We start from the raw sequence: 121,896 nt of genomic DNA, 5'->3' as shown, positions 1-121,896 counted from the left end.
TCCAGCATCTGCAGAATTCCTGTTGTTTGCTAATAATTAGGCACACTTTTGATGAGGACAAACAATCTATGGTTTATGCCATTCTGAAAATTCTTAATTTGCAACTTTTGTTCTTTAATAATTTTCATTTTAAAGATGGGCTGACATTTAATAACAACACAATGTAATTTGAATATATAAATATCCATTAAAATCGAGACATGTCGAAATAAACTAAAACCAATCACTTCTAAAACATGCAACACACATCAAAGTTGCTGGTGAACGCAGCAGGCCAGGCAGCATCTCTAGGAAGAGGTACAGTCGACGTTTCAGGCCGAAACCCTTCGTCAGGACTAACTGAAGGAAGAGTTAGTAAGACATTAGTCCTGACGAAGGGTCTCGGCCTGAAACGTTGACTGCACCTCTTCCTAGAGATGCTGCCTGGCCTGCTGCGTTCACCAGCAACTTTGATGTGTGTTGCTTGAATTTCCAGCATCTGCAGAATTCCTGTTGTTTGCACTTCTAAAACATGTTGCTTAGTAGATATCTCGTTAACGTTTTAAGAAATACTTAATGTCAGAAATGTAAAACCAATAATAAATCTAAGAGCTGGAAATGATCAAAAAAGTGAAAAAGTGCAATGGAGCTGAAAGGATTTACACTTAGCACATTATTCTGTTTTTACTTCCATACACTGTTCTAAAAGCCCATTTTCAAATTGAAGTTCTAGACACATCCCTTTAATTGGTAACTGAAGGACCCAATGTTAAAAAGGAGAAGCTTAACGCAACCGCCTGGAATTAATTAAATAAATAAGTAAATAAATAAATCTGCGTTATTTGACGAAAAATTTTAGTAATAATTTAAATGGCTGAAGCACCTGGCAAATTGGTGAGTTTTAAATTTCATCCGGATCTCAGGCAGCTCCTGGACAGACGGAGTGGGACACATGCGCCCTGCGCTGAGGCGCCTGTGCACTGGGCGTAAGCAGAGTCGCGCTAGCCGCGATCATGGAGGTGGCGTATATTTGTGAATGGGATAAGTGGCCGAAGAGCAATTACTGTCCCTCTGTGCCACTCGTATGCGCCTGGTCCTGTAGGAACCTAGTTGCTTTCACAACCGACCTAAAGAACGAGGAAGAGCAAGGTAGGTGTTGGGCCTGATGCCCGGAGTGCCCAATGTTTGCATTGTGCTGATGTGATATAGGGGAAGTTTCACATTCAGACTGCTAGACTTCATATTGCATTCCTTGTACAGCCAACTTGAGCCAAGAGTATGGATTCCTATAGTGTTAACGCACACTTCAAAAATACTCGGGTCCTGCAGATACATCGTGTGACTTGCAACCTATTTGCACAGAACAAGATTTCAAATACATGTTTGATAATATTTGAGTAACAATACAGTTTTGTAACGGATAGTGTGTATCATTGAATAGGAAATTTGCAGATTCAAATTCAGTTCCTAAACATGACAAAATCTAGGTTAATCTGGTGTCACTGATGGAGATGCCTTGTTTCACATAAGATGATTTGCGTTCTCTGAGGTGGATGTGATGACATTTCTTTGCAGAAAAAAAATTGGGTCTTTGGTCAGATGTAAGAGTTGAGAGGGGAAGGAGAAATGCTTCGGGCCTCCAAAATGTGCTGTGTGATTTTAAGCTTTGACTTGTGCTTATTTTAAGTTGGTGTTTTTATTAATCAGGACTGCCAGCAGACATGTGCAAGGCACCTCTGCCTCAGGCACAGGTACCACCAACGGTTTATGGGCTCCCTAAGAAACACAAGGAGGCTTTCCCCCTGAGGCCTATTGTCAGTGGGATAGATACTACGTTGCTGAGCATTTAATGACCGTGCTACCCCCTTTTGTTGAAGACCATGAGCATCACATCATAAATTTGACTGACTTCGTAAAAATGATAATCAACATCCAGCTGAATCCGGAGAACATAATGGGCAGTTTCAACCTGTTGTCCCCATTCACAAGAGTTCCCATTAAGGACAGCTTCAAGGTTTGATAAGGATACTATTGCCCTTTTTGAACACACCCTTGCATCAACATACTTCCTTCATAAGGGGAGCTACTATGGACAAACAGACGGAATAGCCATGGGATCAGCCTTGTCACTGGCTATTGCTAATTTCTACCCGGAAGACTTTGAGAAGAGGGCCCTGAGTTCATCACCCTTGCGCCCCAAATGTTTTTTTCAGATACGTTGATGGCACCTTCGTAGTGTGGCCTCATGGACTCCAGGCATTCCAACAGTTCCATGACCATCTGAACAGTATACATTCAACTTGCAGTGGAGATGGAGAGGAATGGTTGCCTCCTGTTCCTGGATATTCTAATACAATGGAAACCGGACAGTAGCCTCAGACACAGCGTCTATTGGAAGTGCACTCACACGGACTTGTACCTCAACAGTAACAGCCACCATCATGCCTCCCAACGTAGACGGGTTCTTTCTACTTTGATTAACTGTGTGAAAACTTTCGGACCTGGAGACTCTCCCCGAGGATATAAGACAAATATGCATGACGTTCCTACAGGATGGCTACAGGTGAAGAAAATCAATCAGGCCCTTAAAAGGGCAGGTGGAAAAACTAGGGAACCTAGCAATGAAGAAGGAGCCATCACTACCGCCTGTATTCCCTATATTTCCACAATTTCTGGAAGGATCGCCAAAATCCTGAAGAAATACTGGATTAGTACCATCCACAAACTCATAAGGAAGCTCAAATCACAGTGTATGCAGGTCAAAGGTGACCTGGGACCCAGATTGACTGCTGTTTTCAGGATGCCCTGTGAATGTGGAGCGGTGTATATCAGCCAGATGGGAGACACAGTGGAAACCTGCATCAAGGAACACAGGAGGTGTATTCATTTGGGCTACTCGGAGAAATCCACAGTAGCAGAATGCTGCATTCTCAATGACAATTGGATTGACTTTGGCACAAAACTACTGTGCCGTGCCAATGGCTTTTGGGACTGTTTGGTAAAGGAAGCCTTTGAAGTAAAACTAGAGGAAAAGAATGTTCACAAAGATAAAGGACTCGCTCTAAGTAAGAACTGGAATTTGATTATAAACGAGGTGGGACAGCAGAAACCTGATTGGATGAGGACTAACCAATTATGATGGATGGATGTTGGGGGTATAAATACCACCAGACTAGAGATGTCCAGGCATCATCCCTGATGAAGATGCAGAGTTTGTCATCGAAGTGTTGGTTATAATCAATACCTGTACCCGGTTGGAAGCCCGAGAAGAGTTTATTCGACATACACGCTGGGAAAGCATTAGATCCTTTTTCAATATCCACAGACTTTCTAACAGATTTGTCAGGCAAGGCTTCCCTTTCAGAAAACAATGCTGACTAAGGCCTATTTTATCGTGTGCCTCCAAGAACTCTTGAATAAACCCAACATCTTTCCAACCACTGATGTCAGGCTAGCTAGCCTATAATTTCCTTGCTCCTACGTCCTCCCTTCCTAAAGAGTATCCCACAGGTGTGAGATATTTACAATATTAAGGAAGACTTAAGGAAGAGTGAGCCATCTGACCGCAACAGTAGGATGTAGGAGACTATTAAAGTTAGGGATGTGCTACAAGTAGAGGCCTGTGCAGTTGGGTGATAGTTTTCTGCAGACTTGACAGGAAATCTACACTGCTTGCTTGGGATGTTGACACATTCCTGTCAGCTGGAGAAGTTGAATCAAACTGCCAGGACTCATCTAGGATCTACTGACCTGGTAGATCCAGAAACAAGGTTCTGATCGTCAATTATATAGCAGATTGAAAGGAAATGGGGACGAGATGGGGACTAAATTAAAAATCGAACATAAACGGTAATCTCAGAATTGTTTCCTGATCTGCATGTAAACTGGATTTGGTTTGAACAGATCAGAGACTTTCATGCTTTTGCAGAAAGTTGTAACCTCGCCGCTCATGTACTAACATCATTGGCAGACTTGGATTTTGCACCCAGTCTTTTCAGCAATGTCATTAAGAATTCAAGTAGCAGAAGACCTAAGAATGTTGTAGTATGAAGGCAGTTTGAGTGGGCAAGAAGTTATTAGAATACGAAACTGAAGTCATGTATTTTGGGAAGAAGCATAGAAAATAAAATCAGTTTAAATGATGAGAATCTGATTTATTAGTAAGCTGAGAAATGTTAATGTTCTGACTAGGTTCATACAGTGCAGAAATAGGCCCTTCGACCTGTCTAGTCTGTGTCGACCAGCTTTTTCTGTCTTTCCCGTCAACCCACACTAGGACCATAGCCCTCCATACCTCCCTCATCCATGTACCTATCCAAACTTCTCACAAATGTTGCAATTGAGCCTGCATCCACACTTCCGCTGGCCGCGTGTTCCACACTTGCATGAAATTCCCTCTCAGGTTCATGAGATGCAGAAATTCATTTTGGTAATTAGGAAGGTAAATGTTCTGTTAGCCTTTATTGCAAAGGGTTGAAGGGCAAAGGTAAGAAAGTTTTTCTGAGATTGTGCTAAGCTTTGATGATACTTCATTTGGAGTGCTGTTAACTATTTTGGTCTCAATCCTTAAAGGGCAAGATGTCTACCTTGGAGTCAATAGATTCACTAGATCCATTCCCAAGGGGTTGTCCTATAGAGAGGGATTACTGTTGGCCTATGCTGACAAGAGTGTAAAAAGTGGATCTCATTGGATAAGTAAAGGTCCTGTAAAGTTTATTATTGAACAGCCAAGATTAAGGGATTTAGTTTCAGGAAAAGGATGGAGAGGAGGGCAAATTTTCTAAGGAAAACTCTTAAATATTTTGGGAATTTTCTACTTGTATAATGTACATATTCATTGAGTATATTCAAACCTGAAGCTGACTCTTCAATATTAAGGAAACAAAGTATATGTGAATCATGCAGGAAGGTGAACAAAGACAGGATCATCTCTATTTTTAATGAAAGAACATTTAAGAAGCTATTTGATTGACTGTTTCAATCTAAATTATGGGTGGTGTTTTGACTAGCATTTCCCTCAGCCAACATCACACTACAGATTATTTGCTTCTTCTGGATGCCACATTGTAAAGTAATGGGCAAATATTGCAACAGAAGGTGTATTGGAATCTGTTGAGGTGGTATTCACTGATCTAGTGTATTTTTTAGGTCATGAGTTTTGAACAATTTGCTTTCAAAATAGAAGTTTTTGAAATCTTCGGGATTTTTTTTTTAGAAATTTTTCTTTTGTTGGTTCTGCAATAGAATGCCAACTGGGGCTGTAGATAATTCAGTGGCTGCAAAAGAATTATCTTCCTGAAAATTAACTGTAATGCTGTCAGAGAAAAATCAACTAGTTAAGGATTATACATAAAATTAAACAATGAGCGTTATGTTATTGAGAACCAGGAGATATCAACTGACTATAATGAAATAATGCCGAATAATAAAAATGTTAGTGGGAAATATTGGGCACAGTATCTAAAATCTATAGTATTTAAATATTGGAGTTAAAGCAATAGGAACCAGAAATTCCTCGATGGGAGAGATGAGAATAAAATATTTTCTTAGTACAAATTAAATGTTGAGACTACATACTATTTGAAATACATTTTCATCTTTAATTTGTTTTTCCTAAATTCTAATTTCTATTTGTGGATTTGAATTTCTCAAAAGCTAGCAGTCTTGTGAGCTGAAGCTGAGTACTAATTGAACTGACATATATAATAAACAAAGGAATATTCATCGTGTTACCATTCTGCTAAATGATCACTGTGATTAGACTTCTTCTAATGAATTTTGTCATCTGAATACTTCAGCTTCATGGGCTTGCTGGCCTCGATGCTTGTTAAGTGGTATTTACAAAGTGAAGGTTTTTTTTTGATTTTAAATATTTGCAGGTTTATTTTTTCCCTTCCCAATAAAGTTTGCTCAGTCCTATCTGAAATGCATTCTCCTTATACCTGCAGACTGACATGCCAACTACTCCCACTTGTCATTTTTTTTTTGACAGAGTTTGATTACATTTTAAATAATTTAGAACATGAACTTTGTGGCTAAAAATGTTTTCCGAAAGCCTTTGTTTTTTCTTTCAGATCTCACTTATATGATACACATTTTGGACACTGAACATCCTTGGGATGTCTACTCTATAAACTCCGGGCACCATGAAGTGATCACGTCTCTGGAGTGGGACCAATCTGGTAAACTTTTGTTAATGTGTTAGTGTGTCAGATAGGAGTATAAAATGTTAAGTGAACTCAGGTGGCATAACTAATGTCACATGATAGTGACACACATGATTTAAAAATAATTAAATCTATTGCCCTGTCACGAGATTGAGTGGCCATTAGGCCGCTGAAGGTCTCAGGGCTAAGAAATGAATAATTAAAAGGTTTTCACAATATTTGCAGCTTGCCCTTCATTTCTCGATGTGTCTGAAGTTAACACTTCAACCCTCTAATGGAATATCTCTGCTATGTGTTATAAGTAGTGAAGATTTAAAACTCTTTGACGAGCATGTTTGATTTTCACTACTGTATTGTAGAGGGGAAATATCTTTTTCTGTATTTAAGCTCTCACTTTGGATGATACTTCTTAAAGCAGAAATGTACATATTTCCTGTGGATAACTGGTGTATATTTTTTATTTTCATTTTAGAATGTTACATAGAAAATATCTGCTAACTAAGCGAAGTTTTTCCATAATTATTGGGAACTAAAATGTATAATTTTGAAGCGACATGTTTTCTAAAATGAAATTTTTGCTCCATCTCTCTATGTAAGGTTCCCGGCTGTTATCAGCTGATGCTGATGGTCAGGTGAAATGTTGGAGTATGACTGATCACCTCGTGAATAGCTGGGACAGCACAGTCGGGAGCTCGGTGGATGGTGACCCTATTGTGGCCTTGTCGTGGCTGCACAATGGTGTCAAGTTAGCCTTGCACGTAGATAAGGTTTGTGTTATAATCAAAACCCTGAATAATATTCCAGTTACCTCCCAATAACAAAGTATATTGATAATTACATTTGACACACTGGCCCCTAACAGTTGGATACAACTCGTAATAGTCTGAAGATACATTTAATAAAGACAGGTCAGGTCTGTGTGTTGGATTGTTTTGATTTTAAATTGTATATAATAATTCAAAGTGATTTCATACTCATTTGCTTAAAATATTGTGCAATTATAGAAAAATGTATGGTAACAAAATGGCATGTTATAGTTTTGTTTATCTTGGTGCTAAGTGATTACACTTAATGGTTGAGACTGGGTTTTCAACTGTAAGTAATGATGCAATGGCAAACTTGCCTTTCTGTCGCTCTAGGAAGAAATTAATTTGGGTAGCCCAATGATGCCGTTAGTAGAGCTGCTACCGCACAGCTCCGGAGACTTGAGTTTAATTCTGATCTCTGGTGTTATCTGTGTGGAGCTTGCATGTCCTCCCTCTGACCACGTGAACTTCCCCTGGGTGTTCTGGTTTCTCTCACATCCCAAAGATGTGTGGGTTGGTGGATTTATTGGATTTGGATTAAGTGGAAACTAAAATGCAGATTTCAGAGTTGCGGTAAATATCAATAATATAGTCCAAATAATTAACTAGCCATCTTCACAGGCTGTTTTAATTTACAGCCACAAAACCATTTTAAATTATTGAATGGTGTGCCTTGGGTAGATCAAAGCTAATTTGATCTACCCAGGCTTTTTAGAGCATTTTTACTGCTCTTGTGTTTAATAAGCAAAATGTGTTGCTGTCCAATTACTTGACTTGGCACAGCGTACAATTCTAAATTTGTTTTGTGTTGCTTTGCATTTTTTTAATCACAGTTATCTTTACAAGTGGGTTCACAGCTTTCGAGATGACATGCTTTCCTGTTTTATTTCCCTGCCAATCAGTCTGGAGTGTCCAATTTCGGCGAGAAATTTTCGCGGGTGAAATTCTCCCCATCCTTGACGCTGTTTGGAGGAAAACCAATGGAAGGTTGGATCGCTGTAACAATCAGTGGTCTAGTGACTGTGTCATTATTGAAACCCAGTGGACAAGTTCTCACTGCTACAGAAAGTTTATCGCGGCTGAGGAGCAGAGTTGCACTCGCAGACATTGCATTCACTGGTGGTGGAAACATCGTGGTGACCACGTCAGACGGCAGCAGCTCGTCACCCGTTCAGTTTTATAAAGTCTGTGTGAGTGTTGTTAATGAGAAGTGCAAGATTGATACTGAGTTACTTCCCTCGCTCTTCATGCGCTGTACAACTGACGTTGCTCGGAAGGAGAAATACCCAGTCGTCACTCACCTGAAATTTTTAACAAGAGAAACCTCTGAGCAGGTAAGATGTCAGTGTTGCCGTACTCATTGAGTGGCTCTGTAGCCACTTCTAAATACCACCTATGTGTAGGCATGAGTAGTTTCCTTTTGAAGTCATTATTTTTGGTGGTTTGCCTGATTTTTGAGGCTGCAGCATTGTCTTGTATTCCTGTTTTTTTTCCCAATTAAAACATAGAGTTGCAAGAAAAAATTTGCAAACCCTTTACGGTTGCCTGGTTTTCTGTATTAACTACTCATAAAATGTGGTCAGATCTTTATGTCACAATAATAGACAAACATAATCTGCCTAAACTGATAACATACAAACAATTGTACTTCTTGTCAATACCACTTAAACAATCACAGTCTAGTTCCTCGTCCTGCCGAATAGTCTCGGTCTGAAGTGTCGACTGTATCCTTTTACGTAGATGCTGCGTGCTGAGTTTCACCAGGTGTGTGTGTGTGTGTGTGTTGCATATAGTTATGAGTGTTAGTTTTGTCATACAAAGTCGGTGGGCTTCCTGTTATCTATTCACCTTCCATGGTATAAACTTCCTGTCTGCAGTACATTGAATTTTAAGATTCTCATCCAATCTGAGACCAAGCTCCTCCAATCTTTTAGTCCTCTCTGCTTGTGTATCCTCTACATTTTTGGAGCTACAGTCCTCAGCAGTAAATGAATAATCAAATTAATAAATTATCTCCCAAAGTTGATCTGCCTCCACTTACTTTGCTTTTTCTACGAATTTTAATCTATATTTATTTAAGCTTTCAGTCTCCTGAGATAGCAGGATGCCACATTTTTATTATTAATTTTCCTTTATGAGAACTTTCAATGTTAGTAGTTACTACGTACATGCAAAAAGCCTGGAACAGCTCATTTCTACCTGCTGGCATGATTTGACAGTCGAAACAGTGCTGGAAGAACAATAGGAAAACATAAGATTTATGATAATATGTTAATCTGGATAATGAGTAGTGAACATCTGAGTTAAGGTTTGTGAAATTTGATTAGTCTAAAGTTTGAACATTATAGCTGAGTGCATGAGTAATTGCCATACTCTTACTTCCTGCAGGTGTTGCTATGTGCTTCCAGTCTGACGGGTAGCATTGTAGAATGTTGGTCGTTACGGAAAGAAGGGTTACCAGTAAGCAATAGTTTTCAGACAATATCCCCAGTGGGTGAGTACAGAGACTGCTGCTCCAAGCAGGGCATATAATTACAAATTGCGAACAATTCGAGTTGAGGTTTAAACAAGGGTTTCAGAGAAGTTGCAATAAACTAGAAAATTTGCATCTTTTTTCTGTGTCCTGGCGACTTACTTTTTGCCCTATATGATGTATTATAAATGAACTGAATGAAGTGAGCTCTTTATGAGGCAGATGGTGAGTTCAAAACTGTTTTATCATCTTTGATAGACTAACTACAGCTGTACATGCTTGCAATTTTATTGCTCTGTCAGTATTGACTAAATGCTTCATGTGACTTGATAGACATTAGGTTATTGCAATGCCATCAAATGTGCATGTTATTTTCCCTTCAATGAAATTCTTATAGTTTAAATACTAAAATAAATTATATCCTAAACTTTTAAAGTTATTAGACCCTGAAGTAAGATGAATTTCTGAATGTAATATTACACTTGATCATTGAGACTTCAGAGCGTACTTGTTTTATGAATTTCAAAGATTGGTTACCCATGGGGTGAAGAAGTTACTTCTTAGCTTTGCAGGGAATGGCCAACCTTTGAGTCTCTGGTTCCAGAACCTAGCCAAGAGAAGGCCCTAGCCTGTCAAAGCCTTACAAATGTTGTATGTCTGTTATTTTAATTCCTAGAGAGTATAGACAGTGTGTTTAATCTCTCTTGCCATCCTAGGAAACACTTTTGTGTAGCTTCATTGCACTGCTTTTGCAAATCCCTCCTTAGAGACAGATGCCAGGTGTCTCGACTCCTGCACCGTGAATCCTCATTACTGTACTGTTTGCTGCTGCCTTTTTTGCTGTAACCTGCAGTGATTTATGTAAAAAATCTTACAAATCTAATTTGTTTTTTACTAATTATGTAACATCTGATTCAAATGATTCTTAAACTCTGCCCTTTCATTATAACCAGTCATTTTTCACTGTCTTGTATATTTGCCAGTTTTAATTATTCAGGCCTAATTAGAGTAATGTGATAGAAATTTTGATTAATGAACTATTCCGCTCAGAATCTAGTTTTTTTCAAAAGCACAGACTCAATAGATTAACTTGTATCTTTGTGTTTATGATTCTATTGTATTTCAGTTTTATCTTACCTGAAGACTAAAGGCAATACAGTTTATGACAGTTACCGAATTAGTTATAAGCCTTCACTTCAATAATTTTCATTGCTTTCCAGTTTAGTATTCTGAAATTATTCTTCAGTTTTAAATGGATTATTGAAAGGTGCTGGTGTTCTGAGGGTCCTGGAATCCTTGTACATAAATCATTGCAAGGAATGTAGAGACATTTATAAAAAATAAAATTGTTTAATGAAATGGGTTAATACTTCATTATAGTAAAATATCTATTTTGTTCCTAAATTGCTTTTGAAGGTAACATACCTTTCATTAATTTTCTATTGACTCTACTGATTTCTTACTCGCCTAGGTGATAAGCAGCCAAGCATCCTGAAATGGAGGATTCTGTCTGCAACCAATGATCTGGATCGTGTAACAGCTGTGGCTTTACCGAAACTTCCCATCTCACTTACCAGCACTGACCTAAAGGTGGCAACAGACACCAAATTCTTTCCAGGCCTTGGTTAGTATTATAACTTGCATGGTCCAAAATTTTAAAAAATGTTAATATTATCCAGTGAAGGGTGTATTTCTAGATCCTTATGAATGGTCTCGTTTGGGGATTTACTTTATTGTTAAGTCGTATTTGATTTCAATGTCTGCACGAGAGGACCATATAAATTGAATTATCTTTGATTTAGAAGGGATGCTAGTTTGGGCACTTAGAGTAATTCTATTTTGGGAGTTTTTATCGATAAGTAAACGACAAGTTAGAGTTTGTGTTGGCTTTCATTACTACTCTCCTTATTGATAAGATTTTCAGATTGATCTGGAGAACATTTTCTAATGCAAAGCACTGTTGAGAAGAAAATCTTTAAATGGTTCCTTGCATCACAGTAGAAAGGATACACCATTGTCATGCTTCTGTTACCCCTACCATTGAAGAGTTCTTCTATAGAGTTACTTTATAGTTTACTTTCATAACATCTATCACATAATTGCTTAATGCCGTTGCTCACTGTTTACCCAATATATTGACTTAGGTAAACATCATGCATAATAAACAGTAACTATAGTTGTGATAATTGGGTCATAAGAATGTATTTGTGTTTGTTGTGGAGGGATTGGCTAAATTCCACTTTCCTTCCTCTCTCCAGGCCTTGCACTGGCATTCCATGATGGAACTATTCACATTGTTCACAGGCTTTCACTACAAACTATGGGAGTCTTCTACAACATTCCCTCCCAACGATCAACGGATGACCAATCTATTAAACGTCAGCGCACAACTGCGTCTTCTGTGCACTTCAAAGCACTGCAGCTATCCTGGACTTCATTGGCACTAGTTGGAATAGACAGCCAGGGAAAGGTGAAAAAACTATTGAATTATGTTCAATACCTAAAGAGATATTTCACTGTCTGAAGTTCAGTGATGCACATGAAGTGCTGAAACACCACAAATATATTTCTTCCCACTCATCAGTTGTGGACTGTTTCCATGTTTGTATTCAATTTTCCTTCTGCACTTGAACAGATTTTCTTGTATCAAGCAGTTTGTAAATAAGGTAACTGTGGGGTTGGGATAGATTAACTGCATAAATATGGTTTGCTTGGAAAATGCCACTAAATGAGTGTTGCTGGTCTCCCAACATTCTCCCATTTTTCCCTGACTTCCTTCTAAGGGGTCTGATATAGGAAATTTCTTCCAAAAGGAATTAGGCCTGTAATGTTTTTATATTAATGTAAATTACTGGGAGAGCAGCCAGAGTTTTGGACAGATTATTCAGGGTGGTGAGTCCATTCATGGCTGCTGCAGAATTTAACTTCAAGTAGTTTAATAAATCTGAAATAAGTTAATTTCAGCAACTGAAACAATGACAAGTACCATATTGTCATCTTAAAAAATCATCTGGTTTATTCTTTAGGGAAAGAAATTTGCCGTCCTCCTTGTACGTGGCATTGGGCCCACGAATATGGTTAATCATTAATTGCTGCTCAGTTCATGGGTGATATGGGGTTGTGTATATATGTGGAATTTCTAGCATCATCTATTTTCCTGAAATGAATTTTAAAAGATTTCCAACTGATTGTGTTCTTTTATTATCTTCTTTACAGTTTGAATATTTATTTTACTTAAAAATTATTGCAATTTCAACACAGCCAATCTATGCAAGTACTAATTAGTTTCTACGTAAAATAATACATTTATTTTTTTGAAGTGCAATTTTACATTCTTATTGAAATCTTGAAAGTTAATGTTACCTTATTCCCTTATAGCTGAGCATGCTAAGGATCTCTCCTTCAATGGGTCACACATTAGACATGAACACTTCACTGCGTCATCTCCTTTTCCTATTGGAATACTGTATGGTGACTGGTTATGACTGGTGGGATATCCTTTTACATGTACAGCCCAACATGGTACAAAACCTAGTCGAGAAACTGCATGAGGAATATACACGCCAGAATCAGGCTTTGCAACAGGTAAGAGTTCAGTAGAGTGGCAAGGTATGCAATCTGGGTCTGTAATGTCCGCTCATTTTTGGCAAGTTTGCTTTTCTTTTTTGGTAATTACTCCTGTAAATGTAAACTTGTGTAGTCATAGAGCACCACAGAACAGAAATAGGCCCTTTGGCCCATGTAGTCTAAGCCAAAATGTTATTTTGCCTAGTCCAATCAACCCACATCTGAAACATAGCTCTCCCTACCCCTCCCTTCCATGTACTTATTCCAACTTCTCTTAAATGTTACAACTGAACCTGCATCCACCGCTTCCTCAGGCAGCTCACTCCACACTTGCACCACCCTCCAAATGAAGTTCTCCCTCAGATTCCCCTTAAATATTTATCTTTTTCCCTTAACCTACAACCTCTAGTCTCACCCAACCCAAGGCTGCTTGCATTTACTTTATCTATACCACTCATAATTTTGTTTACCTCTATCAAATCTTCCTTCATTCACTGACTCAAGATGGTGTGGGCCCCCAAATCCTAAGAACTTCCTACAGGGGCACAATTGAGGGCATCCTGACTGGCTGCATCACTGCCTGGTATGGGAACTGTACCTCGCTAAATCGCAGGACTCTGCAGAGAGTGATGCGGACAGCCCAGCGCATCTGTAGTTGTGAATTTCCCATGATTCAGGACATTTACAGAGACAGGTGTGAGAAAAGGGTCTGAAGGATCGTTGGGGACCTAGTCACCCCAACCACAATCTATTCTAGCTGCTACCTTCCCGGAAACAGTACCGCAGCATAAAAGTCAGGACCAACAGACTCCGGGACAGCTTCTTCCACCAGGCCATCAGTCTAACTAACTTGCGCTTACTTGAGTGTATCTCTATGTTATGTTGACTGTTCTATTTATTATAAATAACAATGATTGCGCATTGCACATTTAGATGGAGATGTAACATAAGGATTTTTACTCCTCATATATGTGAAGGATGTAAGAAACAAAATCAATTCAATTCTCTCTAGAGAATAAAGTCCTAACCTATTCAACCTTTTCCTGTAGTTCAGGTCCTCAAGTTCTGACAATATCCTCATAAATTTTCGCAGTAATCTTTCAATCTTATTGACGCCCTTCCTGCAGGTAGGTAACTAGAACTGCACACAGTATTCCATATTTGGGCCTGTCAGCATCTTGTACAACTTCAGCATAACATCCCAACTCCTTTACTCCTGAGTTATGAAGGTAAGGCTCAAAATCCCCCCCAGAATAGAAATTTCAACCTGAAGTATGGTGAAATGGTGGATTGCAAGATTGTTCTGACAGATATGTAACTATCAGTAGTTCTTACAACAGTTGGCTTTGACATTTGCAGATATTGTGTATTGCTTCTAATCTAATAAGTAATATTAATTACTTTTTGAATTATTGATAAACTAGAGTAACAATTTGCAACATGATAGAGACCTTTTGAACTTGTACAAATGTCACTCCCTGAAAACTATTCACTGACTCCCATGTTCTTGTTTTATTATACCACATGTATACATTTCCTTTTTTAAAAAAATGCTCTACTCACTCATGTCAATATGATAGAAACCATTTTAATCTCTCTATCTTGTTGACATCTTTCCTGCAGCTAGGTAACCGGAACTGCACAGTACAGGTTTACCCGCCATTTGAAGGTAGAGCGTTCCTATGAAACGCTTCGAAAGCCGGAATGTCGTAAAGTGAAGAAGCAATTATCATTTATTTATATGGGAAAGTTTTGTGAGCGTTCGCAGACCCAAAAATAACCTACCAAATCATGCCAAGTAACACATAAAACCTAAAATAACAGTAACATATCGTAAAAGCAGGAATGATATGATAAATACACAGCCTATATAAAGTAGAAATACTTTTCTACAATCATTGCCGCACTGTTCTCCGTGCGAAAATCTCACGCAAGCGCTCTTGGCAGAAACACTCTCTCCAGTAACCTTTCAGCTATGAAGCTGCCAAACCATACCAAGTAACGCATAAAAATACACAGCCTATATAAAGTAGAAATAATGTATGTACAGTGTACTATCACTTACCGGAATTGGGAAGACAGCGCCAAGCACACTGATGATGGTGTGTTAGGCTGAGTCGTCGGAAATTGGGGTGTTGCAGTGGATCCCAACCCCCAGGCCGCCGACCAATACCGATCCGTGAAGCATGCAGGGATACAGCGGTAGCCGGGACGCACCCTGCACATCTTTAAGAAAAAAGCCGAAATAAGCAAGCTAATTAATTAGGTGCCGCCCGGCACGCAAATGTTGGCCCAGATCAGAGGCGACATAATTGGCAATCACCTCTGATCTGGGCCGACAATTACGTGCCGGGCAGCACCTAATTAATTAGCTTGCTTATTTCAGCTTTTTTCTTAAAGATGTGCTGGGTGCGTCCCGGCTACCGCTGCATACTCTGCGGCAATGTATCGGTCCACGGCCTGGGGGTTGGGGTGGTGGGACACTGGGGTGTCATCTCATCGTCATCTGTTTCCATCAGGACAGGCAGGTCATCTTCTTCTATGTCTGCCTGCCTCGATGTCGAAGGTCGAGGTTTGTCGTCTGCTGTGGCTGATGTGGAAGGCTTGAAAAACGACAGTATGCTTGACTGCTTAGCCTCATGCATTTTTGTATCATACAGTTCTTTGTAAGCACTCAAACCATCTTGTAAATATGCCTTAAACGGACGTACCCTTTCAAAATTAAAAGTCGTACTTTTCTGCAATCATTACAGCGAAAATCTGCGCAATTCCTGGACTACTTCACTTTTGGTCCGTTCGCTACTGCATTCGGTTTCAATTGTTATCCTTTCCTCTTCCAATTGCATCAGCTCTTCATTTATCAGTTCTTGGTCATGGCATGCCAAAACCTCTTCAACATTATCTTTGTCAACTTCCACAAGCCAAACTCACTTTGTCCTTACTTCGTTCATCACGATCGAAACGCTTAATTATGTCTAGTTTTATGCTAAGTGTAACACCCTTACGAGCTCTTTCAGGCTTTTCCGATACCTTAGAACTCATCTTACTAATGGCTGCTCACAGGCACGTGTTTAAGCAATGCCGGCTAGAATGCAGTTCTGGGGGAGGAGCTTGGCTGCTCGGGGCGCGCGCTGCCTTTTTTTTTGTAACAGTGAAAGCACCTGTTAGCGAAAACAGGTAACTAATGTAGGTCTTTCGTAACAGCGAGGTTTCGTAAAACGAACGTTCGAAAAGCGTGGGACACCTGTATTCCAGATTTGGGCCCATCTGCATCTTATACAACATCAGCATAACATTCCAACTCCTGTACTCCTGATTTATCAAGACATGACTCAAGTCCAACAAAATGGTCATTATTATGTCAATATGTTTTTGCTAGCAATATATGAGCTATTTGGAATTGAACCTGCCCAGTGGAAAATCTTGCTAAGTGAACAGAACAAGCAGCATCATTATTTCCCGCAGAGCATCAAATTCATGGGCAAGAATTGACTTCAGCAGCCTGAAGGAAAGAGAAGGGACCACAATTTCCAAACTATCCATTTATGATACACATATTACAATCTCTGCTGTAATCATGCAAGCTTTAGTCTGGGGTTATTTGCTCAGATGAGAGACTGGGAGCCATCTGTACTTTAGGTTGCAATATCCGTTCTTCTCTGCAGACTGTGTGCATGTGTGTTTATTGGCATCATTAGCAATGCAAGTTTAAAAATGAAATGAGCTTGCTGCCATGAACTACTAAGCTCTGTGAAGGTGTTCGCAGAGTTGGGTAGGAATTCAAGGATTCTGACATGAATGATGAAGGAAATGAAATGTGAAATGTATTTCCAAGTTGCAATGATGTGTGAATTGGAAGGAAAAATTGTTGAGTATCTGCATTTTCTCAGTGGTAGATGAGACAGATTTAGGGAGATGCTGTTGAAGGAGCTCTGGTATTTTATGGGTGTTGCCTATTCCAGCAGTGTTGTGGCAGGAATGCAGAAGTGAGTAGCTAAGGGAAAAGATTAATTTTTTGGAAAGGGACAAGGGGATCACTGGCAAGGCCTCTATATATTGCCCAGACCCATCTTCCTTTGGAAGGTGTTGGTAAGCCTTTGCCTTGAACTGCTGAGGTCTTTCTGATGATTATGCTCCCATGGTACTATTAGGTATGGAATTGCTACAGTGCTATCCTGCATTTAGGGTGGTAAACTCCAAATCCACAAACATCCCTTGACCTCCATTGACTTCAGTTTTTCCAGGGCTCTTTGATGGCATTCAGAACCTCCCTTGATATCAAGGGCAGTCAGTTCCGCCTTGCCTCTTCACTTCATTCTTGTTCAAAATATGAAATAAAGAAGTATGGAGTTGAACAGTTCTGGTGAAACTCAAACTGAGCATGGGTGAGCAAGTGATCAATATGCTAGCACTATTGACAATACTTAATACTTTATTGGTGATTCGAAGTATACTGATTGGACTGTAATTATTGATTGATTGGACTATAATTGTCAGATTCAATTTGATTTGCTTTTCATGGACTTGGGCCATATTTCTACATCGTCTTGTGTTAATGTGCAAGAGTAGGTTGGTCAGAGATGTTGAATGAATTGATTTAGCTGTGGACTGGAGGGATCTGAGGTGGCAGGTGAGATCATCCATTCTGCAAAGCTAGCAATCCTAGGCATTTAAAATTATTATGTTTGGGTGGAGTAAATAAGAAGGATCTAATTGCCTTAGTGAGAATTTTAGATACCCAGTGGGTCTATAATTTTAAGTTCATGTTTAATTGTCATTCAACAATGCATGAATATAGCAAAACAAAACAGCATTCCTCTGGGGGAAAAGGTGCAAAACAATTACCCCCGGCACATAGCACATGTGATTATAATAGCAGAAGAACACAAGAAATATGGCCTAATTACCTTAATGGCAATTGATAGCACTTTGGGTGTTGTCCTGGTCCAGGTTGTTCTTCTATTGAGCAAACACCAGAGGGCAGCACTGACAAAAGGCGCCATCTTTGCGCCCCCCCCCACCCATTATGGATCCATGGGATACTGCAACATGTGACTCTGTGGTATGAGGGCCTAGTCCACGCCACAGCCAGGGCAACGCAGCTCCCCTGAAGTCGGTCTTCCTGCCAAGGAACCAGTGACTGGTAGAAAGATGAGAGAAATTCAGGAAAAATATTTTGACTCGTAGGTCTGGAAAGAAAGCAGGATAAAAATCAACTGTGATGGCGCACCTTTTTGTGTTAGAAATTTTCTGATTCCACTATGATGATGCAGCTTTTTAATGAAGGAAATAGCATCATGGTTATCCTTTAAATGTAAATGCCAATGCTCAGAATTCTGAAATTTCCTTTCTGATTGTGAGGTTTACATAAACTTAATGTTTAAAAGAAAAGACAGTTCACTAGACTGCACTCCCTCAGCTCAGTTTTCACTCCAGAGATTTACATGCAATCTATTCTGGTGTTTCTGTGAACTATTGAGGGATTGCTACACTCTTGGAGGTACTGTGCTTGGATGAGTTGTGTTCAACTGCTCAAGACCTTCTTGGATAAAAATAAAAGTCCCTCAGCACCATTCAACCAAACAAGGGATTTCTACTGGCATCCTAGCCAAAGCATCCCTTAGCTAGCACCTCAAACGGATTTTATAGTCATTTATTTCATGGGTGTTAATGGGAGTTGGCAAGTTGACTTTGTGCAAATTAGCAATTCTTATATTACAACTGTCAAAACATTTTTAAAACTTATTTATGTAAGGTATCCTGAGGTTGTTGAAGGCCCCATATATAGTGTGTAAGTACAAACTGCTGCTTCCACGTTGTTTTTAAAGCTCTTCTTGAGAAGTGACTATTCTTTAGATTTACTGAATGCTTCTTTGAATGTCAAGTGGTAGTTCAACAATGCATTGTATCTGGCCCAGTCCTAAATCCTCAGTGTCACCCTATTTGCCTTGACTGAGGACATGGGAAAGCTGTAGTTTTGCACTGTCTGTTGTGTCCACCCTTGAGGTCTCAACTGTGTTTTGTGTGCACATGTTTAATTTGCTTTCTATGTTTCCCTTTGTTGAGGTTCTAGCCACAAGAATAGTGGCTATGAAAGCATCTTTGTGCAAGCTGTCAACAAATACACTGGCAAGAGCCTGTGATTTCCATGCAAAGCTGTTGTTGATTGCAATCGGTTCCACACTTAAATCACTTCTTCGACCACACTTGCTAAACACGCCAGATAAAAGCCCTGGAGAGCGACTGACCGAGATCTGCTGTAAGAACACTGACACTGGTACGTACCCAATTTGTGCGTGTGGACCAAATAATGTAAATACTTAATGGCTGATAAAAGCCTTCCAATTTTTCAAATGAAATGTTCTTCAGACAGATTGTGGGCATTCTTGAATGCAGAAATTATAGTTAAACTTCTTTCAACATTCAAGCAATCACCGTTCCCTCTAAGCTGCGTGGGTGCATGGCTACGCAGTAATTGAAAAGTTCCCACACACACAGCCGTTGTTGCTGTGCAGTTGAAATTTTCTTAGCATTTAAACATTTAAAGTGCTGCGCAGTTTTCAGGTCCTGTTATAATTTCCTGCTGGGAGAGCAATGGTTGGTTCATGTGGTGTGTTTTTTTTTAAGAAAAGTTGCAAGTAATGTATTTTTATAAAATTCTTACACCATGTTTTTCCCATTATGCATTTTTTAATTTTCAAATTTGAATGTCTAGGATTTATGCAGTCTCAATATTGCCTTTTATTGTTTTGGTGGCCAGAGTAAAACATTTTAGATCGGAGCATCAACAGATGCCACCTGGTTATTATTGTTGAACTTTGAACTTAAAAGTTTTCTAGTAATGTTTTCTGTGTGTCAAGTTGTTTTAAGAATGTAACTGATGCTTTCTTTCAGATATTGATAAAGTTATGATAAATTTAAAAACTGAAGAGTTTGTTCTGGATGCTTGGGTGTTGCAGTCTCTACAGCAGCTCATTCAATGGGTTGGAGACTTTGTACTGTATCTGTTGGCTAGTCTGCCCAATCAGGTGAGTAATAGCATGCTTATGAGTTTTCTTTTTAACTAAAGTGAGTACATGTAGGTGTAGCAAGATTGAGATGTTTTCTCCAAGCTCTACGGATGTCATTCCCTTTAAAGAATGAGCACGTCAAATGGCTTTTAAAGTTGGTGACGTATTTCACTCTATTACCATTGATATTGTTGAGCTATTTCAGTTTATGAGATGCTCAGTCTCTTAAATCTCTTTTACACAATTGAGTGGTTTTAAGATCTAAGCCCACATTCCATCAATTTGGTATTACCATTACAAAGGAAGCAGCCTGTATTAACTAGCTGGAAGTATAACTGAGGTTGTGTCAAACCATGTGATTTATTTGTAAGATGTTGAAGTACATTCTGTAATAGGTTCAGTATTAATTTTACCCACTATATCCATACAAATCTTATGCCCCCTTGCTTTTTGTAAAGATCTCATTCTTGTACTCTGTTTTAAAGCTTCGGCGAGTCCACTGGACAAGATACTTAATTACCCTCTTTTATTGTGGGGGGGGCCATTCTTTAGAGAAATGTTCATCTTCTTGACCGCGAATATAGTGCAGAGGAAAGTAAGCAGCATAATAAACAAAGCATCTTCTATAATTTATTGCATGGCATTTATTTTAGCTCCTATGTTGCTTGAATTCTATAAGATGTCAGTGAGAAATCCATACAAGGGCAGGAATAGATCATATCCCCTTTGAGCCTGCAGGGTAATTCATTATGTCATGGCTAATCTGATCTTGGCCTGAAATGCATTTTTCTGCTCAATCTTCGTAACTCCTGTCTTCCGAAAGGTCCAAACATGTATTCACCACCCTGAATATATTTCAAAAAAACAGGGTACAGAGTTACAATAAATAATCCTCTGAGAAATTATTCTGTCACCTCTGGATAACCCCTTATTCCGAAGCCTTTGTTGGGACTCAGAGCAAGAGGAAACTTGTTTGCTTTAAGTTGCTGAGAGAGCGAGGGAGGAATGGATTGAATGAAGGGATATCTCTGATAGGGTGAGGCCAGGATTGCTATGATCATTGGTGAAGGCATACGGTTGATAGTTTAATGAAGTAAGTTGAGAGAAAACAAAGGACTCTCAAAGAGCCGTGAAATCCAGAACTCCAGGAAATAGCGAACAGGTCAGGTTCTTTGAGAGAAGAGAGGAAAAAGGCGTGTCAATACCATAGGTGGATGACCTATAGTAGAATTGGACAGTTCTGATTCATAAGAAGAAAAATAATTACCTGAAATCATTGAATTCTACATATGTAGAGTTCTCAAGGCTGCTACGTGTCCTGATGGAAACTCACACTGGGCCACATTATAAAAATGTAATAGATCATTGACAGGTCAGAGTGGGGTAGTGACTAAAGTAACAATTAAAAAGAAATTCAGAATCACTGCTACAGACTCTCTGTAAAGTGGATACCAGGTCTGTGCTGAGTTTCTCTAATGTAGGAGAGGTCATATTTATAGACATAAAATGCATCACACTAGATTGGAAGAATTGCTTCACCTAAAAGGATTATTTTGGTCCCTGGATGTTGTGAATGGAAAAGTTAAAAGGACAAAGTGTTGAAAAGAGTAGTTGGTATAGGTGGAAGTTGAGATCAGAAAATCCCTATGGAATGGTTTGTTCAAATGTTGAAAAGTCTGTCAGTAGAATCTTGTTCAAGTTGGCAGCAATTACAAACTTTTTGTGTCTTCCTCACCATCCTCCTGCCTGTAATACTCTTATCACTTCACTTACATCATTAAGTACTTTGTAATAATCCACGACACTGCACTTACAAATGTGAAAAGGAATCCAAAGCATTGCAGTTGGAAGAGAGAATATTTGGGTCATCAAGGCAACATAAATATTTACGATATCAGAAACTGCTGACAGAATGTATTTTGAACAAATTGTCTTCCTGTTGTGCTCTCTCTTTTTAACACCACTCAGTGAATTTGTGTCTTGCTGATGGTCAATCCTTCTTTACAGAGTTCTCCTGTTCGACCAGGATTTAGTTTCCTTAGAGATGGTACCTCACTTGGCATGCTGAGAGAACTCATGGTAGTGATCCGAATTTGGGGTCTACTTAAACCTGGTTGTTTGCCAATATACACTGCTACATCAGACACGCAGGATAGTATGTCCCTGCTCTTTCGACTTCTCACCAAGCTCTGGCTCTGCTGTAAGTTCAACATAATGAAGTGAAGAATTCCGTTTTTATTAATGTGGGTATAAGAGTAAAAATGGGCATCATTTGACACTAAGCTCATGATTATGTGTGGTCTTCAGATTCTTACCTAGTTCCCACATCTCCTGGCTCTCTTTGTCTCCTAGGTTTTAATATTCAACGAGTGCACAACCAAAACCCTTGGATCAGAGAAATCTAAACAGTGACAATCCCTATTATGATAGTGATCTCAGTGAGATGTATAAAATTGTTATAGGGCAAGGTAGATGCGGAGTTGATTTCCCACCCCCGGTTTAGAGTATTAGTGTATAGAATCAGGGTAATACACTTTTTTTTTTAAAAAATCAGCTGTTAAGGACAGAGGTCAGAAGAAATTTCTTCACATGCATAGTAATAAATTAAAGCAGGCTCTGGAGGTTCAATTGTTGTGTATATTTAAGATAGATTTTTGGATATTAAAGGAATCAAGAGATATGACCATCACTGTAATAAGGGAAAATAGAATACAAGAGTAGACCAGAAAGAAACATAGATAATTTATCAAAAGGAAAAAATTACATCAAGATGAATAAGTCTTTAACAGACTGAGACAGGAGGTATTATAATGAGGAATAAGGAAGTAACAGAAATTAACCAAATACTTAAATTCTGTCTTCTTAGAAGGCACAGAAGAACTTCCAGAAATAGAGTAGGATTGAGTATAAGCTAAACGCTCAAGAAATTAGAATTCGTTTTTAAAAATAAACTAGATGAAATGAATGTGACTGAAAGGCTATCACCTTGATGAACAGCAGGTTTTAAGGTGGCTATGGTGATTGTGGCTGTCATCTTCCAAAATTCTGTTCTAGGATAGTATCCACAGATTGGAAAGAAATAGTGTTGAGCAAAGTCGATGTGTTTGTGAAAGGGGACTGATATTTGACAAAGATGTTAGAATTTTGACGCTGTAAATAACAGTAGGAATAAAGGGATGATTTTTTTTTTGGTTTGGAAGCTTCTGCTGATGGGATGCCTCAGGGATCAGTATGAGCACCCCAGCTGTTTGCAGACTTTAATCAGTTGACAAGCGAAGCACATCTATGATTGAAGATGGGCAGCGCGTCGGTGCTGCAGCAAGTACAGCCATCTCGCAATTCCAGCAGCCAAGTTTAATTCTGTCTGTGGTGCTGTCCATGTGGAGTTATTATATTCTCTAACCACATAGATTTCCCTGGTGATCCAGTTTCCTCCCTCGTCCCAAAGCTATGTTTGCTTAGGTCATTGGCTGCTGTAAATTGCCCCATGAGGAGGTGGGTGTGGGAGAATTGGGATGTTCATGTTCATATGTGCTAAAACTAGGTAATAAATTGGGGGGGGGGAATAGTGGAATGGCTTAAGAGTTGGCGTAGATTTGATGAGCCTAGTGATGTTCTATGTATGGAAGTTCAAAGCTAAGAGGCAGTGTGGTACGTGAAGGGGATTCAGGAGAGTATAGATAGTCTAGTAAGTGTGCAAGGCTTGCAAATGAATAAACATTGAAAAATATGATATCCACTTGCAAAAAATTTGAAAGGCAGAATATTTTTTGAATGATGTCAGTGTTTAGAAGGACCTGAGTGGTTCTGTTCATACATCACTGAACATTAACAAGTAGGTTCAAGCATTTATGAAGCAGATGATAAAAAGAATTCAGGTACAAGAATAGTGACATCTTGTTCCAGTTATGTTCAGCTGCAGTATGTATTCAGCATATTTTTTCCATATATTATTGTTAAGAAATGTTATTGCCGAATAAGTAAAACTGAACACATTTTCCCTTGTTACAAATACGAGAATGCTTGCGTAGTTCTCAATCTAACAGGATACTCTGAGTTTATCAGGCTGGTATTAATTTTCACAGCCCTCTGGAATTCATTGAAACTGTAACTCAGCTCGGAAATGCGATCTGATCACTTCAGAATGGGAGAGTACTGATGTCTGAAGTCTTGCAATAGTTTTACCTTCTGAATATTTCTTATAGCATATTTCTAGTATGCTAAATGACTAATTCTTGAAAGGTTCTTAAGTTAGGGTATTACAGAACAGCAAATTTGGAGCGGTTTGGAATAATTTGGAGCGGTGTCTTCTGGCTATCATTTTGAGTTCCCCCAAGACTGATGTGTTGTGAAAGTGATATGTGATCTGACTCCGAGCTGTATGAATGCAGCTAATGAATACAGAGCCACAGCATAAACTAAATTGATGTGAACATGAGAAACATTTACAGAGCAATAACTGATAGATGCCTGAGACACATAATGGGATAGAGTAGGAAATGTAATGCAATTGTGTGCTGGAATGATATGAAGTAGTAATTTGTGATTTTATTTATGGGCTGTGTTGCTGTCAACTAGGATTGTTCAATCCTCATTTGCTCTTTAAAAATTGGTGGTGAGTCACTGTCTGGGACCATCACTTTCTTAGCTGGGTGTATGTGATCAAACATGTTAATCAGTGACCCAAGTTTTTGACAACAATTTGTTAATGACCCGGCTTTACCAAGTGATTAAGTGGCCAGAAAAAAAAATGTTTTTTTCTCTGGCCACTTATGTTAAATTCCAAGACTGCATACTTGAATCCCAGAATTGCACATAACTTGGAGTTCCATTTCATTATTGTAGATTAGCGAAGAACCTTTTCAGTTGGAATTCACCATCGACTAATGCCCTTTTGCAAATGTTTTATGGAGCTACCGTGACTAATATCATATTGTAGCCTGCCACGCTATAATTCAAGTGATAGGATCTGCATTGATAGTCACAAGCAAAATAAAATGTATTTCTTTCTTTTCCAGAGTTCTTCATTTGGATTGTAAATTTCTAATGCAAAGTTCACAATATAAGTTGGTTGAATTTTTTGAGGAAATGGCAGAACATTGATGGAGGTAGAGCAGTAGATGTGGTAGATCTACATTGTAGATTGTAGTATGGCATTTGACAAGGTTCGTTGTGGTAGACTCATTCAGAATGTCAGGAGGCATGGGAGCAGGTTCTCCCAGTGGCCACACATTTTAATTCCACTTCCCATTCTGATGTGTCTATCCACGGCCTCCTCTAATGTCAAGATGAAGCCACACTCAGGTTGGAGGAACAACAACTTATATTCCGTCTGGGTAGCCTCCAACTTGATGGCATGAACATTGGCTTCTCTAACTTCTGTTAATGCCCCACCTCCCCTTTGTACCCCATCCCTTCCTTTCTTTCTTTATGTATTTATTTATTATTATTCCCCCTTTTTCTCTTTTTTCTCCCTCTGTCCCTCTCACTATAACTCCCTGCTCATCCTCTGGATTCCCCCCCCCTTTCTTTCTCCCTAGGCCTCCCGTCCCATGATCCTCTCTCTTCTCCAGCCTCATCTCTTTTGCTCCATCCCTCCCCCTCCTGTCTTCTCCTATCATTTTGCATCTCCCCCTCCCCCTCCTACTTTCAAATCTCTTACTATCTCTGCTTTCAGTTAGTCCTGACGAAGGGTCTCGGCCTGAAACGTCAACTATACCTCTTCCTATAGATGCTGCCTGGCCTACTGCGTTCACCAGCAATTTTTGTGTGTGTTGTTTATCATGATGTTGCCTGGATTAGAGACATGTCTAATGAGAATAGGTTGAACAAGCTTGGGCTTTTCTCTTTTGGAGGGAAAGATGATGAAAATGTCTTGATAGAAATGTACAAGATGAAAAGACGTATAGAGGGGGCAGCCAGAGACACTTTCCCGGAGCAGAAATGACTAATACAAGGGTGCATGACTTTAAGGTGTTTGAAGGAAAGTGTAGGTGGAAAATCAATAGTAGATTTTTTTTCCACACAGAATGGTAGGTGGAGGAATGTGCTTCCAGGTGTGATGATAGAGGCAGATACATTAAGGATATTTGAGAGACTCCTAGGCACATTACTGAAAGAAAATGGGGTGCTATGTGGGAGAGAAGGGTTAGATTGGTCTTGCAGTAGATTTAAGGGTAGACTCAACTTTGTGGGCTGAAGGGCCTATACTGTGCTGTACAGTTGGATATTTTGAATGCATAGAAACCCCTGTGGGCTTAGTAAGTTCATAAGTAGCTGCTACCTTTATAAATTTTAACATTTCTTATCCAACATTTTCCAGGTAGAGATGAGAACCATATGACTGAACCTGATGACAATCTGATTGACGAATGTTGTCTGCTTCCCAGCCAGCTCCTTGTTCCCAGCATTGACTGGCTGCCAGTGAATGATGGAATTATTGGCAAGTTACAGAGTAAACAGCCATTAAAGCTGCAATTTGGAAAACCAGTCAGCATACCGAGCCACTTTGCAACCTCTCAGCTTGATATCTTTGCAAGGTATTTGGAATGTCTTGGCTTGCTAAGAGAATCATACCCCCTTCTGAATCTGCCTTTTGGAAGCTTTGCTATTAAATAATCACTACGAATTATATCTTATTAAAATGTTAGTTCAATAATGACTGATTATAAATTGGCTTGTAAGTTATTTTCTTACTGTTATAGCAACTTCCGATTGGGAAAGCGGTGGCTACAGGTAGCATTGATATTAATACAGATCTTTGCAATGTAAGCATTGCACTTAATTCCATTTTAGTTCATTAAAGTCTGGAAAGAATCGTGTCTTTTGGAATGATTTCCATTACTCTGTTGGACAATGTGATATTCTATTTCTCAATTTTGTCTGTCTACAAAAGCTCATTCATAATGTTGTGGAGTTGATAGGAAGAGGTGGGTATGAGGGACTACTACAGGTAAGTTCCGCAGTCAATATCAGTAACTGAATGTTCCTGTACCTAGGATTCTGACAAACATATCATTGCGGAAGTCCAGTCATCTTTGATAAACCTTGTACTGCTTACTAATCTAATCAGAATTGTTTTCCTGTCAGCCTAGACAACACATTCAATTGGGTGTAATATTTTTCCATCCTATTTAATTGTGATGTGTATTAGTAAGTACTGATAGAGTAAGTTGTACTTTACTATCAATGCCACACTAAGCATTAATTCAATTACAGTACTGTCAATTTATATGATGTTCAGGTCACCGGGGTATCAAAAGATGGATAATTTGAGACGACTTAATTTAGGAGTATGCCCAACAGAAGAAACCAAATCCTGCACTAGGTAAGCAATAAATAAGGACAATAACTTCATTATTCGTGGAAGACTTTAACTTAATCAGAGGCAAATGGCCAATTATCAATGTGGTGTTAAATTTGTGCACTAGTGCCTGGTTAATGCACCTGATCCCAACAGGATCAGGTATATGTTCTGATAAAATATTAGGATTAGGGTGTGTCTGACTGGCTAAACAATAGTTTGGCCTTCTGCCAAACTAGTATGAAACTAGTACTCGCTCATAAATGTCCACTATAACTTGTCCGGTATATTTAAATTATTCTAAATGAAAGCATGATCAGTGTAACCTTCTGTGAGAACTACTGTGAGTGGATTGAGTTGCTTAAGTTTCTAAAATTTGAACTTTATTAAAAACTATCTTTTGTCATGTATGAATACATTTTATATGCTAATGTAGCTGCTACGTAAATGTCAGGTTACAATGCCAGTATAGTTCAATGAGTTCACTCTTGTTGGTATTCCTTTCTGTGCAACATTAGAACAAGAGTAGTGTGTGTTGTTATTCATTGATATCAAGTACAGACAGTAATCTATTTACATAAACTTGGGTATTTTAAAATCTTCAAATACATTATCTCATTATTTAAATTCCAAAGAAATGCTGCACGGTTATGTAATTTCTGCAGTAGTACACAAAATGCTGGAGGAACTCAGCAGATCAGGCAGCATCACTGGCGGCAAATCGATAGTCATTGTCCAAGTTTCTAGCATTTGCAGTCTTTATGTAACTTCAATTTACTAATCTGATAAATCTTTTTTTTGTGTTCACTGCAAGGCCAATATTGCCTTTTAAGGTCTGGATTATGTACTACAATATATTGAATGAGATGTTTTTGATACAACTTTCTGTTGCATCATTTCTAATTCACTGTATTTGCGTGTGGTATGAGGATTTTTTTTCTTGGTCATAACTTTTTATGCCAGTCCACATCTTACATGTATGTGTATGGAACTTTGGAATTTGCTTTTAGCAATCCAGTATCCAAAGTAGATGAACTTATTCTTGACAAAATTATAGCAATATTTGTCACAGTTCCTCCTCATTCTGTTAATAGCTTTGCATTGTTATCCTTCCATCTACACGGGTTACAATGCTACCTTTCATCATGTAATATTTTAAATACAGTGCTGGTTGTAACTGAAACCCTAATGTGAATGAAAGCTGTCAGAGCACCTCTTCATTATTCCCATTCTTTATGGATTTTGGTAACTCTTGTTAAATTATGCAGTAATTAAATCTTCTATCTTTTAAACAGATGTGGATGCAATACCATGCTGAAATCACCAAACAAGTCAACTGCAGTTAAGCAGTGGGAGCAGCGGTGGATAAAGAACTGTCTGTGTGGGGGGCTGTGGCGTAAATTCCCCATTAGTCCAACCTGAATAACATCAGTCATTTGTACTTTAATAAAAGAATATACCCTTGAAAATTTTCACTTGAAATTTATTGATGTTCAAAAGATATTTGTATATTGTTTGTACTTCTCATAATTAAATATTTCCTACATTTTTTAAATAGAGTTTTGAGTAAATTGAGAATCTTTTCATTGATGGCTTGAATTATTGTTTTAATTTTTGCTTTGGTTTTCTCCTGAGGTAATTGACTGCAAAGCTTTTGATGGGTGCCAGCTGCCTTTTCTGCCCTTGCCCAAGTTGTCCATTATTGATGTGCAGCCTTTACACTGACAGTCTCCTAGCCATCTTTCTCCAGATAGCATTTCATCAGAGCTTAACTTCTTGTTCAAAGCTGCAGTTAGACTTTAGCAAATTTAAACTTGGGAACTAAAAAAGTTCTGAATTGGTGCTATTTGTAGAATTGTCAAGAGCAAAGATTTAACATTACACATTTAACACAAGTATTTGACAATGGCTGTGTGAGTTTCATAACCTAATCATTTTTGAGCAGTACTAAATTTAATCTGCTTTTCCCCTTCATCTCCTTCAGAAGTACCTTGACCATGTTGAGCTGTGCTGTATTAATGATTGTTACAGCTGCTGCTGATTTATTTAAGCATGCTGGTTTTCCTTTTCACTAACAAACCTCCAGTGAAGTAACCCTGATGCTGATCTTTCACTCAAAGATTGGACTTCATTTTCTAGTCGCAGGCTGGAGGTGTATTCGGAAATTCTGGAAGGGCTTTCAGTGAATGCTAATGCTGTCTGTACATTAGCAGAAAAGAGTAAAGGTCTTGGTTATTGAAGCCGTGTGTGTGTGTGTATTCCTCATCTGCTCAATTTATACTACTGGAAAAGTAATTACCTGATGTACACTTTCAGCATAATTTGATTTAGTCAATTACTTTGAATAATTGTATAAATCATGAAAATCTGAAGTTATTTATTCCAGGCTGTACCGTTCTCTGCCAATTGCCATTAGCTCAGGTTAAGATTCTGTGGTATCTGCAAGACCCACTCATACATGCAGAAAACACAAAATTCCCTCGAGTAAGGGAGTCAAAAGTTATGGGGAGAAGGCAGGAAAGTGGGTTTGAGAGGGATAATAAATCAGCCATGATTGAATAATGGAGCAGACTTGATGGACCAAAAGACCAAATTCTTCTATGTAATACAGTCTAAATCTATTGCCTTTAAGTACTGCACACATTTTAAAAATACTTTAAAAGCCCATTTCCAGTGCAGTTATGCAGTTAAGTATCCCTCCACCACCAAAACAGCTACACCTAATTACAATGTTTTCAATTCACATACAGAACTCCACAGGTTGTTTGAATTGAATCAGACATGTTTAAATCCTGAGAGCCAAGATCTTCACAATTACAAGTCAAAAAACAACATAAAGAACTGTTAAACCTCTTGCAGCCTTCTCCCCAAGATCTCTTTCCTACCGAGGAGAAAAAGGGTATTTTACTCTGTTAATTTTGAATGTTATTCATCCCATGGGTCTTGTGAATATACTTTAAAAAGCCTACAAATAAAATAAGCAACTTTGTATAAAGTTGGAGGTAGAATGGGTTTAAGAATTCAGCACTTGCCTGGATACGTTTCAGCACTGGTGATTGAGAACTAGAATGTTTGAGCTGTTAATGATAAACATTAGCTGATCTCAAGATACAGACAAATGATGTACAACTCAGAACTAGCTGATAGTTAAGTCTCAGTTGGCGAGGTATTGAATAGTTCCGGTGCCTTTTGCTGATAGCCACTCTAAAGATCTGAAATGTGTTGCATTGCGGGGGCTAGTACATTCAAAAACAAGTTTTCAGTAATGAATGATTGGCTTACAACAAATATTGGCCACATGTATCTTGCCATTGCTTGATGATTATATCACTGGTACTTTTGGATTTCAGGGGTTTTTAATCCTCATGATGTTACACTAACTTCCTGTACAAAGCAGTTACTCCATACTCTTCAAAATCTTGCCGAGTTATACACATCTGGTGGAAAGTAGAAAGACCTGCCAAAATGGATGCTCCTTTCCATGAAAGATAGTTCCCGTTGGGAGGTGCAAGAACCTTCACCTAAGGTGGGGGGGGGGGGGGGAGGTGGAAGAGAAATAAAAATATTTGTTTATCTTTAAATTACAATAAAATTAACAAGGAATATTGCAAACTGAATTGTGAATTGAAGTAAAAATACTATGCTAGGCAGATAAAATACCAGTGTAAGTACAAGTCTTCAACCACTGAATATGTATGAATTTTTAAAATGAGAAGCAACTAGAACACCTTAAGCATGTTTGGAATCACCAGAGTGGACAAAGTGACCAATAGGTGACCCAACTTCACTTTGGTTTCCTAAATTTAGACTGCATTTATCCTGATTTTCTTTCTAGAACAAATTGCCAGGAAAAGTAGTTACTTATAGATTAATTGCTGTTTGTCGTTTATGGTTGTATCTTTAACAATATTTGTTGTTAGAGATAGGATGAGGAATAACTATAAACAGATGTTCAAAAGTAAAATGGAACAAGGTGATTCCTTTACGGCTATGGCAATGAAATAAGTTGGGCTACTGATACTACCATTTTATAACACAAGAGGAGGCCAGTCACACCTAAGTTTACTCTCAAATATCTGTTTAAAGCAAGCCCCCCCCTTCAATTATTTTAATAGGGAAGTAACATTCCTGAAGATAAGTCTATCTAAAGAATGTAGAATGTTCCTGGTAGTTAAGAAAAATGAATAGATTTTTCCCAAGCTAACAACTATTGTCTAAACTGAGATCTAAAGTTTGGATGGTCCAACTTAGTATCTCACATGGAATGCATGATGAACTCAGCAGGTCAGGTAGCATTTATGGAAAAGAGTAAACAGTCAACGTTTTGGGCTGAGACCCTTCAGGACTGAAGGAAGGGGGAAGATGCCAAAATAAAGAGATGAGGGAAGGATTCTGATATCTTTTCCCCCTTCCCTCTCAGGCCTGATGAAGGGTCTCGGCCCAAAATGTCTACTGTTTTCTGTAGATGCTGCTTAACCTGAATTCCTCCAGCTTTCTGTGCAAGTTGCTTTGGATTTCCAGCACCTGCAGACTTCCTCATGTTTGTGATTCCCAACTTAGTATTTTTAAATAATTAACAACTAAGTTGTTACATCTATAGAGGGTTAAGAAGTTAAAAGACAGATAAGGTTGAGAAGATGCAAGACTTAATTTCATGAAATGATATTTGTACCAATGTTTGCTCCACAGCAGTAAGGTGGTACTTTGGGTTGATTTGAAAACGGCAAAAGGTTTGTTCAATCTATGTGAACGATCTATTTAACATCCAACTTAACTATATGAATTTGCATAATATACAGTGCCTACAAAAAGTATTCACCCCACACCCCCCCAGAAGTTTTCATGATTTATTGTTTTACAACATTGAATTACAAATGGATTTAATTTGGCTTTTTTGACACTGATCAACTGAAAAAGATTCTTTTTCGTGTCAAAGTGAAAACAGATCTCTACAAAGTGATCTAAATTAATTACAAATATAAAATAAAATAATGGATTGCATAAGTATTCATCCCATTCAAGTCAGAATTTAGTAGATGCACCTTTGGCAGTAACTACAGCCTTGAGTCTGTGTGGATAGGTCTCTATCTGCTTTGCACATCTCGACACTGCAATTTTTCCCCATTCTTTACCAAACTGGCCTGCTCTAGGCAAATTTACAGCTGTGCCATATTCTTTCGATTTCTTGATGATTGACTTAACTGCACTCCCAGGGATATTCAGTGACTTGGAAATTTTCTTGTACCTATCTCCTGACTTGAACTTTTCAATAACCTTTTTGTGGAGTTGCTTGTAGTGTTCTTTTGTCTTCATGGTGTAGTTTTTGTCAGGATACTGACTTACCAGCAGTTGGACCTTCCAGATACAGGTGTATTTTTACTACAATCAGTTGAATCACCTTGACTGCACACTAGTTAAATCTCCATTAAACTGATTATGTGACTTCTAAAACCAATTGGCTGCACCAGTGATGATTTGGTGTGTCATACTAAAGGGGTGAATACTTATGCAATCAATTATTTTGTGTTCTATATTTGTAATTAATTTAGATTACTTTGTAGAGATCTATTTTCATTTTGAAATGAAAGGGGAAAAAAGCCAAATTAAATCAACTGTGATTCAATTTTCTAAAATGATAAAACATGAACATTTCCAAGGGGGGTGGGGGTGAATACTTTTATAGGCACTGTAAGTAACTCCAATAGAAAAAAAGCTTTGATGTTATTAAATAGTATGCAGTAACTAATTCTCAGCCCTTACAGGAAGAATAATATAAACCACATATGAGATGGCCCAGGAACCAAATACATCAAGATACCGAACATTGTATCTTTCCTTAATTTAAACATACCTTTTTTTCTGATTTTACAAGGTCTGTCATCTCTTGTTGAATTCGCTGTCCCATGTTTCTAAACATAGTGTTACCACCAGCTAGGACAATGTTTGTGTACATCTCATTGCAGATCTCTTCATTGCAATGCTCAATCACAGAATGTGCCAATGCGGGTAAGTTCTGAATGTCCTTGCCTGTAAGTCAAATGAACTTTAACAATAATATATTCTTTATGTACTAATGCAAACATTTAAAACAAACAGAAAAAGCTGGAAATACTCAGGTTAACCCACGTCTGTGGGAAGAGAAAAGAGTCAACTTTTCAGATTAAAGACCTCTTGCCATTTTAGGCACAACTAGAAATATTTTGTATTTGCAAACCTGTAGTGTTTTAGAAGATAGATTAATTGATGTCTTAATAGAAATGACTGGAAATGATCTGATCACTATTACAGAGATACGGTTGCACAGTGACTAGTGCTGATTTGATATTCCATGGGAGAGGCAGAAGACAGAAGGAGCTTAGGGTATTTCTGCAGAAAAAGGATCTTAACCTTGGGAGATACAGAATCAATTTGGGTTTTTTTTATCGAACCGCTACACGGGGTTAGTTCATTATCACAGAATAATAAGGGCTTGCCGTTTCTGGAAGAATTTTGGGTGGCTTATTTTTCCAATAGGTTGGACAAATCGAAATTACAAAGATAGGCATATGAATGAGTTATTTGGTATGTACAGTATGAGAGAGATGGAACATTTTGTGAGAAAACTATGTATCAGGTCAGGATTAAATGTCTCATAGCAAAGGTCAATCACTACAAAACAGACTTTTACATTCAGAATAGGAAATGTGCGTCTTAGCGTCTTAAAAACAATGTTGGAAACACTCAAGTTGGTCTTCATCAATGAAAAGAGAAACACAGTTAACATTTCAGGTAGAAGATCTTTGTAAGAACTGCAATATCTGCCTTTTTCCTATTTATTTAGACTTAAAACTTTAGACAACTCTACTTTTGTACCTGTCAAGTGGAGAGGAGAAATAGATCAAAAGGTAAATAAGTCATGGCAAGCCAGAATACTACAAAGATTTTGGACATTAGCAAAGCATGACTATAAGATGGGAAATAGACTGAGGGGGAAAATAACAGGAAATACAAGGATTTTTACAACATATGACATAATTCCAATATAATAAATCTATTGGCAATAGTGGGGAGACAACATAACCCGGTTAATTTCATGTTTTTTATTAAAATGCTGAAATCCATTAAGCAGGGAATTCCTTTTTTTTTGTATAAAACAGGAAACCATCGTGGGCACTAGCTTTCTCAACATCCAGGACACCTTCAAAAGATGATGCCTCAAAAAGGCAGCATCCATCAAGGACTCCCATCACCCAGCACAATGCTCCTCATTTCTACCATCAGGAAGGAGGTATCAGAGCCTGAAGGTACACACTCAACATTTCAGGAACAACCTCTTCCCCTCAGACTTCTGAATTGGCAATGAACCCATGAACATTACCTCAGCATCTTTCCCTCTCTTTTTGCACTACTTATTTCATTTTATATATATTTACTGTAATTTAGTTAATTTTATATATATTTACTGTAATTTACAGTTGTGTTGCAACAAATTTCATGACTTGTCTGTGATATTAAATTTGATTCTAAAATTTTTATAAATTAAAACTCATTGACAATGTAACAGTGATAATGGTTAAAGAAAAACAAGTAATTGCATTGTTTGAAATCCTGATGATTCAGCGTCTGGCACACAGAGCTGTTTGATAAGCTGCCTTGAAGCTCACCTGTGTTTCTCACCCTCCATTAGCACATGAGTTATTCTACCATATAACATCATTTTTAAACAGTCAATTAAAATTGACTGTCATTTTTAAAAAGTCAATTAAAATTGGCTTTTTCATGGTTTCCTGTCTGACCAATTTTATTGAATTCTTTGAGGAGGTACATCGATGAGGCACAGTAGTAGGTGTGATTTATGTGGCCTTTAGTAAAACATTTAAGGTCTCACATGGAAGATTAATTCAAAGGGTTAGGATCATTTGAACCAGGAAAGGTGGCATACTGGAGCCAAAGTTGGCAGCAATAAGGTGATGGTGGAGCTTTTGTGATTGCATACTTTTGACTAGTGATGTCCTTCAAGTATCAGTGCTATTATTCAACAAATCACCTTTGTTATTTGTAATATGTGAGTGGCTTGGATATGGGAGGCAAGATCAGCAAGTTCATGGATGCCACATGACATGTGAAATTATAAATTTTGGGAATATTATCATAGGGTTTTGAGGTGTATTAAGAAAAAGAGTCTTTGGAGTAAATGTCCAGAGATTCTTTAAGATAGCAATGCAGGTAGACAATGTAATTTGGAACACATACATGATATTGACCTTTATTAGAACACTGAATATAGAAGTTGGTAGGATATACTCCAACTTTATAAAATCTCAGCTGGAACGCTAAGTGCATTTCTCATCATCCACACTATAGTGTGGATACCATGGTGCCAGAGAAGGCGCAGAGATGATTCACGGGATGCAGCAGTTCAATTATGAGAAGAGGCTGGAGAAGCTAGGTCTTTTTTCTCCCTGGAGCATAAGAAGTTAAGAGAGGACATATTCAAGATATATAAAATTATGGGGGGTATATAAATTATGGGAGTTATATAGATGGTCTAGACTGCAGGAATCTAGACTCTCATTCTCCCCACATTGTGGGTCAATAAAACTGGAGGACATAGATTTAGGCTAAGAAGAAAGGAGAGATGGGGGCGGGGAGAGAATCTGAGAGAGAACGGTTTATTTACTATTCCCCAGATGGATAGCTGGAATGCTCTGCCTGAGAAAATGGTTGAAACTGGGTCACTGACAGCCTTTTAAGTGTCTCAATGAACACTTGAATCACTTGGTTTATAGCCCTCTATACCCAGGTGCTGGGTGATAAGGCTAATACAGAGGGGTACAAGGATGAGCTAGGCCAAATAGCCCACTTCCATGCTATATAATTCTATGAAATAAGGTATATCTCTCTATTTCTATTGGAATAAGGTAGATGAACTTGTAGTATGCATGGCTGAAAGAAGATCATAGCTGGGAGTTTAATGTCCAAAGACACACATTGTATCAAAAGGACAGGCAGGAAGGCAGAGAGAGGTGGTGTTACTCTTCTGGTTAAAAAATGAAATCAAATCATTAGAAACAGGTGACTTAGGGTTGGAAGGTGTTGAATCATTGTGGTTAGAGGTAAGGAACTGCAAGGGTAAAAGACCCTCTTGGGAGTTGTGTACAGACTCTCAAACAGTAGTAAGGATGTGGTATACATATTACAATGGGAGATAAAAAATGCAAGCCAGAAGGGCAATGTTACAATAGTCATGGGGGACTTCAATATGCAGATAAATTGGGGAAATCAGGTTGGTGCTGGATTCCAAGAGGGGGAATTTCTAGAATGCCTACGAGATGGCTTTTTAGAGCAGCTCATGTTGAGCCCACTAGTGCTTCAGCTATTCTGGATTGAGTGTTGTGCAATGAAACAGAATTGATTAGAGACCTTAAGGTGGAAGAAACCTTAGGGGAAAGGAATCATGATTTGATCATATTCTCCCAAGAAATTTGAGAAGGAGAAGCTAAAGTCAAATGTGTCAGCGATATAGTGGAGTAAATGGAATTACAGAGGCATGAGAGATGGGTTGGCCAGAATTGATTGGAAAGGAACAGGAGCAGGGACAATGGCAGAGCAGTAATGTTTGGAACTTTTGGAAGCAATTTGGAAGGCCCATGATATATACATCCCAAAAAGGAAGAAGTATTCTAAAGGCAAGATGACACAACTGTGACTAACAAGAGAAGTCAAAGCCAAAATGAAAGCCAAAGAGAGAGCAAAAATTTGTGGAAAGTTAGAGGATTGAGAAGCTTTTAAAAACTAACAGGAGGCATCTAAAAAAGTACTTAAGGTATAAATGGAATACGAAGGTAAGCTAGCCAATAATATTAAAGAAGATTCCAAAAGTTTGTTCAGATACATGAAGTGTAAAAGAGAGGTGAGAGTGAATAGCGGACTGCTAGAAAATGATGCTGGAGAGGTAGTAATGGGGGACAAGGAAATGGCAGATGAACTGAATAAGTATTTTGCATCAGTCTTCACTGTAGAAGACACTAGCAGTTATGGTGGATGTTCCAGGTGTCGGGGTCATGAAGTGTGTAAAGTTACCATTACTAGAGAGAAGGTTCTTGGGAAACTGAAAGGTCTGAAGATAGATAAGTCACTTGGAAAAATGGTGTACACCCAGGGTACTGAAAGAGGGTGGCTGAAGAGATTGTGGAGGCATTAGTGATTATTTTACAAGAATCACTAGATTCTGGAATGGTTATGGAAGACTGGAAAATTGCAAATGTCACTCCACTCTTCAAGAAGGGAGAGTGGCTGAAGAAAAGAAACTTACAGGTCAGTTAGTCTGACCTCAGTTGTTGGGAAGGTGTTGAAGTTGATTATTAAGGATGAGGTCTCAGGGTACATGAAGGCTATAGTCAGCATGGTTTCCACAAGGGAAAATCATACCTGACAAATCTGTTGGAATTACATAGGAACATAGAAAATAGGTGCAGGAGTAGGCCATTCGGCCCTTCGAGCCTGCACCGCCATTTATTATGATCATGGCTGATCATCCAACTCAGAACCCCGCCCCAGCCTTCCCTCCATACCCCCTGATCCCCGTAGCCACAAGGGCCATATCTAACTCCCTCTTAAATATAGCCAATGTACTGGCCTCAACTGCTTCCTGTGGCAGAGAATTCCACAGATTCACCACTCTCTGAGTGAAGAAGTTTTTCCTAATCTCGGTCCTAAAAGGTGTCCCCTTTATCCTCAAACTGTGACCCCTTGTTCTGGACTTCCCCAACATCGGGAACAATCTTCCTGCATCTAGCCTGTCCAATCCCTTTAGGATTTTATACGTTTCAATCAGATCCCCCATCAATCTTCTAAATTCCAACGAGTACAAGCCCAGTTCATCCAGTCTTTCTTCATATGAAAGTCCTGCCATCCCAGGAATCAATCTGGTGAACCTTCTTTGTACTCCCTCTATGGCAAGGATGTCTTTCCTCAGATTAGGGGACCAATATCTTCTTTGAAGATATAACAAGCAGGATAGACAAAGGAGAACCTGTTGATGTTGTCTTTGTGCTTGGATTTACAGAAGGCCTTTGACGAGGTGCCACACATGAGACTGCTTAAGCTACAAACTGATAGTATTACAGGAAAGATTCTAGCATGGATAAAGCAGTGGCTGATTGGCAGGAGGCAAAGTGTGGGAATAAAGGGAGCCTTTTCTGGTTGGCTGCCAGTGACTAGTGGTGTTCCACAGGGGTCTGTGTTGGGACTGATTCTTTTTATTTTATATGTCAATGATTTGGGTGATGGAATTGATGACTTTGTTGCAAAGTTTGCAGACCATATGAAGATAGGTGGAGGGTCAGGTAGTTTTGAGGAAGTAGTGAGGCTACAAAAGGACTTAGACATATTAGGAGAATGGGCAAAGAAATGGCAGATGGAAATGTCAGGAAGTGTATAAGTGTATTTTGGTAGGAGAAATGAAAGAGTTGACTATTTTCTAAATGGAGAAAAAATACAAAAAAAGAGGTGCAAAGGGACTTGGGTTCCTTGTGCAGGATTTCCTAAAGGTTAATTTGCAGGTTGAGTCTGTGGGGAGGAAGGCAAATATGATGTTAGCATTCATTTCAAGAGCACTAGAATATCAAAGCAAGGATGTAATGATGAGACTTTATAAAACACTGTTGGGGCCTCATTTGGAGTATTGTGAACAATGTTGGGCCCCTTATCTTAGAAAAGATGTGCTGAAACAGGAGACAATTCAAAGGAGGTTCACAAAAATGATTCTAGGATTGAATGACTTGTCATACAAAGAGAGTTTTATGGCTCTGGGCCTGTACTCACTGGAATCCAGAAGAATGAGGGATGACCTCATTGAAGCCTATAGAATGGTGAAAGGTCTTGATAGTGGATGTGGATAGGATGCCTCCTATGGTGGGAGAATCTAAGACTAAAGGACTCAGCCTCAGAATACAGGGGCGTCATTTTAGAATGGAGATGAGGAAAAATTTCTTCAGCAAGACAGTAGTGAATCTGTGGAATTCTTTCCCACAGGCAACTGTGGAGGCCAAGTCTTTATGTATACTTAAGGCAGAGGGCAATAGATTCTTGATTGGTCAGGGCATGAAAGGATACAGGGAGAAGGCAGGAGATTGGGGCTGAGAAGAAAATTGGCTCAGCCGTGATGAAATGGCGAGAAGGCACTATGGGCCAAATGGCCTAATTTTGCTTCTATATCTTATGGTTTTAAAAGTAGGTAGGAGTGTTAATGAATCATCTGGAAAATTTGCTAGACCCAAGCTTGCTGGATCAACGGAAGCTTACTGTGAACATTTCAGACCCTGCCACTGGTCTAAAATCTCAGCTTTGTTAAGTCCATATTGTTTCAAATGATAAACAACTACCCAATGTTAAAAGAACATGGGTGAACTAAATCAAGGACAAGGGCACAGTCAATGCCCATTGGAACATTCGGAAAACCTCTTCTCCTGTGAATGTCCTTGATTTCATCCCACACCAGCCTATTCATGCCAACCTTGTTGTCCCTTCTGCCTGACAAGTAGTCAAAAGTCATTTCCCAACAATTTCAAAAGGCCTTGTCTGAACAAGATAAGAGCCTATGGTATTATAAGAAACATACTGGCATGGATAGAAGATCGGCTGACCGGTAGGAGGCAAAGATTGAGAACAAACGGCTCCTTTTCTGATTGCCTCTGGTGACTAGTGGTGTTTCACAGGGGTCGGTGTTGGGACTGCTTCTTTTCACATTATATGTGAATGATCTGGATGACAGAATTGATGGCTTTGTGGCCAAGTGTGCAAACAATATGAAGATCGGTGGAGTGAGAGTGGCTATCCCACGTGAAAGATAGTGTAGTAAGTATACGGTCATGCACTTTGGTAGAAGGCATAGACTATTTTCTAAATGAGAAAATTCAGAAACCAGCAAAGGGACTTGGGAGTCCTCGTGCATGATTCTGTGAAGGTTAACTTGCAGGTGTTGTTTTGTTGGTAAGGAAGGCAAACGCAATGTTAGAATTTATTTCTAGAGGATTAGAATATAAAAGCAAGAATGTAAGGCATTGGTCAAACCACACTTTTCATATCGTGAGTACTTTTGGGCCTCTTATATAAGAAACAATGCGCTGGCATTGGAGAGAGTCCATAGGAATGATCCTGGAAATGAAACAGTCAATGTATAAGGAGCATTGTTGATGGCTCTGGGCCTATACTTGCTGGAGTTTAGAAGAATGGGGGTGGGGGGAGGGTGATTTCATTGAAACCTACCAAATATTGAAAAGCCCAGGCAGAGTGGACTTGGAGGGGATGTTTCCTATAGTGGGTGTGTCTAGGACCAGAAGGCACAGCCTCCGAATAGGATATTCCTTTAAAACAAAGATGAGGAATTTCTTTAGCCAGAGGATGGTGGAATCCGAGTTAGTTCAGATTAGCAACAACACCGCCTCCACAATCTCCATCAGCACAAAAGTAATACAAGGCTGTGTGCATTATGCAGAAAGATTGAAGTTAATAACTCATCTCCTTCTACCTTAGGCCATGAACTTATCAACCACCCCTGATGAGTTATTAACTTCAAACTTTCTGCATAATCACTCAGAGTTGAACTGCACATGCATGTAATGAGAGCTGTATAACTCATCTCCTTCTACCTTAGACTGCGAACTTATCAATCACCCCTGCTGTGGACATTTTCTGGAGGACTAAGATCTGTATGCTCCACGACCGCTGGTCTAAGTGTGTAAATGTCGGAGGGGACTATGTTGAAAAATAAATGTGCTAGATTTTCTAAAATTGACTCCTTCTACCTTAGGCCACGAACTTATCACTTTGATGATACATTTACTTTAAACTTTGCATTCACTGCTACAGACTGTGAAGGCCAAGTCATTGGGTATACTTAAAGTGGAGGTTGATAGGTTCTTGATCAGTAAAGTCATCCAAGGTTAGGTGGAAAAGGCAGGAGAATGGGGTCAAGAGGGATAATAAATCAGCCATGACAGAATGGCCGAGCAGAATCAATGAGCCCAATGACCTAATTCTACTCCTATGTCATATGGCCTCAGGAGCATAAAGTATCCCTGCTGAAGTTCAAAGATTTTGTAGATTTGTGCCTGAAACTCTTCACTATTTGCCTGTACATTCAAGGAGACAGACCTGACTCATAACTCTAGAAGGGCCTACCTGCTGTCTTCCACAGCAAAAGTCGTGACCGACATCTAACTCAACTCCACATAGAAACTGAAGAACTACTCCCAACATCCATGTTGATTCTGTCCATCTAAAAGCACAAAAGACTTACTCATCACACAATTCAGAAAACTGCAAGGAATGGAATTGATCATTATGCACGGTCTTCACTAAAGCCTTTGATTTCTCAACCATTCAGTACTGTGGAGCACTCTCCTCAAGTTCAGTCACCAATAGATGCTCTCTATCGTATATTTGCTTAATAGTGTCATGCACTGTATGATCCTACCCAACAAGTCTAAACAAAGCCAATCTCAATGGGCAAGTGTCAAACAGCTGCGTACATTATTGCCCTGATGCTTTTAAAATCTTTTTCACCATAATGCTGCACCTTACCTCTCATCGAGTGGAATTAGTCTTTAGAATCAACGAAATGCTACCCACCACAATGCACAATGGCTCATGGGAGTCAGAAATATCTTGGTGACTTTGTTTTAAGGTAACTACACTGACTACACATCTGAACCAAGGTAATCTGAATTTAAGGAGTTAAGCCTAACTACTACTGACAACAGTGATGATGTTTCAATACACTCACAGGCTAAACTCCAAACCATCAATGACTTCTCCTTCATCAAAGCACACACAGTGGACCTTCAACTAAACAACAACAAGACTTTGGCGCTTTGCTAGCCTGTCCCCAAAAAACACCAGATGCTTAGGGAAGGCAAACCCCAATTCACTATCACCTTTCATTTGTTAGCAGTCTTTCATCAACTAAGAGAAAATGTCCAAGAGCAAGGCCTCAAATTTGACTCAAAACCCATGGTCTACCCATGGCAACATTGATCTGTACCCCCACGCAAACACGAGGAAATCTGCAGATGCTGGAAATTCAAGCCACACACATCAAAGTTGCTGGTGAACGCAGCAGGCCAGGCAGCATCTCTAGGAAGAGGTACAGTCGACGTTTCGGGCCGAGACCCTTCATCAGGACTAACTGAAAGAACAGCTAGTAAGAGATTTTAAAGTGGGAAACATCCCATTCCCATTCTGATATGAACATCCCATTCCCATTCTGATATGTCTATCCATGGCCTCCTCTACACCTATGCTCTGTCCGCCAGAGAAAGCAGGATCTCCCAGTGGCCACACATTTTAATTCCACATCCCATTCCCATTCTGATACATCTATCCACGGTCTCCTCTACTGTAAGTCCTTCCAGGTGAGACGACCCTTCGCCTGTGAGTCGGCTGGGGTGATATACTGCGTCCGGTGCTCCCGATGTGGCCTTCTACATATTGGCGAGACCCGACGCAGATTGGGAGATCATTTCACTGAACACCTACGCTCTGTCTGCCAGAGAAAGCAGGATCTCCCAGTGGCCACACATTTTAGCTCCATGTTCGATTCCCATTCTGATATGTCTATCCACGGCCTTCTCTACTGTAAAGATGAAGCCACACTCAGGTTAGAGGAACAACACCTTATATTCCGTCTGGATAGCCTCCAACCTGATGGCATGAACATTGACTTCTCTAACTAACGCTAATACCCCAGCCATTATTTATTTATATACACACATTCTTTTTCTCTCTCTCCTTTTTCTCCCTCTGTCCCTCTCACTATACCCCTTGCCCATCCTCTGGGTTTTCCCCCCTCCCCCTTTTCCTTCTCCCTGGGCCTCCTGGCCATCCTCTCATATCCCTTTTGCCAATCAGCTGTCCAGCTCTTGGCTCCATCCCTCCCCCTCCTGTCTTCTCCTATCATTTTGGATCTCCCGCTCCCTCTCCCGCTTTCATATTTCTTACTAGCTCTTCTTTCAGTTAGTCCTGATGAAGGGTCTTGGCCCGAAACGTCGACTGTACCTCTTCCTAGAGATGCTGCCTGGCCTTCTGCATTCACCAGCAACTTTGATGTGTGTGGCTTGATCTGTACCCCGTATGTCTTTAAGACGCAAACTATAATTCGCTGTATTGATGCATGACAAATTGTACTATGCAATGACAATAAAGATATTTCATTTCATCTGCAGCAAATGATTCAGAGCAATGGAAAAATACCACCAATGCTGTTTTCAGAAAATCTTCCATATTCACTTGAAGGGTAAGTAGACCAATATTAGTGTCCTTTCCAAGTCATCATCCCGATTAGTGAGTCTCTAGTTACATTTGTTTTTCCTTTCCACGCCTTGTGGTGCATTGGGCGGCAACCTTACCCTTTCTTTAACATTTAAATTGTTTATCCCCAGTGACCTGAACTGGGACCATAGCTATCCATACCTCTACCATCCATGTACCTATCCAAACTTCTTTTAAACATTGAAATCAAGCTGCATGCACCACTTGCACTGGCAGCTCATTCCACATTCTCACCACCCTCTGAGTGAAGAAGTTTCCCTTAATGTTCCCTTCAAACCTTCCATCTTTCACCCTTTGCCCATGGCTTCTAGTTGTAGTCCCACCCAATCTCAGTGGAAAAAAGCTTGCATTCACCCTGTCTATACCCCTCATAATTCTGAATTCCCCTATCAAATCTCCCCTCAATTGTCTACATTCTAAGGAACAAAGTCCTAACCTATTCAATCGTTCCTTATAACTCAGGTTCTCCAGTCCCAGCAACATCCTTGTAAATTTTCTCTATACTCTTCCAACATTACTTACATCTTTCCTGTAGGTCAGTGACAGACAATACTCCAGATTAGGCCTCACCAGTGTCTTATACAACTTCAACGTGACATCCCATCGCCTGTACTTAATACTTTGATTTATGATGTCCAATGAGCCAAAAGCTTTCTTTACGACCCTATCTAGCTGTGCCACCACTTTCAATGAACTATGGACCCATATTCCCAGATCTCTTTGTTCTACCACACTCCTCAATGCCGTACCATTCACTGTGTAAGATTTACCCTGACTGGTCCTATCAAAGTGCAACATTTCACACTTGTCTGCATTAAATTCCATCTGTCATTTTTCAGCCCATTTTTCCAGCTGATCCAGATCCTGATGCAAACTCTTTTATGTGAAGAGGTGACCACATATGTATCTACATATTCAAGTACGTACTCATGACTACAATGTTGAGGAACTTGTATCAGAGGGCCACAAACCTATGGAATGTGTTGATCTAGAAAGATGTGGAGACAGACATGAGTACATTAACTTCTGAGACAAACCTGTGGACATTGAAAGTGCATTGTGCATAGAAGGAAATAAGATTTGAGACTTAAGGATATATAAGGTATCTTGTATTCCTATTTCATAATGCAGGCAATTATGAAGGCTTGGCAGAGACTCCTTTGTCTGTTGTTTTGGGACCATGCCCTATAATAAAACTGAACCAAGAGTACTCAAGGGCTGCTGGCCATTCTTGGAGGCCAACAACTGAGAGATTTGAGCTTAAATGTTGTTCTGTGGTCAAAAGTTCCATGAACAGAAAAACAATGGAAAAATTCTTAACCAGATTACCTATTAAAAATGGCTTAAACATGACTTCTGGGCAACTGAATTTCTGGTTTGTGATGATCATGTTTTGTCCATCTGGAAGCACATATTCTTCTTTTATTCCGTCTGGATTATTCTTGAAGTTCTGCAGTTCTGCTTCAAAGTCTAGTGCAACATAGCAAAATTTTTCCTTGATATTTCTGATAGTATCTAACCCAGCTGGGGGGAAAAAGAAAATTACACAAAATAAGAACATTTGAAAAGCAAATTCTCTACAGGCTTTATACATCTCAAAACCAACGAGACACATTTGGAGGTGGGATTGGGAATTCCTCTGCAATTCGGTCTTCCTTTAGGCAGTATCTAAGAAAATTTGGAATCAATTCCCAAGACATTAATTGTATTCATACTTTGTGTGAACACTGAAATATAATATCTTATTGTTCATTAGCTTTAAGCAAACTGTCTTTTTGAATCACAGATGTCCATGCTTAAAGTACTTCCCCTGTGTTTGCAGTTCTAGCATTTTGATCAAGTGATGATTAAGGAATGATGGTTGTAAACCCCCCAAATAAGCGTGTTGCCTGTGATACTGCTGCAAGTAAGTTTTTATTGTGCGTACATATACAGTACTTGTGGTGCATAGGACAATAAACTTGACTTTGACTTGTTGCGGAGCTTTAGGCCAGCGATAATGTTTTATGATTGCTGCTAAATCTGATACAGCATGTGCGGCCGTTCCGAATTGATATCGATATGTGTTAACTAGGGGGCCATGCTCAATCCTGATTTGATGGAGACAGCCGTGAGAAGCACAGAGGAACATCTGGAGAAACTTCTGAAATGCCTGCTTCGCTGCCGCTGCTGCTGTGCGATCGAGAATCTCCGGAGGGGAAGGTCCCAGATCCTCGGCTTTGCCTATTGCCTGTTGCCGGGGCTGGGGTCGAAGCACTCAGCAGAGATGGTGCTCGGTGCTTGGTGTCAGAGAGCTGGTCGGAGGCTCGGTGTTTTCGGACAGACTCGGAGTGGGATTGTGGTCGGATGCTTCCGGGATGCTGCATTGGCAAGTTTGCGGCACTGGAGGTTTACCGTCTGCGTGAGATGATGGGACTTTACAACAGTGCAAAGCAATACGGTATTGCTTTGCACTGTTGTAACTGTACATTATAATTATGTGGGTTTTGTCAGTTTTTAAGTCGGTTTGTCATGTGTTTCTGTGATATCATTCTGGAAAAACATTGTATCATTTCTTAATGCTTGCATTACAAAATGACAATAAAAGAGGACTGTGTGTCCTCATAATCTATCTATATAACCTATGATTATTATTGTTGAATAATAGTCATGACAGCTTCAAGACATTGCCCTCAGGAACTCCAGCAACATTGTCTATTTCAGTCAACAACTTTCTTTCTGTCACAAGGCTAGAAATAGGGATGTTCATTAATGATTACACAGTACTCAATTCTGCAAAGAGAAGAACAACTTCATACCTCCATGCAACACTTAGATCAAACAAGGCAATAGTCATCCACAGCAAGGGAGGGTCTAACCACCTATTCATCAGTCTTGAACTCATCATTGACAACATCAGGTTGGAGACAGAGTAACACCTTGACAATGTACTTGCCACTTGCCACCCAAAGCCTTTTCGGCATCCACAAGACACAAATCAGGAGAGTAATAGAATGCTTTTTTGATGAGCACAAATCCAACAATAGAGAAGCAATCTAACACAATCTAGCACCTCATACAACCTAAGTATTCATTTCCTCTACTTCTGGCACATTGTGGTTGTAATGTGAACCATCAAAATAATGTTACAATTACTCAACTAGACTATTTGAACAACGCCTCCCCAAGTTTCCACCATCAAGAGATCATGTCAGCTGGTGCACGGAAACTTGTTTTCTCCAAGTTGCACATCAAATTGACTTATTCCTTTATCATAATGAGCTCTAAATCCTGAAACACACCACTTTGCAGCGCTATCAGGGCACCTTGGTCGGAAAGACTGCAGTGATTCAACACTTCCTCAGGCTAATCAGGATCTTACGTCCCCAAAAAACAAATAAAAAGCACTTGCCTCTTTCCATAATATAACGCAACACCATAGTTTGCCTTTTTATTCTAATGTTTATATCACTTTAATTATTTTTGTAGCCTCCCTAAATTTACTTTCTCATCCATCATTGTATTGTCAATAAATCTGAATACAATATTTCTATGCTTCCATGTGAAATAGGAACTTCTGACAGTCTATGCCAGCTCAGATTGCAATGTGATTCCCAAGTTAATTTTCCTTGTAATCTCCCAACATTCCCATCAACTCTTCCCCAGAGTGTACTGCCTCATTATACACTGGGGCCATCTAGATTAGCCAATTAACCTACGCCTTTGGGATGTGAAAGGAAACCATAGCATCCTTACAAAACTCACATGGTTTGCACAGGAATGTACAAACTTCACACAGACAGATTCAGAGATCAGGAGTGAAACCGGATCACTGACACTGAAACACTAGCTCTGCTAACTGCACTATCATGGTGCCCAAATAAACCAATTCCTTTATCTAAATAAATAACATAGAATATGTATAATTGTGACTCCAACATTAGTCCCAGTGGAACCCCAGTAGTTACACTTTATCCACCTGAATTTTATCCGTTTATCTGCTCTCTCAGCTTTCCACTAATTTACTGATCCTCTGTCTCTATTAGTTATTACTTCAAAGCTCTGAACCCTTACATTGAGCAGGAGCTTTGTATGTACCTTTTACAAGTGCAGATGAACCACACCCACTGATTTTCCCATTATCCTTTCTGCTAATTGAACCTACAATGCAGTGTGCTAAAATAATAACCCCCAACTTCCTTTGTATGAACCATGTTAGTATTTTCTAATTATCATTCTTCTACTCCTACTCCTTCCCGTATTTCTCAAAGGCAGATGTTGGACAATATGACCCATAGTTGCCTGCTTTCTGCATTCCTTTCCATTTGTGGCTTTCATCTTCACTGGGAGCTTCCCCATTTGTGACAAACTTTGGAAGAATGCAACCAATATATCCACCATTTGGACAGCACTTCTCTAAAAATTCAGGGATATAGATGGTCAGATCCAGGAGATCTGTTAGCCAGCAGTCCCATTAGTTTGCCTGATACATTTTGGTTAATCATAGTAATTGATTTCAACTCCTCTCATCCTTTTGATCTCTAGTTATATGCCACATCGTAATTTTTGCATCTGAGAATATGAAAGGGGAACAGAGTTAATATTACAGATCAATCTGTTCAGGTCATTAACCCTAATTTTTTCCTCTTCACAGATCAGTTGAGTGTTTCTGGTATTTTCTGTTTTATTTCAGGATACCAGTTCTAACAGTATGTTGTTTTAGGAAAGCTCAAAATTCAGCTGATAAACTGTATAATATCAGCCACAAATAGCATATTGTACGGGGGGGAGGAAGCCCTACGTTTAGAAGAAAATTAAAGCCAAACACAAAAATTGGGCCTTTTGGCTTGTTTATTTAGTATAGTTTTATGTAATACAAGAAACTCCAATTAAAATTAAACAAGCTATCCTGTACCAAATTAATAACTTCAGCTAAACCAATACTTATCTTCACAAACAAGAGAAAATCTGCAGATGCTGGAAATCCGAGCAATACACACAAAATGCTGGAGGAACTCAGCAGGCCAGGCAGCATCCATGGAAAACAGTACTGTCAACTTTTCGGCCGGAAACATCGACTGTACTTTTTTCCATAGATGCTGTCTGGTCTGCTGAGTTCCTCCAGCATTTCGTGTGTGTTGCAATATTTCCCTTAGCCATTTTTTTTATATAAAGGAAGCAAAACAATTAATTATCATGAGAATATGACCTATTATCATTGACCCTTTGTGTGATTGTAGCTGGCAGAGGATCACACCCACCAATACACAAGGATGAAGTCTTATGTCTAAGAAATAAATGGTGGTACTGTCACATGCAGCATTATCCAATGGTGTTACATGATGGTATGTTACTTCTACCTTTGGAGGTGAAGGACCAGCTATTGTTTTCAGCCAGAGATCTCATCATGTACTCTGTCAGGTCCTCTCCTCCCAGGTACACACGCTTAGTGATGTTATTCAAGGCACCTCCTTCAAGAATAGGAACCACTTGCGTCACAGATGATCCTGCAATCGGAAAGAAGGAAATCTGTATATTCTATGCAATAATTGTTTTATTCATCATAGGAAACAGAACATAGAATTGTACAGCCCAGTACAAGCCATTCGGCCCATGATGTTGAACTGATCCTTTAACCCACATAAGATCAATCTAACCCTTCCCTCCCACATAGCCCTCCGTGTTTCTTTCATCAATGTGCCTGGCTAAGAGTCTCTAATGTATCTGCCTCTACCACCACCTGTGTCAGAGCATTTCATGCACCTACTACCCTGTGTGAAAAAACAGCCTCTGGCATTTTCCCCTGTATTTTCCTCCAAACAACTTAAAGTTATGGCCCCTTGTATGAGCCCTGAGAAATGGTCTCTGGCTGTCCACTTGATCTATGCCTCTCATCTGTACACGTCTATCAAGTCACCCCTCAACCTCCTCTCAAAAAAGCCCTAGCACACTCAACCTATTCTCATAAGTCATGCTTTTTAATCCAGACACTATCCTGGTAAATCTCCTCTGTCCATTCTCTAAAGCTTCCACATCCTTTCTATAATGAAAACAAAACTGAACACAAAAATGAACACAAAACTTCAAGCGGCAACATTATCTCACAGCTCTTGAATGCCAACACACCATACATCATCTTAATTTTATTTAACATAGGCACATTGCATTGTTTTAACAACATTTTCCCTCAGAAATGCAGAACATATTTCAGCTTTGCACAGATGGTTTATGGATTAAGTGTGAATCTTGAAAACTAATCAAATCAGTAACAATAAAGTTAAATCTGATATTTTCAGTCACTCTTCTTTATGATCAGTTTAAATTCACAGCTCGAAAAGATTATGGGCACAATTACACCATTGACTGAAGCTAGCAGCACATGATCATAAAATCAAAGTTATAGAAACATAGCATAGAAACATAGAAACCCTGCAGCACAATACAGGCCCTTCAGCCCACAAAGCTGTGCTGAACATGCCTTAGAATTTACCTTAGAAATTACCTAGGGTTACCCACAGCCCTCTATTTTTCTAAGCTCCATGTATCCATCCAGGAGTCTCTTAAAAGACCCTATCATTTCCACCTCCACCACCGCTGTTGGGTTACAGAAAAGATAGGTTGCTTAGTGAGAAGATGCTACCTGAATCAATGACCGTTCCTGTAACTTTGCCAGTAGAGTATAATGCCAGCACTGCCTGGATTCCCAGAAGAAGAGACGGAACTTGGAATGCTTCAAAAAGAATCTGTTTTAGATAAACAAGTACAACTGGTTGTTAGTTTTGACCCTGGTTAAAATTAACTCAAAGTAACTGCGATGTTTTTAATTTGTTGGCTAAAGCACCTCACTTTTAGTGTGGAAAATTAATCAGCTCCAAAGCACCACTCTGAGAGTGATGCAATTGTCTGCATTTCCTATACCATACATTACAATCTCAGTAAAGACTTCAGAGAAAGAGAGGCAAATATAGGAATAGACAGTCACCTTGAACTGGTGTTGTGTACTGCCTTGCATAAGTATTTTAACACTGGATGTAGGAACAGGAAACTTCTAACTTACAGATAACAGGATGGAGATACAACAGGTTGTGAGGATGAGTGTAGGAACTTAAAAGGATTTAAACAACATGAATATAATAAAAACTAATGAAGTCTCTAGCAAGTTATACCAGTTTGATTTTTTTAAAACTGTCAATAAAAGATCATAGAAAAAGAAAATAATTTGTGTCTTTTTTATCAATCACTGATAGCGTTAAACTCTAATCATAGGTTGAGCAACATTATGGCCACCTTGCACTACAATTGATATTTTTTATTCTAATATATTTTTAGTACAAATGTATACATGCTTACATTTTTTCCTTGCGAATGCTGCTTATATATTGCAAGTATTTATTTCATTGCAGCTGCGCATATATGTGACTTTAACAGATGCGAAAAGTAATCAAAGTGTTTGTGGAATATTAGAATCATCTCAGTGGGGTTGGAAGTAAAAAGTGAAAAGGTAGTTGTGCTGTTGTATATAGCCTTGGTTGAAGTGCATTTGAAATGTGGTGAGGTTGCATTTCGACCCTCCTCTGTGGTTCTGGTCTACATACCCAAGGAATGTTCACCTGATTGATTCCTGGAATGGGACAAATTACCTCAAGAGCAATATGGGGCTTGAAACAACAGATACAAGGATGAAGTGTCCAGGCTGGGGTATCTAAAATCTGGGGTCGCAGTTACAATATAAAGAGTTAGCTATTCTGTCTGTTTTGAGGAATAATTTTTTCACCCATAAGGTCTTTTGAATTCTCCACTCAAGAGGGCTGTGTGGGGTTATTCAAGACACAGATTGATAAACTCATTGATATTAAGGGAACCAGGGGAAATGGAGTCAGTATAGGAAAGTACGTAGCACTAGGTGAAAAATCAGCCATGATTGGCACGATAGTGTAGAGGTTAGCACAACACTTTACAGTACAGACCACCCGGGTTCAATTCCTGCTGCTGCCTATAAGGAGTTTGTACATTCTCCCTGTGACCGCGTGGGTTTCCTCCGGGTGCTCCGGTTTCCTCCCACAGTTCAAAAACGTACTGGTTGGTAGGTTAATGTATAAATTGTCCCATGATTAGGCTAGGATTAAATCGGGGGATTGTTAGGCAGCGTGGCTCAAAGGGATGGAAGGCCCTATTCTGAGTTGTTTCTCAATAAATAAGTAAAACCTTATTGAATGGGGGAGCAAGGGTAGGAGCAATAATGGCCTATTCTTGTTTCTACTTCTAATGCTCTTGTACTATGTTCTGATTTTGTATTGAACCTTATAGAGGCCCGAGCATACTTAGAGCACTGACTCACCGAAGTGATAGGAGAACTTAAATTATGAAAACAGACTGCATGTTCTCCTACTTCAAACATATTTAGAGGGAGATTCTAATGAGGTTGTTAAATTTTAAATGTTAATTGAACAAACCCTTCTGTTAACTGTAAATTAAACAGATTCCAGATTTGGAGGTTATGCTTCCAGAATCTGAGGGTGTGAATGGTCTGAAATGAAGAAGTGATTTTCAGACAAAATGAAATTAGAAATCTGATATTTACTTTCCCAAAAGAATTTATGTGTTGAATTAATCAATCAAAGGATTTATGACAGATCAATCAATCTGTATTAGTTTGCGGTATCAAAGGTTAGGACACTAAAGGCATGTAAATGAAGTAATAATCAGCTGTAATCTAACTGAAGGGCAGAATGTCTCTCTCTGTGTCTATTGTCTAAGGGTGGTGCTTGACAGGAGCTTAAAGGGAAAGTCTGATGGAAAATGAGAAAAAGATACTTTATTATGTGCCAGTTTATTGCACAGAGATAAATTTCATAAATTTTATTTAAATTGTCTTATGGATTATATTCTATTGGAACCTAATTTCACTGCTCAAGTGTGTTTAAGTTCTCTATTAAGTATTAAAGAAGAAAGCTTTTCTAGATTGTATCTCCTTACAGGTCTGAGGGGAAAGGAATAGCCTATAAATTCACTACATCAGCATTCATATCAAGTTTTTAAGAATCTATTTCAAAAGCTTTAGAGGTGACATGCTTTTACCCAGCATGTCTCAATGGTTGTGGGTTTGTTACCTCGCTTGTCTTCTCCCTGTTCCTTTGTGGATTGTTTGTTGGTTCTGTCATAACAATTGGGTGTTCTTGAACGTCAATACGCAGTTCGTTCTCAAACGTGTGCTTCCAGAGTGCTTCCATTTCTGTCCAATGTGTAATCAGTCCATGCTGAATTGGATACTTCAAACACAGTCAAACATTTGAACAGACATCCACCACCAGCACTGGTATACAATCCCCCACAGCAACAGGCCAGCACGTCAATTGATCGTACTTTACTAGTGAATTTAATATTTTTGATACACTTTTAATTTTACATGTTGAGAATTATAGGAGGTGAATAGTCAAGCCTCGTCACTTTCATCCTCCAACCATCACTGCCTCATCCCCATAGATTAAGCTTTATTGAAATGTTATAGTTTGGGAAATTCTCACTTGGCGCAAGTCTACACAAACCATTTGCACAGCAATTCAGACAACACATTGTGTAAATGTTTTTTCAGTTCATCACTAGATCTCGCACCAAGGGTTTAGAGCCTGTATTCTCTGGCAATTTAGCCCCTGATAATGGAAATAGTTTCTCTGTATTTTAACCAGCAAGATTTTGTAAACCTACTTTGTCCCAAGAAGCATAACCACTTCTCTTGGTTATCTTGGTAACTAAAATTTCACACCCCTGAAATTATATTAAACTTTTTCTATACTGCCCCTTGGGCCTTTACGTCTTTCTTAAAGTTGTGTTCAGAATCAAACACACAGGGAAACAGGAGCAGGAGTAGGCCACTCAGCCCTTCAAGCTCGCTCCACCATTTAGTATGGTCATGGATGATCTAAACTGATGGACTTCTCTGTGCCAGTGTTTAATCTTTCACATAGTCCATCTCCACTTTAAATATCTAATGATCTGGCTTCCACCACCTCCAGGAGCAGAGATTTGGAGAGGTTCATACTCTCTGAGAGAAATTTCTATGCATCTCAACTTTAAATAACCGGGGCCTTATTTTGTAGCCACATCCCCTTGTTCAAGAACTTGCACGCATGGGAAAAACTCAACAACTACCTTGACAAGCCCCCTTAACATCATGTATTGTATATTTAAATAAGATCATCCCCCATTCATCTAAACCCCAATTATCTAACCTTTCCTGATAGGACAAATCTCTCATCCTAATAATTAGCCTCCGAACAGCCTCCAGTGCTTTTATATCATTTTATAGTTAAGGTGGTCAAAACTTAGTGTGGTATGCCACATGAGGCCCTGCACAATGGTAACAAAACCTCCCTATCCTTAAACTCCAATCTCTTTGAAATAAAGGATAACATGTCCTTTGCCTTGTTAACTACTGTACATGGTGATTCTTTTCCTTTATATCTTGTGATTCATACATTATAACTCTGAGAGCCCTTGGAACTTCAATCCATGGGACTCTCCATGTAGATAATAACCTGGCTTTTGATTTCTCTTACTGAAGTACATGTCCTCACCCTTCACATATTAAACTCTATTTATCAGGTGTCCTCCCCAATCGTTCAGTATGTATTTCATTGCAGAGACATCATGTGCTTATTAGAATATGGCCTTCAATCTAGTATATCATTGACAACATTGGAAACCTTGCATATTGTTCCCTTCTCTGCGTCATTAGTGTAAATTATAAATAATTGCAGGCCAAAGACCAATGTCTGGGGTACTCCACAAGTTATAGCCCTCTAGCCTGAAAAGAACCCATTTATTTTAATTCTCCCCTTTCTATCCCTGCTAACACATTTTTCCCATTATCTTTGGATCTTAATTTATGCACCAGTAAAGTGTGGCACTTTGGCAAATGCCTTTTGGAAATCTAAATACATTACATCCACTATCAGCTTCCACATTACATCTTCAAGGAATCGAAGTTATTTCATCATGCATGATTTATATTTCATTAAACCTAATGAAATTAGGCTTAATTATATAGTTTTCCTAAATGATTAGTTAATTGTTCTTTGATTGTTGATTCTAACCCCTTGTCAGCCATTGATTTTAAATTAACTGGCCTAAACTTTCTTTCCTTTTGTCTCCTTCCCTTTTTGAATAAGGGACTTGCGTTTGTTGTTGTCTAATCTTCTGGTACATATTCACATTTAGTGAACTGAAAATGTTCAACCAATGGCTCCACTATCTCTGCAGTCACAGCTTTAGAAACTCTTCTATGCATGCCATCAGGTCCCAGCGATTTGTCCACCTTTATACCAGCAAGTTTCTCTAATACTGTTCTTTATCCCTTGTTCCTCTCTGTTAGAAGGCTGTTGCAAAAAAATCATTTTTTATATATCTGTCAGTTCTTTGTTTCCATGTGATTAGTTCACCAAGATTCTCTTCCCGAGATCCTTCACACCAACCTTAGCCATCTTCTTCCCATTTACACATCCATAGAAACTCTTACTGGTTGTTTTGATACTATATGCATCTCCTCTCTAAAAAGTGATTTCCCCCTTTCTTTTTTTTAGCGTTTTGCTGCTGGATCCTAAACTTCCCAGTCCTCTGGCCCACCACCAGCCCTTGCCACTTTGTTTGACCTACTGTAATTTTCAATATAACATTATACCTGACTGCCTTTGCTAACCATAAATTGTGTCTCTTTCTCATTGAATTCCCCCCTTTCTAATTGGGACAAGTTCCTGCTGAGTGTTATGACCAGCTGTTTGACTATCTGACACTGTTCATCCACTGACACATCTCTTATTTTCCTACAACACACATCAGAGTTGCTGGTGAACGCAGCAGGCCAGGCAGCATATCTAGGAAGAGGTACAGTCGACGTTTTGGGCCGAGACCCTTCGTCAGGACTAACTGAAGGAAGAGTTAGTAAGAGATTTGAAAGTGGGAGGGGGAGGGGGAGATCCGAAATGATAGGAGAAGACAGGAGGGGGAGGGATGGAGCCAAAAGCTGGACAGGTGATAGGCAAAAGGGACACGAGAGGATCATGGGAGAGGAGGTCCGGGGAGAAAGACAAGGGGGGGGGGGACCCAGAGGATGGGCAAGGGGTATAGTGAGAGGGACAGAGGGAGAAATTATTTTCCTAGTTCTGCATCATACCAATATAATTGACCTTATTCAAGTTGGAAGCAGCAGTTTTGGTCTGCAATGTTCATCTTCAAACTGCATCTGGATTCTATCATACTGTGGTGACTACCTTGCAGAGGTGGTGAACCTATGGCTCACATGTACAAGGAGGCATGCACAAAAATTTTGTTGGCATGCAGGATGCAGTGCCACCACTCAATTCTTTAAACCCCATCACAATGATCATTTTTATTGCCAAATGCAAAAACAAATGATCTTTTTACAAACTGAGAGCAGTGAGATGTTTTCACAGGAAACATCTTACACCAGCTTGGTGCCAGCTAGGTGGTTGTGAGAATTCGTAACATTGGATGATATATTTTGAAAACCTCACAAACTTAGTATACCTTATCAGTATTTGGATAGTAAATGGTTGAGCCAGTTGGCATTGGCTTAGCTCTGCTTATACTTTTTCTTCTGTTGTTTGTGAGTGAAAACTGGATATTCAGTGATACTACAGTAAGTACTATATGTAGTTCAGTGCCTCCATAAATATTCATGCAAGTTGCTTTCGGTGATGAACTTGGTCAAGTCTAATCATAGGAGTAGGCTTACTGATGAAACTAATGTTTTGCTCTCAAATACAAGCTGGATTTGAAATACTTGTCATCCTTATTGCAGCAACAAAAATCTCACTGGGAGTAAAGTGTGTTTACTTTCATTCCCTTGATCTTTTATGAATATGCACAAGAACTTATAACACCACATTCACAATTCTTATGTTGTATATGAGGTACAATAACAATACCATTTATAAAATGTTGTTATTTTTCAAATGTCTTTTTAAAAGATTAATACTAATAATTTTGAACAGATTTTCTAAAATGCTTCATTTATTTCAATCTGTCTCTGTTACAATTTTATTATTAGCAAAACAATGAATACATTCAATAACCAACAGGGCTCATCCTTTTTCCTTAAAAAAGTCCATAATTATCGTTACTTATTCATTAATCAATGATAATCTCTGCTCAAAATTACCACAACATGCATGAGAATATTTATTTAGAAAATCATCGCCAATTTAAGCATGCACTTTCAAAAAGGTTCACCACCTGGGGATCTTTAATCACAAGATTGGTAATTACTGCTTCCTCACTGTTCATAACCCATTCAAAATAGTCAATCCCTGAGTAGATTCTGTATCTGTTCTAGGAAGCAATCTTTGATGGACTCCACACTGTAGACTAACACTGAAAAACTAATGAATGTAATCTGTATTTTCATACACAAGTTTTCCACTTACAATCAAGTGAAGAATGCTGTGTTTTCTTTGGGCTTCATCTCCAACATAAGTGTCTCTTCCTGATGATCCAAAAACATTCATTATTGTGTTCTTTGGCCTTCCAACCACACTTGGGAAAACGGAGGCTGGACACTGATTTCCTGAGAGTCCAGCTTTTATCAGTCCACTGCCATTATCGATTACAACTGGGGGACAGAGGTCATTGGGCAAACTGGAACAGTTGGTCACCCTAGAAAATGAACTGTCTGGCAAGGAATTTGGATGATAAGGTAAATATGTCAAGAAACATCTCTGAATCTCCATGGAAGAATCTGATTGGCTAATGCAATCAGATTTTCCATTTGAAACATCAAATTCCACTAAGCTGATTGCAGTACGTTATTAAAAATTCTACATGCAAGCGTGGAAGAGGAGAAAATAAAAACCCATCACCTTGGTTCAAAATGTGAGGAAAGTAATTAGCCAAGCCTTAGCTCACCATACTACCAAGCTTATAGTTGAAAACATGCTTAGAGCTAGTTATAATGCCTCCTTTGATATTCTGGATATACATCATATCAGTGGAGAAACACTGGCCACAGGAATGATGCATGTAAGAAGAAAATATCTGAAACATTTCTGTGATGGTCATCTTCATACCACAGAACCATAGAACCATAGAAACTACAGCACAGAAACAGGCCTTTTGGCCCTTCTTGGCTGTGCCGAACCATTTTCTGCCTAGTCCCACTGACCGGCACACGGACCATATCCCTCCATACACCTCCCATCCATGTATCTGTCCAATTTATTCTTAAATGTTACAAAAGAACCCGCATTTACCACCTCGTCTGGCAGCTCATTCCATACTCCCACCACTCTCTGTGTGAAGAAGCCCCCCCTAATGTTCCCTTTAAACTTTCCCCCCCTAACCCTTAACCCATGTCCTCTGGTTTTTTTCTCCCCTTGCCTCAGTGGAAAAAGCCTGCTTGCATTCACTCTATCTATACCCATCATAATTTTATATACCTCTATCAAATCTCCCCTCATTCTTCTATGCTCCAGGGAATAAAGTCCTAACCTATTCAACCTTTCTCTGTAACTGAGTTTCTCAAGTCCCGGCAACATCCTTGTAAACCTTCTCTGCACTCTTTCAACCTTATTTATATCCTTCCTGTAATTTAGTGACCAAAACTGAACACAATACTCCAGATTCGGCCTCACCAATGCCTTATACAACCTCATCATAACATTCCAGCTCTTATACTCAATACTTCGATTAATAAAGGCCAATGTACCAAAAGCTCTCTTTACAACCCTATCTACCTGTGACGACACTTTTAGGGAATTTTGTATCTGTATTCCCAGATCCCTCTGTTCCACTGCACTCCTCAGTGCCTTACCATTAACCCTGTGTGTTCTACATTGGTTTGTCCTTCCAACGTGCAATACCTCACACTTGTCAGTATTAAACTCCATCTGCCATTTTTCAGCCCATTTTTCCAGCTGGTCCAAGTCCCTCTGCAGGCTCTGAAAATCTTCCTCACTGTCTACTACACCTCAAATCTTTGTATCATCAGCAAACTTGCTGATCCAATTTACCACATTATCATCCAGATCATTGATATAGATGACAAATAACAATGGACCCAGCACTGATCCCTGTGGCACACCACTAGTCACAGGCCTCCACTCAGAGAAGCAATTCTCTACTACCACTCTTTGGCTTCTTCCATTGAGCCAATGTCTGATCCAATTTACCACCCCTCCATGTATACCTAGCGACTGAATTTTCCTAACTAACCTCCCGTGTGGGACCTTGTCAAAGGCCTTACTGAAGTCCATGTAGACAATATCCACTGCCTTCCCTTCATCCACTTTCCTGGTAACCTCCTCGAAAAACTCCAACCTTCAGTGGAGGATCAGTGTAGCTTTGGATAAAGGATATTGCATAGAAAAAAAGCTAAAAAGCACCCTTTGTGTCCAAGTTGATAAAATGAACATATTTCTCACCTTCATGTCTCATCAGTAGATCTCCTTCACAAAGTAGTGTGTTGTGCTGTTCAAAATCTGGGGTTCTGGTAGCTTCTGGCCATGTTAGGTTACTTCCATCCTCCAGAACAACCATAGTGACCTTGCTGACTGATTGCTCCTGAACTACAGAAACTGAATCAATCTCCTTCAAAGCACACTGCTCCTCTCCCATGGCCTTTTCACTAATGTTGTTGCATTCCTCCATAGTTACGGAATTACTCAAATCTATTAATGAAAGAATGCCATATGAAAAAAATACTTGCAATAAACTTATTGATTCAGGGTCTTTATGATCCAAGACGGATTGTGAACTTCATCCAGTATCAAGTGTTAATTACTTTTCTTGGAAATATCTGCCTTAGATAGGTTGTATGAAATACTTGCACATTATTAGAAGAAATTATTTAACATTAGATACCTAGGTTGATCAGAAACATTGTAAATTATGCCCCCCACTCCCCATTTTAATATGGCCAGTCGTTTTAATTCTAACTGTGGCTTTTGAGAAATGTCACCTCATTAGGAAAAAAGATAAAAAGTTTTTAAAAAACTTCAGATGCTTGAAAGCTGAAAAAAGGAGAGAAGATGTTGGGAGTCCTGGGAGGTGTGGCTGAAATGGTAACTCTTATCTCTCCATAGATACCGCCTGATCTGCTTAGTAATTCTCACACTTTATGCTCTTATTTTGAATAGACTCAGAATTGAATGTTTTATTTACACAATGTGGCCCATCAAATCTAAACTGGTTCTAGGACCAACTGCACCAATCCCTTTCCCACACCTGTTTCTCTGTAACCTATTCTATCACACAGCCCACAATATATTGCTGATTCTCCGACTAACCTCCTATGCCGAGAGTAATTTACAGTGGCCAGCACATCGTTTAAATGTAGGAAGAAACCAAAAGAGATCTATATGGTCACAGGGAAAACATGTAAACTCCCAGATGTTGAACTGACGTAGTTAAGTCTGCGAAACAAGCACCTTCTGTGTGCGACTGTGTCCAGCGGCTACACAGCTTGAAAGTGAGTGGAGAGTTGAATTTAGCAGGCAAGAGGCTCTGGTATGTGAAAGATGCAGAATGGCTACAGGTGCAGTCTGCTGGATGGCACGCAGAAAAATAAGATTTTGTACACACGACAAAATTAAACCGAGTATTTCCAGTAGTATTTTGGTTTTCTGCAGCCACAATATTTAGCTTTGACTTTCACTTTTTAGCGCTGATCGTAACTCAGTTGTTTTGGAAACTTCCGATTTTTTTTCCGTCTAGGGGCAAGTTTGATTCTAAAATAATTAGTTATCTGACTCTACTAGAGGCACTTACCATTAGAGCTGGGGCCCGCAGTCCCATGGGTCAACTGAGACCAGGACTGACAGTACAGTTCCCCAGTCTCCTCGTCTGCCTGCACGTCGTCCCTCGCTAAGTCAAGCTCGCCGTTTGGGCTCCGGTTCTCTTCCGCAAGAAACAGGCGGTCGGCAGTAGCGAGCGCTCCTTGCACGAGTGGCTGTGTTGGGGCATCTCCCACGGTCAGCGGCGGGGAGACGGCCTCTGCTGTCTTTACACTGGAGGCACAACCCATCGCCCTCACCCCCTCACCCCTGCGGTCTTCACGCCTCAATGCTTTCAGAAGTTTTTGATTCTAGGACCCAGGGCCCCGAGATGGTACACGAATGCATTTCCAAACCGAGCTGGACATCTCGAAGGGCAATTCGCGAGGCAGACCGAGGCTTGGTGGTTGCTAAGCTACATGCCATTAACGCCGTTGCGGAGCAGTGTGTGCAAGACACACAAAAAATTAAAGGAGCAACGCTCGTTAATAACTCTGCAATTAAAAAATATAACGATATATTTCGTTATGTTGATCAACCAGATTTAAACTCAAATATAAGCGAGGAAACAAAAAGCAAAACGTGAAAATCATCTTAGATCAGAGTTCGTTGATGCTTTTTATAAACTGACTTTTATAAATCATAATTCAGTACTTCTATGCGATTCGGCATTTCCGTTTAATACTTTTTATATACAAAACGACCGAAATCGTTTGTTGTTAGAATTAATTGTTAGCGGGAGATCGTTGATTTACGAACAAGTTTATGAAATAATGGAGCTTCCAAATAAAGTGTCACCCTAAATAAATTCAAAGCTCTTTATCATTTCCGGTATCCAAGAAAGAAAAGAGTTGGAGATTTCTTAATTAGATTATTGAAAGGCAGATTGGGAGATTATTCGAATTGGGCCCGCTTTAGTAAATGCCGTCTTTGCATGTACACTATTGTCTTTCTATGGGGTTTGAGTTTCGCAGCTCCGGCAGCGTCATACGTGTACTAATACTTACGATTCTATTTAGTATACGAAACATATTATCCCACTCCTTTAATAATCTGTTTTCAGTCTCTAGAAATACGATTTTATTTCAGACTTAGAATACATGCAAATCTACTGCACTGTCTTTAAAGTTCAGGAAAAATGTTCAATGACATGTGGTTAAGAACATCATTACTAATTTGAAATAATACTAAACAAGTAACTAGTTTGCAAACATCTGCCAAGATTTACATGTCAGGTAGGATGATTTCAGCACATCAAGCTGAGTTCAGACACGAGTGGGAGGGAGGAGGCACAGGAAGCATACTGAAAGTAAACAGCATGAACATGCCATGCCAGAAATCATTAGAACTGTAAGTTTGTCAGAACCCTTGGAATTCAGAACAACCTGCTTCCACTCCATATCTATGTTTTCTGGGCAGGCCGAAGTGGGTTGGGCCGACCCTGCCAGGAGGTGCTTGCCCGGGGAAGCTCACGGTTTGGGAGGTGAAGCTTTCCTTCTGCCAAGGCAGCTTTAACGGCATGCTCATGTAGTTTCCTTTATCCACCCGCTACTTCATGCCACCAGAGAGCTTGGAGAACACTGCCTGTCTGAGGTGTTTCAGGTCCGGTGGCCAGCCCAGTGAAGACGCCTGAATGTAATTAGGATCGTGATGTTGGGAATGAAAGAAAGCTGTTCTACAGAACAAATAGGGAGCTGTTCAACTTGAGTCAACTTTATTTAAAAACCAAGGTTACCCATCCTCCTGTCATTAGGCTGAATATTTGTGCCTTCAAGCCATCATCAAAACTTTATTCAACCATCCCATCATTCTCGATGACTGTGGTGGGCATTTGGGGGCAGTATTTCAAATGGAAAACCAAGACAGTATCATTTTATTTATCAAACTTTAGCTAGAGTTACAGATTTTGGTTAATATATTCAAGTGGCGTGGGTTTCAAAGGAAGAATTACCATATAATTACTCATCCCTGGTTGCTCTTGAGAGGTGGCAGTGAGTTACCTTCTTGAACTACTACAGTTTCTGAGGCTAAATAGTGATATATTTCCAAAACAGTGATGCTAAAGGAATGGTGATATATTTCCAAGACAGGAAGGTGTGTGGCTTGAAGCAACTTCTGGGTGACAGCCCCATGTTCTTGCTGTCCTTGTCGTTCCAGCTGACACAGGTTGTGGGTTTGACCTGATGAAGGGTCTCGGCCCAAAATGTCGACCGTACTCTTTTCCATAGAGGCTGCCTGGCCTGGCGAGTTCCTCCAGCAATTTTGTGTGTTTTGCTTGGATTTCCAATATCTGCAGATTTTCTCTTGTTTGTGACTGACAATAATTTCCTTGTTTTGGGTCATGTGTTCATCTAAAATAAAACATCCAAAAAGTTAAATGGGTGAGATTTGTTGAAATTACACAGCAATGTTATTTTAGTAAAGAATTTGGTGTAGTTTCCATTTTCTTGCATATTTTGATAAAACGAATGAATTGAGTCTTTTATGCTGTGCAGCATAAATCCCCCAAGAGCATGTGGAAGTCCAATGGGGTGATCTGTAAAATATTTCTAGTGAATATAGAAACAATTATCTATAAAAGTTAAAATTTATAAAGTTACTCTAAGACAATCAAATAAACACAAGAGATTCTGCAGATACTGGAAATCTTGAGGGCTTTTAAGTGGGCACAATTCATCATCTTGAAAACTCTAATATTAAGGTCATGTCAAAGAGCTGCCAGCACCAGGTGTTTATCAAAAACCATACCCAAGAGCAAAAGGACATAATAGAATGCCAACCATTATAGTATGTCTTGAAGTGATAACCACTAGAGTGAGAAGCTTTCCAATACAGAAAAAAGTTTATCAATATCTTTATTAATGAATGAAGCATGATTTAAAAGGAAGAGAGGGCTAAGTGCTTTATATTTTCGGATTCAAGGTGTTCAGGAAAGACAGACATGGGAAAAAGGGTAAAAAGCTGGAGGAACTCAGCAGACCAGGCAACATCTATGGAAAAAAAAGTACAGTCGATGTTTCAGGCTGAGACACTTCCAAGGGCTTGGATTTCCAGCATCTACAGATTTTCTCTTGTTTATGGAAAAAAAGGAGTCAGCATGACAAAAATGATTAAGGAAGATTTACTGTGCTTGAGAGAAATGCTATCCTTGATAGCATTGACAAAATCAATTTGGTTAAGAATAGGAAGCAAGGATGTAATCAAATTATTGATGATATTCTGTACAGTAATATAGTGATAGGAAAATATAATCTCAAGCCTGCAAAGGAAATTACAGAGGTGTGAGGGAATTTTAGAGCAATGTTATTTGGGTTACCATTACACTAATCTTAAACAATTTAAATTACAAAGCAGGATTGGAATTTCTGAAATGCATTTAGGAGAATTTTCCTGATCAGTTTAGTAGTTCTGGTCTAACAATGAAGAATCCTTTCTGGAGAAAAAGGTCGGCTAAGTAAACCAAGTGTGAATGACAGAACACTCACAAAACAGTGTTCATTGTACCACAAAGCTTAAATTAGCACAGGGAAATTTAGAGCAGAGTATCTTAGAGGAAATCCAGCTACAGAGGAATGAGAAAGATCTGATGAAGATAAAATGGAATGAAAGATTGAAATTAGTCAGTAGGCAGCTGTTAAAAAGACAATTCAGAATATCCCTGCCTTGTGTGCATTTGATTTACTTTGGCAACAAGGGTATAACTGTGCACCATCATCACATAACACCATTAGTTTGGAAACAGCCCATCTTCTCCCAAAGGTACTGTCATCTGTCAATACAGTTCCAGACTAATTTCTCAAAAATCAATGAATATTCTATTAAAAAAGATCGCTGCTAGGGTGCAGTGTTTGCACAAGGATGATCTTGCACGTCTAGATTGTATCTATTTCAGCTGCTTGCCTGAATATTTATAAACAACTGTCTAACCTGCATTTGTAGTAAATCTTATATAATAGAAACAATGGCACAGGAGAATACCATTTAACCCATTGTGCCCCTGCCAGTAAAACAAGAGCTACTCAGCTTTCAGGACAAGGTCTGCAACCATATAAGGTTATTCTTAAAGTGCACATCCAATTACAGTTTAAATGTTACCAGGGCTTCTGCTTTTACTACACCATGAGATAGGAAGGCATCAGACCCCTCATATCCTCTGGGTACATCTATTTTCCTCCTTTTCCTTCCAATCCTTCTACCAATTACTTTAAGTTTATGCCCATTGCTTTTGATCTGCTCTGCTAAAGGAAATAAATCCCTTCCTATAAATCCATTCATGCCCCTCATAATTTTAGGAACTTTTTTTTATTCCTGTGCTACTTTATGGCTACAATTTTCAGGTGCTAGTTATATACTTGTAAGTTTCCAGAAATTATCCAGTACAGTAACATTTTTTAAACAAAAACTATCAGATGAAAAGGGCATCAATGATCGCGGTTAAGGCATCTCAATATCAAATTGTACACTAATGGAATATATAAAAACGCATTTAACCCATGCTTGACGTTTCATTCTCTGCATTTTACAAAGATTTGATTATGATCCAGCAAATTCTCTTAATTGTTGAATAAGAGAATTTTCAATCAGTGCTTAGAACGCATCGGTTCTTTTTTCGAACATGTAATTGTTCGTTTCCGAACATTTCGTTATATTTTGGAACATTGTCTCCCTGGAGACATTTACACAAACATTGGTTTTACCGTAAGTTATTAACACGTTAAAGTGTCTTTCTCGCTGAATAAGAAAGTGGACTTAAAATGCAGCGTTCAACAAGATTTCAGAACGAGGGGTTTTCACAGAGGTCTGGTCTCTCTCTCTCAGGACAACCTGTAGCCCAATTCTCATCAGCTTCAGCCATAAGATATGTTCTACAAGAATATCAAGGTCGGATTTTTTAGGATTAAGATCTTATATTTTCACAAGTCAACCCCTTTTACATAGACAGAGTTTCCTCTGATTCCCCGAAATCGCCCGTTTCTAATATTGTTCATAAAAATCATTAACATTCCCTCTTCTTCACCTCATCTGCGGGTGATCCGATTTCATTTCCTTTCTCTTGCTATTTCAAACCAAAGTGGAAAGTATTTTCATCTTCATAATACAGAGATCATCACTCCTCTAGGGAGTGTCAAAATCCTTAAGTCAATTAGGCGCTTTCGGATTGCACTCACGGTGATAATGTTTCCACAAATGGTATACGAGATTTTTTTTTTGCGTAGATTGTTAGAGGAATATATATTGTTCAAGATTATCAAGGAAAAAAAAAACAGAAAATAGGAGAAGGAGTAAGCCAATTGGTTGTAGCCTGCTGACCCTTTCATTATAATCGCGGATCCTGTTCTTGCTTTCTCCCCACAGCTCTTCACCTCTATGGCTATAAAAATATATATTTCTAACTGCTTTAATGATTTCACCTCAACTGTTTCCTCTAACATGGAATACCACCTCTTCGGATAAGGGAGAGAGTGGGAAAGTTAGAAGCTGGGAGGTGATGTAAAACTATAGGAGGGGACGGCGGAGCATGGAGTGAATGGGATGCGTTGTGGGGAGGAGCCGGTAGGAGTGTGTTGGTGATGAGCAGATAGAGAGGTTGGGTGGGGAAAAGTGATAGAATGGTGGGGGACAGTTGGAACAGGACAGGAGATAAAAAGATTGGAGCGAGGGACAGAGGAGCTCGGTTACCAGACGTTTGAGAATTCGATGTTCATGCTGCCAAGTTGGAGACTGCCCAGGCAGAATAGGTATTCCTCCACTCTGCGCTTAGCCTCGACCTGGCAGTGGAGGTGACCGTGGACAAACACGTCAACATAGGCTTATGAAATGGAATTAAAATGATTGGCTACCTGGAGATCACATCTGGCAAGCCGACGGAGAGAAGTTGCTCGGCGAGGCGGTCTCACCGATGTAGAGGCAGAAGCAACGAGAGCGGCGGACTCAGAAGTAACGCCGTGGGATTCACATGCGACGTGCTGCCTCACCTGGAAGGGCGGTTTAGGGCCGTGGGTGGTAGCGATGGATATGTTGTAGAGGCACTTTTTGTTGTTTCGGGGGCGGGGGGTAGGGAGAGACTTCTGTGGAGGGATGAGCGAACAGGGAAGTCGTATAAGAGAGACGGATCCCAGCGGAAAGAGGAGAGGAACTTGTTCTTCTTGGTGGGATCCCGTTGTAGATGGAGGATGCGAAGGATAATATATTGATTACTGAGGTTGCTAGGGTGGTAGGCGAGGACCGCGGTGGGGGGGGGGGACTCTATCTGTGTTTTTTTCTGGGGGGTCCCGCGCTCTGTGCAAGGACAGAAGTGCTGGAAACGGAGGAAAAAGCGGGTCAGGAAACCTTATTTTCTATAAAATGAGGACTTGTATTGAAGTCACGTCCTTCAACATTTACATTACCAAGAGAGCAAAGCGGGTCTTGGTTTAATATTTAATATAAAAGGCACTTGCTCAAAACTCCGTCTCTAATACCGGGGCGCTTCCTTAGACAGCCAGATTTGCGCTCTTTGGCGTTTAAGGACACAACCTCTCGACTCAGTATTACAAATGCTGACAACTGAGCTGCAATTGACAGTGTAATAATGAGGGAGTCCTGCCCTGAAGGAACTAATTCTACGACAGCAACCTACAGCACTATCCCACTAACGGGACATACTTAGCGCTTATTACGCCGCTGGCACTGAGCGCAGCAATGAAGGTCCTCTATCTCAGGCGGTGTTCAGGACCTCCTTCATGGTGTCAGTGGCTTCCTCCCGGTTTTCACTACTGTCAGCCACACAAGTCCCAGATGGAGCCTCAGGAATACCGTCGCACTCAGATTTAGAACGATTCTTTATTGCTGTTTCCGTAACAATTTTGTTGTGCCTGTCGGGGTTGTTAGCCCTGAGCTGAACCCCCGAACCTGGAGGACTGGTAGACCACTCTAAGTTTGAACTTTACCCTTTGACCTGTTTGGCAAGGGTGACCCTACCAAGAGCGAAACATAGAGCCCTGACTCCTCTGGGTCATTGAGGCATGTAGTCCTTCAAACCCGAAGACAAGGGTGTGCTCCTCTTGGAGGACTTACAGGATATAAATGAATAATATTTTGTTTGTTGGGAATTGAATGTGAACAAGGACGCGATTAGAATTTCTTGCTTTGCAAGGGGTGCCATGTTTATTTTTACAACCAAATGAATGAGTAGACTGAGCCTCCTTTTAACATCTCATTCAAAATGTTGTACATTTGACAATCTTGCAACCTCTCAGCATTGTACTGAAGCATTAGCCTAGATTAGCTACTGACAACCATAATGAGATTCAGGTCTACAGCTTTCAGGCAAGATGATCATACTAAAGGAGTCAAGTCAACATAACTGAATAACTAATGTGAAAAAGAAAATTAAACTAAAGGAGGATAAGATTTTGGAGTAGGTTAGGCCATCTGGCTCTCAAACCATCTCAGTATTTGATCAAGATCATGACTGGTCTTTTGCTTACAGGCTTTTTCCAGGACAATCACCATGTACTTCAATGCCCTTAATATCCAAAGATCCATTGAATCAGAATCAGATTTATTACCACCGGCATGTGTCGTGAAATTTGTTAACTTAGCAGCAGCAGTTCAACAAAACATAGAACAAAAAATAATAAATAAATAAATTGATCAATGGCAGTATACATATAGTGAATAGATTAAAAATTGTATAAAAACAGAAATAATATATATTTAAAAAGTGAGATAGTGTTCACAGGTCCAATGTCCATTTAGAAATTGGATGGCAGAGGGGAAGAATTTGTTCCTGAATCTCTGAGTGTGTACCTTCAGGCTTCTGTACCTCCTACCTGATGTTAACAATGAGAAAAGGGCATGCCCTGGGTGCTGGGGGTCCTTAATAACAGACACAGCCTTTCTGAGTTTTGAATGGATTCACTAACTAAGCCTCAACAGCCCTCTCGTGTAGAGAACCCCAAAAGTTCAGTCCAATGGGAAGGAATTGGCCTCTGTCCTAAATGTCCTACCTCACTGGTCAGTGCTCATCGAGCTGAAAAATCCATTTATTCCCAATTTTGCCCTACAACCACTTTTGAGTCATGATATTACCTGATTCCATGTGCTCTAATCTTGTGTGGTAGTACTGAAAGTCTTCTGAAACTCCAAATATACCGCAGCCACTGTTTCTCTAATCAATTCCACAAGTCATATACTAAAAATAAACTTTATTTAAACACAATTGCAGTATTCTAATCAAGATGTACAGCTGTTGCATTTCCCCTAATGCTGAAGTTAGAACTAATAAATTAGTTCCACATTTTCACTCCTTTCTTAAACAGGTGGGTAACATTGGCTGTGCTTCAATCCACATGAACAATTCTAGAATTTATAAACCACTGAAAGATGATGACCAGGGCACTCATTATCTCTGAAGCCAGCACAATTAAAAATCCAGTGGAAATGGAACAATGAGGTCCTTGAAAATTTTCATCTGAAGTTCACCACAGTGGGGGCGTTGGGAACGGACCCAAATGCAAGACACAGACACTGAAGTACAAAGAACAGGACTTGACTAGAGTAGGGATGTGACAGGATACAGACAAGGAGCAGGGACAAGAACGTAGACTTGGGCTTGGACCCTGAGCTGGAGACTGGACAAGGACCCAGAAATCTGGGTCTTGCCTCAGGCTCGAGCCCCAGAACCAGGCATGGACATGACATGACTGCAGGACTGGGGGACAGTGCCCATAGTGATTCTAAACAGAAGTTTGGATAATTGGAGCTCAAGAGGAATCACAGCACAATTCAGTAATGCTTTAAAAATCAAAAAGCCTATAGTTGCAAGCTTTGCACATAAATCTGCCTTCTGATCCTACAAAAATAAGTGGACCCATCACTGGGACTCAAATGCTCCATCCATCCTGACTTCAAAATGATGAGTTCTGGCTTTACTGCAATTCTTGATTCTGCATTTCTCGGTCTAAGAGATTCTTGACCAAGCTCATTCATTGCCTATTAATGACATGAAACAAAGCCAGACTACAAATATCTATGCGTACAAGCATTGTGAAATGTGCCATAACTGATAATCATTACATAGTCATGTCCATAATGGAACTAAAATATGCACCTACCTACACACAGGTACCAAGAAGCCATTAAACGCGTAGGTTCACAAATGTATTTCTGTTATAAAAATTATTCTATTGAAAGGTGAAAATAGATGTGTTTTTTTTTAACAGGATTCCACGTAGCACCATGTGGTTGTCTGTATGACTCCAGAATACAAAATCTTGGAAGTAACAGAACCCACTGTGATTTGCCACCTAGATTTACTTCACCGTTCTACAATCAAAACTTCATTTTAAACACAGCAGCAACATCTGGCCACCCCAATCTTCAGTACTTTTCTCCCTTTTACTGTTCACCATCTGATCACAACAATAGCATTTACCAACCGCCCCCTGTCTACTATCAAACTCCAATTTTACTTCCAGGAAGAAACCAAGTTGCTTATTCTAGTCAATTATTTCCCATCAATAGTAAAACTCATGTGTCGAATGTTCCTGCAAGATTTCATACTGGGTTGCTAAATCCTCAAATTCAATTGCAACGGCATCATGACTTGAGACAAAACCAAAATACTCAGCTGCCAAAGGCTTTGAAGTCTGAAGATGCTATGAATAAGACAACCCCATTGCCTATGGATACCCCAGTTCAGGAAAGTCCTTCTGATCAACTGACCTCAAAATTCAGCCCTACCTCTAACAATGAACAGAAAAAGCAAAAATGTGTAATTGTTTCAACCAGTAATGAAACCCGATTAAAGGGTGATGAAGAAGAAATGCTTGCTGCACTTGATGCAGTAAGTGAAGAGTTAAATGAACTCACTTCCAATGTAGAAACAGCAAAAAACCAAGACACCACAAGCCCAATTAATCAGGTGTCAGATGCACTACCTGATGAGGTTTCATTAGACGATGCCATGAAGTTGTTTGATTGCACCCCATTCCACAATGCATTATTGAACGATTCACCCATTGCAATACCAGGAAAACTTTCAAATAGTGCAGAGCTAAATGAATTCAGTACTAATATTGAGATCACCCAGAAAAAATCAGAAGAGAAAAGCATAGTTGAAAGCATCTCAAATATCAGGAATCAAATGTCAAATCTACCTCTAACAGATGAAACTAGTTCTGAAAACAGCATGGGTTTCCTTGCACTGCCCAAGGAGCTTATGTCCTCTGATTATGAAGTCCCTGAGCTTGAAGACATAATTACTACCATGGACTTCTTTTATAGTGTTAGCATTTATGGTCTGTTCAGTGCTGAGTCATCAGACTGTAACCCTTTGTACAATTCGATAAAAGACAGCAGTTGCAACCTAGGTTTGAATACCTTACCAAAGCCTGGAGAGGTATCTCTAGTAACTGGCAGTTCCCCAAAAAATCTTGACCTAGCCAGAAAGGAAAAAAGGCATTCCACAGATACAATCACTCATCCTGTATCCAAGAAGAGTAGGATTGCAGATTCTGCAGCTCTGGAAGCAGTTCAGGAGTTCTGTGCAGTCTCAATGTCTACTACAATGAAAAAGCGCTTGGGGATTGAAGACTAATGAACTTGGGATCAAACTGACTTTGATTTCACTACATTATTTTAATTGTGCATTTTCAAATAAAAGTTATCACAAATAAGGTTGGTTAATTAATTGTGGAAAATGAACGGCTTCTCCAGACACAAGAGTTGGAAAATAATGGCAAGGTGTTCTGTTGAGAACTGGAAGACTGAAGGATGTCAGAGATACCTTCCACATTTATATTAGCTGTTTTGGTAAAGATACAAAAATATTTTTGATTAAATCACCAGAGAATTCATCATCCAAGCATTCAGAATTTCTAAGATAGGCCATTGAGATTTTTCAGAAACATAGAGAACACTAGAAACAGGTGTGTCCATTTGTCCCTTAGGATTGATCTGTAATTCAGTAAGATCATGGCTGATCCAATCTCAACTTCAATGCAACCTTTCCAGTCTCTCTCCATCTGCTTTCACACCTGTGTGGGGTAGAGAATGCCAAAGAGACATGACCTACTGAAGAAATTCATTCCCTCTTCACCTGAAAAGGGTAACCCCATATCCTGAAAGCATACTCCTAAGTTCTACATACCACCACTAGAGAAAACATGCTCTCAAACCTCCTCAAAATCTTTTGGTTAAATAGATTATTTCTTATTCTTCCAGATTTCATTGAGTATAGTCCAATATCTCTTCATAAAAATAACCCTTCATCTCAGAACTCAATCTATTGAACCCTCTCTGTACTGCCTCCATGACACATCCTTCCTTAATTATGGAGACCAAAAATCTACACAGTATTCCAATTGCATTTCACCAACATCCAGCAGCAGTGCATTAAAACTTCCCTGTTTTTCTACTCCAATCCCCTTGGAATAAAGGCTAACATTCCATTACTCTTAATCACATGTTTCATACCCATTCACAACTAGCCAACTCACATAATTTTGTATCAGCAAGTTCAGCTATAGTTCATTTAGTCTTTTCATCCAAGTATAGATTGTAATTGAGGCCTTGACCCCAATCACTGAGGTACCCTGCTAGTTACTGATTGCCAATCTGAAGATGACCTATTTATCCTGACTCTCAGATTTTTGTTAAATGGTCAATATATTGTTCTCACCCATGTCCACTCATATTTTGTAGCAACCTTTTGTGGTTCTTATTAAATGTCTTTCAGTAAATCCACACCTACTGGTTTCTCTTTGTCCACTTGTTATGTCCTCACTACTCCAGTACATATTTGTCAAAATGATTTCCCTTTGATAAAAATCACCTGTTAATATATTTTAAATAAAGGATTCCAACACCTTCCTAATGACAGTAGTTGGACGAAGTAGCCATTTTATCTCCATTTTTTTTTTATTAGTTAAACTGCAGTTTTCCAGTCTTCCAGAATGTAGGGAATTGTGAATAGGTAACAAATGTACAGGCATCCACTTAAATCAAAATTCACAATATTAGCAAAACATTTGTGGAAAAACTATCTTTGAGCAATAATTTTAAAAAGTTATGTTCTGCTATTTATCATGCAGGAAAAAAAGTGTAGATAGATTTTTACACCAAAGGAAGCAATAGTGAGATCATGTAGAAAATTGCAGGGAAAATTCTACTGCATAGAAAATGATAGGGAATTCTACACAAAGCCAGTAATTGAATTTCTACTCCAAGTCATTCAATTTTTCATTATATTTTCTGGTAAACGGCAACAATAAGGTACTTGTATATGCTATTTCCCCAAGAGTGGAGGTAAACTTAGCATCACATGGCTTCTTTAAAAATACCAACGGAGATCCCCACAATGGAGGCAAAACACACAAAATACTGGAGGAATTCTACAGGTCAGGCAGCATCTATGGAAATGAACAAACAGGCAACATTTTGGGCGGAGATCCTTCATCATGACTGGGAAAAAAGATGAGAAGTCAAAACAAGAAGGTGTTGGGGGAGGAAGAAGAACAAGGTGGCAGGTGGCAGGTGATGGGTGAAACTGGGAGAGGGGGAGGGGTTGAAGGAAAGAGCTGGGAAGCTGCTGGGTGAAAGAAATAAAGAGCTGGAGGAGGGGGAATTTGACAGGAGAGGGTAGAAGATCAGGAAGAAAGGGAAGGAGGAGGAGCACCAGAGGGAGGTGATGGGCAGGTAATGAGATAGAGTGATGTAAACAAGAAGGGGGAATGGTGAAAGGGGGGAAATTACAGGAAGTTTGAGAATTCGATGTTCATGCCGTCAGGTTGGAGGCTACCCAGATGGAATATAAGGTGTTCTCATCCAACCCGAGTGTGGGCCTCATTGTGGCAGTAGAGGAGGCCATGTCAGGATCGGAATGGGAAGCGGAATTTAAATGGGTGGCTACTGGGAGATCCCATTTTTTCTGGTGGAAAAAGCGCAGGTGCTCATCGAAGCTGTCTAACAATCTACGTCGAGTCTCACCGATATACAGGAGGCCACACGAGCACCATCAGATACAGTAATCCCCATGATGGAGGATTGCTATGATCTCAACAAGACACTTTCTAAATTGCAGGATAGACTTTAAAGAAAGTGGCCTATCACAAAATTGTTTACTTTTTGTAGCAGCAATACCAAACCAAAGCACTGCTGCCAGTCAAGCTAAGAAACTACAAAGGTTAAAAGACCCTGGTGTGAGTTACATGGAATATAGTGTCACGAAATGTATGGTCATGCACTTTGGTAGAAGGAGTAAAAGTGTAGACTATGAAAATTCAAAAATCTGAGGTGCAAAGAGACTTGGGAGCCCTTGAGCAGGATTCCCTAAAGGTTAATTTGCAGGTTGAGTTGGTGGTGAGAAAGGCAAATGTAATGTTAGCACTAATTTTGAGGACTAGAATATAAAGGGAAGGATGTAATGTTGAGGCTTTATAAAGCACTCGTGAGGCCTCACTTGGAGTATTGTGAGCAATTTAGGGCCTCTTATCTAAGAAAAGATGTACTTACATTGAAGAGGGTTCAAAGCAAGTTCACAAAAATGATTCCAGGATTGAAAGGCTTATCATATGAAGATCATTTGATGGCTCTGGACCTGTACTTCCTGGAATTCAGAAGAATGAGGGGGGATCCCACTGAAATCTATTGAGTGTTGGGAGGCATCGATAGAGTAGATTTGGTGTGGATGTTTCCCATGTTGGGGAAGTCTAAGACCAGAGGACTCAATCTCAGAATAGAGGGATATCCACTTAGAATGGGGATGAGGACCAATTTCTTTAGCCAGAGAGTGGTGAATCTGTGGAATTTGTTGTCACATACGGCTGTGGAGGCCAAGCCTCTGGGTATATTTAAGGCAGAGATTGATAGATTATTGATTAGTCAGGGCATGAAAGGATACGGGGAGAAGGCGTGAGATTGGGGATGAGGGAGAAATAGATCAGCCTTGATGAAATGGCGGAGTGGACTCAATGGGACAAATAGCCTAATTCTGCTCCGATATCTTATGGTCTTATGAAATGCTGATGTTTGATGTAACTGTCGAAAACTTTGCTGACAAAATGTAGCAGCAAAACCAAACTAAAACAAAACCGAAACAATTGCTGCCAGCTTGCTACTCTAGATGGAGTTGTTATACCTGCATGCTCCAATGAAAGTGATTGTTCCAAAGTGCTGAATTCCTTATTTCAATCCTTTATTAGCAATTAGCAAGCATACAATCTTGAAGCGATATTAAGTGGTATGAAATGGTCACCAAAGATGTGACCTTTGTGGTCCCAAACTACAAACTGCCAGAAAATAAGGAAGATTACGAATCTTATTCCCTGGGCTTTTAGCATGCCCCTACTAATACCATAGTACCATTATAAATGCACAGCACAGAATACATGGCTCCTACACTTTTCAAAATGGCAAAAAGAAAAATAGGAGACATGTCGCTTCTTGGGGTGAAACTGCCTATATAAGATAACACTTAGACGTTTTGCATGTTGTTGATAAGGCCACACTAACCCCTCTTGAGAACCAGCAGCAGCCACTCCTCAGCCTGTCATGATTCAGCAAGGCCAGAGTAAGCAGGATGGCATAATATTTACTGCCAAGAAGGCAGGACTGCTTTCCACCCTCATACACTCTATCTGAAGTTCAAACATCTAGTCTAGGGATCTGATTTGATTTGATGGCAATGACACATTTCACTGTATGTTTCAATGTACTGTACATATGACAAATAAAGCTAACCTTATCAGGGATATGCTCAGACATCAACATCAGATAAAGAATAACATTGGGATTAATTTGCTGGTCTGAATGACAATCTTAAAAAGGTGCAGTATGCAAATCTATAGTATTAGGCATACTTTTACATGTATAATAAAACCATAAGACATACCAGCAGAATTAGGTCATTCGGTTCATTGAGTCTGCTCTGCCAGATAAGATCACAATTGGTACATTCAATCTTTCCTCCAGTTACTTCAAGACAAGTTTTAAAAAAATATATTTTAATTCCATTATGTACAATTGGAATCAGCTTATTAAGATTTAAAGCACTCTTTTTAAATAACAGAATCCTGGTGTTGGTCACAATTCAGGAGGGTGGAGTTCGAATGTTGCACTCCCTGTAATAGTAGCACAGCAGAAGTAAAAACCATACACTACCTTTAGATTACCTACCATCTGGGCCTAAAGGAAGACGGATCAATCCAGGTGGAAGGCCCGTAACACTGTGGGGCTTCCTTACTGATTGTCTAACTGTGGCCTAACAAGCAGCTAGCTTACGTCATTGCACCCAGAGACTTCCAGAACAATTCCTACTATCAGGCGAGGAGTCATGGAATGTTCCTGTAAGCTTTGGATTTGTATTAGAATTTGACCAAAACTCTTGCCCAACGAGATCTGTTAGGGGTGATGGGTTATGGTAAGTTGAACTTCTATGAGGAGTGCATGTAGTGCAATGATCACTCCATGATGGAGCCCTTGAAGCCATGCATGGACTCAACTTTGACTATTGCAATCATAGGCATCACATATTTGATGCTGTAGATACCTCCGGACAAAGGTAGGTGAAGTGGCACCATCAGACTCTGAGGAACTGTACAAAGACTCTTCCATAACAGATTGAAATTGTCCTCTCTTTGGTTGTCTTAAAGGTTTTTTTATAGTTTGATTTTTAGTCCTCCAATTCCTCTGTATGTATGTCTATGATATTTTAGTACCTTTTCCTGTTAGTATGACAACCTTTACATTCTCACCAGTACACCAATGCCTTTGACCACGCTCTTCACGGGCTTTTCTGACTCCTTCACAGTTTTCATATTCAATCAAAACACAAACTTTACTTCTAATCTCTGGATATTTCTATGTATATTTTTTCAATTCAACTGGAATTTCCTTACCTGGCTGCAAGAGGTGGATTGAACTGATCACACCATAAATAGAGAAAACAAACCATTGCTGTTTCCTCGATATTTATTTGGACAAGTTTTTCACCGCTATTCTCTGGAGAATCCTCGCAGAAGTTCCACGCCAATGTATGTTTATTTGGTAGCATTTTCAGAAGGGATTCTAGTAGAGGATTTCTTCAATGAACCTTTGTCCCTTCTGATTTATTTCCAGCAATTCAAAATAATTCAGCGCACAGGACCAATACTTTCCAATCTTTAGTCAAACACTTATCCTATAAGGAAAACAATTCATAAATTAAAATCTTAAAATTATTGCAATGGACGTATGAATTAAATTCACAGTCAAGGCTGAGATGGTTTGGTTTACATTCCTATAGTTGTATTGTAATTATAAATGCAATAATAACAGGGTTGTCGTGGTGGGAAATTTTAATTTCCCCAATATTGATTGGTATCTCCCTAGAATGAGGGCTTTAGATGGGGTGGAGTTGGTTAGGTGTGTTCAGGAAGGTTTCCTGACACAATATGTAGATAGGCCTACAAGAGGAGAGGCTGTACTTGATCTGGTATTGGGAAATGAACCTGGTCAGATGTCAGGTCTCTCAGTGGGAGAGCATTTTGGAGATAGTGATCACAACTTATCTCCTTTATCATAGCATTGGAGAGGGATAGGAACAGACAAGTTAGGAAAGCGTTCAATTGGAGTAAGGGGAAATATGAAGCTATCAGGCAGGAACATGGAAGCATAAATTGGGAACAGATATTCTCACGGAAATGTACGGCAGACATGTAGCAAATGTTCAGGGGATATTTGAGTGGTGTTCTGCATAGGTATGTTCCAATGAGACAGGGAAAGGATGTTAGGGTACAGGAACCATGGTGTACAAAGGCTGCTGAAAACCTAATCAAGAAGACAAGAAGAGCTTCCAAAAGGTTTAAAAAAACTAGGTAATGATAGAGATCTAGAAAATTATAAGGCTAGCAGGAAGGAGCTTAAGAATACATAGAAACATACATAGAAAATAGGTGCAGGAGTAGGCCATTCGGCCCTTTGAGCCTGCACCGCCATTTATTATGATTATGGCTGATCATCCAACTCAGAACCCCGCCCCAGCCTTCCCTCCATACCCCCTGACCCCCGTAGCCACAAGGGCCATATCTAACTCCCTCTTAAATATAGCCAATGAACTGGCCTCAACTGTTTCCTGTGGCAGACAGTTCCACAGATTCACCACTCTCTGTGTGAAGAAGTTTTTCCTAATCTCGGTCCTAAAAGGCTTCCCCTCTATCCTCAAACTGTGGCCCCTCGTTCTGGACTTCCCCAACATCGGGAACAATCTTCCTGCATCTAGCCTGTCCAATCCCTTTAGGATCTTATACGTTTCAATCAGATCCCCCCTCAATCTTCTAAATTCCAACGAGTACAAGCCCAGTTCATCCAGTCTTTCTTCATATGAAAGTCCTGCCATCCCAGGAATCAATCTGGTGAACCTTCTTTGTACTCCCTCTATGGCAAGGATGTCTTTCCTCAGATTAGAGGACCAAAACTGCACACAATACTCCAGGTGTGGTCTCACCAAGGCCTGGTACAACTGCAGTAGTACCTCCCTGCTCCTGTACGCGAATCCTCTCGCTATAAATGCCAGCATACCATTCGCCTTTTTCACAGCCTGCTGTACCTGCATGCCCACTTTCAATGACTGGTGTATAATGACACCCAGGTCTCGTTGCACCTCCCCTTTTCCTAATCGGCCACCATTCAGATAATAATCTGTTTTCCTATTTTTGCCACCAAAGTGGATAACTTCACATTTATCCACATTAAATTGCATCTGCCATGAATTTGCCCACTCACCCAACCTATCCAAGTCACCCTGCATCCTCTTAGCATCCTCCTCACAGCTAACACTGCCACCCAGCTTCGTGTCATCCGCAAACTTGGGGATGCTGCATTTAATTCCCTCATCCAAGTCATTAATATATATTGTAAACAACTGAGATCCCAGCACTGAGCCTTGCGGTACCCCACTAGTCACCGCCTGCCATTCTGAAAAGGTCCCGTTTATTCCCACTCTTTGCTTCCTGTCTGCTAACCAACTCTCCACCCACACCAATACCTTACCCGCAATACCGTGTGCTTTAAGTTTGCACACTAATCTCCTGTGTGAGACCTTGTCAAAAGCCTTCTGAAAATCCAAATATACCACATCCACGGGTTCTCCTCTATCCACTCTACTAGTTACATCCTCAAAAAATTCTATGAGATTCGTCAGACGTGATTTTCCTTTCACAAATCCATGCTGACTTTGTCCGATCATTTCACCGCTTTCCAAATGTGCTGTTATCACATCCTTGATAACTGACTCCAGCAGTTTCCCCACCACCGACGTTAGGCTAACCGGTCTATAATTCCCCGGTTTCTCTCTCCCTCCTTTTTTAAAAAGTGGAGTTACATTAGCCACCCTCCAATCCTCAGGAACTAGTCCAGAATCTAACGAGATTAAGAATGAAATTAGGAGAGCCAGAAGGGGCCATGAGAAGGCCTTGGTGAGCAGGATTAAGGAAAACCCCAAGGTATTCTACAAGTATGTGAAGAGCAAGAGAATAAGACGTGAGAGAATAGGACCAATCAAGTGTGACAGTGAAAAAGTGTGCATGGATCCTGAGGGGATGGCAGAGGTATTTAATGAATACTTTGCTTCAGTATTCACTACAGAAAAGAACCTTGGAAATTGTAGGGATGACTTATAGCAGACTGAAAAGCTTGAGCATATAAACATTAAGAAAGATGATGTGCTGGAGCTCTTGGAAAGCATCAAGTTGGCTAAGTCACTAGGACCAGACGAGATATACACTGGGCTACTGTGGGAGGTGAGGGAGGAGATTACTGATCCTCTGGCAATGAATTTCCATCATCAATGGGGACGGGAGAGGTTCCAGAGGATTGGAGGGTTGCAGATGTTGTTCCCTTATTCAAGAAAGGGAATAGAGATAGCCCAGACAATTATAGACCTGTGAGTTTTACTTCAGTGGTTGTTAAGTTGATGGAGAAGATCCTGAGAGGCAGGACTTATGAACATTTGGAGAGACATAAAATGATTAAGAATAGTCAGCAGTGCTTTGTCAAAGGCAGGTCATGCCTTACGAACCTGACTGAATTTTTTGAGGATGTGACTAAACGCATTGATGAAGGTAGAGCAGTAGATGTACTGTATATGGATTTCAGCAAGGCATTTGATAAGGTATCCCATGCAAGGCTTATTGAGAAAGTAAGGAGGCATGGGATCCAAGGGAACCTTGCTTTGTGGGTCCAGAATTGGCTTGCCCATAGAAGGCAAAAAGTGGTTGTAGACAGGTCATATTCTGCATGGAGGTCAGTGACCAATGGTGTGCCTCAGGGATCTGTTCTGAGACCCCTACTCTTCATGATTTTTATAAATGACCTGGATGAGGAAGTGGAGGGATGGGTTAATAAATTTGCTGATGACATAAAGATTGGGGGTGTTGTGGATAGTGTGGAGGACTGTCAGAGGTTACAGCGGGACATTGATAGGATGCAAAACTGGGCTGAGAAGTGGCAGATGGAGTTCAACCCAGATAAATGTGAGGTGGTTCATCTTGGTAGGTCAAATATGATGGCAGAATATAGTATTAATGGTATGGCTCTTGGCAGTGTGGAGGATCAGAGGGATCTTGGGGTCCGTGTCCATAGGACACTCAAAGCTGCTGTGCAGGTTGACTGTGTGGTTAAGAAGGCATAAGGTGCATTGGCCTTCATCAACCATGGGATTGAGTTCAGGAGCCGAGAGGTAATGTTACAGCTGTATAGGACCCAGGTCAGACCCCACATGGAGTACTGTGCTCAGTTCTGGTCATCTCAGTACAGGAAGGATGTAGAAACTATAGAAAGGGTGCAGAGGAGATTTACAAGGATATTGCCTGGATTGAGGAGCATGCCTTACGGGAATAGGTTGAGTGAACTTGGCCTTTTCTCCTTGGAGTGACGGAGGATGAGAGGTGACCTGATAGAGGTGTATAAGATGATGAGAGGCATTGATCGTGTGGATTGTCAGAGGTTTTTTCCCCAGGGTTGAAATGGCTAACACGAGAGGGCACAGTTTTAAGGTGTTTGGAATTAAGTACAAAGGGGATGTCGGAGTTAATTTTTTTACGCAGAGAATGGTGAGTGCGTGGAATGGGCTCCTGGTGACTCTGGTGGAGGCGGATATGATAGGGTCTTTTAAGAGGCTCCTGGACAGGTACATGGAGGTTAGGGTAACCCTAAGTAATTTCCAAACTAAGTACATATTTGGTACAGCATTGTGGGCTGAAAGGCCTGTATTGTACTGTAGGTTTTCTATGTTTCTATGTTCCTTAAAAATGAAAAGCTTTCACGACATAACTGTAGCAGCATAATTGAACTGAAAACAAAACCAATGTTCAAAAGACAAAATCAAGTATTTCCTACATTGAAACAGAAGTTGTTTTACATTCTTACTTTTAATTACATGTACAGTGTATTCTGATTAATTGGGCCATCAGTTTATCAGGGCAGCCACTTGTTTGGGACAACTCTTAAAGAATAAAAACAATTTGAAAATAATAGCTGAGATTCTCTTTGTTTATTTGGGACACTATACTAGTAATTGGGACAGGAGATGGTGAGTCACGTACACTTGTGTGGTCATTAGACACAACACCGTGCTTAGAGCGAAGAGTTGAATGTGCTTGTGTTATGTTATCCATTTGGACCAATGGATGCTTTTTTTTATTTTGACTTCAAAAAGTTTGTTTGAGACCCTTGCCATGAAAAGATGCAACACCAGCCAAAAACAAATTACCCTACTGGACTAAATTAAAAACCTCTAACCTAACACCACTTATCGTCAGCAGATGTAGAACTGGAGTGCCAAAATCTACAATTGCATGCTTGATACATCAGCAAGGTAAACTGCGAGAATAATGGGCATTATGCAAGGGGACAACAGGGAACATCCCAAAAATGGTCAGAATCCACATGCCGAAGGAGCCCTCAGTCAATGGTTTTCCATTGTATCTGGACAAGGTGTGCATGTCAGTAGGTCAATGTTAAAAAACAAGTCGGAGGAGCTAGACAAGAAGCTGAGTCATGAGGATTTTAAAGCAACAGATAGGTGGTTGTCTCAGTGGAAATGTAGGCACCACATTAAATTCTAGAAAGCACACAGCTGGAAAGGTAGTGCTGATGAAGTAGAAAAACATGGAAATCTACAAAACTCCACATTTTGCTTTAGAAATTTTGTGCAGATGATATCAATGATGCCAATGAAACAGGCCAATTTATCATACCCTTTTCTGATTACCTTTACTGTAAACACGCAAGAATCTCAGGTCCAAAGAAAGGAATGAATCGCTTAAGTGTGTTGTATTGTTCAAAACTGTCAGGATCTGATAAAAAGAAATTGTTGGTTATTGGCAAAAACATTATACCTCAATGCCTTAAGGACTAAGAATGAATAATTTACGAATGAGTGCTATGCCAGAGTGCACTTGATTAATTCCTCTGTCAGTAACCATTACGAACTAGTAACACATTTTTATAGGACTGTAGTAATATTGGTAGTGTTCTAATTTGTTCTGTGTTTTATTTAAATAGATAACTTTGCTCATTTAAATGGTAGTTCGTCTTTTTTTTAATCTCTTTTTAACTATTTTCATGAAACTTTGGATAATTGGGCCAGCCAACAATTGGGCCAAATGTACTAGTCCCAATGAGTCCCAATTAACCAGAACCCACTGTACTTATTAACCAATTCCATGGTGCAAATGCATCTCTGAACTATATTTGGCCACAATTTCTGATTTATTGCAGGGTAGGTACACAGGAAACAGCTTCAGTGGACTACAGCTGAAATCGACTGTCGTAGTCACAAGATTAGCATGCATGGGAATTGCAAAGGGTGGTGTTTAAAAAAAGAACATGGCAACCTCCCACATAGGAGGCGGGTCCAGAAGGTTAAGTCACTTGGTCAGTTGGATCTGAAATTGAATGGGAGAAGCCAGAGAGTAGTAGTAGATGGTTGTGTCTGACTGGAAGTTGGAACTAGTGGTGTGCCACAGGGACCAATGCTGGGTCTATTGTTATTTCTGATCAATATTAATGATTTATAGATGACACCAAGATTGGGGGCATAGTGGACAGTAAGGAAGGTGATCATAGCTTGCAGCATGACCTTGAACAGCTGGGAAGATGGGATGAAAATTAGTAGATGAAATATAATGCAGACATATGTCAGGTGTTGGACTTTGGGAGGACAAACTAAGGCAAGATTTAGAAAGTGGACAGTAGGGTCCTGAGCAATGCAGTAGAACAAAGAGATCTGGCATGCAGGTCTATAATCCCTTGAAAGGGGAATCACAGAAAGGTAGGGTTATAAACCGAGCTTTTAGCACATTGGCCTTCATAAATTAGAGCACTTAGTACAGGAGTTGGAATGTTACGTTGAAGTTATACAAGATTTTGGAGAGTATTATATGCAGATCTTGTCACCTACTTACAGGTGTGTTATCAATATGCATGAGAGAGTTCAAAGAAAGTTTACAAGGATGTTGCCGGGAGTTGAGGTCCTGAGTTATAGGGAAAGGTTGAATAGGTTCAAGTTTTATTACCTGGAGTGGAGGAGAATGAATGAAGATCTTAGAGAGCTATTCAAAATTATGAGGTGTATAGATAATGTGAATGCATGTGGGCTCCCCCCCCACCCCAGGGAATCTGAGGAGAAATGTAGTGTGAGTGTGGAACAAACTGCCAGAAGAAGTGGTAGATGTGGGTTCAGCTGTAACACTTGAGTTATTACAAGTATTGATCCTCAACAATAATCATCAGTTAGGCACAGAGAAAATCTGTAATCAGTTAACAAACAGTGAATTTATGAAACTAAGTACCTGGGTGCATATCCACTAGGTTTCCCCGACCTTCCATGAACAGTTAGAGAATGGAAAAGGTAACATCCACGAAAAGGAATGTATGCTGGCCAGGAGCCTTTCTTGATCCAGATGTAATCTCCACATTCCTGACATGGGGTCATTCACTTCTGTGATGGTTGGTCTTCAGACATGACATTGCTTGACCTCCCAAAATCCTCCATTCTTATCCTTATTAAATTAATCTATGATGTTTTGCTTTTGTTTGCTCATGTTCATGTGACTGACCTACGTCAGCTTCTGATTGGAAGCAGCTCAAGGCTACAAGCAGTATTGCTTTACGGCTCTTTCCCCCAGACTTACGCACTTGGTGATCTATTTTGTTTTTTCCAACTCAAACTGGTTCAAACCAGTTCAACCAGGTCAGCTAAACATTGAACCCAGACAACCAGATCACAGGCTGCTCCTTCTACAAGCCTGCCATTTTACATAATAACCAGCTCATCTGAAAGCAGACTCAGGTTTAGCAGATCATCAGCAGAAACTGCTTGAGTCCACATTCAATTGCTCTGATTAAGCTACACCTGAGCAAGAGCCAGTTCACCAAACAGTTCACAAAATGGTGACCGGAAGAACAGTCTCACAAAATGCCCACCTCCACTCCTGCAACCACATGGAAAGAACAAAGATTTTTGCTTTATTTCCACTGCCCTTGCCTCATTCCTGTTTGCTGATTTGTAGATTGTTGTTCTTTCTGACCAACAAAATGAAGTTTGGATGAAATTGGTTTGGTGGGATATTAAAAATGCAAACACGAGGAAATCTGCAGATGCTGGAATTTCAAGCAACACACATCAAAGTTGCTGGTGAATGCAGCAGGCCAGGCAGCATCTCTAGGAAGAGGTACAGTCGACGTTTCAGGCCGAGACCCTTCATCAGGACTAATGAAGGGTCTCGGCCTGAAACGTCAACTATACCTCTGCCTAGAGATGCTGCCTGGCCTGCTGCATTCACCAGCAGCTTTTATGTGTGTTACTTGGTGGGATATTGTCTGGGTGCAGGTAGATGGGACTAGGGAAAAGATCAGGTCTGCACTAGATGGGCCAAAAGGTCTGTTTCTGTGCTATGGTACTCTATGACTCACCAATGTCCAAGATGCATCCTTTATTTAAATGCATATTGATTGTTTATTAGTCAATGCCATTTACAAAATTTTACGATAATTACTTGGCTGATAAAAAGTCTGATGATTTTTGTTTTTTTAAGTTCTTATACGTTTTAAGACTACAGCTCATTAGGAGGCTAAAAAGACAAGCTGTATATAGAGCTGGAAATGAGTATCATTTTAAATGACTGCTGTGTGTCTGTATTCATTTAAAAGTTGGTTGGGAGAAAGGTCAGGGATGATGCAATTAGGCAAGAGTATATAAAGAGAAGGAAAATCTTAATAGGTTGGCATATTTAAGAGAAACATACAAAAGGGATTAATAAGTGATCTGTTAAGAAGAGTATTAGCAAATAATTGCTATGTTCCATTCCCCTCTGGCTGGTCTGATGTTAGAGGGTTGAAAGATTCTTAATCAATCAAGCAATTGTAGCTAAGCCAGTATAACTTTATCAGTGATCAAATTATTAGAATAAGAATAGAAGTCCAAAATAATTTAGAATGGCACTGAATAAGCTTGAGATAAATTTATTATCAAAGTACATCCTGTATATGTCACCATATATAACTATGAGATCCATTTTCTTGTAGGCATTCACAGTAAATACAAAAAACACAATAGAATCAATGAAAGACCACATCTAATAGCACAAACAACCAATGGGCAAAAGACAACAAACGGTGCAAATACAAAAAGAAAGAAAAATACATAAAACTATTAATATTCATTTTAGGAGAGTACACATCCAAAGGTTGCAAAGGAAATAAATGTACAGGCAGACTGGCCAGGAAAATAGCAAATTGTGTTCAATCCAGATAGTAGCATAAGATATTTGGGGAGGACCATGAAGATGGATGAATTTGAAAAGTTAATAAGGTAACAAGGGTACACAAACCACACACACCAACAGATAGTTCGATTAAAAAAAAATCGAGGAAAATACAATGAACTCAAGGAATAGAGCTGGAACCTAGACGGCAGCATTACCTACTGTAGCACTCTTATGAAGCTTTCCTGTATTTGTAACCCTTTACACTTCCAATCAGTTTCACTTCATCAGCAAACTTGAAAATATTACTTCTGGTCAAGGCAAAGTTATAGATGCAGCTTGCAAATGGATGGCAGCTGAGCACCAGTCCCTGCAGTGCCCAACTAGTCAGTTTGCCAAATTGAAAAGATCCCATTTGTTCCCATTTTTATTTTTCCTGCGCCAACTGAACTGTCGATCCATGTATGTATATTACCCTCCGTTCCACACATACTAACCCTGTACTAACATACTAACACCAACTTTCTGTGTGAGACCTTATCAAATCTCCTTAAAATCCAAATACAGTCCATCCAGTGGTTCTCATTATCTATTTTTCTAGTTAGCTGCTTTTAAAAAATCCAGAGAGCATGGACTGAAGAAAAATAAATTGTTCAATCATTACTTTCCAAATGGATTGACGCTACTACTACGTCAACTCAGGCCTAGGGGGCCAGTGTCGGGCACGATGACGGGCTCTCCACTTCTCCCTCTCCCTCATCAGTGTGTTCAGTTCATCTACATTAGCCGCGCTGCTGTCTTCAAGGAGCGTGTTGACCCTAGTCTTGGGAGGGCGTCCAGGGTTCATCCTCCCATGCTTGGGCTCCCATTTGATGACTAGGCTGGCAGGTAGCTCGAGGTGGCGTAGACAGTGCCCCGCTAGTTGCAGTCTTCTCGCCTCGATTTTAGTGGTGAGCATCGGTAGGTCATCATAGAGCTCAACATTCGTCATGTGCTGTTGCCAACTCAGGTCAAGAGCCACCCGGAGCATTCGTGTGTAGCAACCATCTAGAGCACACCCTTTATTATAGATTTCAGTGTTTCCCCCCAGACTATTAAATCAGTTTACACTTTTCTCTCCCTTCTTTAAATGGCAAGACATATTTACATCTTCCAACCTGCAAAAATCATTCTAGAATCTATAGGAATTTGTAACAGAATCAGAGCACACACCATCTCCGTGGCTATCTTGATCAAAACTGTAGGATATCAATCATTATGTCCTTGGATTTTTTTGTTTTCAGGCTCATTAATTTCTTCAGTGATTTTTTAAAAAATTGGCATTTCTTTCACTTTCTCATTCGTTTGGAACCTTGGTTCCCCAGCATTTCATTTTTTTTAAACAACACCACTCTTCTCTACATTGACAATCCTTTCACAAACAAGAGAAAACCTGCAAATGCTGGAAATCCAAGCAACACACATAAAACTGCTGGAGGAATTCAGCAGGCCAGGCAGCATCTATGGAAAAGATTCCTGCTGAAAAGTCTTGGCCTGAAACATCAACTGTTCGTGAGCTCTGATTTCTAAATCAGTGTGTTGAGAAATCAATTGCTTATACATTCCAAAGGAATGACTGACTTCCAATAAATAACCATCTTCTACTGTTTGTAATGCAATTCAACCCAGAAGCATATTCCTCTCAATACCCACTGACTTCTAACAGGATGACTTGAATGAAAAAAACTTGGGCCCTCCTTTACTTGTCTGACAACCAGGTTATAAAGCATGCTAGCTACACACCATAGCGCACATGTGCAAGATGTACAAGTGAAATTTGGAAAGCGGCTTTTAATGAAATGGAATTTAAATATTGATGTCAAAGATATTCTCACTTCAACTCAGCAATTCAGTTTCTTGTTTCATGTTTGAATGAAGGCTGGGATGAGGTCAGCAATGAAGTGGTTGTAGTGAAACTTAAACTGGTAATTTTACTGAAGTGCAAGTATTGGTTGACAGCATTGCCAGCAACATCGTTGATTCTCACTTCATTGATAGCTGATTGACAGGATCACAATAAGCAGAATGAATTTGCCCTGTCTTTTATGAACAAGACATACTAAGAACATTTTTCCTTGTTGTATTTGTACTAGAACAGCTTGATTGGAAGTATCAACTAATTCTGGTAAACAAAACTTAACTATTGCAGCCTAGGTATTGGTTGCTCTCAGTTTGTGTTGTAACTAGCCTTTTTAAATATATAGACCCAAAATTTATCAAAAAGCTATTTGATGCCACTGAGAAAGCCTTACCTATTTAAAGGAGGTGAGAAGTTTGATGCTGTTGTAACCTGATTTATTTCTCTTAATGTGCTTTAACAGAAAACAACCTGATGCCAAATATTCGTCAGAGATAAAATTCAAGCTGGGAGATTATTTTTTGAATCTTATCAAAGTCAGTGGGGGAACCCATTCATCAAATTCCAAAAAATCAGCATTGCTATCACTCTGGCCATAGGAATTCCTGTACAAAACAAGGCAGGGATTTAATTTTAAATTACAGAGAATCAATTTACAAATTTCCAAAATGAAAGAAAAAATTTATCCCGTTCCCTGCCATGTAGGGTGACAAGATTTCATATTCTAATTTTTTCCTTCATTCTTGGAAAATGCAAGGAGGTGTTGATTTTTCCCCACAGAAGTTAATAAAACCTAAATCATATTAATAGTTCTTTCCCCTGTTTATACAAACTTAACGGAGCATTTCAGTGTACTATCAAACAGATTACCGTTCAAAATTAATGCACTCATCAACAGTATATACAGGCTTACATACTTTTATTGTATATCACACAAAGAATACCGAGGATAAGTGGGATGCTGACAGCATTGCCAGTGGGACTAGGTGAGAGTAAGAGTAAGAGTTCGGCATGGACTAGAAGGGCTGAGATGGCCTGTTTCCGTGCTGTAATTGTTATATGGTTATATGGTTATAAAGGTGAAACTGTACACTTGAACAGGAAAAATAAAATTGTTAGGTGGCGAGAGTATAGAGCACTAAGATCCAGAAATATGTTTGGGATTTCTAGCCGATAATTCACAAGAAAAGGTTATTATGGAAGTACCCTTCTGCATCAGCTGACTGCCACAGAATGAACTTCCAAACAGTTATCATTACTAGCTAAACTCAATGCTAAGTTATTGACTCAGTGTCTGGCACTGCTAGATTTAAGTTATCTGGAAATTTAACAATGTTTCTGTCAGAGTAATTCAATACAAGAGTAGACTGGCTATGCTAGAGTTATGCAGGACATGTTTGAAGTATTATGCATGGTACAAGTCCTTATACTTAAAGGGAGGTAAGAAATGAATTACAAATTAAATTCCATCACTTTAAATTCCTCAGTCAGTAGAAATCAAAGTTCAAAAATTTAAAGTAAATTTATTATCAGAGTACATATATGTTACCATATACAACCCTGGATTCATTTACTTGAGGGCATTCACAGTAATTACAAAGAAACACAGTAGAATCAATGAAAAATTGCACATAACAGAGTTGGACAACCAATATGCAAAGGACAGCAAACTGTGCAAATAAAAAGAGAAAAAAATAATAAACAAATAAGCAATAAATATTGAGTCTATAAAAGTGAGCCTCTAGCTTGTGGTATCATGATGTTATGGAAAGAGAGTAGGGGGTTGATTGTTGGAGTAATTCAAAAATCAACAACCAAACTGCTTTAAAGTGACATTGAATTAAATTGAGTTGACTTTATTTTTTACATCTTTCACATACATGAGGAGTAAAAATCTTTACATTACATCTCTGTCTAAATGTGCAATGTGAAATCATAGTAATTTATAATAAATAGAACAGTCAATGTAACATAGAGTACACTCAAATCAGCGTGAGTTGATCAGTCTGATGGTCTGGTGGAAGAAACTATCCTGGAGCCTGTTGGTCCTGGCTTTTATGCTGCGGTACTGTTTCCCAGATAGTAGCAGCTGGAATAGATTGTGGTTGGGGTGACTCAGGTCCCCAATGATCCTACAGACCCTCTTTACACACCCATCTTTGTAAATGTCCTGAATCATGGGAAGTCCACAACTACAGATGCGCTGGGCTGTCCGCACCACTCTCTGCAGAGTCCTGCGATTAAGGGAGGTACAGTTCCCATACCAGACAGTGATGCAGCCAGTCAGGATGCTCTCAATTGTGCTCCTGTAGAAAATTCTTAGGATTTGGGGACCCATGCCAAACTTCCTCAACCGTCTGAGGTGAAAGAGGTGCTGTTGTGCCTTTTTCACCACACAGCTGGTGTGTACAGACCACGTGAGGTCCTCGGTGATGTGGATGCCGAGGAACTTAAAGCTGTTTACCCTCACAACCCCAGATCCATTGATGTCAATAGGGGTTAGCCCGTCTCCATTCCTCCTGTAATCCACGACCAGCTCCTTTGTTTTTGTGACATTGAAGGAGAGATTGTTTTCTTGACACCACTGTGTCAGAGAGGTGACTTCTTCCCTGCAGGCCACCTGGTTATTGTTTGGGATTAGGCCAATCAATGTAGTGTCGTCGGCAAATTCAATTAGCAGATTAGAACTGTGGATGCCAACACAGTCATGGGTATACAGGGAGTAAAGGAGGGGACTTAGTATACAGCCCTGAGGGGCACCTGTATTGAAGCACCAATACAACACTTTATGATGTAATTTTGGGAACATAATGAAAGGAAAATATTGTGATTAAAGGTGACAGCTTATTTCAGTAAAATGAATTGGGTAGATGTAGCACTACAATTTTAAGACCAAATTCTAGTCATTATCAGAAAGCAACGCCTCTGTCCATCCGACTTACTCCTCTGGCAGGAGGTATTTTAAACAAACTTAAGAGTGAACAATGAAATTTTAAAAAATCAAGATTCCAGACTGGCAGAGAACTTACCGTTGGTCACTGCTGCGATGGAGCACTTCAGCATCCTCACTGTTGATTCTTCTCCAAAAATACTGAACTCCCCCCTTCCCTTCCCTTCCACTGGAAAACTGCATGAAGGAACCGAAGTATCTAAGGAGGACATGGCAAAAACCTTAAAGAAAAGAAAATCTGTGGGAGAAAAATAAACCAACAAGGTTCAAAGTCAACAAAAAGAGCTCAGAGTGAAAGCAAATCATTTTCCGTTATTGAAATACTAGCGCAATGGACACATGCAAAGCATGATGCTCAGAAGTGGGAAGGATGTGATGTAACTGCAGGGAATCAATAGAACAATATATTACTTGAGTATCCTACAAACTGATAAGAGTAAATTTATACAAACACCCAGGCAATAAAGGTATTGTCTGAAGATAATCCAAATTTAAGCATACCAAATGGATTATACAGTATCTGCTTACACAAAGGAACAAGGAAAATAGCAAAGCATACAAATTCAAGGAAAAGGGAGGTATATTAAAACAAATGGATGGAAAGAAACGATATCATTCTCAAATTCAAACCCACGCCTACACATTTTATAGGTCAGTCATTTCTTGTAGAAGTGAGATTGAACAAGATCACCACAGGTTTAAACAATATATAATCTGACAGTTTAATACATAGAGAAAAAAGCTGCCTGGTACATTCATAGGCCACAGTCATGGCTGACTAGAAAAGGAAAACTTGTGATTAAGTAATGAACTTCCTTTCTGAAAAATAAACAATAGAAAATTAACAAATAGTAAAAATACTTAGGATATTTAAACAAAAACTCACCATAAAATGTATCCCTAGAAGTAATGTGACAAAGCATATAATAAATGGTTAAAGAAAATAAACCGGGCCAGTAATTAAGTAAAATCGTATGCAAAGTGAACATAGGTGTGAAAAAGTAATTCCCCCACACTGAATTTAACTTCACACAATTAATGATTTTCTGAAATTTCTGAGTAAGTGAAAAAGAAGTAATAAAATCAAGTAATATTACTAATAATACACAAGATGAAATAAGTCATTTAAAAATAAATGAATAATTCCTAAGAAATCATAAAAATAATCTTTAAACTACAGGATTAAAATAAAAGACTAATCCATTCTGGAGTCCTAATTACGGAAGCGAAGGGAACAATAAAGTATAGCATCAACAAAGTTACGAACATCAAGCAATGGAATCTAATTAGGGCATGTCTGAAAATTAAACCAGGAGAGTTCAGCTGTAAGCAATAAGACAAGTTGTAACGATAGGTAGATAGATAGATAGATATACCTTATTGATCCCGAGGGAAATTGGGTTTCGTTACAGCCGCACCAACCAAGAATAGAGCATAAATATAGGAATACAAAAACCACAAACAATCAAACAACAAATGCAAACTATGCCAGATGGAAATAAGTCCAGGACCAGCCTATTGGCTCAGGGTGTCTGACCCTCCACGGGAGGAGCTGCAAAGTTCGATGGCCACAGGCAGGAACAACCTCCCGTGACGCCCAGTGTTGTATCTCGGTGGAATATGGCCAGAGTCCAACAGCAAAAAGTTCAATATCTGGTCTACAAACACCTTCCTTGATCGTAATATGCCCAGGATTGCACCATCCGTTGTTAACCAGAACAGCAAGCCCCCAACTCTTTTTCCTTACCGCTCTCAGTGCACTTCCGGTCAGCCGGAACGGTCTGGGAGCCGTCCATGCAAAAGTTTTGATTGGGTATGTCCTCGTGCAGCCCCGTTCCAGTGAAACACATAACATTGCACTCCCGAAATGTTCTCTGACGCCTGGCTAGCGCCATGAACTCATCCATTTTATTACCCAGCGAACTCCTCTTCTCCATAAGTCTCTGTTGTCTCGACCTGGTCCTCTTTCCTCGCCTTTGTGATCCCCCTCTGCATCCTCTGTGTGTTTTCCTCCTGATTTCAGCAGGGGTGTCCGCCGCTCTGCTTGCTAAACCGGCCGGCATAAGCTCAATCAGCTGGTCCCTGGAATAAACAATACGACCATACTGCTGCCCCGCTAATGAGACCTGTCCGAATGTAACTATTTCCAGCGCTAAAGACCCAAATAAAACTCTCTCTACCAGCATGTTAGAGAGGGTGCAGCTTCAACATGTTACCGTGAAAAAAAATACAAAAAAAAACGTACGTTAAAAAAGTAAGAAGAAAAAAATTAATAATACTGGTTGGGACAGCTGTAACAGGCTGCATGCACGACCGGCGCATGCGCACTAATCATACTAGTATCATACTAGCTGTATGATAAAAAAGACATATGATAAAGAATAAGACTAGTTATGCTGATTAAATCCTAATTAGCATGCAGCCTATTTTATGTGGTTACACGTTTAAATTATTTAGCATATTCATTAGTAATATATTGAAAAATGTTTACCTCATAACTGTAAGGTCATGGCAACCTTTCACTTTGTCTGAATCAACTTGTGTCTGGTTCTGATAGTAGCCTTCTCAGATTATCAGCTGTAAGGATCTCGTATGAAATTGCCTATCCTATTTTGTAGGTTGCAGATAGTCAATGTACAAAACAGAACTAGTGCACTGGTGCAGTAACAAGTTGATGTTGCCGGGGTAATGGGATCTTTAACATTGATTATTGCAATTATGTTACTAATTAAAATTGTTAAGGTTATTTTGAAAATAAGTTAAGTACATACCTTGTGGGTGATTTTTCATTCTTCAGAAATATTATTTTCTATATACAAAAAAACAAGTCATAACTGAGAAAAAAATATCCAGTAAAGTTATTATTTCCCTTTTTAAGATATTTCCCTACTGATTTTTTGCTTATACACAGGGCACATAATATTGCCATTGAAAAGAAATATGAAAAATGCCCTCTGCGTTCTTGAAAAAGCCATAGGAATTGATCAGATGGGTTAATGTTATTTTCAAATTAACACTCAGTTTAAAGAAGGTTTAAATTTTTGCTAAATTTTTCTACCTTCTGGCATCTACATCATGCTGGAGAAAGTCTAGGTGGTTTTCAGGATGAGGAAGCCAATCGAGTCATAGAACCAGAGAGCTTTGAAACAGGCCTTTGGCCCAACCTATTTATGGTGACCAAGTTGCCTACCTGAGCTAGTTCAATTTGCCTGAATTTGACCCATATCCCTCCAAACATTTTCTATCCATGTACCCGTCCAAATGTTTTTTAAAACATTGTAATTGTACCCACCTTCACCATTTCCCCTGCTGGCCCATTCCACATCCTCACCACTCTCTGTGCCTCACCAGGACAGATTGTCATATAAAGTTCAATTCATCATTACTAAATCTGATATTTAATGGCAATGTATGGGTCTCTCTTCGTAATTGCTTTGCACATATATAATGATTTCCATCAAATCAGATAAAAAAATTATTATGGACCCAACAGGGCTTACCAAGATTCAAACACATAGTTTACAAATGATATGTTGCACTGATAGAAGCAACTGAAATAATGCCAGTAAAGATGACAAAAATGTACTGAGGAACGTAAAAGTGATGAATTTTGGATGGTCTTTTAATGACTTTAGGAATATAAAACTAATGACTTTGGGATATAGCCATACATGTCCTCAATGCGGTTAATGAAAACCAATTTCCCCCGGGATTAATAAAGTATGACTATGAATATTAGGCTCTCTGTGACACTACTGGCACACTACTTCCTGTGCAAGTTCTAGCTTATGGTTATAAACAAACAAGAGGAAATATTTCTAGCTGCATTGTGAAGGGTGGAGTTCACCACTCTGTTTTTGCCCTGAAATCAGTTTTAAAGGAGAGTGTGGATCGAGGCCTATCTGAATTAAGATATAGCTATCATTAAGGAAGAAATAGTGAAACAATTAGAAAGGAGTGGTTCCATTAGACAGACGCAGCATGGATTCAGAAAGGGCAGGTCCTGTTTGACAAACTTACTGGAGCTCTTTGAGGACATAATGAGTGCAGTGGATAGAGGGGAACAGGTGGATGTCGTATACTTGGATGTCCAGAAGGCGTTCGATAAGGTGCCGCACAAGAGACTTATAAATCAGGTACGAATGCATGGAGTCGAAGGAAGTGTATTGGCATGGATAGTGGATTGGTTAACCCACAGAAGGCAGAGAGTTGGTATAAATGGGTGTTTCTCTAGTTGGCAGATAGTGGTGAGTGGGGTGCTGCAGCGGTAGGTTCTGGGTCCACAGCTGATTACCATTTACGTTGATGATTTCAAAGAGAGAACTGAGTGTAGCGTAGCAAAATTTGCTGATGACACTAAACTGAGTGGAAATTGTACAAAGGATGTGGACAGTCTGCAGAGGGATATTGATAGGTTAAGTGAGTGGGCCAAAGTCTGGCAGTGGAATACAACGTTGGTAAATGCAAGATCATCCACTTTGGAAGGAATAATAGAAGAATAGATTATTATTTAAATGGTGAAAGATTGCAGCATGCTGTTGTGCAGAGGGACTTGGGAGTGCTTGTTCATGACTAGCAAGAAGTTGGCTTGCAGGTACAACAGGCTATTAAGAGGGCTAACAGAATGTTGGCCTTCATTGCTAGAGGGATTGAATTCAAGAGTAGGGAGGTCATGCTGTAACTATACAGGGTACTGGTGAGGCCGCACCTGGAGTATTGTGTACAGTTCTGGTCTCCATACTTGAGGAAGGATATACTGGCTTTGGAGGCAGTGCAGAGGAGGTTCACCAGGTTGATCCCAGGGATGAAGGAGTTAACCTATGAGGAGAGATTGAGTCGCCTGGGACTATACTCTCAGGAGTTCAGAAGAATGAGAGGGGATCTTATAGAAACATACAAAATTTTGAAAGAGATAGATAAGATAGAAGTAGGAAAGTTGTTTCCATTGGTGGGTAAGACTAGAACTAGGGGACATTGCCTCAAGATTCAGGGGAGAAGATTTAGGACGGAGATGAGGAGAAACTGTTTTTCCCAGAGAGTGGTGAATCTGTGAAATTCTCTGCCCAGGGGAGCATTTGAGGCTTCCTCACTAAATATATTTAAGAAACAGTTAGATAGGTTTTTACATTGTTGGGGAATTAAGGGTTATGGGGAAAAGGCAGGTAGGAGGAGCTGAGTTTACGGACAGATCAGCCATGATCTTATTGAATGGCGGGGCAGGCTCAATGGGCTGGATGGCCTACTCCTGCTCCTATTTCTTATGTTCTTATGTAAGAAGTATCGGCATCAACCCATGGCAAGCCTGAAAGGCAAGTAGAATATTTTTGCCTCCTCCCCCATCTCCAAAATATAAGTAATAATGCAATTTTTGTTGGAATCCGTCTGAGCTCAACAGGAATAGTGTGGATCTCCATCTCTATCCTCCTTTGTCAAATGTAACCACTACAAACCCATGAATCCACAGTTCCCTTGACCACATATTCTCTTGATATGCTTTTTGTTGGAACTCTATTTCATACTCCCACTTTCTCCATCTCTGTTATTCTCTTCTGCGTTAGCCATCCATACCTCTTCATTTTTGTTTTACTTACACCCGACTGGATTGCCCAACATTGTACTAATGACTGGCTGTTATTAAGTGAATGGTTCAATAAGGCATTGATAAGATCACATTTGGAGTCCTTTTTGCAACACTTATTTAAGAATAGATGTACTGAAACTGATACTAGGACAAGTTCTCTCACAAAGAAAGAATCAACAAACTTTTATCTGTTGAAGAATAAAAGGGGATTTGATTGAAAACGTAAAATTATGAGGGATCATAAGTGAGTGACTGTAGAAAGGATGGTTTGTCTTCTGGAGAATATAGAACTAGGGGTCACCTGTTTAAGACAGATATAGAGTGTTTTTTTTCTTTCACAGGGTCTTTGAAATTCACTTTCTCAAAAACTAGTGGAAGCAGAGTTAATTAGATTCTAGATAAGTAAAGGAATGAAAATTTACTGGAGTTCTAATCCAAAATTTAGGGTTACAATCAGATCAGCCATGGTGTTATTGAATGGCAGAGCAACTTCAAGGAGCTTGTCCTGGTTTAATTTATTGAGGTGCAAATAAAATCTACAGTGATCTATCTTGATTTGACTTCCAAATTAATTTCATGAATTAGAACATAGAACACAACAGCACAGTATAGGCACTTCTTCCTACAATACAGGTACAGTAACCCTTCCCTCCCACATAGCCCTTCATTTTTCTATCATCCATGTGCTTACCTAAGAGTGTTTTATATATCACTAATGCATCTACCTCTATCATCACCGTAGCAACATATTCTACATTCAACCATATACATGTACACAGCTAAATCAAACACTGTTCCTTTGTGGTTAAGGTGCAAAACATAGTACATACAGTCACACACAGCCCTGTGAAAAAGGCTCTGGCTGTCTACGATCTATGCCACTTACCAATTTGTACACCTATGCTAAGTTATCTCTCATCCTCCTTTGCTCCAAAGAGAACAGCCCTAGCTTGCTCAACCTATCTTCATAAGACATGCACTCCAGTCAAAGCAGCATCCTGGTGAATTTCCTCTGCACCTTTTCTAAAGCTTCCACATCCTTCCTATAATGAGGCAGCCAGAACTGAACACAATATCCTAAGTGTGGTCTAATCAAGGTTTTGCAGTACATAGCTGCAACATTACCTCGTGGCTCTTGAACTCAATCCCCTGACTAATGAAAGCCAACACACCATACACCTTCTTAACAACCCTATCAACTAGTGTGGCAACTTTGCGGGACATGAACCCAAAGATACTCTGTTCCTCCACAATGCTGAGGATCCTGCCATTAACCCTGTATTTTGCCTTCAAACTTGACCTCCCAAATTGAATTACTTCACATTTTTCCTGGTTGACTCCACCTACCACTTTTCAGCCCAGTTGAACATCCTATCAATGTCCCATTATAATCTACAACAACCTTGTACACTATCTACAGAACCACCAACCTTCACATCATCTGCAGACTTAGTAATCCACCCTTCCACTTCCTCATCCAAGTCATTTATGAATATCACAACGATCAGAGGTCCCAGAACAGATTTCTGTGGAACACAACGGGTCACTGATCTCCAGGCAGAATACGCTCCATTTACAAACATCCTCTGCTTTAATGGGCAAGCCAATTCTGAATCCACACAGCCACGTTTTCCTGCATCCCATATCTCCTGACTTACTGAATGAGCCTACTATGAAGAACCTTATCAACTGCTTTACTAAAGTCCGCATATATCATGTCAACTGTTCTGCCTTCATTAATGTGTCTTGTCACAACCTCAAAGAACTAAATCAGGTTTCTGAGGCTGATTGTGATATGAAGAAAAAAAGTGGTTGCAAGTAAGCTGAAGAAATTTAGCAGCTACAAGATAAAAGGTACACTTGGAAATAGGGAAACAGTTTCTGGATTCTTTGCAATTACTGACATTTAGCCTAATCTATATTTATTTATTTTCAATAAAATGTTATCAGTTGGAAACTGATAAGAGCCATCTACAGGAGTCATAAGATCGTAAGACATAGCAGAACAAGGTCTAGTAGGAGCAGAGAAAATCAAGTGGAAGGCGTTCAAGAATGTTGTTTAAAATTTTCTTGGCAACTACAGAGCACCAAACGACTTGCAGCTGGTAGACAATATGCTTCAAGCATTCAAGACTATTCAGTGCAACATGTCACTAAAGATTCATGTTTTCCATTCCCATTTAGACTTCCCTGTAAATCTTGGTGCCGTTAAGCATGGTGAAAGGTTTTACCAGGACATTGCAATCATGGAGAAACAGTATCAGGGCAATTGGAATTATCAGTGTTGGATGATTAATTGTTAGTGGCTTTAGCAAGTAGCTCAAGACACTGAATATAATTGAAAATCATCAACAAAACATCTTAGCGTAGGTGAACCATTGCAAAGCTTCAGCACTGTTATGCAATTAAATATTTTATTAATATTCAATCAAAGTTAACTTCCTGTTTCTCCAAATTCCTACGTGATACAAGTAATCTGAAATTATATTTGTGTTCAACTTCAAGTGTTCTATCATAAACAAAAAAATTTCAAGGAAGCAACACTTTATTGAGAAATTTGTCTAATGTAAAACATGAATTTAATGTAAATGCCATGTCTTTATATTGTAAAAGCACAAACCAGTAATATAAATCCTATGGTTACATCTTAATAAAAACACACATTGAGATAGGGCACACAAAAAGCTAGAAATGTTATCCAACCATTTCATTTAAGAAAGAAATAATTTAACTTAAAATCATTAATGCTACAAAATGATTATATATCCATAAGTATATTTTTTACCCAGTTGTTATACTATCATTCAGGCATATTCAGTGCATTTTATAGTTTTCAAAGTTTGACAAGATCAAAGCATAAAATTCTTTTGGTTAGATGTTTTATTTATATGCACTCTCTTCTGCTATACACTCAAAACATACTTGAAGATTATTCAGAGTCATAACATTTTTAGTCATTTTGTATATGACATTTTTTAATATTAAGGATTCATTGTATAACAGTCAATATAACAGAATTATGCACCACTTTTTCTCTGATGACAATAGCTCCATGTATATTAAGAATTATTACCTATTAGACTAGAACAACTTTTTCTGAAGCTATATGGAAAGTTCAGTTTGAGCTATAGAGATTTATACAAAAACTTTATGTACTTAAACTTCTTGCCACAATAGGTATCAACAAAAATTCAAAACAGATGTAATTTCATGTTTGATTAACTAAAATACATTGTATTATTCATTCATTGAAGCAAAAAGCCTATCCAAATCAAGAAAATTAATACCAAAATAAATATTCCTAGCAACGTCTCTGAAGAATATTGAGTCTCTGTTTGGGCTCCATATACAAACACACTAAATGTGGTAGTAAGGTTACAGAAACTGCAAAAGAAATGAAAAAAGAAGAAAAAATAAAATATACTCTGCACAGTTCTTAAGTATACATATGTGTACACAGGCTTTATAAATAACCAACATCTATTAATAATCTACTAATAAGCATAGTTTGCAAATTTCTGATAAGAAATCTGAGGAAAATTTATTGTTGAAGTCATTGTTATACATGTAAAGAGAAAAGTTCATGGGCATGATTTACGTGGATTAGTAGAAGTAAAGACACTGTACAATTATTCTTCATGAGAGATGGACGTTGCAATATACACATAACTAATGGAATCATGATCTGCAAGAAGTTCCTGATGGAATATGCACTTACACAAGTTATTCTCAGGAATTTCCTGACCTCATCATCAACCACCAATGACAAGCAAATCACCTCAATAATAAGCAAATGCTTTGAGAGGCTGATCAAGGACTACATGTGCAGCATGCTATCGCCCACACTGGACTTGCTACAATTCACCTACCGACACATCCAATCGACAGATGACACAGTAGCCACAGCTCTGCACGCCGTCCTTTCACATCTGGGGAAGAAGGATGCTTATGTGAGAATGCTGATCTTGGGCTACAGTTCAGCATTCAACACCATAGTTCCATCCAGGCTTGACAAGAAGCTCAGAGACCTTGGCCTTCACACTGTCTTGTGGACTTCCTGTCAGATCGCTGTCAGGTGGTAAGAGTGGGCTCTCTCACCTCTGCCCCTCTGACCCTCAATACGGGTGCCCCTCAGGGCTGTGTCCTAAGCCCCTTCCTTTACTCTCTGTATACCCATGACTGTGTCGCCACCCATAGCTCCAATCTGCTAATTAAATTTGCTGACAATACTACATCGACTGGCCTAATCTCAAATAAAAATGAGGCAGCCTACAGAGAAGAAGTCATCACCCTAACACAGTAGTGTCAAGAAAACAACCTCTCCCTCAATGTTGCAAAAACAAAGGAACTGGTTGTGGTCTACAAAAGGAACGGAGACAGGCTAACCCCTATTGACATCAATGGTTCTGGGGTTGAGAGGGTGAACCGCTTTAAGTTCCTCGGCATACACATTACCAAGGATCTCACGTGGTCTGTACATACTGGCTGGCTGTGTGGTGAAAAAAGCACAACAGCACCTTTTTCACCTCAGATGGTTGAAGAAGTTTTGTATGGGCCCCCAAATCCTAAGGACATTCTACAAGAGCACACTTGAGGGCATCACTGCCTTGTATGAGAACTGTACTTCCCTCAATTGCAGGACTCTGCAGAGAGTGGTGCGGACAGCCCAGTGCATCTGTAGATATGAACTTCCCACTATTCAGACATTTACAAAGACAGCTGTGTAAAAAGGGCCCAAAGCATCACTGGGAACCCAAAGCTGCTACCATCTGGGAAACAGTACCACAGCATAAAAGCCTGGACCAGCAAGCTCTGGGACAACTTCTTTCACCAGGCCATCATACTGATTAATTCATGCTGATAGAATTGTATCTCTCTGTTATATTGACTGTCCTGTTATGCATACTATTTATTACAAATTACTATAAATTGCACATTGCACATTTAGAGGGATACGTAACATAAAGATTTTTACTCCTCATGCATATGAAGGATGTAAGTAATAAAGTTAATTCAATTCAATACTCAAACAATTTGTGTAAAAGGGAAGTAATATTAATTTCAATTTAGTAATTAGGAACAGTCAACAATACTTCCAACATGTTTTACCTTTTCTTCAATTGAGAATTCACCACTGCTTTGATTACAGGATGACTGATAACATTCATTCAATTCCATTCGGTTTTGGGCTCTTTACTTTTCTTGTTTTTTATAAGGGTGTTTTGGATACCATGATTTTCAGCTTCTAACCCATGTGCCTTCATCAAGAACTAATCATTCCCAGCATGTGATCAAATATGCAGGCAAATCACAAAGAGATGTAAGATGAATAGGACTGTAGCAAAAAGGGAATTCAACTTCCCCAGCATTAATTCAGATCATCTTAGTGTGAAAGGTTTAGAAAAGGTGTAATTTTTAAAAGTGCATCTCTGAAAGCTTTTCTTGCCAGTGCATATGTAGCTCTATAAGGACAGGGCCACACTAGACCTAATCCTAGAAAATGAAATTGATGAATTGTCATCGTTCGGCTGAGCACTTTGGTGATAGTGACCATCATTAATAAATGGAAAGGAATAAGGGTGGTCCAGAAACTAGTGTCTGAATTGGGGGAATGATGATTTTAATATCATTAGATAGGTTCTGGGATAAGTAGGCTATGAGCAGCTGCTTGGAGGTAAATCTACGATTGGGAAGTGGGAGTTTTACCAAAGTGAAAGATGAGTGTTCAAGGTCAACATTCTTCTATAAAGGTGAAAGGTAAGGAACACAAGTCAGGGAAGGCTGAAAGTCAAGGGATATTGTGGGTTTGATTTTACAAAAGGAAGCATAAGTTAGATATAGAGCTTTGTAAACAGGAAAGGCCTTTCAGGATACTGAGTATAGGAAGCTACTAAAAGAAGGATGGCAAAGCAATATCACTAGCAGATAAGATTAAGGAAAATCCCAAGGCATTTATAAGTATATAAGAGCAAAAGTACTCATATATAAGGGAAAGAGTGGAGCCAATTAGGGACCAAAGGAACAACTGTGCAAGGAGCCAAGGAATGTGGGCGAGGTCTTTAATGAATACTTTAGATCTATTTAAGGAAAAAGATACTGTACCTGGAGATATTATTTGGGATGGTGAATTTCTAGAGCATGTTAAGATTAAAAGGAAGTTATTTATTGTCTTATAAATCTCGAGGGCTTGATGATTTACAATAGGAGACAACGGAGGATTTTGTTGTGAACCTAATGGACAAATTTAAATCTTCACCAGCTAAAGATGAGGTGTCAGATGACTAGAAAATGGCAAATGTTTCTTTAATCAGGATGGACAACAGGGATTAGTTGTAATTTCATGTGTTAGTCTAACATCTGTGGTCAGTAAATTTTGGAAAAAATTCTAAAGGATAGCCCTAATCTAAACTTAGAAAGACAGGAAAATAAATAAAACTGCAGATACTGGAATCTGAACCAACGACAGAAAGGCTGAAAGAACACAGCCAGTCAAGCAGCATCTGTGGAAAGAAAAATCAGTTAACATTTCGCATCTGGTCCCCCCTTTTCAACTGGATGGGAAGCGTGTAGCTGTGCAGAGGAATGAAGTGTAAGACAAAAGCCCATTTGTTCTGTGTGTTGTCAATCAGTCCAGCATGATGGGTACAGTAGGACTACCTGAGAATGGATGAGTCATGCAAGTTTCCCAGATGCTTAGCTATAACAAATTAGATCTTCACATGGTAGTGACAACTTACTTAAACATGCATTTTCTCTTAATGAAAAGTTTGTCCATTACATGCAGATCCCTTAACATCAAATGTGTGCAATCTTCTACTCCCCAAACCTTCAGAAATCCTACTAAATGTGCAAACCCACATGCTTGTGTTGCTCTCTAAATGAGGAGAAAGTGATATGTTCTTGAGTAACCTTTATTTCAATGAGTATGGTGGTGGAGCCTGTCATGGAACCATTGATAGATGTCAGCAATAATTTATTTTGAAAGTTAGCATCTTGATGCATTATGTGGATTTGGAATTAGCCTTGGAAGGACATGCCTTTCTTGCCAGAGCCCTTCTCTCATCTTTCTTCAGCCTCTTCTATTATTAACATCTGAAGTTGCATATATACCAGAACCGTAGAACCTAACTCTCACCTGGAAAGTGGTACTATATGGTCAACATATCCATGTCTGTATTTTAACCTATAACTTTATTTTAATATAATATTTTTATTCTTTATAATTGTTGAATTTTTTTTTGTTGCTGCATGTCATGTCAACACACCACAGAAAATTCCTAATACATGTAAATGTAAAAGGTGAATAAAGTTGATCTGCCTTGATTCTAACATTTTAGGCCTGGGTATCGCTTCTCATACTAATTAAATATCATTTTGTTATAGAATAAATAGTAACGATTCAAATGCACTTGAAACTCAGTAATACAGAACACTCTATCAAACAACTCACATACAGTAATTAAAACTCACATACAGTAATTGTTTTACTTCACTGTATCGCTTAATATCTCTAATTTATTTTACACATTGTTAGCATGCTGTTAAAACAAAAGGAAAACACTGTGGGTGTGGTAAAAATGCTGTAGATATTCAGCATGTGGAAAGAGAGAAGTATGTCATTAAAATGTTTGGAAGTAATTTAAATGATCTCCTGAGCAGAAATAAAGAAAAGCCGAGGTAATCAGTTTCTTTTAAACCTACCTGTAATGGGGGTTTACCACAATTGCTTTGAAAACATAAATGCCATTGCGTTTTGCAAAGAGGATTTGGTTTTTGAACCCTCCACCCATAATCTGGTATTCAGCAGAAGGACTAGCTGTTAGTAGTGGGCCTGGTTGCAAACAGCTACGGTAATTCTTAAAGTGAAAGGAAAAAAAAGGTATTAGTTTAGTATTGCCATTAATTGCAAAGGTAGGAATGTGAAAATGGACAAGAATGTGGCAAATGAAATACAATGTTGGAAAATGCATGGCCATGCACTTTGGTAGAAGAAATAAATATTCAGACTATTTTCTAAAGAGGAAAAAAATCCAAAAATCTGAAATGCAAAGGGACTTAGAGTTCTTGTGCAGAACACCCTAAAGGTTACCTTGCAGGTGGAGTCAGTGGTGATGAAGGCAAATGCCATGTTAGCATTCATTTCAAGATGTATAGAGTATAAGAGCAGGGGTGTGATCTTGAGGGTTTATAAGGCCCTGGTGAGGCCTCACCTTCAGTATTGTGAACAGTTTTGGACTCCGCATCTCAGAAAAGATGTACTGGCATTGGAGAGGGTTCAGAGGAGGTTCACGAGGATGATTCCGGGAAGGAAAATGTTATCATATGAGGAACCTTTGATGGCTCTGGGCCTGTACTCTCTGGAACTTAGAAGGATGAAGGGGGAATCTTACTGAAACCTTCTGAATGTTGAAAGGCCTAGACAGAGTAGATGTGGAAAGGATGCTTCCCATAGTGGGGGAGTCTAGGATAAGAGGGTGCAGCCTCAGGATAGAGGGCTGTCCATTTAAAACAGAGATATAGAGAAATTTCTTTAGCCATAGGGTGGAGAATATGTGGAATTTTTTTACCAAGACAGCTGTGGAGGCCAGGTCGTTGGGAGTATTTAAGGCAGAGATTGTTACGTTCTTAATTGGCCACACCATCAAAGGCTATGGGGGGATGGCCAGGGAGTGGGGCTGAGGAGGGAAAAAAGTATCAGCCATGATTGAATGGCAGAGCAGACTCGATTGACCAAATGGTGTAAGTCTTCTCCTGTGTCTTATGGTAATTCCTTGTGTTTTTCTTCTAGCATCAAATGGAATCTCCTCAGGACAATAGTAAGCAGGAACTTAGTAATGTTCTAACTGTGTTATTTGTCAAAAGAATTTAAACCTGTGGATGAATATTACATACTAAGAAAGTTACTATAAAAATGTGGATAATATGATTAACTCATTATTTATCATTAATTACACTATTACCTTCGAGTGCCAAGCAGTGTGAGGATCTGGATTAGTCTGCTGGCTTAACATGACTGTCCAGTTTTGTACTTCTGAGATACAATCAATGTCGTATAGATGGAGTTGATAGCTGTAATCATTTATCCCATTCACTTCAAACATTACATATTCTACATCAAGTTCGTTCAGAAATTCATCATTTTCCCATCTGAAACATCAAAATCGGGAGATTAATTAATACTATAGAATCTAAGCAAGAGTATAGGAAAACTTTCTGTTATTTGAACAATACCGCAAAAGTATTTTCTGGACTGGCAGATGAAACTCCAGTTTAATATCAAAAAGCCCACAAGTTTAGAAACCTGGACCTCACCATAGCTACACACATAAAAGTGGCTGGTGAACGCAGCAGGCCAGGCAGCCCATCCTCCGGGTCCCCCCCCCTTTTCTTTCTCCCTGGGCCTCCTGTCCCACAATCCTCTCATATCCCTTTTGCCAATTAACTGTCCAGCTCTTAGCTCCATCCCTCCCCCTCCTGTCTTCTCCTATCATATTGGATCTCCCCCTCCCCCTCCCACTTTCAAATCTCTTACTAGCTCTTCTTTCAGTTAGTCTTGACGAAGGCTCTCGGCCCAAAACATCGACTGTACCGCTTCCTAGAGATGCTGCCTGGCCTGCTGCGTTCACCAGCAACTTTGATGTGTGTTGCTTGAATTTCCAGCATCTGCAGAATTCCTCGTGTTTGCGTTTTTAATCTCACCATAGCTATGGGATCCAAAATTCTTTATTAGCTTTTTTCGAGTCTCATTGATTAATGAGATGGATTATTTTATCATCTTCCTAAAATTGAGAACTAAATTTTATCCAGTGACATACAATTTGTAAATGCCATTGCTACTGTTGAAAGTTAAAACAGAAACTCCTCCATATTTATTTCAGTGACTTAGCCAACAATACCTGATCTGGAATAATCTACACAAGTCTCCTCTCTCTACCCAAGCAAAAATATACCTGGGTTGGATGGAGTGCAACAAAAGTTCATCAGATTGATTCCTGAAAGGCAGTTTTGTTAAGAAAGGTTAGGTTATCTGGGCCTACAATGTATACAGGTCTGAAGAAGGAGGTAAAATCCCATTGAAACATATGAAGTCTTTATTGGGCTTACAAGGTAGATGTGGAGTTGATGTTCCCTCCTGCACACACATCTAAAACCTGGGATCACTGTCTCAGAATAGATGTTAGCAAGTCAGGAATGATCTGTAAAAGAATTTTGCATCCAGAGGTTAATGAAGGGGTTTTTTGAATTCACTACATAAAATGGATGTCAAGGCTTAGTTGCTGGTGGCATTTTAAGATAAAATTTGACAGATTTTTGGATATTAAGGGGTTTGTGCAGAAAATTAGCACTGAGGTAAAGGATTGGCTATGATCTTATTCATTGGTGGAGAAATCACAAGAAACCAACTGGCACTCTCCTGCTATAATGTACTTTCAGAACATAGAACACAGAAATCTATGGCACATTACAGGCCCTTCAGCCCACAGTGTTGTGCCCACCCTCTATTTTTCTAAGCTCCATGTATCTCTCTAAGAGTCTCTTAAAAGACCCTATTGTATCTGCCTCCACCACCGTCACTGGCAGTGCATTCAATGCACCCACCACTCTCTGTGTGAAAAACTTACCTCTGACAATCCCCTTGTACCTACTTCCAAGCACCTTAAGACTATGCCCCTCATGTTAGCCATTTCAGCCCTGGGAAAAAGCCTCTGGCTATCCACCTGATCAATGCCTCTCATCATCTTATATACCTCTATCAGGTCACCTCTCATCCTCTTTCTCTCCAAGGAGAAAAGGCCAAGTTCACTCAACCTATTTTCATAAGGAATGCTCTCCAATCCAGGCAACATCTTTGTAAATCTCCTCTGTACTCTCACTATAGTATCCACATCCTTCAAGTAGTGAGGTGACCATAACTGCCTTTAAAAGCTCATCTGTTTAGTTTTTAAGCAACTGTTTCTGCCACAGCAACCTTTTAGGCCATTAAATTATTCCATCGTTCTTTGGGTTAAAAGAAATTTTCCACAACACTCCTTTAATATTTTAATTATCTATGGTTAATTACCTCTCCTTTCAGGGAAACAGATTTTTCCTAGCTATATCATTGCTTTATACATCTCAATTAAACACCCATATGGACAGTTCTGAAGAAAACAATTCCAACCTACCTATTTTTTCTCACAATTAAACTTCTCCAATCCTTTACCATATTTCTTTAAACATTGCAGGAGGCCATCTCAGCTAGTCTGATCAATGTAACTCATAGAGCTTATTCTACTCCTAGAATTTATTCTACCATTACTTTTTTGTCAAATCCATTACCTCCACATTTCCATCTTTTACGATCCCACCACCAATCCTCAACATCTGATTTCCATCCACTTCCATAGTTACTCTAATTCTCCCATCTTGGATGTGGATTGGCAAACCAAATTTTGTCCCTGTAAATTGAACTTCTTCATTCCGTCAACTATCCTCAATCCTGATCATTGACCTGGCTCAATTCCTAGTCCTATTCTGTTGATCAACCACTACTAATCCCCAGACTTGAAAATGGCCTGCATAAGAGGTCAGTAAAGCTCAAAGCATTTGGCCTCAGACACTATTTAAGTTTTCAATGGAAAGCCTGTGACTGAACTGGTCTTTGGTGACTCATTGCATCAGTGCCTCGTATAGAAACACCAGTGCCCTTGATCGGAAAAGCCTACAAAAAGTAGCATATATGTCCAAGTGCATGACAGGTAAAGTCTTCCCCACTTTTGCACACATCTACATGGAGTGCTGTCACAGGAAGGCAGCACCAACCATCCAGGCCATGCTCTTTTCTCACTGCTGCCATCAGGAAAAATGTACAGGAGCTTCAGGAGCCACACCACCAGGTTCAGGAACAGTTATTACCCCTCAACTGTTAGGTTCTTGAACAAGAGGGATAATTTCACACAAGTTTAATCGCCCCACCACTGAACTGTTCCCACAACCTATGGACTCACTTTCAAGGATTCTTCATCTCATGTTCTGGATATTTATTGCTTATTTATTAATTATTATTGTTTTTTATTTGTATTTGCATAGATGGTTGCATTTGGCACATTACAATTCTAATTTCAATACTACCATCTGCTCAAAACTAATCAATAAGCTTCAAGACTTTGACTTCAATACCTTTTTGTGCAATTGGATCCTCAATTTCCTCACTTGCAGTCAGTTCGGATTGGCAAAAACATTTTCTCCACATCACCACAAGACTGTATGCTTACCATCCTGCTCTACACGCTTTACACTTATCTCTGTGTGGCTAAGCACAGCTCCAACGCCATATTTAAGTTTGCTGATGACACCACTGTCACCGACTGAATCAAAGGTGGTGAGAAATCAGCATATAGGAGGGTTATTGAAAATCTGGCTCCTACAACAATCTCATACTCAACGTCAGCAAGACCAAGGCGCTAATTATTGACTTCAAGAGGAGGAAACTAAAGATCCATCAGCCAGTCCTCATTGGGGATCAAAGGTGGAAAACATCAGCAAGTTTGAATTCCTCAGTGTTATCATTTCAGAGGACCTGTCCTGCGCTTTGTACGTAAGCACATTATGAAGAAACTACAGCAGCATCTTAACTTCCTTAGAAGTTTGCAAAGATTCGGCAGAAATCTAATACTTTATCAAACTTCTAAAGATGTGTGGTGGAGGCATATTGACTGACTGCATCACAGTCTAGTATGGAAACACCAATGTCCTTGAATGGAAAATCCTACAAAAAGTAGTGGATATGGCCTAGTCTATCACAGGAAAAGCCTTCCCCTGCATTAAGCATATCTACACAGAGTGCTGTCACAGGAAAGCAGCATCCACCACACAGATCATCCTCTCTTCTTTCTGCTGCCATCAAGAAGGTACAGAAGCTTCAGGACTCACACTACCTGGTTCAGGAACAGTTATTACCCCGCAAACATCAGGCCCTTAAACCAGAGGGGATAACTTCATTCAGCTTCACTCACCCCATCACTGAACTGTTCCTACAACCTATGGACGCACAGTCAAGGACTCTTCAACTCATGTTCTCGAAATTTATTGCTTATTTATTTTTTCTCTTATATTTGCACAGTTTTGTTGCCTTTTGCCAATGGTCGTTTGCCTACCCTGTTGGATGTATTCTTTCATTGATTCTATTATGGTTCTTGGAGTATTCTACAAGAAAGTGAATCATAGAAACATAGAAAATAGGTGCAGGAGTAGGCCATTCGGCCCTTCGAGCCTGCACCACCATTCAGTACGATCATGGCTGATCATCCAACTCAGAACACTGTACCTGCCTTCTCTCCATACCCCCTGCTCCCTTTAGCCACAAGGGCCATATCTAACTCCCTCTTAAATATAGCCAATGAACTGGCCTCAACTGTTTTCTGTGGCAGAGAATTCCACAGATTCACCACTCTCTGTGTGAAGAAGTTTTTCCTAATCTCGGTCCTAAAAGGCTTCCCCTTTATCCTCAAACTGTGACCCCTCATTCTGGACTTCCCCAACATTGGGAACAATCTTTCTGCATCTAGCCTGTTCAATCCCTTTAGAATTTTATACGTTTCAATAAGATTCCCCCTCAATCTTCCAAATTCCAGTGAGTATAAGTCTAGCTGATCCAGTCTTTCATCATATGAAAGTCCTGCCATCCCAGGAATCAATCTGGTGAACCTTCTTTGTACTCCCTTTATGGCAAGAATGTCTTTCCTCAGATTAGGGGACCAAAACTGCACACAATACTCCAGGTGTGGTCTGACCAAGGCCTTGTACAACTGCAGTAGTACCTCCCTGCTCCTGTACTCGAATCCTCTTGCTATGAATGCCAGCATACCATTCGCCTTCTTCACCGCCTGCTGTACCTGCATGCCCACTTTCAATGACTGGTGCACAATGACACCCAGGTCTCGTTGCACCTCCCCTTTTCCTAATCGGCCACCATTCAGATAATAATCTGTTTTCCTGTTTTTGCCACCAAAGTGGATAACCTCACATTTATCCACATGAAATCATATCTGCCATGAATTTGCCCACTCACTTAACCTATCCAAGTCACCCTGCATCCTCTTAGCATCCTCCTTCACAGCTAACACTGCCGCCCAGCTGCGTGTCATCTGCAAACTTGGAGATGTTGCATTTAATTCCCTCATCTAAGTCATTAATATATATTGTAAACAACTGGGGTCCCAGCACTGAGCCTTGCGGTACCCCACGAGTCACCGCCTGCCATTCTGAAAAGGTCCCATTTATTCCCACTCTTTGCTTCCTGTCTGCCAACCAATTCTCTATCCACATCAATACCATACCCCCAATACCATGTGCTTTAAGTTTGCACACTAATGTCCTGTGTGGGACCTTGTCAAAAGCCTTTTGAAAATCCAAATATACCACATCCACTGGTTCTCCCCTATCCACTCTACTAGTTACTTCCTCAAAAAATTCTATGAGATTCGTCAGACATGATTTTCCTTTCACAAATCCATGCTGACTTTGTCCGATGATTTCACTGCTTTCCAAATGTGCTGTTATCACATTTGTGATAATTGACTCTAGCATTTTCCCCACCACCGATGTTAGGCTAACCGGTCTATAATTCCCCAGTTTCTCTCTCCCTCCTTTTTTAAAAAGTGGGGTTACATTAGCCACCTCCAATCCTCTGGAACTAATCCAGAATCTAAAGAATTTTGAAAAATTATCACTAATGCATCCACTATTTCTTGGGCTACTTCCTTAAGCACTCTGGAATGCAGACCATCTGGCCCTGGGGATTTATCTGCCTTTAATCCCTTTAATTTGCCTAACACCACTTCCCTACAAACATGTATTTCCCTCAGTTCCTCCATCTCACTAGACCCTCGGTCCCCTAATATTTTGGGAAGACTATTTATGTCCTCCTTAGTGAAGACAGAACCAAAGTAGTTATTCAATTGGTCTGCCATGTCCTTGTTCCCCATGATCAATTCACCTGTTCCTGACTGTAAGGGACCTACATTTGTCTTAACCAATCTTTTTCTTTTAGTCATAGTCATACTTTATTAATCCTGAGGGAAATTGGTTTTCGTTACAGTTGCTCTATAAATAATAAATAGTAATAGAACCATAAATAGTTAAATAGTAATATGTAAATTATGCCAGTAAATTATGAAATAAGTCCAGGACTAGCCTATTGGCTCAGGATGTCTGACTCTCCAAGGGAGGAGTTGTAAAGTTTGATGGCCACAAGCAGGAATGAATTCCTATGACACTCAGTGCTGCATCTCAGTGGAATGAGTCTCTGGCTGAATGTACTCCTGTGCCCACCCAGTACATTATGTAGTGGATGGGAGACATTGACCAAGATGGCATGCAACTTAGACAGCATCCTCTTTTCAGACACCACCGTGAGAGAGTCCAGTTCCATCCCCACAACATCACTGGCCCTACGAATGAGTTTGTTGATTCTGTTGGTGTCTGCCACCCTCAGCCTGCTGCCCCAGCACACAATAACAAACATGATAGCACTGGCCACCACAGACTCGTAGAACATCCTCAGCACCGTCCAGCAGATGTTAAAGGACCTCAGTCTCCTCAGGAAATAGAGACAGCTCTGACCCTTCTTGTAGACAGCCTCAGTGTTCTTTGGCCAGTCCAGTTTATTGTCAATTTGTATTCCCAGGTATTTGTAATCCTCCACCATGTCCATACTGACCATCTGGATGGAAACAGGGGTCACCGGTACCTTAGCTCTCCTTAGGTCTACCACCAGCTCCTTAGTCTTTTTCACATTAAGCTGCAGATAATTCTGCTCACACCATGTGACAAAGTTTCCTACCGTAGCCCTGTACTCAGCCTCATCTCCCTTGCTGATGCATCCAACTATGGCAGAGTCATCCGAAAACTTCTGAAGATGACAAGACTCTGTGCAGTAGTTGAAGTCCGAGGTGTAAATGGTGAAGAGAAAGGGAGACAAGACAGTCCCCTGTGGAGCCCCAGTGCTACTGATCACTCTTTCACATATCCATAAAAGCTTTTACAGTCAGTTTTTATGTTACCTGCCAGTTTTCTCTCATAATCTCCTAACTAAACCTTTTGTCCTCCTCTGCTGGACTCTGAATTTCTCCCAGTCCTCAGGTGTGCTGCTTTCTCTGGCTAATTTGTATGTTTCTTCTTTGGAATTGATACCATCCCTAATTTTCCTTGTCAGCCACGGGTGCACTACCTTCCCTGGTTTATTCTTTTACCAAACTGGGATGAACAATTGTTGTAGTTCATCCATGTGATCTTTAAATGCTTGCCATTGCATATCCACCGTCAACCCTTTAAGTATCATTTGCCAGTCTATCTTAGCTAATTCACGTCTCATACCTACAAAGTTACCCTTCTTTAATTTCAGAACCTTTGTTTCTGAATTAACGATGTCCCTCTCCATCTTAATGAAGAAATCCACCATATTATGGTCACTCTTACCCAAGGGGCCTCGCACGTCAAGATTGCTAATTAACCCTTCCTCATTGCTCAAAATCCAGTCTAGAATGGCCTGCTCTCTAGTTGGTTCCTCGACACGTTGGTTCAGAAAACCATCCCGCATACATTCCAAGAAATCCTCTTCCTCAGCACCCTTACCAATTTGGTTCACCCAATCTATATGCAGTTGAAGTCACCCATTATAACTGCTGTGCCTTTATTGCACGTATTTCTAATTTCCTGTTTAATGCCATCCCCAACCTCACTGCTACTGTTAGGTGGCCTGTACACAACTCCCACCAGCGTTTTCTGCCCTTAGTGTTATGCAGCTCTACCCTTATCGATTCCACATCCTCCCAGCTAATGTCCTTCTTTTCTATTGTGTTAATCTCCTCTCTAACCAGCAATGCTGCCCCACCTCTTTTTCTCTCATGTCTATCCCTCCTGAATATTGAATATCCCTGAATGTTGAGCTCCCATCCTTGGTCACCCTGGAGCCATGTCTCTGTGATCCCAACTATATCACATTCATTAATAACCATCTGCACTTTCAATTCATCCACCTTGTTACGAATGCTCCTTGCATTGACACACAAAGCCTTCAGGCTTGCTTTCACAACACTCTTAGCCCTTATATAATTATGTTGAAAAGTGGCCCTTTGTGATTTTTGTCCTGGGTTTGCCTGTCTGCCACTTTTACTTTTTACCTTACTACTTTTTGCTTCTACCCTCATTTTACACACCTCTGTCTCTCTGCACTTGTTCCCATCCCCCTGCCACATTAGTTTAAATCCTCCTGAACAACAGTAGCAAATGCTCCCCCTAGGACATTGGTTCCAGTCCAGCCCAGATGCAGACCGTCCTGTTTGTACCGTGAGGTTGTATATTGTAACACATATGTATTTTATTAATATATTTACTTTGAACTTTTGAACATTGGCTGTTTATCCATCCTGTTGGGTGTGGTCAGTCATTGATTCTATTGTGTTTCTTGGATTTACCGTGGATGTTCACAAGAAAATTAATCTCAGGGTTGATTATGGAGACCTATATGTATGTACTTTGATAATAAATTTACTTTGAACTTTGAAGTTGTACTCCATACAACATCTACATTGCAGTTCTATACCAGCAGTACATTGAATTGTGAAAGCACTTCATTTTCCTTATCACTTACTAGCTCTTCTATGGCGATTTTCACCAACAAGTTGTAAAAACTTACAGCTGTAGTACTGGACTCCAAGCATTAGCATAATGTACCGCTGCTGGACATCCCAATAAATTATAGTTATATTTCACAATTAGGTCTTCTTTTGCTGTTTTAGATTCAAAAGAAAAGGAAGGATCATAGAATTCCCTATAAGATTAAAACAAAAAGAAATGAAGCATACAATGGTCAAAGATACATTTAACAGTTCAGAAATTTAACAATCAATGTTCACAACTTTCACTTATATGGATCCTTTTATAAAGAATAACATGTCAGGGAGCTACAGAGATCAAAGAAAGATTTAATGCCACACCAAGAGATAGGACGTTGAAAGAAATGACCAAAGACCTGCTGAAGGCAGTTAATTTTGTGGAAGTTCTTAAAGAGGAAGGTTACAAGGGACAGAATTCCAGAGCATGGGGTGCGCTAATGGCTGTCAATAACTAGAAATTAAAGCACAAGAAGCTAGTGTAGGAAAAAAATATTTATAAAGCATTTTAAAAGAAGAAAATGACCAAAGTAACTAAAATTTAGATCAAGCCAAATGAGAATGTATATTTTGGAACTAATTGAAAGCTTAGGCAATAAGATTAATATTACAGCCCAAGGCATGGGAATCGGAGTTCAATCCTGGCGTTCTCTGTAAGGAGTATCTGTACGTCCTCTTTGTGGAATGCATAGGTTTTCTCCATATGCTCTGGTTTCCTCCCACAATCTAGAGAAATACTAGATAGGTTAATTGATCATTGTACATCGTTCTGTTTTAGGGTTAAGTCAGAGTTGTCGGGGCTGGCTGGCAGGTGAAGCTCGTAGAGCTGGAAGGGCCGATTCCATGCTGTATCTCTAAATAAAATAAATAAATTTCACAAGGTAGGGAAGGGCTACTTCGGTCTGACTTAAAGATGCTTTGAGCCTCAACTGCAACACATAGGACTCCCTACAGCTTGGACTTGTTACCTGACTCTTCCAATTTCCATCTGCTCTAAAGCTGTGGAGTCCATGGATCCTTTAAATCAGAAGGTTCCAATCTGGGTCCACGAGCCCCTTGGTTAATGATAGGGATCCATGACATAAAAATGGTTGGGAGCCCCTGCTCTAAAGAAAGACTGCCTATAGGATTTCTATTTATCTCCACTCCAATTTTTTATTCTGCTCAACTGCACCATATGTGTTTCAGGTCCCCCCAACTTTGGCCAGATCATAACTCTAAACTCCTCATCAGTCAATAGTCACCAACCCACTTGATGGCCCAGCCTAATTCTGAGACCCCAATTCTCACACCTAGTCTACAGAATCTCCAACTTACCATATATCCCAAAGACCTCTCTCAAATGCAATGCCCACTCCTTCTCAACCTTAACCTTTCTTAAATTCTTAAAACCAGTATGTCCAATTTATCACATATGATGCCCTGAGTCTCAAACACAACACAGTGAACCATTCTGCAGTCTGTTACATGTTGTCTCAGCCACCTGCAACATTTTTTTTCTGGAAGTGGAGGGCAAATGAGCCGATCTCTGCATCCAACAGGGATCCATTAAGCCAAAGTGATCTCCATGCAACAAGACAGCCTTATTCAACCAACAATAGAGTTCTGGTCCAGGAACACCTTATTTTAAAAATATCTAAATATATATTAAGTAATTTGAAATAACTATGATTAGAGAGATTTTAAAAATATCTACAAACCCCTTCACAGACTTTGCTAGCCACCTGTCAAAATCTGCGAAGTATTTGTAGAAAATTTTCAAATTTTAAAACTATTCAAATATATAAAAGGTAATTTTTTAAAAAAGTTATTAATAACATGAAAACCAAATTAAAGTACTAAATTACAATGAAAAATATTAAAATAAAGTAAATTAACTGAAACAATTAACTGTATTTAACTTTTGAGGGTCACCATAATTCAAATAATTGAGGTTACCATTATTATGCCAGTATTTGTTCCTGATATTTCCTTCAGGGTCACTACTCAATAGTGCATCCAGTAATGGGACACAGAGTCTGAAGTGTCAGCATTTAACCCTTAGGACATCAGGCCTCTGTGTTTCACCTTGCATTCACCTTCATCTGAAACTTTGTAAATGGCCCAGAACCAACAGATCCTTTCAATCCAATATTGCTGCAAGTGTGCCATATGCAAATAGAGTACCGCTCAATTCAATAAATCATCAAGATAATTTCCAGGTCTACAATAGCCCGTAGCGTGCACTTTACACGGGTATGGTGAGTGGATTTTGCAAATCAGAAGCTAATTGTGAATAATTGTGTTCTATTACATGTATTGAATAAGATATCATGCCATTATCTGAGATGTTCTTCTTCTGAAGTTCATTAAATAAATGAGTAAAGTGTACCTGGAATAAATGCCAGCAAAATATATCTCACACCACATACCATGAACATTACCTATATTCTGGGAATATATCTGTACAAAACTGCACGAAGATAGATGTGGAAAGAAAACGAGATAGTTTCTAAAAAGCAGCAATAAATAACTAACAATCAACAAAAAGTTAGAGTACAAGATAAAGTCTGCCCAAAATGTATAAAGAGAAAGTTGGTCCAATAGAAAGTGAGTCTGGGTAATTACTAATAGGAAACCAGAAATGCCAGATGACTTAAACAAGTTTTTTTTTCACCAGAGAGTATAAGTCACATCCACATAACTGTAAATCAACAACTGGAAAAGAGGGAAAACTCAGGAAAGTTGTTGGAATTGCAGGCTGTTAAGTCTCTGGGTCTAGACAGACTTCATCCTAGTGTCTTCAAGAAGTTCCTAGTGAGGCAGTAGACATATTGGTTTCAGTTTCCCAAAATTCCCTAGATTCAGGGAAGGTTCCATTAAATTGACAAACAGTGAAATGTAACCCCTTTATCCAAAATAGAGGAGAACAGAAAGCTGAAAATTATGGGCCAGTTGTGATAATATCTGTTCATAGGAAATTGTCAGAAGCTATTATTAAAGATGTTATATCTGGACACCTTGAAATGACAATGTGATCAGGCAAATTCAAAATGAAAGAGAAATCATACTTGATCAATTCATTGTAATACTTTGAAGAAGTGATGTGTGCAGTGAAAGGGAATTGTTGAATGTGCTGTATAGATTTTGTAATCAAAAGTAATTGCAGGAAAAAGGGGTATGACCTGGGATGTAAGGAATTGGTGCCGATAAGGGATTGGCTGATTAACAGTAAACAGCACAGGCAGAAAGGGATTTTTCTGATTGGCAAGATGTAGAAAAAGGCTTGTTACAGGAATCAATGTTATGGCCTCATAATTTGTAAAAATGATGGATGAAGGCACTGAAGGTGTAGTTGCTAAATTTGTTGATGAGGCAAAGACAAGTGGGAATGTAAGTTGTGAAGAGGATATGAGGAGGTTACAAAGAAATGCAGATAAATTACTTGAGCAGGCACTTTATCCGTTTTGGCAGGAAAAATAGGACACTTATGAGAGCTCATCTGGAATATTGTGTACTGTATTGGTGTCCTTATTTGAGGAAGGTTTAGAGTTCAAATTTAGAGAGTATTTAATAAACTAGTAGTTGAAATGAGTGGGCTGACTTACGAGGAAAAGTTGGACAGACTAGGTTTGGATCTACTGGAATTTAGAAAAGTTCATAAGATCTTAAGCGGTCTTCATAGGATGAAAGAGGATGTTTCCTATTGTGGTAATGAGTAGGAATGGAGATAACGATTCAAAATGAAGAGTTGAGGCAATCTTCACCCCTACCCCCAGAGCATTGCAAATGTTTGGATCTCTCCTCTTCAAAGGGTGGTGGAAGCAAATTCTTTGCATAGTTTTTAAAACAGGGGTAAATAGATATTTGGTAGAGTAACTTGGATAGACCAGAATGAGGAGCTGAGTTTGCAATCAGATCAGACCCAATCTCCTTAAAAGGCACTGGTCTCAAAGTGGCCTCCTCCTGTTTTTCATTCATATGTTGATATGAATAACCCTGTCAGCCAGAAAGTCTAAAACATATCCCAATCCCATTTATTCAGCTGAAAAATGTTGGACATCCCCCAGCTACAGTAAATCACCAATAATCTGAGTTCCAGTTGTTCAAAACCTTGATATTGCAGCATCTGACTCACTTGTTAGTCTGGAGTGTGAGTCAGGGTTATGAATGCATCTGCTGCTGGAACTGCGGTACAGGTTAAGAACACCGGTAGTTAGTAACTTAGATAGGTTTGCCATGGAACCAGATCTGGAGTGCTTGCATATTTCCCATTCCTTCAAATCTATTGGATTCATTGGTGGAATTATTATACCATGTAACATGTAAAATATAAAGAAATAAATAAACGTGTATTTGAGTAGGAGTCTGGCCATCTGCTACTCTGGCTCCACCAAAATCCCAATGCTGCCAAATGATCTGAGTTTTACTGTACTGAATAGTTTAAAAAAAGTCAATACTCACTTTTTAATGACATAAATATAATTATTAAGTTCTGATGTACGAAGTAACCCTCTGCTACATGCAGTCACTCTTCTATTTTGCAAAATCGAAACAGAAACAAAAATTACAAGGTTCATATTTTGATACAAAATGCATTAATGTTAACTAAAATGTTATTAATACAAAAGATAAGACAAACTTATGCTGGTATTCTACTTGACAAAATGGAGAAATTTATTGATGGAAAATTTATCAACCATTAATCCTAAAAATCTGAGGCAGAAATGGGTTGGAAGTGTGAAGAAATACCATCATGTTTTGGACAAAAATGGTTTCTGTATCTTTAAAGATTAAAAGTTGTTTAGAGCTATTTTATGAAGTTGTACAAATGAACATAAACGGCTAGCAAAAAAACAAAGGTGTACAACTAACTTAAAGGGTAAGAGAAGCAACAACGCACATCCAACCCCAGTCTTACTAACATGCTGCCACTCACATTATCCAAACAAATGCCGAGCTCCACATACGTTTTAACAACACCCAAATGAATCTCCCCAGCACTGTTAGACTATTTCTCAATGTTTCTAGTCCCTGTGATTCATCAAGCATCTTGTCCAATGCGCAAGATTCAAGTACATTTATTATCAAAGAATGTATAAATTAAACAACCTTGAGATTTGCTTGCTCACAGGTACCCATAAAGCAAGAGACCCAAAAGAACCCAATTAAAGAAGAATGAAAGAATAAAAATACATAGCATGCAAACAATTGAAGCAAACAGCAGCATTCCGAATCAAAATTGAGTACTCAGATCTGAACCACGGAGCGGGCTGAAATAGGCTCAAGGCCCCGCTGATCAGTTCATCATATTAGAGGGCACTGAGCACAATAGCCAGGCAGTCTTCATAGGCTCAGCATCACAGAGATGACCATCGCAGAGAACGAGTGAAATCAGCTCTTGTCCAGACTGACATCCACCTTTTCAGTCTACCTGGGCTGACATTTAAATTGACCAAACAATGGACAGCAAAAGGATCCGCCGCCCAGGAGAGTGGAGAGAAGGTCGCAGAAAGCTAGCAAAATCTGTTCATGCCTCCGATCTGGACTGGCGTCAAAATTGTCTCAGAGTATCGTACCTCGTACTAGGACCTGGACACCACTTCTGCGAAAGGCTCTGGGCTTAGACCATACCACTCAATGACAGCATCGGATCTCCATCTGCAATGATTCTGCAACACATCATCTTAGCTCATCCCTCAAAGTTTCAAAAATGAAAAAATGTTTTGTATTTTACAAGCAGGACTTCCTTCAGAATTAAAATTTAGATCACCAAGCTCTTGTTCTTGGTCTCTAATACACCATTTAGCTAATTTCACCTCTCTCCTTAGCCAATTTTTAAGGCTAGAATGGATTGCCCATGTTGAAATGCAGAACACACTTGATGGGCCAAATGGCTAATTCAGCTCCAATATCTTATGGTCTTATGGTCTAAACAAGATTGCTTGCATCATTGTTGCCCTGTTCTAACCCTGAATTAAATTCCCAACACTACATTCTGCCCAATTATTTACACATCCGTAACATTGTCTCTTACTACCCCAGCCTCAGCAAAACAGTGATTGAAACCCTCCAACAAGTACTTGTTATGTTTAGTCTCAATGGCTTCAATAGTCTCCTGGTCAGCTTCCAACATGTACCATCCATAAACATGAGCTCATCTAAAAACTTTTCTGCTGTTTCCAAAATCAGTCACCCTTTCAACTGCCACCCTTACATCACCATTTGCCCCCTCCTGCTCCATTCACTTATATAAAACCATAAGACATAGGAGCAGAATTCGGTCATTCAGCCCATTGTGCCTTCTCTGCCATTTGATCATGGCTGATTTATTTTCCTTCTCCATCCCATTCTCCTGCCTTCTCCCCATGTCACTAAAATTGTAGAATTACCAAGAACCTATCAATCTCTGCTTTAATTATACCCAATGACCTGGCCTCCACAGCCATCTGTGGCAATGCGTTCCAAAAAATCACTACTTTCTGATTAAAGAAGTTCCCCATCATCACTATTCTAAATGGACATCCTTCTATTCTGGGGTGGTGCACTGTGGTCCTGGACTCTCCCTATTTTTTTCTCTGTAGGTACATAGCTAGTGTGCTGAGAATGGGTCTATCAGTAGTGTTATTTTCTTTGTGTGAGATGTGGGAACTCTGGCATCCATGATAACTACCTCTGGTCAAAGTGTGTAGAATTGATGACCTTCAGCTCATACAGGAAAATGAGGAGGTGATAGATAAGAACTATAGAGCGGTAGTCACCCAAAAATTGCAGGAAGCAGGTACCAGGGTGACTATCAGGAGAGGGAAAGGGAATAAATAGCCATTGCAGAGTACCCCTGTGTCTCCTCAATAATAAATATACCACTTTGGATACTGTTGGTGGTGGTGGTGGTGGGGGTGGGGGGGGGGGGGGTGGAAACAACCTACCAGGTATCCAAACTCATTCATCCTTTCAACTGACCAGGTCTCTGGCACTGTGTCTGGCTCCGTGGATCAGAAGGGAAGAGGGGGGGAAGGAGAGGAGTGCAGTAGTGATAGGGCATTCTGTAATTAGAGAAGCAGAAAGTAGATTCTGTGAAAAGGACACCTGGATGATATATTGCCTCCCAGGTGCTAGGGTCAGGGATGTCTTAGATAGAGACCATGGCATTCTGAAAGGGGGAGGGCAAGCAGCCAGAAGACATGGGACATATTGGTGCTGATGACATGGGTAGAAAAAGGGAGGAGGTCCTGAAGAGAGAATAAAGGGAGTTAGGCAGAAAGCTGAAAAGCAGGACCTCCAGAATAGTAATTTCTGGATTGCTGCCTGTGCCACATGCCAGTGAGGGTAAGAATAGGATGATTTGACATATTAATGCATGGCTGAAGAATTGGTTCGGTGGCAAGGTTTCAGATTTCTGAATCATTGGGATCCCTTCTGAAGAAGGTATGACCTGTACAAAAAGGATGGGTTACTCCTGAACCTGAGGGGGACCAATATCCTTGCTGGCAGTTAGAGCTGTTGGGCAGGGTTTAAGCTGGGGTGGCAGAGGAATGGGAAACAGGTGATAAAAGTTGATATACAAGTAGATGCAGTGTGTAGTGAGACTGTGAGGATGGACAGTCAAATGATAGGGCAAAGTTGCAGTCAATGAAATGAGTTAAATGTATTGGGGGACAAAATTAAAAAGGTGATGAATACAGGAGTGAAGGTGTTATATTTAAATACATGCAATATATAGAATAAAGTAGATGCTCTTGTAATGTAGTTAGAGATTTGCAGGCATGATGTTGTGGGCACCTCTGAGTTGTGACCAAAGAAGATCATAGTTGGGAGTTTAATATCCAAGGATACACATTTCATTGAAAGGACAGGCAGAGAGAGTGACATGGCTCTGTTGGTAAAAATTAAATCAAATCCCTAGTAAGGGGTAACATACCAGGATGTGGGCTACAAATTACAACGGGAGATAGAAAGGCATGTAAAAAGAGCAATGTTGCAATAATCAACATTGATTTTAATATGTAGGTATATAGATTGGGAAAATGAGGACGGTGCTGGATCCCAAGAGAGAGAGAATTTGTAGAATGCCTCTGAGATGGCTTTTTAGAGCAGCTTGTGGTTGAGCCTACAAAGGGGATGGCAATTCTGGATTGGGCGTTATGTAATGACTCAGATTTGATTATGGAGATTAAGGTAAAGGAACCCTCTTAGGAAGCATTGATCATGATATGATAGAATTCATCCTGCAGTTTGCTAACTTTGGTGAACTTTATCTTGTGCCTCCAAGTACCCCAAAACCTCCTCTTTAATAATGGGCTCCAACACCTTCCCAACCACTGAAGTCAGGCTGACTGGCTTATGATTTCCTGTCTGTTACTCCTCTCCCTTCTTAAAAAGTGGTGGAGTGATATTTTCAATTTTTCAGTTTTCCGGAACCATTGCAGAATCTAGTGATTCTTGAAAGATCACTGCTAATGCCTTCTCAATCTCTTCAGATACCACTTTCAGAACCATGGACTGTAGCCCATCTGGTCCGGATGATTTAACTACCTTCCGCTTCCCAAGCACCTCATCCTTAGTAAAAGTGAACCCACTCACTTCTGCTCCCCTACATTTGTGAATTTCTAGCATGCTGCTGATATCTTCCACAACGAAGAGTGACACAAAATACTTATTCAGTTAGTCTGTTATCTCCTTGTTCTCTATTACTACCTTTCCAGCATCATTTTCCAGTGGCCCAATG

General features: G+C 39.6%; 2 protein-coding genes across 4 annotated transcripts; one reads left to right on the top strand and one right to left on the bottom strand.

The window, feature by feature from the left end:
- Positions 1 to 945: 945 nt before the first annotated feature.
- On the top strand, positions 946 to 29,555 carry med16 (mediator complex subunit 16). 2 transcript variants are annotated; one of them, XM_072244160.1, is made up of 14 exons: positions 946 to 1,128; positions 6,054 to 6,161; positions 6,744 to 6,913; positions 7,855 to 8,286; positions 9,341 to 9,446; positions 10,897 to 11,049; positions 11,684 to 11,895; positions 12,804 to 13,010; positions 19,059 to 19,269; positions 19,887 to 20,020; positions 22,010 to 22,202; positions 26,325 to 26,541; positions 27,246 to 27,329; positions 28,601 to 29,555. In XM_072244160.1, the coding sequence occupies exons 1-14, from the start codon at positions 993 to 995 to the stop codon at positions 28,725 to 28,727; spliced, it is 2,490 nt and encodes an 829-aa protein (XP_072100261.1). In that variant the 5' UTR covers positions 946 to 992; the 3' UTR covers positions 28,728 to 29,555. The 2 variants fall into 2 exon arrangements, with proteins under 2 accessions (XP_072100261.1, XP_072100262.1); XM_072244161.1 differs by lacking the exons at positions 27,246 to 27,329; positions 28,601 to 29,555 and having other exon boundaries at positions 26,392 to 26,515.
- On the bottom strand, positions 28,112 to 60,769 carry LOC140188164 (uncharacterized). 2 transcript variants are annotated; one of them, XM_072244162.1, is made up of 9 exons: positions 60,375 to 60,769; positions 59,030 to 59,275; positions 57,038 to 57,282; positions 52,706 to 52,864; positions 50,236 to 50,338; positions 48,956 to 49,102; positions 44,946 to 45,140; positions 33,157 to 33,332; positions 28,112 to 30,826 (listed from the first exon to the last, which is right to left on the bottom strand). In XM_072244162.1, the coding sequence occupies exons 1-9, from the start codon at positions 60,628 to 60,630 to the stop codon at positions 30,677 to 30,679; spliced, it is 1,677 nt and encodes a 558-aa protein (XP_072100263.1). In that variant the 5' UTR covers positions 60,631 to 60,769; the 3' UTR covers positions 28,112 to 30,676. The 2 variants fall into 2 exon arrangements, with proteins under 2 accessions (XP_072100263.1, XP_072100264.1); XM_072244163.1 differs by lacking the exon at positions 57,038 to 57,282 and having other exon boundaries at positions 52,706 to 52,827.
- Positions 60,770 to 121,896: the final 61,127 nt, after the last annotated feature.

The sequence above is a fragment of the Mobula birostris genome, chromosome 26, assembly GCF_030028105.1.
Source record: "Mobula birostris isolate sMobBir1 chromosome 26, sMobBir1.hap1, whole genome shotgun sequence".
NCBI lineage: Eukaryota > Metazoa > Chordata > Chondrichthyes > Myliobatiformes > Myliobatidae > Mobula > Mobula birostris.
Note: the sequence above shows the minus strand (reverse complement) of the source record. Positions and strands in the feature narration are given on the sequence as shown.

What these genes read in the sequence shown, in the direction of transcription:
- LOC140188164 (XM_072244162.1), bottom strand. Translation starts at nt 60,630, where the DNA reads ATGGGTTGTGCCTCCAGTGTAAAGACAGCAGAGGCCGTCTCCCCGCCG. An exon ending in TCTACTGATGAGACATGAAG is followed by an intron (nt 57,283 to 59,029) that starts GTGAGAAATATG and finishes ATTCCTTGCCAG; the next exon opens with ACAGTTCATTTTCTAGGGTG. An exon ending in CTGGTCCTTCACCTCCAAAG is followed by an intron (nt 45,141 to 48,955) that starts GTAGAAGTAACA and finishes TTTTCCCCCCAG; the next exon opens with CTGGGTTAGATACTATCAGA.
- med16 (XM_072244160.1), top strand. Translation starts at nt 993, where the DNA reads ATGGAGGTGGCGTATATTTGTGAATGGGATAAGTGGCCGAAGAGCAAT. An exon ending in TAGCCTTGCACGTAGATAAG is followed by an intron (nt 6,914 to 7,854) that starts GTTTGTGTTATA and finishes CCTGCCAATCAG; the next exon opens with TCTGGAGTGTCCAATTTCGG. An exon ending in CTGTAAGAACACTGACACTG is followed by an intron (nt 19,270 to 19,886) that starts GTACGTACCCAA and finishes GCTTTCTTTCAG; the next exon opens with ATATTGATAAAGTTATGATA.